The 109,744-nt window shown below is 35.2% G+C and overlaps 7 protein-coding genes and 1 long non-coding RNA gene across 9 annotated transcripts in view; 5 read left to right on the forward strand and 3 right to left on the reverse strand.

The window, feature by feature from the left end:
• LOC117314730 (D-2-hydroxyglutarate dehydrogenase, mitochondrial-like) overlaps positions 1-1,567 on the reverse strand; it is a 10,530-nt gene extending 8,963 nt beyond the window's left edge. The window contains exons 1-2 of the mRNA XM_033868818.1: positions 1,250-1,567; position 1 (exon numbers count right to left, since the gene is read on the reverse strand). The exon at position 1 is cut by the window's left edge and continues 197 nt beyond it. Of these exons, the coding sequence (XP_033724709.1) occupies position 1; positions 1,250-1,529 (281 nt within the window). The 5' untranslated portion in view covers positions 1,530-1,567. The remainder of the gene's footprint in view (positions 2-1,249) is intronic.
• A 7,533-nt stretch (positions 1,568-9,100) lies between these two features.
• LOC117314731 (scavenger receptor cysteine-rich type 1 protein M130-like) lies at positions 9,101-20,994 on the reverse strand. Of its 2 annotated transcripts, XM_033868820.1 has the most exons (10): positions 20,844-20,994; positions 18,581-18,651; positions 18,164-18,295; positions 16,407-16,529; positions 13,473-13,526; positions 12,731-12,881; positions 11,986-12,159; positions 11,555-11,674; positions 9,915-9,941; positions 9,101-9,195 (listed from the first exon to the last, which is right to left on the reverse strand). In XM_033868820.1, the coding sequence occupies exons 2-7, from the start codon at positions 18,606-18,608 to the stop codon at positions 12,021-12,023; spliced, it is 627 nt and encodes a 208-aa protein (XP_033724711.1). In that variant the 5' UTR covers positions 18,609-18,651; positions 20,844-20,994; the 3' UTR covers positions 9,101-9,195; positions 9,915-9,941; positions 11,555-11,674; positions 11,986-12,020. The 2 variants fall into 2 exon arrangements, with proteins under 2 accessions (XP_033724711.1, XP_033724710.1); XM_033868819.1 differs by lacking the exon at positions 18,581-18,651 and having other exon boundaries at positions 20,844-20,986.
• A 3,595-nt stretch (positions 20,995-24,589) lies between these two features.
• LOC117314732 lies at positions 24,590-37,024 on the forward strand. The gene is made up of 8 exons (XM_033868821.1): positions 24,590-24,813; positions 26,101-26,173; positions 26,672-26,823; positions 27,963-29,175; positions 29,888-30,025; positions 31,347-31,445; positions 32,315-32,406; positions 34,827-37,024. Exons 1-8 carry the CDS (start codon positions 24,805-24,807, stop codon positions 35,589-35,591), a joined length of 2,541 nt encoding a protein of 846 aa, XP_033724712.1. The 5' UTR covers positions 24,590-24,804; the 3' UTR covers positions 35,592-37,024.
• A 4,223-nt stretch (positions 37,025-41,247) lies between these two features.
• On the forward strand, positions 41,248-55,145 carry LOC117314733 (putative sodium-dependent excitatory amino acid transporter glt-6). The gene is made up of 11 exons (XM_033868822.1): positions 41,248-41,457; positions 45,562-45,636; positions 46,655-46,777; positions 48,084-48,177; positions 48,399-48,441; positions 49,002-49,119; positions 49,907-50,033; positions 50,336-50,566; positions 51,508-51,702; positions 52,163-52,297; positions 53,123-55,145. Exons 1-11 carry the CDS (start codon positions 41,304-41,306, stop codon positions 53,259-53,261), a joined length of 1,434 nt encoding a protein of 477 aa, XP_033724713.1. The 5' UTR covers positions 41,248-41,303; the 3' UTR covers positions 53,262-55,145.
• On the reverse strand, positions 49,835-56,007 carry LOC117314734. The gene is made up of 4 exons (XR_004529576.1): positions 55,952-56,007; positions 52,144-52,383; positions 50,322-51,833; positions 49,835-49,990 (listed from the first exon to the last, which is right to left on the reverse strand). It is a non-coding gene; the product is annotated as an uncharacterized LOC117314734 (long non-coding RNA).
• A 1,614-nt stretch (positions 56,008-57,621) lies between these two features.
• Positions 57,622-62,475, forward strand: LOC117314735 (beta-crystallin A3-like). The gene is made up of 5 exons (XM_033868823.1): positions 57,622-57,812; positions 59,996-60,117; positions 60,667-60,787; positions 61,265-61,413; positions 62,111-62,475. The coding sequence occupies exons 1-5, from the start codon at positions 57,792-57,794 to the stop codon at positions 62,238-62,240; spliced, it is 543 nt and encodes a 180-aa protein (XP_033724714.1). The 5' UTR covers positions 57,622-57,791; the 3' UTR covers positions 62,241-62,475.
• Positions 62,476-68,288: 5,813 nt separating this feature from the next.
• LOC117314736 (C-type lectin domain family 3 member A homolog) lies at positions 68,289-75,555 on the forward strand. Its single transcript, XM_033868824.1, has 5 exons — positions 68,289-68,496; positions 72,539-72,820; positions 73,550-73,720; positions 75,053-75,076; positions 75,280-75,555. Exons 1-5 carry the CDS (start codon positions 68,412-68,414, stop codon positions 75,336-75,338), a joined length of 621 nt encoding a protein of 206 aa, XP_033724715.1. The 5' UTR covers positions 68,289-68,411; the 3' UTR covers positions 75,339-75,555.
• An 8,912-nt stretch (positions 75,556-84,467) lies between these two features.
• On the forward strand, positions 84,468-103,624 carry LOC117314737 (guanine nucleotide-binding protein subunit beta). The gene is made up of 9 exons (XM_033868825.1): positions 84,468-84,601; positions 86,595-86,677; positions 96,187-96,332; positions 96,684-96,747; positions 97,174-97,403; positions 97,725-97,854; positions 98,475-98,546; positions 99,700-99,916; positions 100,340-103,624. Exons 2-9 carry the CDS (start codon positions 86,621-86,623, stop codon positions 100,444-100,446), a joined length of 1,023 nt encoding a protein of 340 aa, XP_033724716.1. The 5' UTR covers positions 84,468-84,601; positions 86,595-86,620; the 3' UTR covers positions 100,447-103,624.
• The last annotated feature ends 6,120 nt before the right edge of the window (positions 103,625-109,744 follow it).

Genomic DNA, 109,744 nt, shown 5'->3' on the forward strand with positions numbered 1-109,744 from the left:
CCTGCAAAATGCAATATACATATTTATCGTGATGTATTTATGTAGGTTGTATGTGTATATCTACATTATATATGAACATTCTGCACATAGACCCATGTGGGTTTTTGTGAAGCAAAGGAATACATGTAGATATGTATTGCGCCACCCGGGGGACCCACCCCTATTTATACATGTAGCATAGCTGACATGTACATATGGTAATTGGTTGGACTTAGAGAGTTTTGACAACTGTCTAGAGTTTTCCCGGTCCCAAACACAAGATACAGTTGAGTGTAGACTAAAGGTTACACCCAAGTGCACTCCATTTGGACTTGGAGTGCACTCCGTTTGGACTCCAGGTAAACTTGTGGACCCAGGTAGGATTGGAGCCTGATAGGACTCCAGGTAAACTTAGAGTGCACTCCAAGTTTACCTGGAGTCCAAACAGAGTGCACTCCAAGTCCAAACGGAGTGCACTCGGAGTGCACTTTGTGTAACCTTTAGTCTACACTCAACTGTATGTAGGGGAACAGGACTGGGCTGATTAATGCTGCCAGGTAGTTCAAATGGTTTTATCGTCCGTCAAGAGTTCAGAGGTCCAGGGTTCAAGTCTGGTAGTTGCATTTTCCCTATCCTTTTACATATGTGCCCAACTTAATACCCACAGAAGGTGGTATAATATGTTTTGTCACAGGTGCCTGACTCGTTTTATAAAATAATAACATATAAGAGTACATATAAATGAGATAATTTATATGTACGCTTATATGTTATTATTTTATAAAACGAGTCAGGCACCTGTGGTTTTGTGTGTCTTTGGGGTCGAAGAATTTGTTGAAGGAGGGAGGAATGTACATGTATTATCAGACAGGGCTGAACGCTGGTGGCTAGGTAGCTCACATGTTTAGAGCATCGGTCTAGAGTTCAGGGGTCCTAGTTTGAGTCTCATTTTGGTCATAATACAATAAATGTTGAGTCGAAACCATAGAGCAATTGTTTACCTAACCGAATTAGTTCAGATCAAAATTGCTTTCAATGTGTTCGAATGCTGTTTATAAACATACATGAAAGACTCAGATGTGGCTTTTGCGCGCATACATTTTTATTGCAAAAATGTTATTTTTAGTCAGTTTGGTACAGTATAGCTGTAAGAATTAACAAGCATATGTGCTTGACCTGTATAAAAAATCGAAACGAGGACTCAGCAGCTGTTCAGCACCATTAAAAAGTTGTCCAAGTGTACCTTCCCCATAACTTGAGAACAAGTTACCTCTGCATGTTTTCAACCAATCTGTGTTGTATCCTTCAATCTCAGAGGCATCGGCCAATACTCTTCCAGCACCGGAAAGTAAACGTTCGAAAAACTGCACATCTGCGTCCCCGAGAATAGAAAATGGACCTCGTTTCAAATTAGGGTAACGGACCTTTGTCAGCTCTACTGAACGTATCGGGACAGTACAATGAAAAGATCTGCACCTATTGGATGCATGTCGCATTCGAGGCTTAGTTAAATAGCTGCACGCTCGTGGAAATAAAAAGTGAATTCTCATGTTGACAAGTCAACTTATGATCGCTTTCATTTACTTGTTCCAAACGACTATAGCGGGTGAGGACAAAACCCGGAATGCACTCAGGCGTAAAGAGATTTTTCATAATATTTTGTATTTATTAGGACATATCTCCGTTATTACTGAATGGATTTTTGTTCGGACACCAGCAGTAAAAGGGTTGATTTATCAGCTTTAAAATGATATAAGTAATATTTAACAGTATCAAAAACTAGAAGTGAAAGTGGTGGCCGGAATGAACCCATATGGAATAAAAATGTCAATATTTACAACTGTTTTCGTTAAAATAAATACCCATATCTCAAATATTACTGAACAGATTTTTGTTCGGGAACCACACAAAAACGGAGAATTTAGTACTCTTTCATATGATATAAAATGTTTGAATACATGTTCGATATTACTTTCAAAAGTGGTGGCCGGAATGAATTGATGTGGTGTGAAAAAATAGCAAAATCGTCAAAGTTACATGTAAATTTCCATCTTTATTGGTCCATAACTCTTTTATTACTTAACCGATTTCTGTTCGGAACACACTCTGGACAAGATAATTTTATAGACTTTAAGCTGATATAACTTTTATTAATATTTATTACAAATTCGGTGCAAAAGTGGTGGCCGGAATGAACCTAGTTGAAATTCACGGACGCCATTTTGAACAAAAGTTGAATGTAAAAACAACACAAGCTACATGCTAGTTCTTTAATACAAGGGAAGTAACTCGAGCAAGGAAAAATTACCTGTAGAACTTTTAGCCATTCTGTTAGAATGTTACCAGGCTCTGCGACGTGGACGCAGTTCTACTTAAGAGCCCATTATTTTTTTATTTTTTTTTATTCTTTTATTTTCATAGAGTCAGTTTATTTTTGCTTTATTGTTTTATTTAAATGAATTTAATTTTTTTATTGTTATCTTTTTATTCTATTTTTGTTTCATTGTTCTTCAGACTCTGTAAGATTTGCACACTCTTTATGTTTCCACGTTTTGCAATGTACCCTACCTGTTCTCCAGTCACAGCCAATCATTTCATCCATCCAATCTGGAAACCCACAAGAACAACTACAATTTATTGTGATACTGTTATTACTTGCCTTTTTTAGTTGTGATGCTATTTTAACGAACTGTGGAAACGGCATGAAATAAACTTTATCTAAACACCAAATTAAGTGATCCCGCATTTGATTTTCAATGAAATTAGTTTTTTGTTTGAATGAATTACCTTTAAAACAAAATTCTACCATATTAGCTATTGCAAAAAGCCCACAATCGTAGCCATTATTTTGATTCTGTACATCTAAAATTTTGACTGGGATACTATTTTTATTATTACCGTAAATACTACAAAGCTGAAGTTCGATTGACGGAGTATTAACTGTATGATTTTCTTTTGATGCTAAACTGTCTAGAATGGATATATCCCCATTACTTGTTTGAAAACTTGTAACCCAGTGGTCTCTTCCATTATGGTGAATTTGAACAGAAGGTGAAACTACAGATTGAAAAGCTATTTGGTTTTTCCATTTGCATTTATTTGAATCATATACTGGAGCTAAGTTTGTCAACTGAAAACCATTCAAACCAGGAAATTGTTTAGACATTATTGATTGTTCTTCATTTATAATATCAGAACAAATCCATTCTTTATTGGAAATGTTAAATTTTGGCGTTTTAGGTGGCGTACTATCTACCATTATTGTATCATTATCTTGATTAAGAGTAACCGAATCAGGTGCCGCAATTACATCCCTATCATAATCGTTACATCTTGGTTTTTTTCTGCCTGATTTTTTATCGTTTCTTTTTAAACTGTTTTTAGACAACTGTTTTAAACTAACGGTTCTTTTACTGTCTACAACTTCATCCCCCATTTTCATTCTAGCAGCCATGATATGGTAACAAGTTCCAGTAGACGGACATTGACAAGTTTCCTTTGGATATAATGTAACTGCATATTTAGAATTGTTGTTCCCACATTCAACGAACGCTTTTTGATTTTCAACAAAAGTGACACCATTATTTTCTAAAACTAATCTAGCTAAACATACCTGAGACAGATTTTTATTTGATGGTTGACTTTTATTTTCTAAACCTTCTTGAATATTATCAGTTATTTGTTGTTTGTCGGTTTTGAGATCGTTTGATATGTCAACTTCTTTAGATTCACTAACTTAACTAACATTAGGTTCTTGAACTGATTCACTGTCTTGGACTGGATTATCTTATAAGTAGTATATAATTGGCTTCCTAGTTAACAGTCATCGGCCAGCGTAAGCTCATCTAAAGATTAATTATATTCATCAAGGTGTGAACGAGCCGCCCGTTACCTAGTCATGGTGACCGGTGTACCGTATAGGCCTATATAGTATGTTGTTTTAGTATAGACGTAGTGTGGTATCGGCTTGGACATACTCGTAAAATGGCGTCCGTGAATTTCAACTAGGTTCATTCCGGCCACCACTTTTGCACCGAATTTGTAATGAATATTAATAAAAGTTATATCAGCTTAAAGCCTATAAAATTATCTTGTCCAGAGTGTGTTCCGAACAGAAATCGGTTAAGTAATAAAAGAGTTATTGACCAATAAAGATGGAAATTTACATGTAACTTTGACGATTTTGCTATTTTTTCACACCACATCAATTCATTCCGGCCACCACTTTTGAAAGTAATATCGAACATGTATTCAAACAGTTTATACCATGTGAAAGAGTACTAAATTCTCCGTTTTTGTGTGGTTCTCGAACAAAAATCTGTTCAGTAATATTTGAGATATGGGTATTTATTATAACGAAAACAGTTGTAAATATCGACATTTTTATTCCATATGGGTTCATTCCGGCCACCACTTTCACTTCTAATTTTTGATACTGTTAAATATAACTTATACCATTTTAAAGGGGATAAATCAACCCTTTTACTGCTGGTATCTGAACAAAACTCCATTCAGTAATAACGGAATTATGACCTAATAAACACAATAAATCAACAAAAATCTCTTCACGCCTGAGTGCATTCCGGGTTTTGTACTCGCCCGACTATAGCCAAAACATGTTAACATTTAATTCGGTGATCATTAGATTTGTGTATATTTAGAAGTTTTATTTTCTTGGCTTTATTTTATGGTTGGCTCTCGACACAGTTAATCCGTATCTATTATAAAAATATCTGCATATATAACAAATATTTTATTGAAAATATAATATCACCTATTTGCGTTAGTCGGCCTGCATGCATAAAAGGAAGCGCTCCAACTAAGTCAGACGCATGCTTGACCGCAGAGATAAAAGAGTTCCTTTGCAATCAAACGTTTAACTTCTATGGACTGGGAAAGGGTAAAATCCGGATCAAATGAAAGATCACCGGACAGGAAGGTTCCGGGAAAAATATTTATGTTTCAAGGAAATTGTCGACGAAATGTTTGCTGAAATGGCAGAGAGAAAAAAATGAGAAGATTATACACATAGTCGGTTCTAAATTATGTGAAAGAGCAGGGAAAACACACTTGGATGATGCCCGCCAAGTGCCCCAACAGGAATCGAATCCTGGTCCCGGGCGAGATACAATGTAATCAGGAGCTAAAAAGACTTATATACTTTCATAATCTACTCGCTTCCCTTTGCTAATTAGGCGTAAAATTGCTGCCATCATACATTGGATTAAAAAGTTTAATACCAATAATTGTATTTTAAAATCTTGTTCTTGTCACAACGAACTTAGAAGCTCAGTTTAAGTAAACCTAATTGTAAAATGATTTTTGTATCATGTTAAAAACAGCTTAGAAGTCTGGAGTGTTACGACGCGTGATTGACCAAGTTTATCCATATAATGAAAAAATAATAATTCTGCCGCTACTCCCTCAACGGGCACACCATATTTTTATCCAAGACAGAGATGTATATACCACCTGATATACAAATCTCTGTCCAAGAGTTGAGACACAACTTTAAAACTTCACTATGTGTATTCTGTAACAGCATATTGTTGATCTGTTTGAATCACATATATATATCTTAATAAGCCTCTAACTGTAAAATTTAAAAATAGATTGACTATGTTTAGGGTACAGGCACATTACTATTGAAACTGGTAGATATAAAGGTATCCAAAGAGCCCAAAGGCTATGTTTATTATGTAAAAGATAGAAGTAGAAGTAGAAGTAGAAGTAGAGGATGAAACTCATTTTATATTTGTATATCCCGCTTTTTCCAAATTGAGAAAATCATATATCAAACCGTATTTTTACAGACACCCTCTGCATACAAGTTGACTCATGATCAGCTATTTAAAATACTAAATTCGTGCCACGTCGGACAGAATGTCACAATTAAATGATGGATATTATGTAAATCTGCATTCAGAGATAAGCTGGGTTTTGAGTGTTCTGATTTTATTTGTTTCAGATATTAGGCAGAATGAATTCCGCTGTGTTCTCTGATATTTTGTACTCGTGAATTATTGTACAATGTATAATATGTATGTATCGATGCTTAAAGTGTGTTGCATTTGAAAATACATTAAAATTGATTTAACGCTAATATGCGATTGGTGACATTTCTGCATGGGTTAATTATAAGCGCTATTGTTGTCGGTGTTTTCATATACGTCACAACAAGTGACGTCAAATGGAATACACAATGTCCGATAACATCCTCAGATATTGTCCGAATTAGTGGCAATACTCGTCCTTCTTTGGAACGCTTTCTCGTTTCACCATGCATTAAAGTATATGTGCGTAATTTCGCACACTATGTACATGTATTTGATAAGTTTCTATCAAATTCATTTCAAATTTAACTTCTTTAATTTTGAGGTAAGAATAGTCTATCAAACATTTTGTAGACAAACAGCATCCTACTTTTTATTACATTCTGATAAAATGATATTTTTCCTAATTGTTTGCAAATGCACATCCCAATGAACAACTGGAATTTGTCAGGTGTGCGAATGTACGTTCCTACACTCTGTGGCCAGAATGCACTGGTTCTTCTCCAAAAGATGGTGCCCGTATTCTAATTGTTGACTTGGTAAGTTTATGTCATGATACGCTTCACGTTTACGGGAAAACGTTTGCATGTGTTGTACGTCAGAACAGAACATTTTATAAATACTGGTATTTAACTTATTCTGTTGCTTAAGTGTTAAAGTGAATATTTACACCCAGCGATTTAATTTGCTGCGTTCTAAATCAAGTAGAGTGATATTTCCCTCTTTGCTATTTTCTCGCGCGTCTTGAAAACATTTAGCACTATGCTTTCTTCGTTTGATAGATGAAATGGACATTAAATTAAGAAATGTCGTCTCCTATTGTTTTTGCATACTGGAGTCCAGACACTTCATACAGACTTATATAACTATATTATAAGTCTCTGCTTCAGGTAGAATTTTCCATATACCATTTTCCAATATACGAGCTATTTTTGGACACATGACTGGTAAACAGATTATTCGGATGCTGAATAGTATTGTCCCCAGTTTATTCTATATTCCTTAACTTAAATATTTTCCTTAACTAAGATTTTTATAAGCCTTCTCTCTATAGACAGATTCTAGTTAAGTAAGGATGGTGAAAGCGAGGCTTGTTCTTCTTTAAGTGCAGCTGTTACGTCCTCGATTTTCTAGGGGTTGTGTCTCGTAATAATTAAAGGTATGTGTGGTTGTGCCTTCTCCGTAAAATGAGCCAGACACAGGCTAATAACTTTTTAAACATGAAATTTAATAATCAATTCAATTGACGGAGCCTGATTATAAAACTGGATCACCGTTGTGCCTTCGTTAGTGACTTGTTACCTGTATTAGTTTTGTCCCCTCTCTGCCATGTTGTTCAGAACTTTGTAGTGCCAGATACAGTTTTCTTGTTTCTGTACTTTGAGTGTAATTTTGTTTTATGATGCATATTGTTAGATTTATGACTTACTATTTAATCTATGTCAGTCATACACAGAATTTTTTAATGTTCTATATGAGAACAGGAAGTTTGTACCATTTTAATATATAAAACAAACAACAACAACAACAACAAAAGAAAAAACATTGCCGTTTTGTTGTTTAGATAATGTTGACTTTGCATGCTGTGTTTAGTTCTTACGAGTATTGACATGGGTACGGATATAGAGTTGTTTGTTTTTACTTAATCTTATCCAATGCATAAACAACACAATATACAAGAAGGTGATATTAAAATTTCTCCTCTTTTGAATGATCATATTTCTTCAGGTAGTTCTTTCTAACTTCATTCCTGAATCATTGAATATCTCTTAAGAGAATAAAACCATTTTGTGATGCAGTTATATATATATATATATTCTAAATTCATGTTAAACATGCTATTCTCTTCAATGGTGTACCTTTGACACGGTCTTTTAGTAACATAATATTTAACACACGTTTTTGCTATTTTCCCATTCAGATGTGACGAAAAACAAAACTTTTGGTATATTTTTTTTCTCTGTATTTTGTGCGATACTGTTTTAATACGTATAATGCTTTATCTCCATAACAATGACTCATATCCCCCTGACCTGAAACTGTAAATACACTAGTATCAAGTTTATTGTTCACTACAGGTACACAATAAGTAAAGTTTGTCGTCGATGACATAGTTACAGTTGTATGTAGGTATTCCATCCATCCTTCCAATAAATCCATCCTTCCATCCATCCTTCCATCCATCCATCCATCCTTCCAATAAATCCATCCATCCATCCATCCATCCATCCATCCATCCAATCAATCCATCCATCCATCCATCCATCCAATCAATCCACCCATCCATCCATCCATCCATCCATCCAATCAATCCATCCATCCATCCATCCATCCAATCAATCCACCCATCCATCCATCCATCCATCCAATCAATCCATCCATCCGCCCATCCTTCTAATAAATCCATCCATCCATCCTTCCAATAAATCCATCCGTCCTTCCAATAAATCCATCCATCCTTCCAATAAATCCATCCATCCATCCCTACAATAAATCCATCCATCCATCCATCCATCCGCCCATCCTTCTAATAAATCCATCCATCCCTACAATAAATCCATCCATCCATCCATCCCTACAATAAATCCATCCATCCATCCATCCATCCATCCATCCATCCCTACAATAAATCCATCCATCCATCCTTCCATCCATCCATCCATCCATCCATCAATGCATTTATCCATCCTTCCAATAAATCCATCCATCCACCCTTCCTAAAAATTCATCCATCCATCAATTCATCTATCCATCCTTCCAATAAATCCATTCATCCTTCAAATCCATCCATCCATCCATCCTTCCTTCCAATAAATCCATCCATCCTTCCAATAAATCAATTCATTCTTCAAATAAATCCATCCATCCTTCCAATAAACCCATCGACCCCTCCATACATATACACAGACACGCACACACGCACGCACGCACGCACGCACGCACACACGCACACATACCAGTGAAATGAGACAATGGGACCCAAACCTGCCAATACTTATTTCAGTCCAACCTGTTTTATGCAGCAATTTTAATAAGCTCTCAAGGTAATAAAAACAACCAAGTCAGTGCAGGAATGAGTACGTTTCTTGCTTTATATTATCTACACATCATATCTGACAAATGAAATATATTGATCCATCTGTTTCGAGGTATGGGCATCTACCTATTGAAAAATAAAAAATTTAATCATTACAGTACATTTGAGTATTTCCTATCAAGTGATGTGATAATAGAAAGCTGATTGGATAAGTATTGTCTAATCTTATCATATATTTATTTAAATCTACGTACACACTTGGCAGCATTTAGGTTGAAAAAATAATGTGTGGAAAATAGAAAATTAATCAAGCGAGACAAATGTACAGAAGGCACGTTTCTGATATCGTTATCCAGTGCGTCCCAAAGTTTTGTTGAATGAAACTATACATGTTGAAATTTTTGATAGCTCAGATAAAAGTTGTCTTATCTTATGCAACGTATGTTCGCTTCCCTAATGCCTGTATTTTTCCAGACGTGCGCTGTCAATCAAACGATAAGACAAATAAATCTATTACCAAGTTATCAACGACAGCATAGTGTATATATCGGTAGCTTCTTGAAATTTTCAACCAATTTCAGTTTTTTAGTTTAAGAACGAATGGGAGTCATGAATAAATTTCCTTAGTTAGGAAAACTATTACACATACCTTCTTTTCTCTAGGAATGTATACTATATTCAATTAATTTCGACTCTAATCAGACAAATAATTTATCGACATGCTTTTCAATTGTTAACATCATAGTATAGTCACAGATCAATTACATGTAGTGCATGTCCTCAAGTCTCAATATTACGTTTCAAGTAATACACAAAAGTAAAAAAAAAAAAATAAAAAAATGTACCTTATCCAAAGACAATCCATTTTCCACCTGAAATAGACACGAGATAATGTTACAATAACATTTGACGAGCGTATGTTTTAGCTTTTTTATATCCTCAAACAAAAACTCTATTGATTCATCTTCAGAGTTATATTTATTCATTCTAGATTCAATCTGGACTCAATTTGATACTAGATTGTATCGAATCCCTCCAAACGATTCACAGAGTCAGGGGACATTACATGCCATCTTATTTTACGTTTTTTTTTTCCTGGTGTTAAAATTAGACTGTACGCAATGCAGATATACCACTTTAATCAATGTTGACACCAAAACTATACTTAGCCATGACATTAAAATTTACCTGATTTGGTTTGAACATATTCTATTGTTTAGACACTATTGGATTGGGCACAAGTTTTTAACAACTTATAAAAGCCCTCTCCACAATTACATATTACAAAGATTGTGACAGCGACACAGTATACAATTGTACATATAATGATCATAAAGAAAGAAAACCAAAGAAGAATGACAGGAAGAAAGACAGATCTAGAGATCTAAGAGTAAAATGAATGTTGCTACATTAGGATATACTACAAATTCAAGTTGTCAATATGAAATACAATGAATGTATGCATAATATTATCTAGTCTAGCAAGTAATAAGCGAGGGTATGGTTAAATATAGGTACTGGATCCGAACATCTATAGTAGATATATGATCAGTGAAGTATATGATTAATTTCCCGGTGTTTGTACGCAGAATGTGGCTTTCTGATTGGTTGAGATTTTATTTTCATACCTCTATGGGAAAAAAATCCGAAAATGGCCTGAAATATGTGACGTCACAATACGGCCATTGACATTACGTATTGATTTGTGAAAAAAATTCCCGTATAACGTCAGTTCAATTGTACATAGAACATGTTTTATTTTTTATAAACAATTTGCAAAAGTAATTATAAGCGTTGACGTCAATTATTTTTTTAGTTTCATGGGGATATGAACAAAAATTGTTTGCAAACTTTTGTAAGAATCCGCTACTCGGATTCATAAGTTTGCAAACAATTTCTTTTTTCATACCCCAATGAAACAAAAAAAAGACATGAATGCTTAAAAAAGGCGAAAATAAGGACAAGTAAATTGTCGAGACAACCCGCCTCTTTGTCAAGTTGTCAAGACACAAATAAATTACAAAAGTCCACATCACAATCACAGAAGATGAAACAGTTACATAAAGGCTGACTACGGAAATATCGTTAAGTATTGATAGTGTGAATGATGTCTAAACTATATATAATAATGATGTTAAGGAATTTTTCTATATTGAAACTATGATATGCAATGTACAATAAATTAAATACATTAGATGTTACTTCATTGCAACATTTTACTATACATGTACATGTGCTTATTAAAATGCGTTAAAATTCACCTATGAAAAAGTGTTAAAATTTACTTATAAAAATGCATTAAAATTTACTTATAAAAATGCGTTAAAATTTACTTATAAAAATCTGTTGAAATTTATTTATCAAAATTCATTAAAATTTACTTATTAAAATACGTTGAAATCTACTTATAAAAATCTGTCAAGATTTACCTGATGACATCATTATTAACTATGTATATAATAATGGGTCAGTCGTTAGATTTTACCTTTAGTCGTAGCTGCAGTTTGGGTAGTCGATGTTGTTGCTGCTGTTGTTGTTGTTGTAGCTTGTGTAGTCGTTGTTGTTGCTTTTGTTGTTGTTTGGATAGCTGCTGTTGGCTGTGTTTCTGATTCAAAGTAATCAAGATGGACACACATGAAATAGTATAAATAAACATCAAAACTAATGCTTTGTCACTTTAATTCAATATTCTCTTAATTATACCTTGCCAAAGATCAGTATAACAGATGGTTTAAAAAAAATGCTGACCGGTTTAAAAAAACATAATAAAATTATTGTACAAACGACAAACAACATATTTTTCAATGTAAACTGGGAGTTATATACAGCAGAGGCGAACACGAATTTATCTCTACCATATAGCTGTTTCATCCTTCTGGGTCTTCTTGGACTACACGGAGCTTGTTTTAAACTTACTAGCGTGACAGATGACGCCGGCATCTTCAAAATGATCACAGTCTCCGTATCCAGTTTGGGAGGAACTGGCAATGCTTTAGTGAGGTCTCATGTCCACTACAATGGGTCTCGTCGAGCCAAATAGGACCGGACCCACGGCCAAATCTAGCCTTAGACGTATGACTGGCTGTTCTTCTGTAAGGTGTATTTGTATAGATATTAACATGTAAACTCACGACTTTCAGAAATTACCGTACCATGTTCAAGTCTATAAACACAATTTTCATATGCATTTGTGCAAATCTTATAAACGCTAACAACTTATCTTATATAAGTTCTGATATGTTATTTTGCAACCACTAACAAGTTAGATGAGAAAACTTTATTTATGAAATTGTCCAAATTTTAATTTACTTATAACTTTTGTATGATTGAATACATATACACAGTCGCAGTAAGAGATAAAATAAAAATAGTAATAATACAGTTTCATGACGTCACGTAATGGCGATTATCGCCTGATCAATATTGGAGCCACTTTGAACTGTTAGAATTATCAAACGGGATTATCTCCCCTATTTGTTATTTACATAGTTGCTCATTATGTTTCGGGTTTTGGTTCTGATAATGTGTGAGATGATCATGGTCAGAGACGTATATATGTGTTATGATATTTCAGTTTGGTCCAGTATCAGTGAAAGAAGTGTTCATACCCGTCATTTGATATCAAATGATGCCTAAAAAGGGTGAAACCTATTTTACTTACGGATCATATCCCAGCATTCTACACACAACTTTAGCGTCGTCATCATCCCACGCGTCATCACAAACAGTGCCCCAGACGCCATTAACTTGGACTTCCACCCGACCCTCCATGGCATTACTTCCATTGACAAGTCGGACATTGAGTTTCCCTACTAAATTCAATAGAAAGGTAGACAACATGAATTGGTACCACGACTGACGAAGACAACAGGAAATTACAGTCAGGAATATGATTATCCTATAACCAATATTGGATTTTCCTCAACAAAATACAAATTTACCGCGTATATTTCTATTGGAAAGGACAGAAATGAAAGTGTACAAAGAAGAAACAAACTTCTACCATCCGTTCATGATACCTCTAATAATGAACCGATTGTCGCGAGTTATCTTTGCATTGATTATCACTTGCATTGTTTTAAAATTTGCTATACATGTACATGTCCAAGATTTATTGGTGTTTGAGATATCTACTATGATATACACTTCTATCCATAATTTCCTAATCACTATACAGGAAATATTCTAAAATTCATTCTATGTGATATCTAAATAGTTGAATGCTGTATTTATTTTGTCTAATAACGTCTTGTCATAATACTTTTATAGTCTATCTAAACTCGGCCAATAGTGTTGACGCCTATAAGGCGAGGGGAAACTCCAAACAACCAAAACGACATGACGATATCTTGATATTTCATCAATCGGTTATTCTGTTTCTTCTGAATACTGTAATAATTTACCTGTTTGTACCACAGTTGTAGGTTTTGGTGTTGTCGTCGTCCTAGCCTGATGAGCTGTAAGTAAAGCATGTCATTCATCACAGGTCACGCAAAAGGTAAAGCATAAACAACAAGGTTAAAAGGTAAAGCATAAACAACAAGGTTAAAAGGTAAAGCATAAACAACAAGGGGGGAAAGGTTAACCATAAACAACATCGGTTAGAGGTAAAACATAAACAACAGGGTTAAAAGGTAGGACATAAACAACAACGGTTAGAGGTAAAACATAAACAACAGGGTTAAAAGGTAGGACATAAACAACAAGAGTTAAAAGATAAACCATAAACAACATCGGTTAGAGGTAAAACATAAACAACAGGGTTAAAAAGTAAAACATAAACAACACGGGTTAAAATGTCAAATATAGATAACAACGGTTAAAATGTCAAAAAGAAACATTAAAGGGTGTAACTCTGTCACCTATAAACATGACAGAGTGTAACTCTATTACATATAAACATGACATGGTGTAACTCTATCACCTATAAACATTACAGGGTGTAACTCTATCACCTATAAACATCACAGGGTGTAACTCTATCACCTATAAACATGACATGGTGTAACGCTATCACCTATAAACATGACAGGGTGTAACTCTATCACCTATAAACATCACAGGGTGTAACTCTATCACCTATAAACATGTCAGGGTGTTAGTCTATCACCTATAAACATGACAGGGTGTAACTCTGTCACCTATAAACATGTCAGGGTGTAATTCTGTCACCTATAAACATGACAGGGTGTATCTATATCACCTATAAACATGACAAGGTCTAACTCTATCACCTATAAACATGACAGGGTGTAACTCTATCACCTATAAACATGACAGGGTGTAACTCTATCACCTATAAACATCACAGAGTGTTACTCTATCTCCTATAAACATCACAGGGTGTAACTCTATCACCTATAAACATCACAGGGTGTAACTCTATCACCTATAAACATGACAAGGTGTAACTCTGTCACCTATAAACATGACAGGGTGTAACTCTATCACCTATAAACATCACAGGGTGTAACTCTATCACCTATAAACATGACAGGGTGTTAGTCTATCACCTATAAACATGACAGGGTGTAACTCTATCACCTGTAAACATGACAGGGTGTTACTCTATCACCTATAAACATGACAGGGTGTTACTCTATCACATATAAACATGACAGGGTGTAACTCTGTCACCTATAAACATTACAGGGTGTAACTCTGTCACCTATAAACATTGCAGGGTGTAACTCTGTCACATATAAACATGACAGGGTGTAACTATATCACCTATAAACATTACAGGGTGTAACTCTATCACCTATAAACATGACAGTGTGTTAATCTATCCCCTTTAAACATCACAGGGTGTAATTATATCACCTATAAACATGACAGGGTGTAACTCTATCACTTATAAACATCACAGGGTGTTAATCTATCACCTATAAACATGACAGTGTGTTAATCTGTCACCTATAAACATCACAGGGTGTAATTATATCACCTATAAACATCACAAGGTGTAACTATATTACCTATAAACATGACACGGTGTAACTCTGTCACCTATAAATCAATTTCCTTGAACTCATTTCAAGAATCTTAGTTTTTTGTAATTTAACTATCACCATTTAACATGACAGGGTGTAACTCTATCACCTATAAGCATGGCAGTGTGTACCTTTATCACCTATAAACATGACAGGGTGTAACTCTATCACCTATAAACATCACAGGGTGTAACTCTATCACCTATAAACATGACAGGGTGTAACTCTATCACCTATAACATGACAGGGTGTTACTCTATCACCTATAAACATGACAGTGTGTTAATCTATCACCTATAAACATGACAGGGTGTTAATCTATCACCTATAAACATGACAGTGTGTTAATCTATCACCTAAAACATTGCAGGGTGTTACTCTATCACATATAAACATGACAGAGTGTAACTCTATCACCTATAAAAATAACACGGTGTAACTCTATCACATATAAACATGACAGGGTGTTACTCTATCACATATAAACATGACAGGGTGTAATTATATCACCTATAAACATGACAGGGTGTAACTCTATCACCTATAAACATGACAGGGTGTTACTCTGTCACCTATAAACATGACACGGTGTAACTCTGTCACATACAAACATGACAGGGTGTAACTCTATCACCTATACACATGACAGTGTGTCAATCTATCACCTATAAAAATGACAGTGTGTTAATCTATCACCTAAAAAACACAAACATTGCAGGGTGTTACTCTATCACCTATAAACATGACAGGGTGTAACTCTATCACCTATAAACACGACAGGGTGTTACTCTATCACCTATAAACATGACAGTGTGTTAATATATCACCTATAAACATGACAGGGTGTTAATCTATCACCTATAAACATGACAGTGTGTTAATCTATCACCTAAAACATTGCAGGGTGTTACTCTATCACATATAAACATGACAGAGTGTAACTCTATCACCTATACACATGACAGTGTGTCAATCTATCACCTATAAAAATGACAGTGTGTTAATCTATCACCTAAAAAACACAAACATTGCAGGGTGTTACTCTATCACCTATAAACATGACAGGGTGTAACTCTATCACATATAAACATGACAGGGTGTAACTCTGTCACTTATAACATCACAGGGTGTAACTCTATCACCTAAAAACATTGCAGGGTGTAACTCTATCACCTACAAGTATTGCAGGCTGTACTTTCCTCACATGTAACCATAACATGACTGATACCTGCATCATTTATATTTCAAATACCACTTTTAACAATAACATTTGATGATGTCTTGCAACATACTTTGTTAAACCAAAATAATAACAGTTTTCTTCCAAAAATGATCGAGACTTACTTGTCTTGTGACAGAACATTTCATCGCTCCAATCAAAACAATCGTTGTTGCCGTCACATAGTTGATAGAAGGGAATACACAACTTGTTGTGACACATGTACTGAAGAAAGGGTATACAGATCCCTGTGCAAAAATAATATCGTTTTAATACCTGAAGTATTGGTTGTAAGTCCATTTGCTGTATATGTTGTTGGCAATCATTAAAATTTAGCAATCATTCAACAGTTTGACAGAAGTTCGGTAAAAGTAACCAGTATTATGTTATCAGCTCAGAATATTCAATATAGTAAACATATCACGCCTTGGTGTGTTACGTTGATTTTTGACAAATAGTACTGCGTAGTCATTTTGGGTGTACTGCGTAGTCATTTTGGGTGTACTGCGTAGTAATTTTTCTTAAAGCTACAGCAGATAACTCAAACTCATTAGTTACATGGAAGAGATTCCGCTCACTCACCCGTCGTAGCTACATGTACATGACAGCGAATATCGTCACTCACCTGTATTGACTACAGGACAGTGACCCTCGTCACTCACCTGTATTGACTACAGGACAGTGACCCTCGTCACTCACCCTGTATTGACTACAGGACAGCGACCCTCGTCACTCACCTGTATTGACTACAGGACAGCGATCAACGTCACCTCACCTGTATTGACTACAGGACAGCGATCAACATCACTCACCTGTATTGACTACAGGACAGCGATCAACGTCACTTACCTGTATTGACTACAGGACAGTGACCCTCGTCACTCACCTGTATTGACTACAGGACAGCGACCCTCGTCACTCACCTGTATTTACTACAGGACAGCGATCAACGTCACCCACCTGTATTGACTACAGGACAGCGACCCTCGTCACTCACCTGTAATGACTACAGGACAGCGTCCCTCGTCACTCACCTGTAATGACTACAGGAGAGCGATGAACGTCACACACTGTATTGACTACAGGACAGCGACCCTCGTCACTCACCTGTATTGACTACAGGACAGCGACCCTCGTCACTCACCTGTATTGACTACAGGACAGCGACCCTCGTCACTCACCTGTATTGACTACAGGACAGTGATCAACATCACTCATCTGTATTGACTACAGGACAGCGATGAACGTCACACACTGTATTGACTACAGGACAGCGACCCTCGTCACTCACCTGTATTGACTATAGGACAGCGATCAGCATCACTCACCTGTATTGACTACAGGACAGTGACCCTCGTCACTCACCTGTATTGACTACAGGACAGCGACCCTCGTCACTCACCTGTATTGACTACAGGACAGTGACCCTCGTCAATCACCTGTATTGACTACAGGACAGTGACCCTCGTCACTCACCTGTATTGACTACAGGACAGGGACCGTCGTCACTCACCTGTATTGACTACAGGACAGCGATGAACGTCACCCACCTGTATTGACTACATGACAGCGACCCTCGTCACTCACCTGTATTGACTACAGGACAGCGACCCTCGTCACTCACCTGTATTGACAACAGGACAGTAACCGTCGTCACTCACCTGTATTGACTACAGGACAGCGATCAACGTCACTTACCTGTATTGACTACAGAACAGCGACCCTCGTCACTCACCTGTATTGACTACAGGACAGCGACCCTCGTCACTCACCTGTATTGACTACAGGACAGCGATGAACGTCACACACTGTATTGACTACAGGACAGCGACTCTCGTCACTCACCTGTATTGTCTACCTGACACAGACCCTCGTCACTCACCTGTGTAAGATGAAGGACAATGATACTCATCACTGTGGTCACCACAGTCATTTCGGCCATTACACACCGATAATAAGGGTATACATCTGTGGTTCGAGCAGGTGTGTTGTGTTTTACTACATCTCGATGTGCCTGTAAAACAAAAAGGTTATCTACGTGAATGGACTTCGGTATATAATAAAAGAGTATTGGATAAATTAACGCATCATTCCGGGTACTAGCCTCTTTTACTTTCATCAGGCAAACGCTTTTTATTTCCTTCATAATGTTATAGTGATAGTTTCGCGGAGTGGTGATTCTTTTATTATATTCGATAAATAGATATCTGAAGCATTCATCTGAACCAATTGTTCTGTAGATTCTGTTCATACATTTCATAATTAACAGTAAACTTTTAATTAAAAAACACTATGTCACCTTCATGATGCCCAGACTGTGAGTACATATGTCTCCTTCCCCAAATTGATGCAAATGCCTCTCATTGTTCACTAGACAAAACAAAATGTTTGCTGGTCTTAAGGTTCATATAAATAGTAAATCATGTGATATATTCATACAGATTAAAAATCACTATTCTGTTGCAATTGAACAGATGTAACTTGACCAGTTACTAATATGTATCATGACTATCCATGGGTCTTGATTTTGACATTTAATTTGTTAAACTACCTGTTAATTTCGGCAAAACAGACATAAAAAGTATGTTTCAAGAGAACAAATAAAGCTCATGTTGATCAGTCATATTGCACAAAATAACCATACCGTTGTGGTCACAAGTGTCTATAGCAGGTAGTGCGAGCGCTTGTTTGACCAGATTTTACTTTATAAACGTCGATTCTCTTTTGACTTTGAAATGCAAATGACGCCTGTAAATTAGATTGCACAAATATGAAAGATAGGGAGGCATTTTAATAAAAATGCCAATATTAAATACTATTAGCATATATGGGCCCAGTAAGAGGAATGTTTTCGAGACAAATAGTTATATAGTGGAGTTTGGGTATATTTTCAGAAATCTGAATATTTTACCTCAAACTCTGCTGTTGAACTATTTTTCCAAAATGCGGGCCACTTGCTATGATAAGAGTTCTTTATAGTGTCTGATAAGTGCGTTTTTGAAGATTGAAATGCCTCCATTTATGCAAAAAAATGTGTTGTATAATTGACAGCAGCCATTTGCATTTCAAGGTCAAAAGAGAATCGACGTTTATGCTTTGATAAAGTAAAATATGGTCAAACAAGCGCTCGCACTACCTGCTATAGACACTTGTGACCATAACGGCATGGTTATTTTGTACATTCATGTACATAAATACATGTAGTAAATATCCTGTACAAAGCCGAAAAATGATTACAGAATTGCATCACACGTTATTTCGTCCTTCTAGGACTAGTCGGTGATGTTACGGGTATACAGAAGGAAAGTAGACATACAGTGTTAAAATATAGAAAGGAAATGCACGTGTTCTCAGTTAACTGTGATGGACAAATACAAGAACTACAATTATAACTTAAATAAACACAAAATTATATAATTTGCTATGTAGCTCGATATATCAACTAATAAGATTTGGGGGCTTAATAGATAATCTGACACTAAAGTAGAATTTTACCGTCCTCATTAGTTTTGAAATTTCGAAATCGAAGCTGAACATCGCTGAATAGAAGGTCGTTAATTTATCCTAAGTCATCAAAAACACTTTGCAGTGTGAAAAATAATAAAATCCTGACTCAGATGAATTTATTGTTTTTTTTTTTTTAAAGCTGCTGGAAGCATTTAGGTAGTTTTCTTGTTAGATATATTAGTTATAATCATGGGGAATTATCTGTGACTCAAAAACAGGACACAGTAGTTTGTAAACCAATAGAGATAAATAATATATAAATATTATTTAATATCATAAAGATAATGAAAGGAAGACGCACATGTGGAAATTATATTATTTTGAAGTATTACAACCAGCCTCAAATAATGACAAAGATGATGTGCACAAACGAGATAATTCTATTCTACCTCAATTTAATAATCAATTTTGATATTTGAAAATCTAATTGAAACATACAAGGTCATATTCTGATTCATACGAATTTACACGTGACTTACGCAAACAAAGAGAATCAAAGCATATCATTATATTAATCATAAACCATTTAGCTAAGGACACGTTCATTAAATTCAAATATGAATTAGTAATATTTACTGATGCTGAATAATTGACAAATAATTGTTATCTCCAATGTGTGTAAATAAGAATTATGAATATCGTTTTAAACATAGGTTTAGTAATAGATAAAAATAGAAATAAGTTGGATAATAAAAAGAACAATGACATTACATGGCATGTGAAAAATGACAAGCCGAGGGAAATTCCTATTCCGGTCTTTAAATAGCGTTAGTAAGTTCGTGACTGCTTATCACACAATGACCTTGGTAAGAATTTCTAGTTGAACTGAGTTTATGAGGAAATCTTCTTGATTTCTTCCTCCAATCCCCAATATATCTTGAAAACAACAAAAATATTTTCATATCTATAAAATGTCAAAATTTGTATAGTCTTTAAAGTGTTCAAACATAAACTATTGTACATTTGTACATATGCTATGTCACGCTGAAGACAGCACTATTGAAATATATTAAGCCAGACATGTTTAAATATACAACGGTAGCAAAACTACAAACCTGCATGTGCAGCATTCACAATGGTAAGGGTGAACATAACGCAATGGGCTAAAAACATCATTTTTTTGAGCTCAAGTCAAATCAATTTAAAGTTTAAAGCGTTATCCCCTCAGTTCCTGACCTTTCTGAAAGACAGGATCATATCTTATCTGTTTCATTGTTTACCTTATCAGGATACGTTATATAATGATATACCACGAAACAATTGCATTGTTCATCGTTTCATTATATGACTTATCACTTCGAATAGTTCATTGAACGAGAGCTGTACTGATTGAGGTCAATGAAGGCGGGAGAGTTGTACCTGCTGCACCCATGGCATGATCGGACGAGGCGACTAAATTTAGGATCTTATCGTTTCTTTTCTTTCTAGCAATTTTCTTCTCCCTAATGTCTCCCTTGACACTGCCTAGCATTTGACCTTTAGTTGAATATTCGCCTGTGAGAGGAAGGCTTTATTTTCTGTCCCCTGGCCGAGACATACTAGAATCTTTAATATTGTAGTTTTCTACTTCTGCCTAGCGCACAGCATTTCGGGAGTGGGATGGCTGGTTCGCCCGTTGTCTGTATAATGTGACCGTTTGGGGTGTCAGATAACACTATGAATTCGGCATCAGTTTAGCACTATCACAAGGACACAAACACTCATATACTGCAGCCTCACAAAACACACTCATCACATGCATGTATCTAGCAACACAAGGGCGACCGTCCTAAACTGATTATAGCTGTTGATAGGACGTTAAACAATGCAAACCAGACCATCAGAATGGTCAATATTTCGTAATGAACATCCAACGTCTGTCAATGTCTCTATCAAAACAACATACTAAATGAAATCCGTCTGAAGCTGACACGAGGAAAGGCGATAAGGATTTGACTTACATGGTATATAGACCTATACTTAATTCCATCGGTGTTATATTGAAATGAAATCCTCTTTAGCTTGCATATTAGATAAACTCCTCTTCGCATCGGTCATTAACATACTGCTCGGAGTTGATCTAATGTCGTAATTCACCTCAACATAATAGGATATATGAGTGTGTCTTATCAAGGGGATCATCTTCTAGTTGGGCTATTCTAACGTTCAAACGTTACCAACTCTACTATTTCAATTTTCGGTTTATTTAGACTGATTTAAACAGATGAATGTTGCAGTTTCAATTCATAATTTAACATATACAGTTTATTACTAAATTAGAGATGTTATTAGCTAGTGTATTTGTATATACTTCTTTAAGGGACTTCATCTCCCAAAATATATCAAAATATCTTTCAAACAACCTTAATATACATACGCTAACATACATCCTTCCAAACCTGCATAATGTATTATGGAGTTTGATATTCATAATTCGACATTATATAGTTGACCATTAAGTCAGAGATTTAATTAACTAGTGCTTGGTTTAATTATGGTTGACTGAAAATAAGAATAGGCTGTTGCATATGTTTATGCCACGTTTACGCTATTGCCAACCCAAAACGTTTGATTTATTATTACTATTACACATTAGAATCTAACAGATAACTAACTAATGACATCACATTTTTAGCATACTCAGCCTCTGTAACTTGTAAGTAACATTCAGTACTTCATAAGCATTTCTAGGACGCTGTAATGTTTGTCATTATTTGTGCTATTAGATATATTTCTATACATTGGATGTCATATTTTGCATTTTTGTGACGAACGGTATATAATACGCTTGTTGTTAACTATAATAAGCATATCAAGAAAGACATATTGTTTAATTATGATGGTATGCAACACTGCACCTATTCAATGAACATTTGAAAAGGAAGGTGGTTTATATATATATATATATATTGATAGCCTATTGAGGACAACTTAAATATCCATGTTTTCCACTTCATTGTTCCCCACAACATGACTCTGTTGTGTACTTGCTTATTTCGAAATATTTTATTATAAGGATCACAGAAGAACGAGAAAAGGATACCGGCATGTAAAATATAAAGGATAATTCAATATCAAAGTCGCGAATTATAAACAAAATAGTAATTACATAGAGACAATTCAGACAGAAGACGAAATGTAAGACCAGGTATATCGGAAGAGAGTAAAGCAAGAAATACGCAAAAAGTGAAAATTAATTTGTTGACCTGATAGGACGAATTTACTAAACCATGAGCACTGTATTCAAATTTCAAGTTTAAAATGAAGACATTACACATTCCTCTTTATTCGCGACATACAAGCCTTTCAATTTACTGAACACTAGTGTTGACATATCACTGATGAGACTACTGGCTACTAACATTCCACTACTGTGATTTTTCCATTTCTTGATGGTAGCATTCCTTCGATTTCAACATTATTGTAGTATGCATCGTGATTTCCGACCGACGGATATGCTATAAGTCAACAAAACCGTGATTATCGCCTGATTTTAACCATTAGCGCCATTTGTGAAAAGGGTGATTGCCAGACGTCACCAGAATGTGCGGTTAAAGTAACGAATGTAGGCATAACAGTTTCAACCGTAATAACAAATATAAGATAAATATTTTGGATAATTATTTTCGAATTATGTGTTAAAGATGAATTTGATTGAGTTGTTCACTGTCACTATGACCGGGATCACAACTATTTGACACTATGGCGCGACAAAATACATCATTTTCAGCACATATGAAAAATAAAGAAAACATTATTCTTTATTTGTTTAAATGATTAGATATATATAAATACACCGGAATGGCTTATCATTATGAAAATATCCCATCGCGTTGATTATGAACAGAACCCAAAAGTTATAGATAAAGTTATGACCACATGAAAATGAAAATGCTTATGTATGCTTAGCTACATTTTATTAAGCAGAAGCTTAGGAGTATTCTACAAAATGTAAACTGAACATATTCCTGTGATGCGATTTTATATTATTTGCCGTCAATTTAAAATAAGATTTCCCATACACGGTGCAGTGTATTACTTATACATGACAGTAATGTATAATGAATGTATTGCCTCGAATGGAAGTCTTTGGACATCCAGAGTTGGTCATATGGAGCCTTGCATAGTTTCTCCGTTGATGAAAAAACGAAAATATAAAACAAAATACAACAATTCCTGCCAGCAAACAGATTGAGTTCTCCGCATGGCACTGTGAATAATAGAAAGCCAATGATTTACGCAGTTTCTGGTTGACGTAGTTATAGGCCATTTAACTATAATTTTCACTGTAAATTTGACGCATTATAGCGTGTTCCAGCACTAATTGTACGTCCTAGTGTTGAATAAAGCAATTATACATTCCAACATTGGAGTGTCACATGTTTCTGTATAGCCATCATGTGTAGCATTGTGTTACCTGCATCTGCCATGTAGTCACATATCATATACTGGTGCTTCCGCTAGTCATGTTAACTCCAATACATCAATTCAGTCTTATTTTAAATGTTTAAAGCTCATAACTTCATTAATTTCATAACATAATTAATTTAAATTCGAAAAGAAAATCGCAAATTTAATAAGCTACAGTAGAAATAATAAATATTGAATCTTTGTTCTCCTTTTATTGATCGAAAGAATTCTTAATTTGAAAGCAAAAGAATGTACACTCAAATATTTCATATTGAACAGTCTTGGTCTACAGTTTTTCAGCCTTTAGCGTAATTCTTTATATAACGTTTCACAAGATACTAAGCAGATATCAAAATTTGTTATTTAAGTTAACATACATGGCTTAATTACCAAGTAACATATGTGTACCCAAGAGTAAATGAATAGTCTAGAGGGGGCGATTGGAGTATCATCCTAGTATTATGGATGTTGCCATGACCACCACTGCTAATTAATCATAGGATTGTCTCGGTATGAGTTGTATAAGTAGAAGATAATGGGACGATAAGTAGCCAGGGTTATGCGAACATTCGAGACAGGGAGAGACAAAGCGTTAATAGTCAGGAATAAAGGATCACGGTACTCGGCATGGCAAAGGTAGGTTGTTGTTGTTGTTTTTTTTGTTGTTGTTTGTTTTTTTTTTGCTTCATTTCAGTTCCAGTTAATGAAAAATTAATCTTGATACCACTAAAATACAATATCTTAAATAAGAAACTAATTCTAAAATATAGAAATGCTTTTCTTAATTTGAAGAAGAAAAGCGACATTGTTGAATATGCGAAATACAATGTTTATGCAAGAGGTGCAAGTTTTATATCCATATATTACCTACTTTCATTACCGATATTTGTTGTAATAATTTTAGTTGAATTAATTTTAATAATTCCACTACTGGACTGGGAGTTTCAGTCTTGATCAGAAATACGAATTTACACTTTCTAGACAGTGTAGATATCCATTCATACCATGATTAATTGTTTGAAATGGCAATACTCATATTGACTTTGGGAATGTATTTTGCACGATGATACTCTAAGGTACATACGGCATTGTTAAGTACCGTTCAAGTTTTGGTATATGTATACATTAATACATGAAGTGAGGACTAAAACGTTATCATATTTTTGTAAAATGTTATTTAAAACACTTCACAAGAGAATGAATTTATCCACATTTGATTCTGACACGAGTAATATCTGGTGGACTATTACCTATTAATCAATTAATGTATCATTAACCCAGTCACTTAATATTCTGGCGAAAAATATGTGATTAAATCCGATAGCCTGATACAGATTTAAAGGTGGTACGTCTCCGACAAAATAAATATGATAAAAAAACAAAGATATGCTGTTGTATATGTATACGCTAACAAACGTTACATAATTTACGCTATTTCAATACTCCAAAAGTTTGAGTTTTAATTATCTTTGCATCTTTTCAATTTAAACTCAATCAATCAATTGGATCGTAAACAAATCTATCGTGCCTCTATATTACGTAGATATTTTTTTGTTTGGAAGCGATGATTTTTAGAATACTGTTGATATATTTCCATTTGTGCGTGTTAATCATCTATGCACATATTTACGTAGATGTGGCGGAGTCTTATACAATTACAAATTGTATATGTATACTTACTTATAGACAGTCATATAACCTATAGCTATCCAGCCAGAATTTAAATGTAATTTATCAAAAAGATAGTTCCGAATAAACGAGTTCTTCAATATCAATCATGTTAATATAATTCGGAATAAAACATCCTACAATCATTAAGTTTGGTCATTTCGGAGCTAGTATACGTATACAGACATAGATCTATATTAGACATGGCATATCGCACGGTTTAACACATTATAATAATTCTTGCTTTATCTTCAGACATCTTCAACGGTGAACAATGTTTCATCAACATTGTCATTTGGCAGCTCTGATGTACAAAGTAGAAATAAAAGTAAGTGTGAACAGCATGGAAGTCTTCCTTCACGTTGGCTACGAAAACAAATTTCTGTATCGTCTTAAATTGCTTTCTTTTAATCTTTTGATTTTGCTGAGAAGAAGACGTAAAGAACACTGTCATTTAGTTCTCTTTTGTACTTTCATTGTGTACACTTTTCTTTTATTAATTGTTTGCATTCGTTTTATGTATTCTATATTAAAGTATAAATCCTGCTGTTTACAAAGAAGGAACACTGATAGATACAGAATACACAGGTAAAATGTCTGCAGGTTGATTTGACCTAAAATTGATATGACGTTATTTTGCCTGTGTATATTTGATTTTTTTAAACAAATTTGATAGATATTAAGGCGGCAAAAATACAAAACATCAAAATAAGTATTAATGACATCTCGTGACTTTTAATGATGTTGAAATATAATTTAATTGATATATGTATCATCTTACCGTACTTCTTCATCGGATACCCGATCATCATTTTCTATTTCGTAGATATCTGCCGTCAGGGAATTCTCACTGACACAGGGAAAAGACTGCAGCTCACCAGAATGCTCTGTCTTACCATTTCCCCAATCATACTATTGTGGGGTTTCACTGTGTTCACCCTTACTGAATCCATCACTGAAAAGACGACTGCTGAAGAGGTAAGTTCCACTAAACATGACCTCAGTTTCCAGACAAAAACTGGTAAAGCACTCATTTTGGCGCACACAAGTCGTTTACGTATGTTAAGGTACTCATTTTGTGGCGCTGCATTTTCCCGAATTAGCAATATATAACGAATTAACGTAATAAAGAATTGACACTCTCTCATGATTTTTCTATATAGATAGTATATATAGTGCACGAGTGAAAAATATCAAAATATTAGGCACACTAGTGAAATATATGTATTACTATTGAATGTACTGTTAGCTATTCTATTCATTACATTTTAAAGCAAAATATACCGAGGAAGCTCAATCTCTCCAAGACTTCATTGCAGTCCCCTGTCAACGGCTCACAATTCGTGACGTTATGTATTCTATCTTACATTATGACGTCATATAACATGAGGCAGAGCTATATGCAAATCTCAATTTTTCCTATTGTCGTTTGGAATCAGAAAAAGTGAATTTTTCCACTTCTGAAAAATATAAGAAAAAGTGATATTTTTTTTTCCACTTGTGTAATATATGACTTTTATAGAATTAATACTTTTCGATATTTCACTGTTTAGCATGTAAAAATGTGTTATTAGCTAAATCACAGTTTAAAAGAGATAAAATTAGGATCACCGCCAAAATACGTTCATTTACAGTATATATTCAGCTTGAAACATCCGTTTAGCTCGTATGCATTATTTAATCTATTCTGCAATCATTCATTTGAGTGTATAGTGCTGAATTTAGTAATAATTGTTTTTTTATGTATTAAGGTGCTGCTATGTGGTATTTCTTTTGAGTAATACTAAGCATTTTGTTGTGTACTGTACAGAAAGTGGTGATGTCGTTTATTGCACTAAAACCTAGCCGTTAAAATGTCACTTTTCTAAATGAAAAAAATATATAAATATATTGTTATTCGTTGGGGCAAATAACATGATTATATATATCTATTTATCTATGTAATTAAGTAGAGGTAGATGATCTTCACAATTCCTCACCTGCTGGTATCACAGGTCCTTTTGTCTCTAATTCATTTCATAATGAAAATCAAAATGGTTATCCTATAAATTAGCATACAGATACTGTAAATCAGGTAGGGTTACATGCTAAACTATGAACTCGTGTTTGTTTTCTAGAACATGCGTCAGCTAATGTTTACAATGGAAGTAGGACAGCTAATCCATCACCTGCAGCGGGAACGTGACATGAGCGTGCTCTACCTTAGTGCTCTGGGACCAGAAACCAGGACATTCTTGTTGGACGAGTACATCGAAACGGACAACGCCCTTACCGCCTTGACAACCTGGCCAAACGATTCGACCTGGTCGGGTTGGGACGACCCCGTATTTGTCTCCAGGGAAACTTTGCTGGCTCACCTGTCGCGTCATAGACAGTTTGTGAATAAAAACCAGTATGATATTTACTTTGAAATAGATTTCTATAATGCCATTATTGATACCATGCTGTACTGGTTTACAAAGACCGTCAGTAGCGGCACGTTCGCCAGTGTCTGGCGTGATCTAATCGCTTACGCCAAAATCACAATTGGAAAGCAAGATGCTGGTGTAGAACGGGCTTTAGGGACTTATTTTTTTGTAAAGGGCGGCTTTAACAGTCAGGACGCGTTTGAACTGTACAATCGACGAGTACACAAGTTCCGAGCCTTCTACTACACTGCACATATGTATTCTAATCAGGTGGATAATCTGTTCAAAGAAGGATACTTCAGCGCCTCTTACAATGTCACCAAGACAGTCAATCTGTATCGATATGAAATACAGAACTCCGAAGAAAATGTTCTTAATCCAAATGTACTAAAAGCACAGAAATGGTTTGACAATATGACGATTTATATGGACGCACTTCTTGATATACAAGTTAAGCTAGGTGAAAGTATTTTAGCTCAGATAAACGTTAATCTCGCGTCGATCACGGAAAGCATGACAATCAGCATCACGTGCTTGGTTATTGTTTTCTTTATTTGTCCATTCGTTGTAGTATCTACTGAAGCTCTTACAAGTAGTATCCAAAACTATGCCATCATACTTGTACATAAGACAAAAGAACTCTCCAAAGAAAAGAGGAGGACAGATTCGCTTCTCTATCAGATGGTGCCTAAACCGATCGCCGATAAACTAAAGAAAAATCTGCATATTGATGCCGAATATTTTAAATCTGCTACTGTGTTCTTCATCGATATTTTTGACTTTAACCGACTTGTGATGGTCAGCTCTCCAATAGAAATCGTGGATTTGTTGAGTGCTGTCTACAGGAATATTGACGAGCGCCTAGATAGTTTTGATGTATATAAAGTTGAGACCATCAATGATTGTTACATGGTTTCATCAGGTGAGTTACTCAATCAAAAGTTAATTTGGTCTTACGGTATTGCTGGTAATTTATGCGGGGATTTAATTTCACTATAGCGCGAAGATAAATCCCCTGTGAATATTTATAACCAAACACAAATGTATAGAAATATTTAGAAGGCGTGTACACGCGATTTGATACTAGCAAACCAGGTGTGACAAGGACAACCGCGAAATATTACCCCAGTAAAATTTAATAACTTAACAGTATTATCTTTTTCTTTTCAAGGGCCTCTGTCCATATTTTTTGTTGGTATATTTTCCCTGGTTTTATTGATTTTGAGTTGTTGTTTTCTATCTAATACATGTACGTGTGTTTTTGTCTTACGTATGGTTGCTTTGATTGCAATGTTTATCAATGGGTATTATATCGTTATGAGTGTCATTCAAACATACGTGATAAATGAATTGTAAAATCATATTGAATTATGGGTCTTTTGCATCTCCAATTCACATTTAGACTTTCTCTTGATCGTTTTTTGAGCTTTCGATCGCCTCATAAGTATCAACACTCTAGGTTATAAGCATCATTAGAGGGACAGAAAAGTAGTGTTTTTTTATTTGAGGTCTACCTGTACTATGTTTAACTTTTTGTTCTAAAAGGCGCTAATATCTTGTGTATACATGTATTTTATATCATTCCTCGAAGAAATGTGTTACCATGTTTACCTGGTTTGAACTTCGAATTCCAGGAATACCAAAACGGAACAGGGATCGCCATGCAGTAGAGATTGCTAATCTAGCTCTTGTTCTCCGCGCTATGATAATTACCAAGCCTTTCATACTGTCAGGAGACCGGGCCATAAAACTGCGATTCGGAGTGAATACCGGTAAATGTCCTGCTACTTCTATAATTTCAATAATATGCATCAACTTCTCTTTGAAAATAAACAATGTGTTAAAAACTTATTCACAACATTAAAAGTTTCCACTGCAACAAAACAAACAAAAAGCAAAAACAAAACAAAAAGCACAAATAAAACCAAAACAAAGTATGTAATTTTGTATATAGCTGCATGGGATCACTTACTGCTAGTATTCAGAAGTTTTGAAAACTTTATACTATTTGGTATTTTGTCAAAAAGGACATTGTAACATACATTGTATGTATATGATCCTAACTGTCATTTCATTCGTTATGAAATTTTATGAAACAAGCCTTAGATGTTTTTATTCTTTGTCAGACTTGGCGAACAAAAATTAAAACTTCCGGACGAGGATGAAAAGAAATTCAAGATACTTTTTATCACCTCACTCAGAGTTTAAAGTTTTCAAAAATCAACATGCCGAGGACTTAATCAAACGGAGACACAATTCATGACTACACATCAATGTTAATATTTAACGTCAGAATTGATTTCTGGCTTAGGAAGAAGATGTCGATTTCTATGGAAGTTACTGAATTGCTGTTGTCGTTTAAACGAAGCTATCTAATTTCATTAAAAAAATGTTAAACATATTTCGTTGAGCAGATATCAGGTAATGAAAATGTCGAATTGTTATGAAAACATGTGATGATCATTTGAATACATGATTTTAAAGGACGTCAATTATTATCATTTTGAATAGGATGCGTGTATATGACGATATCATTGGTAATATCTACTTCCACTGTTAGTAGCATCCTTAATCGTTTGGTCTAGTGATGTAGTGAGTTAACTATTACAGATACAAATAATGTTAATATATTACTCCGTTGCTTATATTAATAATTCTCAATCATTATAGATACAGATAATGTTGATATGTTACTCCGTTGTTTATATTGATATAGCTCAATTATTATAGATGCAGATACTGTATATATTACTCCGTTGGTATATTAATAGTTGTCAGCTATTACAGATACACATACTGTATTTATATTATTTCGTGAGCTATGTTGAGAGTTGTTTATTATTGAAGATAATGCATATATATCAATCCGTTGTTTATATTTATCAATCCGTTGTTTATATTTAGTTATCTAGTATTGCAAATATTTATAAAGTTGATAAATTAGTTCGTTGCCTACATCTTAAAATAGTTGTCAACTATAACAAATACAGATACATGCAAAGTTGAAAAAAATATTTCGTTCTCCATATTCTAAAATAGTTTTCAACTATTACAAATACACATGATTTATATATATATATTATTTTTTTACAGGACCATGCATGGCTGGTGTAGTTGGCCTTCTAATGCCACGATATTGCCTATTTGGCGACACTATCAACACAGCCTCAAGAATGAAGTCTTATGGAAAACGTATGTACAATGTATATATAAATAACATATTAAAATGCACACTGCTAGCCTTTCATCAGGATAATCTAGTTATCACACAAAGTTTGATGATGCACAAGTTTGATGGAACCTATGATATAAAAATAATCAAGGTATTGTGCATGGTATGACTTTAATGGATGATCTTCATTTAATTCAGAGATCGCGTATAATGAGTTCAGAATAATTATCCGTGTTAACCTCTGATTAGCATCGTACAGGGGCTGATTGATATGCTGTGATCCTCGTATTGAAGGGGTACTCAAGGATTTTCGTTTTAAGTCCTACTATTCTCTGACTATAAAGGGCCGTGTACCCAATGACTGGTCTCATTTGGTTAGTTTATATCGACGAGGTAGCACTCTAAAGTAAGCAAGGCAAGTGTCTTTTTCAAAGTGAACAAATTCAGTCCGATACGGATGACTTTCTGAACAGCCAAGAAAAGGAGTTCTATAAAAGTGGCATTGAGGCCATGATACTGAAGGGGATTATACTGAAAAATGATACAATATGTCCGGCAAAATTCAAATCCTTCAATATGAGGCTCACAACATATCAATCAGCCCTTGTACATATTACAGAAGCATTATATTCAGATATGGGAGAACCGTTGTTCCTTACGAATCCTGAATATGTCACGTGATTTCTATCAGTTAATATACACATATAATGCTAAAGAGAGCAGGTTATATTTTCACTTTTATGAACATGAAAACAAAATGGATATATCTACCGTGTTGATTGCCAATAACACTCTATAACGTTGCATGCCAATTTTTACCTTATGTGTATTCCGCCAATCTTATCAATTAGTAACCCTATAATATGAACTGTGATATTTGTATCTGCAGCCAACATGATTCAAATAAGCCATTCGACTTACGGTCGACTGTCGAAGTATGGCTTCTACATAATGAGGCAACGAGGCAATATCTACATTAAGGTGAGTTTGTTGTAAGAAGATAGCAAAGATAGAATTTATCGTACAGTGCCGTGCAATAAATGTGTCACATTTAATATTACCCACGTTTATACGACAATGCTTAGACAATGATGTTTTTCGTATACTCTGATTTTTTTTTCCAATGAGATCTACCTTTGATCTATTTGAATATTCCGGAATTATACATCTGGTATATTTTATCGAATTGTTCACTATAGATACATACATAGATAAATCTGTAATAGTCACTTATGACTTATTTCAAAACCTTGAAGTAAGATATTTCCCCACTTATCTTTCGTTTAAAATCTAACAATATTGAATATCAAATGTACTGCCGGAATGCATACATTCGTTGGTATTAAAATACATATATAACTACTGGTACCGTTACATAGCTGATTTTGTTTCTGATACTTTGCATGTTACTGTTAATCAACTTACATCAATATTGTTTTTAAAAGATTACTCACATAAACTCTATTATATGTTATATATTTTTACTTCTTTACATTCTTGATTTCGATTCAGAATGGGTTTTTTAAATCAATATACACGTATCTTACTGTCTACATTTAAACAAGTTTTATCTAGTATTTAGGACCAATCAAAATTTTCTTGTTTTTTTTGTTTTGTTCTTGTTTTTGTTTTTGTTTTGTTTTGTTTTTTTAACATGATTAAGGGGTCGTAGGTGTCTCAGAACTTATCATGCAGTGATACTGGTGACGCTTTGAAAATATTCTAATCAACTGAATGGTTACCTTTTATGTTAGGCACCTGTCTATAATAGGTCTGAGAGTTGTTACCTGTAGTCGAAAATTATCTTACAATTATCGCTTCAGCCTAGCAAATATAGTTTTAAAATGCTTGATATTAGCGCCTCTTTTCTTTGTACTTTCTGGGGACTATAAATAGGACATTATGTAAATTAATTGTTTGATATGGAAATAATACGAGAGTATATGCCCATTTATGGATATACAGCTACATAATACAGCTCTGTTTCGTTCTTCTAGAACTCGTCAGCGATGCTAGGGACCAAAAATGTTAAATACTTGAGGGAAAGTTGGGACCTCGAGTCTGAAAAATGAGATAATCGAACCAATATTCACACATCGCTGCACTTCTAAATCCTTTTGTTTGATTAGTGAGGTTGCCATGGGAATTTAGAATATTATCATATAATCAGACATTATAGCAAGCAAAGGATATTATCACCATTCATTTGTATATATCAGATCGACATGTTAAGTAAATGTATTTACATCATATTTACATTTGTATCCAGGAAATAATCAATATAACTAAATGTGACTTGAATTCAGGTTGAATCTGTGGAAAAAAGCTAATAAAAAATCGAATTCCTGTTTGGATTTATATGGTTTCATATATATGGAAGGGTTATTTATGTAAAAATAAGGGGTGTTTTTATGGAGCAGTGTATCGTTTCGTAAAGCTTCTTGAAACGTACGAATTTGGCGTAAGTCAGATTTACGAATCACTAAGCGTTTCACAAAAACTCGTAAGTGACGCAAAAACCTTGCGTAACTTTGCGCCATAGCCACCCTGTCGTAACTTACGAAAACAATTTAAAATCGTACGCAAGCATGCCCTTTTGAACAGAAAATGACGCCGTAATCCATCACAAATTAGCATCAGAGATCGACTATGCCTTGTGAGCGATTGTTCCGATGTGGATACCGAGTTTTGAATTTTGAAGAGGGATACAAGGGCAAAATACTCATTGTCATGCAACCAATTGTATGCATATTCGCAGACTGTGCCAACAGTTGGTCTATTTTATGAGCATTACGTATATCTGTGAGCAGTGAGCAAAATCTGTGAAATTTACGTTGATACTGCTTGTTTCACTGCATGATAAACAATATGATACTGGAATTTTACAGAAAATTTGATCTTCTCTCAATAATACGGTTGTTGAGAATAGAACAAAAAAGTTCATAGTCAGTGTACGGGACTCGGGAGAACTTAGGATTTTGACGTATGATACGAACACCTTTGTGAAACGATAATCAGGTGTTCGAAAACTTTCAAATATATTTTGATTTGTTTCTAATTTAACTTTCAATTGATTCCTGCTTCTGGAGTACACAGAGCAGAACAAAATTAAATTATCATTTTAGGACAGAATCAATGATTTGGTCTGATTTAACACCGTCGATGTCTAGGCTAACCAGTACACTAGCCGAAAATGAAGTGGAACTTCAAAACTGAAGCTGGGAATACGTGATATCGTTCTAAACAAATCCATCTATGCATAATAATGCATATCATTGTGTTGTTGCTCTTTAAAGAAGATTTTAAGAAGGAAGACTTTTGAAATTGAATCGAGTTGATTTTAGGTAATGATGGAAATGTATTTAAAACTACTTTTATTGAATTGGTTATTTATTTTTAAGGGGAAAGGAGAAATGCAGACCTACTGGTTGCTTGGAAAACAAAATGATAGTTGCCAAGCAATGGAGGCGTTATCAATACCCGACGAGGATGACGTCATTACCGATAACACAATGCCAGGAGAGCTGACACAATATGATAACGCTCATATGACGTCTGCTCTCACAGTGCCTCTTCCAGGTCGAATCTATCCCAGAAAAAGCACGCAAGTGAAGAGTGCAAAAGTGTCCCCAGAGATCAAAAGTAAACAGAAGCAAAATCGCTCAGAAGATGTAAAATACAAGACGTATCCTTCCGCTGATTCCCAAGAAATGCAGGAGAGGCAATCCAGACTCACAGTTATACAACAATCCGAAGAAATCCCTCAAGGAGGTAACGAAGACTCAACTTCCGCCAGCATGAAAGAAGAGGATAGATTTGATAAAAGATATCAGTCATCCACATCAAACGACCCTTCCGTTAAAGAAAATCTTGAAAGACAATCCAGGCTTTCAGTCATTCAACAACTGACAGGTACTGAAGAAGAAATCCCTGAAGTATGTAACGAAAATTTAACGCTCGCCATTGAGATTGAAACAGATAAAGGCGATAAAAAATATCAGTCATCCACTGTAAATGACCCTTTCGTTGATGTAAACCTTGAAAGAGCAACCAGGCTTCCAGTTGTACATCAACCGTTACGCACTGAAGGAGAGAACCCCGCAGAAAATAACGAGGAACCACCTTCCACCAACGTCAACGAAACGGGAAAAGATACAAATGTATAGCCGGAAGACCCATGTGCATCGCGACGGGTATTGTTTCCTCGGGACTACTTCACATATACACAATGAGCCATGGGCAGTTAACAAAATACTGTTAATATTATCAACGTACGCTCCGCAACAACTGAATGAAGATGTATCAGTTTTAGATATATTCACCTATAAAGTCAGTAGCTTGGCTGTTTATTAACAACATTGGTAAATTATATTGCCGCCATTACATCGAACGGCGACTGGCACAATGAACGATAAATAATGTTGGATAGAATTATTATTTACGGTTAAGTTATGTGATAAATAAGTACATGTATACGATATCACAACAAATGTCTTAATGTTATAATTGCTACCGTAAGAAAGTTTTTTGTGTTGTTGTTTTTTTTTTATTTTATCACATATTTTCTTCATGTTGTTACAATTATTGTGTGTATTATATATTTTGTTTTTTTACCTTACAATATATTTTTGGTATTTTTGAATGTATCAACTTGGTCTGTTCATTTTGAGGAAATACTGGTCTTAAGATAAATTGTTCCGTTTGGATAACTTAACAAATCTTCCTGCGGCACATTAATTTCACACTTGTTCTGAAAGTGTGTGGGAATTTTAAGGGTGAATTGACAACCAGGCGTTAGACTGTAGGACCCAAATTGGTACCCAAAATGTTTATTTAATGCAGTTTGTTTTAGTTTGAAGTCCAATGAAAATGATTATACTTATATTTGTAATAGCGAACGGCTGCCATTTGCACTATTTGATTGCCGAAGAAAGCAGGTATTCTCGGTAGTCTGAAAACACATTTTTCGACCACTCTTTGTGTTAAAGATAAATATATCAGAAAAAATTGTAATGCATTATACATTAATTTTCACAGTAATATTGACAGTGTGCGGCTGTTTTGTTTTGAAAATGTTGTAATACATAAATAATTCCTGAACGAATATGGTGAGGCTTAAATTTCTGATGATGTTTACAAATAACACAATAACTGTTATTGACTACGAGACGGTCTGTAATATTTACATACAACATACAATGGAACCTAAAGAATTGTGATCAATATAATGAGCCATTACATGTACGTGAATCATGTACATATATGTATATAGATAAAGTAAGTAGCATATTCACAAAACAGGAAAGTGTCTTTCGAAAAAATGCGTTTCGTCCTTTGCTTTGCTTATTGTAATATCAAACCATATTTCCATTTATATAATTTTTGTTGTATAACAATAAGGAGTTAGATATTATTTCTTTTATTTTTATATATGAATTACTCAGGGATAAGGTGCATGTGTAAAATTAATACGCAGATCCCGACCATCAAATTATGATAATAATATACATTATATATATTATTACAAGAAAGCTGGATTTTTGCTTAAATATATGTGGAATTTGTCGTTTGTGTTGTAATTAAAAACTCATAAGTACTATCTTTTGTGTTGTTGAATTATTAAAGCTTTCTTTATGATATATTGTAGTTGAGATATTGTACCGCTGAGAATATGTGCCATGTCACGGAGCATGTATACAATGCATCTGTCAAATTATTAGCATTATCATTAAAAGTTTAACAAATATTTCGGTAAACTTAAAGTCCATCCCTGAATAGGTTTTCAGATATCATAATTTCCATACTGAGGGTAAAAATATATTTCGTATTTAGTTCTATAGGTTTTAAAGCTGATATTTGCATAACATATTTTATAAAGATAGTTTGTATCACAGTGCATTCATATACGGTGTACTAACATCAATATTGAAATTAATTGAAAAAGACTTGCTGTCCCTGATTATTAATAGTTGACTTTTTTCTGTTAATATTGGCAATCTAGGCCGCTATTCGACTTCCAGCTTGTTGCAAACATTATCAATTAGTCGGAAACGGAATTATTTAGTCTACTGCTGTGATCCTCCAACCTTCTACAGAGACCAACATTCTTACGGTAGATTAACAACGAGAAGGTCCTTAAGGGGTCGGACAAAGTAATTTACACAGACAAGTAAGGTACACTTAGTATATATACACCGATAACTAAGATTATGCATTATATTCTTAGCAGATGATGACTTCAAAACGATTTGCTTATTGAAGACCTGGGAATTCTTAAATAAACAATGGCACTATTTTAGGTTGAAAAAATCATGACAGATTTGACCATCAAGAACGCTCCCTTCGCAATATCTGATAGTTTTATCAGTGCTTTCATGTCTCAATTCGGAGAGATACTCAATGGATCTGTAGAAGGATGAACAGTTAGAGAAACAAACATTTAAAACTGCACAAGGTACGTCAAAATGTGGATATTCGGTCAATTTTAGGTTAGAATCTTTGCGGACAATACTCTTACACCATGTTTCAGATGTGGTAACTCAGATAACTAATCATTTAAATGTCTCAGAAAGGCTACATCTCCATGATTGTGCTATAATTGTATTTCTTAGGATCAAATAAATCGCAACTGGGGAATGGTTATTGGAGAATTCTTGTAACTATTGTGAAGTGCAAGGTCGTATTGAGGAAATACGCGACAGATAAAAGATTGATGAGGCTTTGGAGATTATGCACAGGAAACTTTGGAAGGCAAAAAATAACTACGCATAGCCCCAGTCGCATAACACATCAAGGTCGAACTTGGAATATGAAATGATATGTTAGGTAAACCATTTAATGGGGCAAACAGTATTACGGTTAGAGAGTGGGAAGTAAATGTATGTGAAACCTTCTGATAGGAAAGTATTTAAAAATTCCAATTTTGCAGTGATCATTAAAGGTTTAAATGTCACTTGTTTATTTATGAATCTTAGTAGTAATTGACATTTTCAAAGGATGCTTCAAAATAGTGCATGGTTTAAAGTTTAGACGCAAAGTAAAAATCTACATTAATCATGTCTTCCATTACCTATAGCTTGGTAGCAACAATGTAGCAACGCCTCTATGGAAGGAATGTCATTTAATGGCGGAGTGGCAAATTCCACTGCGATCAAAGATGTGAACATGGTCGTCTGTGTTAATAATCACGTTTTTTCTTTTCATATTATCCCTTAGTCTCACACACTACCCAACACTGTCTCATACTACCACATACTGTCATATACTACCCTATATTGTCATATACTACCCCATACTGTCACATAATACACCATACTGTCACACACTACCCCATACTGTCATATACTACCCCACACAGTCATATACTACCCCATACTGTCACACACTACCAAACACTGTCACATACTGCCACATACTGTCACACACTACGCAACACTGTCATATCCTACACCATACTGTCACACACTACCCAACACTGTCACATACTGCCACATACTGTCACATACTACCCAACACTGTCACATACTGCCACATACTGTCACACACTACGCAACACTGTCAAATACTGCCCCATACTGTCATATAATACCCTATACTGCCATATACTACCCCACACAGTCATATACTACCCCATACTGTCACATACTACCCAACACTGTCATATCCTACACCATACTGTCACACACTACCCAACACTGTCACATACTGCCACATACTGTCACATACTACCCAACACTGTCATATATTACCCCATACTGTCACATACTACAACATACTGTTATATACTACCCCATACTGTCATATACTACCCCATACTGTCATACACTACCCCATACTGTCACATACTCCCCCATACTGTCATATACTACCCTATACTGTCATACACTACCCCATACTATCATATACTACCCCATACTATCATATACTACCCCATACTGTCATATACTACCCCATACTGTCATATACTACCCCATACTGTCATATACTACCCCATACTGTCATATACTACCCTATACTGTCATATACTACACTATACTGTCATATACCACCCCATTCTGTCACATACTACCCCATACTGTCATATACTACCCCATACTGTCATATACTACCCCATACTGTCATATACTACAACATACTGTCATATACTACCCCATACTGTCACATACTACCCCATACTATCATATACTACCACATACTGTCACATACTACACCATACTGTCACATACTACCCAACACTGTCACATACTACAACATACTGTCACACACTACCCCATACTGTCATATACTACCCCATACTGTCATATACTACCCCATACTGTCATATATTACCCCATACTGTCATATACTACCCTATACTGTCATATACTACCCCATACTGTCATATACTATCCCATACTGTCATATACTACCCCATACTGTCATATACTACCCTATACTGTCACATACTACCCCATACTGTCACATACTACCCAACACTGTCACATACTACCCCATACTGTCATATACTACCTCATACTATCACATACTACCCCATACTGTCATATACTACCCTATACTGTCACATACTACCCCATACTGTCACATACTACCCCATACTGTCACATACTACCATATACTGTCATATACTACCCCATACTGTCATATACTACCCTATACTGTCATATACTACCTCATACTATCACATACTACCCCATACTATCATATACTACCCCATACTGTCATATACTACCCCATACTGTCATATACTACCACATACTGTCATATACTACCCCATACTGTCATATACTACCCTATACTGTCATATACTATCCCATAATGTCATATACTACCCCATACTGTAATATACTACCCTATACTGGCACATACTACCCCATACTGTCATATACTACCCCATACTGTCATATACTACCCCATACTGTCATATACTACCCCATACTGTCATATACTATCCCATAATGTCATATACTACCCCATACTGTAATATACTACCCCATACTGTCATATACTATCCCATACTGTCATATACTATCCCATACTGTCATATACTACCCCATACTGTCATATACTACCCCATACTGTCATATACTACCCCATACTGTCACATACTACCCTATACTGTCACATACTACCCCATACTGTCACATACTACCCAACACTGTCACATACTTAAGATTCAGGGAGAATTACACACTTGCCTTTCATCTCGGCGTTGATTCCCCGATCGGACGTGTAAAGTTATGGGGTCAACTGCCTGACCACGTGGATTTTACCGGGTGCCTCCATCAGGACGAACAAGAGTGATTATTATAAGCTAGTATATAATTTATTTTGCAATTGTTTTATCTTGCATACACTATAACAACACCTTGTAGTGTTGAATAAGTTATGTCTATATTGACTGACTCGCAATGTCTTATAGGATGTGTTACGCTGTGGCTTTACATTTTGCTAAGGTTCACTGCGATTCTAGCAGAATGGCTTTTTGCTGGTATGGCTGATAATGGTTGGTGTATTATTTTCCCATCTCATGTGAAATGGAAACCCCGGTACGAGTTCTCACAGCTACAACTACTACATGTATCTTAGAGAATTGTACGAGACCCAAGCACGGGAACAGCTGGTTTGAGGCCGACACACAAAGGCGGCCTTTTTGTATCGATCCACTCCTACACTTGTGCATTAAGTGTGTTACGAAACACACATATATCCGATTGATCACTGTACATATGCGCTCTACTGTGCTTGTGTTGCGTGTGTGCAGACTATTTTCCACATGTTAGATATGTGCCCAAGTGTGTATCAGTGTGCGCATGTCCACTATATTCCTTAGCATTCTGCTATCGGCATATATATAGAGAGAATATGCGTTAAGTTACACGATGGACAACCGAGAGAAAGGCCGTTCCCGATGTGGGATGATATTGAGGGCTAATGGCCTTGTGATACTAACCCTGATCGGGGTCACCGTTGGAATGTCGATTGGATTCGGTACAAGACACTATCAATTTACCGACTCAGCTGTTATGTGGATAGGTAGGTGTATCAGAACGTTGGCGTATTTGTTTACTTTATGTCAATTGTCAATCTCTCATCATCTAAAGAATTAACGCTTGTAGCATGTACACTATTCTGTTTGAAAACTGATTAAAATTGTACCCACGGTATGAAAAATTATCTAATATCAACAAATGAAAAACAATGAAAATTGTGTCCTAATAATGACAATTTGATAGAATGCAATACAATATAATGTATTATAATAGATAGAATACAATACAAAAATACAATAGAATAATATATAAAATATTATGTATTGTAAATAAAATACGATATAATTAGATATTTTACAATAGAATGCAATATGATGTATTATACAATAGAATACAATACAATACAATGTATTATGCAATTGAATGCAATATAATGTATTATACAATAGAATACAATATAATGTATTATTATACAATAGAATACAATATAATGTATTATTATACAATAGAATACAATATAATGTATTATACAATAGAATACAATAGAATATGATATTATTAAATAGAATAAAATATAATGTAATGTATTATACAATAGAATACAATACAATCAAATGCATTATGCAATAGAAGACAATAAAATGGAATATATTATACAATAGAATACAATACAATATAATGTATTATACAATAGAATACAATGCAATATAATTATAATGTATTATACAATATAATACAATGCAATATAATGTATTGTACAATAGAATACAATACAATAGAATATGATATTATACAATAGAATACAATATAATGTATTGTACAATATAGCTAGCGCGCAATATGACGTTTGTTTGCAAAGCTCTGGCATCTATATCGACCATAGACACCAAAAAGACAATTTAATCCTTAGATAGAATACAAAATAATGTATAATACAATAGAATACAATAGAATATGATATTATCAATAAAACACAATACAATATAATGTTTTATACAATAGAATACAATACAATCTAATGCATTATACAAAATAATACAATATAACAGAATATGATATTATCCAATAGAATACAATGCAATATAATGTATTATACAATAGAATACAATACAAAATAATGTATTGTGCAATAGAATACAATACAATATGATATTATCAATAGAACACAATACAATATAATATGGTATTATTCAATAGAATACAATACAATGGAATATGATATTATACAATAGAATACAATATAGTACAATACAAATACAAAACAATAAGATACAAAGTCGTGTATTTGACTTTCAAAATTGCATTTCTGTAAAAGACGTGTATATGAAATAAGTAAAGGAGATTATTCAATATCTTTAAGACAGTGTATACTATGTTGAAAAGGACACAGGCCTAAGAGCAGGTGTTTGGGATAGCCCCTACCTAGCATGCTCCCTTGCTCCATTACATTAAAGCTTAACGATAAAAAGATAGTTATCAATGCATGTTTACTATGACATAATAATTATCAGAGCTCTTCAATCTGGTTCATATCAATTTCCCTTGGGTTGGGAGGTCTCTCCAATGAAGGTCTGTTCTATGCCACCCCAGTTATATTCTTACAAATGACAAATTAATATGAACACAATTTAACTAAAAACAACAATGAACATTACTTACTAAATAAAATAGTAATCGTACTTCCACGTTAAGTAACAGTTTCAGATTGATCCATGATATAAAAATATATCATTTATGTAAAAATCACTTTGAGATACTCAGATGAAACTGGCTTACTATTAAACATAAAACACGCGTAAATTAGTTATTCGTGCAAATTGCTACGTAATCTGTCCATACTATACAAGTGCTTTTGCCATCGGTATTTGTACTTTATAAGAAATAATTAAAACATTAATTTGTCTTAAATCGTGCAAAATCACAATAAATTCTGCTAGTCTCTTTATATAAACAGGACCTAATTTCGTTACAAATATTACATTCAATCAGAAAATGAGTATTCATCCTCTGAACAGTCATTTATGTTTCTGTATCTATGTGCAATTCTGTACTGGAATCACAGGTTAAGTGCATCTGCCAAAGATGGAGAATCACAAAGAAAATGAATAAAAGGCCAATTAACACATATATTGGTGGCAGGCACTGTGTTACAGTGTTACAGCACATGATCTAGCGCTACAAAACAACCTAGAACATCTACAGAACTGTAAACGTCAATTTCGTTGGTAAGGCCAAAAAAGAACTTACACCGGAAATGTCTGAATAAATAAACAAATTAAAAATCAGTCTCTTATCACACAGCACTGTAAATCAATAGTGATCTATCGAAGCCCAAAGTAACGATCATTACAGATTAATCCCCAACTTTCCTTGTATACTTTCACCACTCAACTTTTTGGCATGATGCTATAAACTGTTGGGTCACGCCAACCACCTGAAAAGGACTCTGCGTTGATTCTTCTGTCTGACTAATTTTACGAATGGTTATGGTAAGTTTACAAATGGTTATGATATCATACCATAACCATTCGTAAAATTAGTCAGCCAAACGAGTCAATGCAGAGTCCTTTTTAGTTGGTGGACTATCGATTCGTTTATACACTGGCCTACTTCTGCTGTTAAAGTTTTACCGGGTTAGCTTGTTTTCGTGGTACACATTTGACTATTTTTATTTGCTGTCAACAGCTTTCTGTAAATAACTGCCTTGTATAACAACAGCACACTTTCATTTGGAACCCGCGGTGGCCGAGTGGTTAAGGTGTTCCGACACTTTATCACTAGACCTCCACCTCTTGTTTGCGAGTTCGAAACCTACGTGAGGCAGTTGCCAAGAACTGGCCGTAGGCCGGTGGTTTTTCTCCGGGTACTCCGGCTTTCCTCCACCTCTAAGACTTGGCACATCCTTAAATGACCCTGGCTGTTAATAGGACTTTAAATAAAATAAACTAAACAAAATAATTTGCAAACCTCTTTCACGAGCAAAAGTAGTTAAATTTGAATCACACGTGACGTGTAACGCTGTACACAAGAGCACTAAATATGAAAGTATCGGCTTTCGTTCAAGTCATCACAAGGGATGTGTGTCGCGTGTGACGTATTATTCCTTTCATCGTTTTTATAGGTACCATTGTTATATATATTAATTTTGTCTCCTAACGTCATTATGTTTAGTACCATTATGAACGATCGGCATTCTCGCACCTGCATTAACAATTCATATCTTAAATAAAGATATTAGCTCTGTTCCACTATGGAAAACCAAATATTCATGAGTTAAAAAGGTGTGTTTGTATTACATACTACACAAAGGCTACTTAGCTCGTCTCGCCTTCAACGGATGATAATATTCCATGACATGCATTAAACATGGCTTTTGTCAGTTTAACACTCGACTTCATCTCGGGTTTTTGATATAGTAGACATGAACAGGCACGATATTCCACCATTACATACACTGCAATAATCAGCCGAGGTGGAAAAAAACGGGGACAAAATGGTCATTCACACCATATTGCACACATCACTCTAAACAGCAATCTGAGCTTGGTTATTTATTTGTTTGCTGGGTTTATCGCCCCGTGAACAGCAAGGGTCATTTTGAGGTGGTGTTTCCTTGTAGTAGTTGGTGACTACCTCACTGAACAACACACAGAGACCCGTCGCATGCCATCCAGAGCAATTAGGGTAAAGTGTGCTATCCAAGGACATAACCACGACAGCAGAGACCAGTTAATTTCTAAGCTTCCCGAGAAACACAATCCGACGCGGGTATGAGTCGAAACATGCACCTCGGATCTTCACCTAAGGTTACGTGGCCGGTGCTCTAACCGCGGTGGCTGAGTGGTTAAAGTGTTCCGACACTTTATTACTAGCCCTCCACCTCTGGGTTGCGAGTTCGAGACCTACGTGGGGCAGTTACCTGGTACTGACCATGGGCCGGTGGTTTTTCTCCGGGTACTCCGGCTTTCCTCCACCTCCAAAACCTGGCACGTCCTTAAATGACCCTGGCTGTTAATAGGGCGTTAAATTAAACAACCAAACCAAACTCTAACCGACTGAGCCTGAGCTGGGATCTCGTTATCTGAGAAGAATACCTTATTATTCATCATTAAATATATTGTACCTCCTCTTTCTCTTTTAAATCTAGGCATGGTTGGTGAACTCTACCTACGTATTCTGAAGATGATGATAGTTCCGCTTATTATAACAGCTATTATTTCTGGTAAGTCTGGACTTCCTTTTGACTTTCTGCTCTAAAAATCAATAAATATGTACATACGTATATAATACATAGCAATGGTTACATGTATTATGAATAATTATAAGATGATTTGCATATTTATGTTAACGTATTATATGTATTAGGTTGTATATTTCCGTTTATATAGGTACATGTACAATAACGGGTCATTGTGTAGATGAAAGAAAACATCTGTATATATTACAGGGTGATAGATTCTATCGCACATAATTACACTTTGCTATCACAGTTATCGGCATAACATGTGTCAGCTCTGTAGGTGTATTGTAAATCACTGTTTGTTTTCTTTATTTTCCCCCAATTTTTAACCTAGACTACACCTGTGACTTATTTCAACTCATCTGTAGAAATGCGTGTATTTTGTCTTCTGTCTTATGAAGAAGGATTTTGTTACACAACCATTGAATTTTTAAACGTGACGTTTCGATGAATAGTACGGTATGTACACTGCCACCTTCATCAGAGAAATGACCGAGGCAGCAAGTTATTTTATGCCATGGTGCAGCGTCCGTCGTCCATCAATATTTCTTTGTATAAACGGAGGGTGTGTGACTCTCCTGGGGCCGAAGGGACGGGGCTCAAATGGGGAAATTAAGTTAAATCCTTTAGATTGCTACTAGTCCTGAAAGCCTGAATGGATTCTGATGAAATTTGGTCTGGATCATTATTTGGCAAAAGAGATCAAGCGTTGGATAAATGGAGGGTGTGGCTACCATGGGACTGGAGGTGCGGGACCAATTAGCGAAATTGTTAATCCTTTAAATTAATCGTATGACAGAATATTTCGATATTTTTCACTCGTGCTTCGCACTCGTAAAAATATCGATATTCTGTCATACTCGTGAAATATATTAAACGGGAAACCATTCAATATCCTCTATATATCAAAATAAATGTTTAAATCTCTGCACGTCTTTATTGTCTTTGTTTTATCGTTACTTTTTACGCTTGAGTAAGCTACATTATTTCCTTTTTACAGTAACATCCTCGATGGACCCCAAATCTAACGGTCGGATCAGTGCTGTATGCGTTGTGTACACCCTCATTAGTAATTTCATACCCACTGTCCTTGGCTGTGTATTCGGTATAGTAATAGGACCAGGTAAGTGTTTATAACATTGTAGCAGGCAGGTAAGTAATTCGAGTACAACACAAACCAAACGTGACTACATTTTCAAATATATTCTCTTTTATTTCGGGTAAGGCTAAAATGAATCATTCAAACATGACGTAAACACAGCTATCCTTAAAAACTTAGCACGAGGTTTCGTATGCGGAAAATGACAATCGTTAATTCTAATCACGAACCCGTGCACTTCGTATATATATTCAGTAAATGTGCAAGTGTAGTATATCGGGGGGAGGGGGGGGGGGGGGGGGGGGGGTATAAATATGGATGTTGACAGAACCTGTTAATCCCTATTTGGTGGTTAACCCGTTCACAGTCAGACACAAATACAATAAATGACTCCGAACGTTCTGTAGCTATAAAATCATTATAATGAATGTATCTGCCTTACGGTTAAAACTGATTTTCTCTCATGTAGAAGTACAACATATGTGTTCAATGTTTTATCTCCTTTATCTAGTTTTCTATCATATACTTCAACACCTCTAGCGATGTGAACGTGATCGCCTCTAACGTTTTCCCAGAAAAATCAATCAAACGAATACTTAAATGTTTGTAAAAATTATATAGACACATACTAATGGTTTATGTTACCTGTGGGCATTTATATTGATTTTTCTCAGTCGAGAGCTGGCAATCTGTAACAAAGTCTCATTCGAGGTTTGGACGGCAATGAAATGTTGTTTGGTGAAGGTTTCTCCTTAAATGTGTGCATAAAACTGCATTTAGTGCGTATAAACCATTTCTATTTTCGAAAGGGTTTATATTTTCGACCAAATTACCTCCCTTTTGGTTTACGCGACAGGCAATTTAAAAGGACGTCATTTTGATTATGACGTTACTTTAAGCAAAATGTCACGTAAACGTTCAAGATAGATCAGATGAGACAGAAAACCTAGCACTGGGACTAGCGAGTAGAGATGTCTCATGTCTCATTAACGAGAAATACTTGAATCCACGCATATTAATACTTGGAAAGGGTTCTGAGAACTATAACCCGCAATTCAGACACCAGTTATTTATTTGTTAATAAGTTACGCTTGCGCATACTATCACTATAACATAAACTAGTAATCAAGCAAAGCATTTCATTTCCCTATTTAGCTTCTTTTAAAACATTTCTTTCGTGGTATTGAGTAAAGACAAGTCATGACGCACAGAGTTGCTTCCAACTTTGCATTCTTCTCTCTTTGTCACGCGTCTGCCATACGTTTTATAAATTGTAAGTAGGCTTAGCGCGACTCATTTGGAGATTATGTTCCAACCTTTTCAAATCTAGGCTATGCAGTCAAGGGAAGATCCATAGAAGTGGAACATCTATCCAATCTCACTTCCTCCATGGACACTAGTGATATTTTGGCCGACCTGTTACGGTAACGCTCACATGCATTACTGAGTGTTTCTCTTTGACACTTATTCAATACGCTGTATGTTGAACTATCATTAATTCATATGAATAAATATCATTCTTGGTGTAAGTTTTGTTATTGTTTAACTCCTATTAAACCTTTTTAATTATTAATAACACCAAGAAAGAGGATGAAGGTATCATTATATGTTTATAATTTATGTTGGTTTCATCTCATTCTTTCAGGAATTTCTTTCCAGACAATCTCATTGAGGCCACGTTTCTACAGGTAGGTCCAACACTATAACAGAGCCCAAACGTGTTATATGTATCTATACTTATCTCGTTTAACTGTAGTTACTCCCCTTCCAATATAAATATACCCTAGGATTATTTTTAATGATTAGTAAAAAATGCTGATAATGAATGGCATATCGACTTAATATATCATTCTTTACTGATAAAGAACCGATAGTTTCCCATAAGTGTTTACAATCTGATTGAAATACATCTCTTCAATACGCTTACGCTAAGCGTATTGATGAGATATATTTTAATCAGATTGAAGTGTTTATGTAATATCTTATACCTTAGACAATTATGTAAGTACTAAGTGATATGTATAATCACAACTAAACACATTTTAGTTAATTTCACAGTTTTAAGGTGAAAAACGTGTATGTCCACATTAGTCTAAACTGAAGTCGATATGAATATCATTTGATTAATTTAATATATGTGTTTTGATTCATTTTTTTGTTTATGTCAAATTTATTGTGTAACTATAACCTTGAAATGCCTTTCACAAGGATAAACACCCCTTTCCGATATCTGACATCCACATTTCAGACGCAGACAACTTACAGTGTAGAGATATCTGTTCAATCACAGATAACAGTTAACCGAACTTCTCTTAATGACACAAGGATACGACGCCTGACAACGGTCAGAAGTCCAAATATCTTAGGTAAACATGACGAATTTATTAATTTTTATATAAACTCCACAGCTCTAATACGGCATTTATTTTTTTATTTTTTTTTTTTTTTTTTTATTCCTGGCACAGATCTTTTGTTTTTTCTTACAAAGTAATGGTAGAAAAGACACACAGTTGAATACACAGTTGTACTTTTACATATGACTTTAATTATTAGCTCACTTGGTCCGAATAAACGGTCCGTCCGTCCCCTGTCATCATATCTTTTACATCGCTACTACTCCTGAACGCCCGAATGAACTTTGATAAAATTTGGTCTGGATCCTTATTAGGCAAAGAAGATATAATGTAGTATAAACGGAGGGTGTGTCACCGTTGGGGCCGGAGAGACAGGGCTCAATAACGGGAAATCATTGAAATCCCTACTAGTCCAGAAAGACTAAGTGAGTTTAATGAAATTTGGTCTGGAGCATAATTTTGCAAATGGAGATTTAAGGTTGTGTAAACTGAAGGTGTGACTCCCCCGGGACCGGATGCACTATTGGGCGTACACCTGTACATGTACCTGTCCTTCTAGGATTCGTTAGTGATGCTAGGGTGGATACAGGGATAAGGAAATCAAAAAGGTCCTAAGCCAGTGTTAAAATATAGAAAGGGAGGCACATTACACCATAATTGATACATTTAAATAAATCATTCCAAGCAACAACAAAAAAATGTGCATTCAAAATAACACAAGACCTTCTGTAGTTAATGAATAAATATTCAATCTATTAATTCCAGTCAATTTAAGATATTTTTTATTCGATTTTATCAGGATTGGTGGTGGTATGCACTTTGTTTGGGATAGCTTCTGGCGTCCTTCGTGACGTCGGTAAACCCTTCAAAGCTTTCGTTGATGCTGCAAGTGAAATCATAATGCAGGTTCTGAGATGGATCATGTGGTAATGTGTTTGCTTTGGTGCCAAACCTATCATATAATGAAATGAGAATGAAAAATGAATATATTGTTGTTGAAATTGAGTATTTTCAAAAGGTCAATAAATACTCTTACTTCTAGCTTTAGTTCATTCTTACAGTTACATAAGTTAAACACTCACTGAAAACAACTTAAAAATAAACGCATTAAACGTCTATTTTGCAAAAAGAATTTATATTACACAACGCATTAGAAACTTTTTTATTTTGTATGTGTATCCTTCTTTGTATGTGCTAGATATAAAACGATGTACTTTGTTTTTCCTAGGTTGACGCCCATTGGAGTGGCAAGTCTAATCGCTAAGACCATATGCGCTGCTGACAACATATCAGAAGACTTCCAGAAGTTAGGCATGTTCATCTTAGCGGCTACAACAGGAATGACTGTATGTGGTCTGATAATACCCATCAGCTACCTCCTTTTACGGAGGGCAAATCCGTTTACCTTTCTGTTGTCTCTTTCCCAGCCGATCCTGATGGCATTTGCAACAGCAAATTCGTATGTATCTTTCTAATAGTATACTTCTGTATATCTAATGAAAAGTATGTATATCAATATATATTTAAATGTAGGGATATATATATTCGTGTATGGTTTAGTTTCAAAACCTCATTCATATGATGTGTCTTAAAGAGCTGTACGGGCTCATGACGTATGTACGTGATAGGGATCACGGATTTAAAAATCGCGTCTTCAGAATATTGCAAACACCCGTCTGAGATTAATAAACGCTATTTGTATGTATAAGGCTCAGTAAAACCAAGTTTATGTAAAAATGTACAGTAGATCGTGCTAGACAATGTAACAAACTTTGCCTGTAGCCTGCTCGGCATGTGCGATATCATAGAACATCCATGTTCCCGGCTATCAACTCTATATCATGTGATCACCCAATGTGTTGGTATCTTTCTTTTAGATGTTTTGTTTGAGGTTTGCGTTGTTTTGTGTATTGTTGTGTGTGATGTTTTGTGCGACCTTTTTGCGTGACGTTTCGATTGACGTCTAGTGTGTAATATCGTGTGGCGTTTTGTTTTGTTTTTATGACTTTCTGTATATTGTTTTGTGTGGTATTGTGTGTATTGTTTTGTGTGGTATTGTGTGTATTGTTTTGTGTGGTATTGTGTGTATTGTTTTGTGTGGAATTGTGTGTATTGTTTTGTGTGACGTTTTGTGTGGTATTGTGTGTATTGTTTTGTGTGATATTGTGTGTATTGTTTTGTGTGATATTGTGTGTTTTGTTTTGTGTATTATTTTGTGTGACTTTTAGTGTGGTGTTTTGTATATTATTTTGTGTGACTTTTCGTGTGCCGTTTTGTATGACTGGTATGGTTTATTGAGCGTAACGTTTTGCAGTGTTTTCTGGGTTGGTATGCGTGCCGTTTCGTATGACGTTTTCTGTGACATTTTATTCAATGTTTTATGTGATATTTCTGTTCCAGACCGATCACTATGCCTGCTGTGATGACTATTCTAGAGACCGAACATGCTGTAGACAAGAGGGTATCACGATTTGTTATGCCATTTGTAATGACGCTAAGCCGATCGGGCACTGCCTTCTACATCGCCGTGTCGTCCATCTTTGTCTGCCAGATGCTAGGGACCACTCTTAACGCACCTACGGTCATGCTCATATGGTAAGCATTGATTGTGTGTGACGACATCAACGGATTTGATTAATGGTTCATTCTCTTCCTGGTCGGCAATCTCTTATCCTGTATGTCGTCATCATGTTTCGGATATGAATGCATTTTTGGCTATGCATCTTCTACAATAAACGTCAAAGAATAATAGTTTTACCATACGTTAATTTGTTGATGGAGCCTCTCTCTCTCTCCCTCTCTCTCTCTCCCTCTCTCTCTCTCTCTCTCTCTCTCTCTCTCTCTCTCTCTCTCTCTCTCTCTCTCTCTCTCTCTCTTTAAGCTATTATATTCTTTGTATGCTGTATGCTATGTATTCTATATATGTTATGAATGCTATGTAAGATACAGTCAGATAAAAGGTTACCCTATATACGTAATATAGATCAAAGCTTTACTGAATGGTTTTTCTACGTTTCGATATCACATATTACAAACCTTTCCGTTTCGTTTGAAGTCTTTTAACAACAATAACATCTACTGGAATGCCTCCCGTTCCCTCCTCTGCACTGATGGGGGTAATCATTGTTGTGGCAGCTCTCAATATACCGACCGAGGCAGTCACTCTGCTTTACACATTCGACTGGCTTTTGTGAGTATTATTTATTATCGCCTATGGTCCTTACCCTTATGATATACGATGTTTTAGACAATTTCCCAGTGACATGCATCCATACGCTGCAATTGGAAACAAAAAGATACATTTGATGTTTATTAATATTCCGTTAGAGCGTGATGAAAATCTGTGTATCCATATAGCTTTTACACACACAAACATATGGCGGATAGTCAAGTGTTCGTTCTGCTGGAACAAAATTGTTTCTCACGAAATATGAAAGGAGTGTTGAGCATACCAAATGTTAAGCAACTCATCAAGAACGGTCCTCGACTTTTATTAGTATTATCCAAAAGAAAATATGATATAATCGTCACTATACGATGGCTTGAATGTACACAAAAATACACAAACTAAATTCTACAAAATTATAAAATACAGACTCAATACAAATATATATCAAATCTTAGAGAACGAGCAAATAAAGGGGTCCTGATAGAATATGTGCCACATCAACCACATATATTGAAAATAGATTTATTTTCGAGCGCGTTTAATTTTCGCGTATTTGACAGGTGTTTCGAATTCGCGAAAATTAATCGCCGCGAAAAAGTATAAATCACAGATACAGTATGTTTTCTATGACTGTAAATGGCGACAATAAATCGCCGCGTAAGGCATGAAAACGCGGATTTAAGTCCCCGCAAAAATAAGCTGATTTACAGTAATGCACGTGTGCACCCCTCGTATGTCCTCCGTCAGCTGTTATATATCAGTATCAGTTTATAGAAAATCTTACTATCACAATCTCAGTGTTTTTACTGGTTTTCAAACGTAACGATATTTATTTTACTTTTACAGAGACCGTATACGAACCATCGTGAATTTGATGTTCCAAGCATTTGCAGCAATACTGACACAGGATCTATGTGGGAAATATCTGCCGTCTCTTCCTGGTGATAATGATGTGTTTCGAAAGTTTGACAAAGACATTCCCTAATATCAATCAGTCTATCGAAATACATATTGATGACAATAAATTACGGGAATCCGTGGATAGTTTATCTGATTTTGCCGATGTTTGATGGTTATAAATCACGAGAATCCGTGGATAGTTTCTCTGATATTGCCCACATTTGATGATTATAAATCACGGGAATCCGTGGATAGTTTTATCTGATATTGCTCGATAGTTTGATGATTATAAATCACGAGAATCCGTAGATAGTTTATCTGATATTGCCAACATTTGTTGATTATAAATCACGAGAATCCGTGGATAGTTTATCTGATATTGCCGATGTTTGATGATTATAAATCACGAGAATCCGTAGATAGTTTATCTGATATTGCCGTTGTTTGATGGTTATAAATCACGAGAATCCGTGGATAGTTTCTCTGATATTGCCCACATTTGATGATTATAAATTACGGGAATCCGTGGAAAGTTTCTCTGATATTGCCTACATTTGATGATTATAAATCACGGCAATCCGTGGTTTCTCTGATATTGCCCACATTTGATGATTATAAACCATGGCAATCCGTGGTTTCTCTGATATGGCCCATATTTGATGATCATATATTACGGGAATCAATAGACAGTTTTTTTTCTGGATCAACCATGACAATACTTACAGGGTTTTTTTAATTAAAACATTTTGTTTCATTTATAAATGCAATGTTTGTTTTTACAGAAAAATGATGTAGTTTTATAAATATTATCGCCAATCAAAATTAGAAGATTGTTATCGTTATACCTCAGAATGTTCTTCAGGGATCTTTCTCAAAATTCACATTTATTTTGAGACTGAAAAACAGGATGGCCGTTAGCCGGCTTTTTTATATTTTAAGTTTGTAATCGCCGTTTCTTATGGATCTTCAATTGTATATGTAAGTTCCTCTTGTGTTATTTGAAGATACATTATGTATCACATTTATTTCTCGTTGAGTTCTTGATTGATCTTTGTCAAATTTCGTATGAAGGTTCATTTTGTTTTCAACTGATTAAAAGGAGGAAGAGAAAGGTAGAGAAAAGATCACTCTTTCATAGATCCAATAAAGGTCATTCCATGGTGGGATCCAAGATCCCGTTGGAATTTCTTACTTTTACCTTGAATTTATGAATAAAACATTGCTCATTGATTGCATCAAAATACTCCGATCCGTCTGACAGAATTCGAAACAATGTATAATATCAATTTATAATTTATTTTGAAAGCACATATAAAAAAGCAGATAATTTGCATCCCAAATAATATGTCATTTTTTTTCAAAAAAGATAAACAGCATTTATCTAACAAACATTTTGTATCAAGGTAGGTTTATTTTATGCTTATTGACATTGTTTGAAGCTCTGAAGACTGCACGAACGGGTTTATATATATATATATACATACATATGTAGTTTTATAAATATTGATATATTGTTTTTACATACATTGATTTTTGTGAAGATCCTGTTTGGGTTGTCTAAATGGTGATGACATCGTATAACCCATAGAAAACCCATCGTTCTTGTTTCATTAAGGGTCCTTGACTTAGAGACATTTCTTAATTGAGAATATTCCATTGCATAAACCTAAAACATTTTAGAGGGAAAATGTTCGTTTCATGTCCGATTTAGGATATTCATATGTCTGTATGTATGTATGGATGGACGGATGGATGTGGATGGATGCATGTATTGGATGGATGGATGGATGGATGGATGGATGGATGGATGGATGGATGGATGGGCGAATGGGGACGTTTTGTTATACAATGTAAAGCATAACGTTATGAATGTGAATTTTATAAATACAAATTTTAAATAAGAACATACACTGTTGCTTTTTATTTTAAGTTGTAAAGTTAATTTCACAGATATTTGAATGAATTATATTTTTTTTATCTTTTAACATTGATTGTAATGTTAAAGCTTACAAACGAAAATAAAATCAGTTAAGTATTTGTGTTTATATTAATAACATAAGCAGAACAAAAATATTTGATAATACGCTTACTTCCAGAACAGACGAAATAAACCAAACTTACGAAATGATTTTCATATAGATGGATTCGCCATTCCCTGGTGACCAAATCCTTTTAACATATTGATGACGATTTTTACCACATATTATTAAAGCATGTTGTAACGAAACGAAACAAATACAAATGGGAAAACGGAGATAGCGCTGTATTTGAAGGATCTCAAAAACATTGTGGTCATAGTGGTATCCCTTTTCTTTTAAAAATACATACACATCTTCATAGAACTCTAGAAAAGACCATATACACTGGAAAGGGAATATTTTGTTTTCTAAGAACAATAAATAACCAATGAGCAAAAAATGGTAAAAATTAAATGTCATTGATTTGCATCACAAAATAAGCTGAACTTTTCAGTTCCGCTTACCCCGAGCCTGTTTTTCTTTTTTTTCTTTTTTTTTTTTTACTAGACAACCATAATAAACCGTCATTGCGATATGGCGTCAGTAACTTACTTTCATGTCAACAAATTGTATGTGTTGATTGGATCGAATTACACGCAAAGAATATATACATATTCTCTCCGACGGCGTCTTAAGTAGCATATCATGTAATACAAGTACAAAATGTATCAGTTATATAATACAACAGTAAAGGGGATATAACTCATCCATATAACATTAACTTATCCCAGTATGGTTATCAGTAAACAATACCTACCTTATGTTATTATGAACCAATACACAAACTAACGCTAATTCATAACACGTACTCACAAGGTTTAAGTATAAAGGGATATGGCCTTTTATCGTGGGTTATCAGATTCACCGGAAGACACCTTCCCATCTGAAAACCACAATATACGTTTATACTGTCACTTAAGGTACTTCCAGATATTAAGGGTCAACTAAAGAGCAAATCAGCAGTGATGATATTTACAAGCTAATAAACTAACTACTGTGGTGAAGTTGAACAGAAGTAACTTGATAAATTGTTTAAATCTGTCGTTGATAACTGTGGGTAATTAATTCGTCAAAAAAAATTCCAGTTTTTGCAAAACATGCGAAAATTGCATGCTTCAGGAGTACACAATTAGCTTATGGGGATCATGTGTATTGCACAAAACATCCATGTCGTCATGCTCACACGTGCCTATATCACGTAATATTTGTTTGACCGGATCAGACTTTATAAAACCATACACATTGACTTTCCTTTGACCTTGAAATTCAAATGGCGGTTGTGAATGATAACACACAAACATTACATATAGGCCCTATTGAAGTGCCTCCCTATATCATATGGAGGCATTTCAATCTTCAAATATAATCTTATTAGACACTATCATGAACTCTGAACATGGCTTGTATAATATCACTTAATATGCCATCTAGATGAACCTTAACATGTTGTTGGATACAGGTTGAACAAATACTGTTTTTTGTTGGGTTTTTGTTTTTCTTCTTTTTTTTTTTTCTTTTTTTTTTCTTTTTTTTTTTTATCTACTTACTTTTGGTTACTGTTTTTTCCCCCTTTTTTCCACACACGGGTGAAGCGGGAGGACCACCATATGCAATACAGAGCATTAAGGGAAAAGTGTCTTGCTCATGGACCCAACCACGACAGAACAGATCAGCCCGTTTCTCAGCTTCCCAGGAAACACAAACTGACACTGGTAGGGAGCGTCGAGCCATACACCTCGGATCTGCACCTAAGCTTACGTTCGACGTTCGAATACCACCTCTAATATTGGATTTACGAATGAAGTCCAATATTGTGGTTGTAACATACGACCGTGTTCTCACTTACCAACCTGAAGAAAATGTTTCAATATATAAACAAATGACAAGACATCAAATACAAAATTAATATTATTTTGCGTTGCATATTTCAAATAGCAAACATAAGTGTATATGTTTTCCAGAAATTGAACAAGTAAGCTTTGTTTAGGATACGTGGGTATTGTATATAACGTTTGTACAACTGTAAGTAGCAACTGTCGAAGATTAAAAGTATTTTATATAAAGTATGAAGTCTGAAGTCTAGAGCAGAATGTACGGTATCTAAACGTTTTACAAACTGAATCTTACTGTTTCAAAATTACATTTCACCGGCATAAAAAATTGCCAAATTTTCCGAAATTAAGACATAAATTCACAAAAGGGATTATTGTTAGAATTAAATCAAAGCAGCACGTTCAAAACCGTCAATTGTATTTATTTATCAATTTTGAGTTATAATTGTAGTGTTGGTATTATGTCGGTTTTTTCATGTTTTTGTCCTAATGTACTCAAATACAAGTACCATGCGTAGGCAATTTTCCCTTTTCCCTTCGTGACGTGAATATGTAAGTTAAACGAATAGATTAGTAGGACTTTCGTGACCCAGTCTGAATACGTTCATTGTATATTCCGGATGTAGATAAATGATGATACCTGATGTAAGGGGTTCATTGTATTCTTCCACTATAAAACAAACCTGACAGTCTCCCTAGCAAACATTCCTCTACTCTCTCCGACCGCGGTCATCGTTTGCCGAGATTACAAATTAGTTTGTAAGCATGCCAACTTTACCACCAAAGGTAAATTTAATATTTTAACACTCTTTTTGCTTTTCAAGGCTAAGGAAATCTTCCTTTTTATTGCTGTCTAATTATATTTATTAATTATAACTAATTTATCAATTAATCATTATTTTGTCGTTCCATTAGAAAGTGTGTGTTATACCTAGGGTTAAGGTACATCTGTTACAGTAAACTCGACCTTTCTCTAGTTTGCGTATGTAAAACAGTGATTTAAATGTACAATGAAACATTTAAATTAACCTTTGCTATAACAATGTAAATGATTAATGTTTTACATTGAATATTTATTAAATAAAAATGTTTGTTGGTTATGGTCTCGGTTCGTTGTCAATTGTTTGGTTCTCTGGTTGACGGGTGTGTCCCTGAGGCAGAAGACGCTTATGCCCCTGTCACACTTTACCGGATTGGGCCACCGGACGTGAAACGGATAACATTTTTGGATATCCGGTGATGTTCGTCAATATCCGTTTTATGTCCGTTTTATGTTCGGTTCATTCGTTTCATGTCAGGTGATGTACGGTGCGTCCGGTGGTATCCGTTGGAAAGTTTTGTGCATGCACAAAACTTGAAACGGACAGTAACGGATAATAATATTCGTTGGCTGTCCTGTGCATGTCCGTTTTGTCCTGTATATATCCTGTCATTGTTCGTTTATATGCGGTAGGTGTACGGGGGGGCATGCGTTACCCAGTCCGTTGATGGAACTTGAACGCATACGCCACGCATAAACCGGACCTTCAGCGGACACATAACGAACACATAACGGATACATAACGGACAAACACAGGATGCTTGCAGGATTAACACCGGACACGACGAATAGACAAACGGATTGAAAACGGATAACACGCACAGAACGGATGAATACAGAATACCTACAGGATACCTACAGGGGGAGGAACTGACTACCGACAGAAACTAATATAATATATATATAATATAATATAATAATATAATATAATATAATATAATAATAATATAAATGGCCATTTTCCCATGACATCAAATACAAATAGATATATTATAGAAAGCTGACCATCATAGTTAAGTGTTTCAGCCTGCTCAGCCCACAAGCGGTCCTTCTTTGCTTTATTCTTATATTCCCGATCTTTGGAATTCCATAATAAAGGATTGGCTTCTATCCATTCCAGAACGAGGGCCTCCTCTTCCTCATCTTTCAGATGGCAACTCTTTTTGGTCTTCTTCTTGGTAGTCATTCCCGCACTTGGCACAACTTCTTCAAACCCTTCCACTTCACCTGCATTACAAGTATCAACTTCTACTTCGCCACCTTCAACTGGAATATCATCACCACCTTTATCATGCTCTGTTTCAGTTTCAGTTTCGGTTTCCTGTGCAACGGCATCAACAGCATCGACAGACACTTCTTCTGTGTCTTGCGCTTTTGCAGGAACGTTTTTTTTTTTTTTGTTTTTTTTTTTCTTCTATCGCGAGGCATTTTGGCGAGGCAGTCAGCACTGTAACTTTTTGACAACTGAACGCCGGAGAAATGTATATATCTTTTTTTCTGCACGCGCGCGTTAATGTCCGTTAGGTGTTCGGTTTGTCCGGAATGCCTCCTGTACACGTCCTGATTCACCGGTTCATGTTCGTTTGTTGTTCGTTACTCATTCGGAGACACCCGGTTGGTAGTACGGTAGCCGTACGTTACATGTTCGTTATTGGTACGTTTTATCCGTTCATTTTCCGGTGCAAGTACGTCGTCAGTTTGGATTTTTCTACCGGACTGACAACTTTGCCACCGTATACCACCGGATAACAAAAATTTCTATCCGTTGATGTCCGGTACACCAATCCGGTCAAGTGTGACAGGGGCTTTATATATATCCTTCTTTGAAACCTGGTCTTATTCTCCTTGTACTTGATAAGGGGTCATTCGTGTAATTCTATATTTCGTATTTTGCCACGATTTATCACTTTTGAGGTAGTACGTAAGTTAGATTTGTTTATATGCCAGCTGTAATTGAACACACATATATATAGCAATTGAAGTTCATTAGAATCATTGTAACTCGTAATCTCGCGCTTTGTACTTATTTTCGCGCTATATCTGATGACGCGAATACAGAATAATCAAGTCCATCGCGATTTATCAACTATCAGTATACCGTATAGAAACAGTATCCATACAAATGCAGCCTAATACTTTCTTCTTTCAGATTACATTATACACTGACAGGGATTTCATGGGTTGTTCCAAAGAGATATCCGAGCCTTATTACAGCCTATGTTTTACGGGATTCAATAACAAGGTCTCTTCTGTGGAGGTACACAGCGGGCTGTAAGTAGCACATTCAGTTTATTTGTCAGTGGTCAATAGTGGTAATTAATTTTTCCTTTTTTTTTTTTTGTGCTCAGATATAAGCTCTTAAATGTCAAATATTGTTACTTTTACACTATACCTCATTAACAGAACCACATACAGGCACACGATTACAATTCTGGGTAAATATGCACATATACTATAAACATACACCCACTATCACACACACACACACACGCACACACACACACACACACACACACACACACACACATGTACACGTAACCACACCTTTATTCATACCAACAGTAATGCAAAACCCCACCATACATATACTGAACACATTTGTGTAGACAACTTCTCATGGGTATGCTTATCTCAACTCATATCAAATAAAAATTGTCATTACACAAAAGAAGTGAAGTTTCCTAAACATATATGAAGTAAACGGTTTCCTCTTCAAAATAGCACAAGATGACATTCATTTTAACATTTTGGCTAAAAATTCGTTATTTTGCTTCATGCCGTGTTGAATTACAGTGTAGTTTGTTATTCTTATATATCCAGATGGGTTCTATATCAGCATTGCTTCTTGGGCGGAAAGATTTACGTCGTTTGGGAGGGACAAAAGATCAACCTCCCGTGTGAAGCAGAGGACACAATAAGTTCGCTTAAACCGATTGAGTTTGTAAGTATTCTTCAATTAATGTCATAGGATCTACGATATTTATGTTAAAATATGTGTCCAGTGCAAATACCGTGCCACCACAAAATCAAAATGCATGGATGGGTAACATTTTTGGGCAAATTGCAATTAGGCAAGACCTACTTAATGTGTGTCATTATCCGGAAGCTGCTGTTAAAATGGAATATGCAAAACACAAGGTACATCAATCGTACTACTAAAACTGTTGGCCGAAACGAAATAAATGACATATTCATTTGATTACACTGGCCCGCTGTCTTTATAAGATTAAGCCGAATAATAAACCGAAAAGAGCTTTATGATTTTGGTAATGTGGATATGTTTGATTCTAAATTTCAAACTATGAGGAGATAATCTAGTATTATAATTTAGTGGAGCAATTCTAAGAAAACACGTCGGTGCCAGTCTAGCTTCTGTTATATTTATGTTTGATCGTGTGTTTACACATTTCCATTGCAGGATTTCGGAGTAAATCCTTCAAGCACCATATACAAGCACTCGTGCTTTGCTGGCCAGAGTCAGAGCTTTGAAGGAGTCAATCGAATTTCCAATTTATCAGACTTCTGCTTTAATGACAAAGTGTCATCTGTTGATGTCCATAGTGGAGGGTAAATATGATGACACGTAGAGGTTTTCGTGGGTCAGTTATCAGGAAAATCTATTAGGATTCTTTAAATTGCCATTATGGTGTAAGATACCTCAGGTGTAGATCCGAGGGACGTGGCATGACCTTCCTAAGGAAAACACTTTACCTTAATTGCTCTGGATGGCATGCGACGTGCCTCCCGTATGTTGTTTAGTGTGGTAGTCATCAACTACTACAAGGATACCCCGCCTCAAAATGAACCAGGTTGTTCATTGGGCCATAGACCCAGCAACAAACATTCAACTTATTTTTACTGCCATGGTATATATATTCTCTGATAAATTGCAAAATGATCAATGATCTTCAGAACTTCATATCAGCCATTTCCATATCTCAAATACCCCATTCCATTCTAACAAAATGTCAATATCAAGCTTGCAATCAAAACGCCCCGGCGTATCCTTCACTTCGTCTGCTACTTGGATCTTACCTTCCTCTTTGTTTTGGTTGTTTTTTGGTTTTTTTATGTTTTTTATTTGTTTGTTTGTTTGTTTTGTTTTTTTTTTTCATATCAAGGGATATCGTACAGTTATTTTACTCATAACACATTCCAATGTCAGGATATGTTCTTAATTCTTAATTCTAACATTACATCCAATATCTTATAAAATGTCTTGGGATGAATGAATGGCATTAAGATATTCTCTGTTTTCCCACAGGTGGGTAGGCTATGAACATGCAGGCCTCAGTGGGAAGCAGTACCTGTTTTTGACGGGGACGTCACAATGGTTCGGCGTCAGAGGGCTGTTTTACGAACGACGCCATATCCTCCTGGGCACCGATCGTTAGACCACCGATTCCAGAAAATGCTTAGAATATCCTGTCGTTGTTCATTCCTTAGTTTTTAATATTTCTTATTTAAATCCTTTATAGCGAGAACGCTAAAATTAGAATAGAAACGAAATTTATTTTCACCAAACGTTCATTAACGTGTATTGTATGTAAGTTACATATTAAAGACTAAATTGAATCTGATTTTGCAAATTGTAAACCTTTTTTTAAATAAAACTTATTTTCACAGTAACGACCTTTTCGTTTTGAATTCTATCATGTTTGCAATTTAGTAGCCAAGATGACCTACTTCAAAAAACATTGCAAGTAGTTCACCTTTCTTCTGTGGTGAAAGTTAGATCATATCTAAATACTGACGATGTTCCCAACTTTCGTGTCGCAGGAGTTGTACAGATATTATACGACCCTCCATATGTCCAGGAACTGTGACATCGACAGAAGACGCATGAAAGTCTACTATTAATGATATGAAGGATATATTGTTTCATTTCAATACCCAGTGTAAGATATTACACACTAGTAAAGTGTTAGGTTAAAAAATTGTCATATGGAAAACGCACATACAATAAGATTAATTACGATTACGTGACAAAACAATGATGAAATATGTACAAACCATATAAGATAATGATTTTAATGATAAAAAATATAGTTTGTGTAGAAACATTTTAACAACCAACCATTAAGAGGTTAAGAGAGAATGATTTAAATAACTTGATTTCGCGAACTTTCCTCTTCAGACATATTCACGATTACATGATTTCGCGAACGCTGATATAGAAATGACTTCGCGAATTATGAGCTATAAGGTTAATTGACTTCGTAAGCCAGCCATAAGTGCTATGCATGTACAAATAATCGCCAAATATTTCAATTCGCGATTTACTCTTCTCGCGTGTTAACGCGAAAATAAATCCTACGCGAAATGTAGTTGATTTACAGTAGTTCAGTGATATGCATGTGTAGTATTACTGCACTTAAGAAATTTAATGGAAAACGAAGATTTCTCGCCTGGTATTAAACAAAATTTACATCACAGTTGTGGCATCTTGGATCCAAGCGATTACGTTTCAGAAAACAAAACACGCAGACTGGCTCGGTCCGCATTCCATCATGAGTAAGTAGTACATGTTCCTTGAAAATGTTAAATAAATTAACATGGAGAATTCCATAATCATACTTCTATACAGTCTACACAGACAGCCTTCTCTGACACCCCTTAATGTGAGTACTTGGCCTAATTATGTTATCATAGACAGTGGAAGACAAATTGTCATTTTCAACCACAATAGATAAAGGATATCTAACAAATATACCAAATATATTTCACGAGTTTGGCTAATATGTTGATGTTTATCACGAGAGTGGAGCAATGTATAGCAAAATATACCGGGTCAGCTTTTAAATGTTCCCTTTGTCGTTTGTAGGAAATGTTTTGATTGGTCAAATCAGAAAAAAAAGGATATTTTTCACTAGTATCACTTTTGTAGAATGAATACTGGTTAAAATGTAATAAACGTATATATGATAACCGTAAGCAGGGATTTGCATAGTCATGAACACACGTTTTGGTTAGGTTTTGGATTGTTTGACGTCCTATTAATAGCTAAGGTTAAACTTTATCTACAGAAAATAATTCCGAGTTTGAATGAAAACGATATCTGGGGAATACATTCATACTCTGCAAGGGCAAATTGATTCTAAACGTTCATTCTTAATTCGAATTCCAAAATGAAAATATTTCATAACACATGTCTAAAATTCTTCATCTTCATGTCTGGACCACACTCAACTTTTTTGCAGTCTATGGATAATTACATAATATGGACAACTGAAATTTAACTTTGATATGAATAAAACAAAAATAAAGACATAATTTAATCAGTTAATGGAATTAGGAAAAGTGGTGCATTTGATCGCAACATGAAATTGTTGCCATCTTTCATAAGAATGTATACCCGATGTAAAGAACTATCCTCAAGGAAGGCTACCAAACAACAACCTAAAAGGATCTTACGGGGCCGCGGTGGCCGAGTGGTTACGGTGTCTTGACACTTTAACACTAGCCCTCCACCTCTGGGTTGCGAGTTCGAAACCTACGTGGGGCAGTTGCCAGGTATTAACCGTAGGCCGGTGGTTTTTCTCCGGGTACTCCGGCTTTCCTCCACCTCCAAAACGTGGCACGTCCTTAAATGACCCTGGCTGTTAATAGGACGTTAAACAAAAACATACAAACCAAACCAAAGGATATTACGCGGTATGTCAAGGGAAAGGCATCTTTAACCGTATATATTAGGTATGGTCCGATTTACCTAAATTCTCATTTACACAGATGGTGATATCGAGGTTAATATTTTGTTATATTTACATTTACACTGCAGCCCCACTATACAACTGTACTAAGCTCACTCATTATTATTGTGACGTCATAATTGTGACGTCGGCGATAACGAAAGATGGCTATTGAAAAGGATGTTCCCTCTTTGACGATAATAATTTGTTCATTCATCGTAGGAGCGAAATTCCTATATGTAGGATATAGTCTCTGAAAATCGTTGTCAATTGTAAATATAAGCATTGGGCTGATGAATGCCAACTGGACAAAGGCAAATTCAACATGAAGCGTGCTAGCGAGTTTCATTAAATTTGCCGTTGCCCAGTTTGCATTCATCAGCCGATAACTTCTAACTGAAAGCAGTTCAATGCTTAACTAATAACCTGATGTTTCTATTTTTGAAATACGAGTCAATATTCAGTTTATGGCGTCTTGATTAGTGTGACGTCACAATTACAAAAAAAAATAAAAAAAAATAAAAAAAAAAAGATCACGTAACGATGATATTCAAATTCTCCATGTACAAGTTTGCACATCCTCGGTCAGAAACTGTCACATTCACGTCTAGGCATTAGGAGTGTCTGTACCTCGTAGGAAATAGGGACTTTTGATACATCTTCACCGAACTATTTGACAGCGCAAAGCGGATAATACATTTGTTCCTTTCCCACGTGGCATTGATGTAAAACTCATGTTACCCCTTCAGAGGCTAAAATGAAAATCAGGAAAATTATTAAACAAAAATATCAGTAAGATCATTTTTACAAATACATCGTATGTCTTTATACGTATACAAATAAATATATACATCAAACGTTCCTTATAAGTCGATAGAATTAACGCTGAAGCGATTGACTACTTACATATTTGTTCCGGTGATACACTGACGTAACGTTTCCGGACCGCATACTCTCTTCCGCTTTGTAATCGAGCAAAGTTCAAATCAGCACTTGATCTACCAATCGCAACATCTCGGGGAAATTTCCCCGAGATGTTGCGATTGTTGATCTATAGGATCCGTCAGTAACCATAACAACGGCATTTCGAAGAAATTTTATTGTATTCCGTCTCAACCATCCTGTCACGTTGACATTTTCGTGGGATACGCAAAATGGACGATTCCATTTGTTTCGGTGCCTCGAATACATAGCGTATACATAACATGTTGTCAAGTAACTGGTGAACATTGGGAAGACAACAGCAAAGAGTGACAGGTCTATGAAAATCACAATGAATATTAATGTCGTTTTATACAATAATTTACTATTACATGTAAGTTTACAGAAAGTAGTCGTTGTGTCACACACTCAAATGTGCCTATACAAACAGGTAAAATTTAAAAAAAAATAGCATATCTTGCAGTTGAAATGCAAAAAAGGACATGACATCTACGTTCATTTGTATAGGTTAAATAGCCTTAATTAGTTAAGGTTATAAAGAGTGTTTAAAATTAATATTTTGATTATTATATTATTTAAATTTATGTCATTAAAAGTTGTCTCTGTCAATACTCGAGTAATTCAACTTGACAGCAAGGACGACGGCAACGATGGAATGTAAAATTGAGAAGACAAAAAAAAATGAAGGATTTTTTTTAAAGGAAGAAAAACATACAACAAATACCAACAACCCAAAAATGCGCACATAGCATACCAACATTTTCATATATATATTTTTTTCTTATTATTTATTTTAAAGGGAAAACAAAGCTTACCAGGAATCGAACTTGTTACACCTATACCAGTACTCACTGACGTCACAACTTGCTCATCATGACTGATTCGTCAAAAATCTCGAGCATCGATTAAAATGTTGTATATACACATATATAATATACCTATTCGTGCATTCATCCCCTCATGAATATCGACTCGTCTGCCAATCAAAAGTCAACAAGACACGTCGCTCTGGTGGAATTATAACTATATACTCTTACAAACGATTGTTATTAGAACACTATCTTTTTTTCATTTGTTGGTGTTAATTGGATAGATTTCATGCCTTGCCGTGGGTGCAAGTATCTTTGTGACAGGCAGTGTAAAGGCTGTCGGCACTGTAGCTTCTTAAAATGATTATTGTGTGGTAGAATTGTGGTATCTGGCAAGAAATCTAATATTTTATAAAATATATATTTTAAACCATCGTTATCAATGGATAAATGTAAATTAAATTAACATTTTGTATCATTTGAAATAACTATAGTATACCTTCAATGTATCCAAATTACATACCTGGATTCTTAAAGGGGTCTAGTTTAACAATAAAGCAGAAGGAATAACAGGATGATTGGTACTATATGATCAGGAACACATCAAGAGTCACAGCCGAATACCATTCCTTCTCGTAGCATTGCTAAACTTGTCTCGGCCTGAACCTCGATCTCATAAGCATTTTGATGTCTTGCACATCCCAATCTAATTAAAATTAGACTTGTAATTTCCGTTCCTCTACGATACACTGCAATACAAGTTGTATTGTAGTGTATCGTAGAGGAACGGAAATTACAAGTCTAATTTTAATTAGATTGTGCACATCCCGACAAGAACTCATCAAGTTCGGCAGTAACGAATGATATGCACCCTTGTCTATTTACAGGGTGTAGTTTGAGCGATTGGAAATAAAACATACCTTTTTACACTCGCATTTTCAGTACATCGCATGTTACAATGAACTTGATGAGGAGGAGGAGGAGGGAGGAGGAGGAGGAGGAGGAGGGCTGTCCTCACCAAGACGGAATCGGTGATTTTGGTGTCAATCGGATAACCTCTGGCCTTTCCCGCAAGCTAAGAAAAAAAAAGAATACCCGAGGAGTTCCGAATGATTTTGCTGTCTGACATGGTAGAAATCATGCAATGATGGTGGACGTTTGTTGCCAATGTCATAAGCATGCACTGCATCGTGTGCTCCTGGGATTGTCGGGCGTGGTACTTGTCAACAATTTACATCTAGCCTAGTTGTCTGAACTCTCATCATTATTATCACGATCACTGTCCATCTTTTAGATCAGAAGTTGTATTGTTTGATAAAACCACATGTAAGAGTTGTCTCCCCTCGAACAAAGATTACGCCGCGCGTGTGAAATGCTTTAGTTACACCAAAGGTGCACGCTGATTGGTCAATTAACGATTATGACATAGATATACTATAATCCATATTTTACTAATGAGAGTGAATAATCACGTTTGATTACATACTTTTCTTAACTGGGCAATTGCTTTCCAACATGGCAGGATATGACTCTTTAGTATATTGGGTTGTCGTTCAGATATGCAATGAAGACAAACATTATCAATGATTTGTTAGGGAGACAATGTGTTTATAACAAAAGCGTCCAATGTTTAGTACTGTATGGACTAGCTAACGTATCCATGACATCGTTTCATCCCGCAAAAGTAGTATGGATATGGTACGGATCCTCTGTATAAGGAAAAGGCTAAAGTCAACCGTTCTTAACAACATTTTGAGGAATCGATGATGGAAATCCCTATCTTATATAGATGTACTAATAAAATGTATACATACTTATGAAAATGGCTAGTATGTATTATAGTTTAGTCAGTGTTTGGATCTCGTGCTGCTTACGTAATGCTAAGGTACACTTAGAGGTATATGAATAAGAGCCATATAAGGCGATACCCATCCTGGGGGGGTATTGTAAATAAACGGAAGTGAATTTTACCACCACAACTGCCTGATTAATATGAATTCTGACTAACAAGCCCTATCATACATGTATAAAGAGTGTGTATCACGTGACCGGACAAGAAACGAGAAGATATAACTTGAAATGTGTGTATAGGTTGAAATATATATCGGTCGCTTAAAAGGACAGTATGGAAGATACATCGAGAGAGACGTTCACAATGAAAACCGTTATCCTTATTTTGACCGTGTGTGTTTCTGCTGTAAAATGCCAGGGTATGTAAACCTCTGTAATAAGTATACTTGTTTTTCTTTTTCTTTTTTCTCTCTCTTTTGTTTAATGGTTGAACATTATGTCTCTCTTGCATGGTAGTTAATTGGATAAAATCTCGATCAAGGGTTAGAATTTAATGAATTACCTCACAGCATCATTTGAGAAAATTCAGAGCTAGAAGTCCTTGGTTCAACTCTGTAACGTAATGTCATCTGATAGAGGAGGTCTTTCTCTCTTATCTAGCATCTTTCTCTTTCCTTCTGTATAATCATTCATCCATTCATTCTCTCATTCTCATACATCTTTTTTTAGTCAAAGTTTGGTTTAAATGTTCAGACGTAAAATTAGAATATAAACATTTTAATAACGGTTCTCGTACCTCCAGAATATGACATTATTCCCAATAAATGTTTTACTTCAATACAACATAAATGGTCCATTGCACCATAACATAAAGTGGGTCCGGGAGAGATTGTCTCAATATTTATATATACATGTGTATATCAAATGATAAAATTATGTTCTCTGTTTCATTTTCTTTTTTCCTTTCCTTCATTTCCATTTTATAAGTTCAAATTATGTAATAAAATACATGTTTATGATATTGTCTATCGTATTGCGCGTGCGAGGGAAATGACTCGGACAGTAGACAAATTCAAATTAGTTTATTAAGTATCACATGTAAAAGGTACAATTATTACACATTTTAAAACATGCCTACGGAAGCCCTGGAGGGACATTTTGAGTTACTACTTATTACTTATAACTTATTAGTTATAACTTATTTGTTATTACTTATTTGTTATTACTTATTAGTTATTAATTACTAAATTATTGTATAACAGTACGTTACTTTATCATATCGTCAAGATAAATGATGTTTTATATAAAGGATGTTGTTCATATCGATCCTTTTTGTGTAATTGAGTAATAAATTGTCTGATAAAAATACCGTTTTTAAACAAAACGTACTTAGTTATAATTCATTTAATTTGTTATTTCTTATTCGTTATTTGTTATTTCTTATTTTTTAATTCTTATTTCTTACTTGTTATTTCTTATTTGTAATTTCTTATTTCTTTTTTCTTATTTCTTACTTGTTATTTCTTATTTGTGACTTTTTATTGATAAGAAATAAGAATTAACAAATAACAAATAACAAATAACAAAAAAGAAATAACAAATTAAATAAATTATAACTAAGTACGTTCTGTTTAAAAACGGGATTTTTATCTGACAATTTATTACTATGCTTTACTATATTACTATTTATATAAAACATCATTTATCTTGACGATATGATAAAGTAACGTACTGTTATACAATAATTTAGTAATTAATAACTAATAAGTAATAACAAATAAGTAATAACTAATAAGTAATAACTAATAAGTTATAAGTAATAAGAAGTAACTCAAAATGTCCCTCCAGGGCTTCCGTACATGCCCTCTCACTCACCCTTACATCCAGTCTACTATTAGACTTATGAGACACTCGCTCTTCTCCTGTTCTCTCACCCACCCTTACATCCAGTCTACTATTAGACTTACGAGACACTCGCTCTTCCCCTGTCCTCTCACCCACCCTTACATCCAGTCTACTATTAGACTTATGAGACACTCGCTCTTCTCCTGTTCTCTCACCCACCCTTACATCCAGTCTACTATTAGACTTATGAGACACTCGCTCTTCCCCTGTTCTCTCACCCACCCTTACATCCAGTCTACTATTAGACTTATGAGACACTCACTCTTCCCCATCACACTAGATTGTTAAAGTATTACACATCACACAAAGCATATACACATAAAATAAAAGTTATTTATAGCATATTGTCATTTTTGTAAATATATATATTGACAAAATATAATGGACAAACTGAAACACTGTACGTGTATTTCCCCAAAATGAAGGGATAGATAACGTGTGTGATGTATAGACGCCTCGGACAGTTTTCAAATTAGCTGAGACCAATGACAAAGTTGTTGTGGTTGTGTGATTAGAAGATATATACTGTACACCTATTGTTCTTGGTAACATGCGTTCCAATTGTTGTTCTGTCTGTTGACAATAAACGTTCACAAACTTGAGATGTTGTGAGTTTGTGTGACATCATTTGTAATATATCTGGTGATTTCAACCTTTCAGTCGAATTAATGTATCGAGCCAATGATATTGTAGATGAAATGTATATGATTCAGAGCTGTAAGTTAAAGACAGCCGATAGAATAATTCTACTTCACTTTGAACATCCGATGGACCATGAAACGTCAAGTAGTTTATATGTACATGTCACCGGTACGTCCGAGTACATACGTATCCAAGGTCACTTTCTTGTCATTAGGGGTTTTCAATATTACCTACTCATGCATCCTAGTTTGGGTACAGGACTAATATGAAACGGTCAATATATGGGTCAATTTGGCGGTCACTTCAACCACTAAATAAATTCAACCAATTTATTTTGCTAGTTTATTACTCCGTGAAAAGGCTTGTAGAAGCAGGTGACTACCTCACTGAACAACATACGGGAGCCCTGTCGTATGACATCCAGAGCAATAAGGGTAAAGTACCTTGCCTAAGAACACAATAACCTAATTAAGCACAGACCGATCAATTTCTCCTCCTCAACAACAACAGCAGCAGCAACAACAACAACAACAACAACAACAACAACAACCGTACCTCCTATCTAAATCGTTAACAACATAAACAACAACATTGTTAGCAACATTTTTGTAAAAGTTCTTAAAGTTAATGGAACTCGTCCAAATTTGTTGGGGTTTTTTTTCTAGTCTTACCAAGTTATTTCACCAATCACAGAAATATCATATAACATCGCATATAAATATGTAGTGTTCAATTCTCTATTCCTATTTCACTTTGAAAAATGCTTCGTAAAATTGATGGGATTTTTGTGACAAATTTCAGAAATATCTTATCAAATCAAAGCGAATTTTAAAATCTTTACCAAACGTATCAAGAAATTTACTAAACATCACAAAAACATGTTGTCCGTGGAATATGGTATTATCGGGTAGTCTTGATTTTTAACATTGCTTTATAACATTGCTTTATAACATTGCTTTATAACATTGCTTTATGGTGTTGAACAATGAGTGGGAAATACGTAGTTACAGTAGATATTGAATTTAGTTTAAACAGTATTTATTTATATTTAATACAAATGTACATATACATTGCAAATTGTACATTGGTGAGGGATCTAGAAACAAGCTTAAAGCTTATATTGAATTTGATGATTAATAATTATCTGACGTATTCAAAGTGACCCATTCAACATTTTGTAATCTCAATTCCATTCACTTGACTGTAGATACACTCTAGAATAATGTTTCAAATAATGACGTCATTTGAGTCGCTCAGAAAATACATATTAAAAAAAATGCATTTATCAAGATTTGTTTTGGGAAGTTCCTCTAGTCAATAGATTACAGCAAAGATACGCCTTCAGATACTGTGAGCGTACGTATTTTAGCGGTCAGACTATTTTTAACGATTTTTGCGTTAGTAGCATCGCGCTAATTGAAGTGTCTGTACATTGTTTTCAATGGTAAGATTGGTGTTTGCGATAATTCAACATTGCGTGAATCTTTTATTTAATTGTGTTACGTGCTGATAAGAAAAATGGTAATACGTTCTGTAATATCATTAACCACATGTAGTATATCGTTGTCTTATATAAGTACTTACATCATGGGATGATGATGATGATGATGATGATGATGATGGTGGTGATGATGATGATGGTGATGGTGATGGTGGTGGTGGTGGTGGTGATGGTGATGATGATGGTGGTGGTGGTGATGATGATGATGATGATGGTGGTGGTGGTGGTGGTGGTGATGATGATGATGATGATGATGATGATGGTGGTGATGATGATGATGATGATGATGATGATGATGGTGGTGGTGATGCTGATGATGATGATGGTGATGGTGGTGGTGGTGGTGGTGATGGTGATGATGGCGATGGCGATGATGAAGTTACTGACATCATGGAGTCTTTTTTTAATTCCAGGAGACACAATGTGCAATTACATACCAACAGCTGATCCGTACCATGTGTTAGCAATACACGGTAGGTGTTATCATATGGTACAGGACGCCATCACCTGGACAGAAGCTACCACCAGATGTCGTGCCAGGAATGGTACACTTGCAATCGTTCGGGACTCGGAAACAAATAAACTACTTATTCAGAGAGCTATGGATCTAGATCTTAATGACAAAGCAGAGGTGTCTTTTTACTGGATTGGAGGAAGTATTCAAACAACGGGAGCCGCAATCACGTGGCAGCGAGGTAAGAACTCACTCCCTGCTCCCATTTACCCAAATATGGAGGTTTACTTCTGAGTTTGATTTCGTTATGACGATTTGTCAAAGTTTTATACGATGAACCGAAATGTGATTACTCAAGTTTTCTTTTGACTTGGATGTGCTCAAATAATACTCTTTATTTTCTTTTCTTTTTTATTTGTTTACATACACACAGGCAAAATGTCTTGAGGTCAATTTGACCTGAAAATATTGGCCTGAAATTTACCTGAATTCGACCTGAATTGACATGAAAACATTTTGCCTGTGTAAGATTATAAAGAATTCTAAATGATACAAGCATAGCGATAAAACATGTCTATAGCTTAATATTAAATAAGTGTGTACTACATTCATTCTTTATAGTTTTTTTCAGAACAAATGATATTTTTGAGCTGTTATAAATTCCAGAGTAAATTCTAACAATAACCAAATGTAAGGGGTAGGTGTTTTTGGTGTAGCTATGTCATTATCACGTACTATTTTTATTTCGAGTAGGTGTAGAAATAGCCCGAGTTTCCTCTCGGGCTAGTGTATTTTACTTCAATCTTCCTTTGGCTTCAACGAAGTCCTGATCAGGTGATTTTGATAAGACGGTGTTCAAAAATACATATGATATCATTAGACATGTTTTGGTACAGTAAAGTCCCAATAATTCTGTGTTTAAAGTAGAAAGCTTTCTCGTGTTTTAATTGAAATGTTCAATATGTTTCAGACATAAATGGCGATGAAGTCACTAACCCCTTTACTGCCTTTTTGGACGGTGAACCCGTGGGTTCTGGATCTAATGGGTGTTTACTTCTGGATCCCTCGGAAATGGGCTGGGCAACGGATTTCTGTAATGTCTCCCTCGAACTCACCGGTTACGTTTGTGAACTCGCCAGTGGTACGTATAGATTGGTTACATTATATATATTTCGATGAATATATCTTGCATTGATCATTGTTTATTGGACGTGGTGTGCGGCTAGGTTAACAAGGATGGATAGTATTGCAACAGCAATACAAAGTCCCCTGCCTGATCTAGAAGTGCACCTATTCATTTCCCATTTGTTTTTGGAAAAATGGTTTTTCGAAAAAAAAAATGTGGGATGCACAACTACATGTTATACTGGTCATGTATACCAAGTTTCGTTAAGATCGAAGTAGTACTTTAGGAGGAGTTGTCCGGACAACTACTGCGTGACAGACAGACGGACGGACGGACGGACGGACGGACGGACGGAGGGTAAACCTATAGTCCCCCCGTTTTTCAAACGGCAGGGGACTAATAAGCACTGCAGCTGCTATTACCCTCTATGTGTATAAGTAAGAGGCAGCTTATGTAGAAACTCCCCGGAAATGGGTTTATGTTTAGGGGCATGACTCAAATGAATCTGCTGAGACATTTGCAAAACTTTCAGGCTCAATTTTACTCTGATCGTTCAATAAGGTCTGTGTTTCTTTTTCACTTGTCTTCCGTAATAAGGAAAGAGACAGTTACCTATACTATATAACAATTGTACTAAACAATATGTTAATTTCTGATAACTCGATGAACATTAAGATAATTACCGTATAAAATGAAATAAAATAAGATAAAACGAAAACATTTAAAAACTTGCTTTGAAGCAATGTGCATTGTGTACATTAAGTGTCATGCACGTTTTAAATTCTAAATGTGATTTTTTTTGTCAAATGATAATAAATAATTCAATTTTGCTTGTAACAAGCATTTTCATTGACTTAAAATCTATGTTATCAGCCCATTTTGTTTGTTTGTTTGTTTGTTTGTTTGTTTGGCCTTTTTTTGTAATTATTTTTATGTTATTTTATTCTATTTTATTTTTTAATTAATTCCAATTTTTTTCATGTGTGTTATATCTCCAAAAAAATTGTATTCAAGTAAATCCTTAAATGATAAGAAATGGGGATGGGGTTGGAGGTGTGTGTGTGTGTTGGGGGGGGGGGGGGGGGGGGGGGCATTTCAGTGTGACTGCACTGTAACAGCAGTCTTGTGTGACTCGATCATCATGGGGCATCTCTAGTTTAGTACATAAAAAAATCCAGAAACCTAGAAACAACCCCGATGGTTTGAACTGTCTATTTAAATCAAATATTATTACGAATTACTGTCATCCTAGCAATAGGACTTTTTTGGACATATCGACAAAAATAAAACAAATTTACATGTATTTGTATCAAACATGTTCAATTCCATCTCTTTTTTTTATTGCAGGATCGATGTCTTATTTGCGATCAGGTATGTACTTATTCAATGCCTATTACATGTAAACATATTTTTGATAAGATATGTATATATCTTTATGAAATAATTCATCAACATATATAGTTCCCATGATAATGTTCAGATAGCATTTGGCCTCTAATATCGCTGACATGATTTTCTTCATAACTTGTTAGAGATGTACAGGTGTTCAATATTTACACCTTTTCTTTTTGCAGGTACGTCAAAATTGTTACTGACCTTCCTACTGACTGTAGTTCTGGGTCACGTGGTGTAACAGGGAGGTTCTTTGTGTCTACAACAATAGAAGCCCGCCAAATTTGGACATGTGGTGTAACAGGGAGGTACTATGTGTCTATCGCAATAGACACCGGCCACATTTGGACACGTGGTATAACAGGAGAAGTCACGTGCGCCTACAACAATAGATTCAACGTGTCATCATTCCATCAATGTCATCATCATTCAATAAAGCATTTTCTAATCACGTTCAATAAAGCGTTTTGTAATTTTATCTTTTTTTGCCGTTTTTCAATTCATAAATAATTCGAATTTTATCATATTTAGTCTCGTATTGAATAATTTGTGACTTCGTCATTTTGTCTTCAGCTTTTCTTGATGTAGACAAAACGAACATTCTAATACCTGTGCATAAAAAACGATTGGTCAATGTAACTTGCAACAATTTATGTAGATCTAGTTGTAAAAAAAAAAGGGGGGGGGGGGGGGGGGGTGAGTATCCTTAACTGTTTTTGTCTGTTACTACGCACTATGTTTTCGCCTGTAGTCGTGACGTCACAAGAACGTGTCTCATTGACAGCGCGAAATTTGACTTTGGAATGTGATAACACTGTTACAGGTTGGATATAAGAAACATTATATATAAAACGGACATATAAGTATTAAACCAATTCTCACGTGAATGCTGACAATAACAAGAGCTGTTGGAGAACAGCATAGCTCGTCTCGCAAATGTTTGTCAATAAATAATTAAAATATATTAATTGGAATGGTTTCGCAAATTGCATTAATAATATTTATATTGTTTACTTGATCAGATTATGTTTTGTGAATTCATGCAATTTTCAAAACCATACCATTATATATATATATAAATTATTTATTGACAAACATTCGGGAGACAAGCTATGCTGTTGTTAAATGAATATATTAAATACAAATGTAATTGCTTTTGGACATATTTCTTCAATTTTTTGACAAAATATTATCCTAATGAGAGTTGTCTCCCTTGAAAAATGTGGACCGGTATAAATTGTCTATTGTGAGCATTTCGACATTGTTTTATTTTCAGTTTCACCCCAAGAAGGGATAGTGTAATTCCATAGGGACTCTTTTACCTAATATCAGCACCCTAGTACATCATAAAGTGACGTGTTAATAGCTTTCAACATTTGCACAAATTTTTTAAAAATGTATTTATTCCCCCAAAATATCTTTCAGTTTAACTCCGGCAAGGGATAGTTTAACCCCCACAGGGAACCTAATACCATGTATTACTATGGCTTTCAACACTCACAACATAAACTTAAAACACAAAGTCCAAAGATTTAAAAGCAAAAACAAAAAAAACACAGATTTAAAAAGAAAAAATCAATTTTTTTTTTTTAAGTTTTACTCCAGGAAGGGATTGTCTTACTCCATAGGGACTCTATTGCCAATTATCAGCACCCTAGTACAATTATAAAGTGATGTATTAATACCTTTCAACACTTGCACCAAAAACTTAACGCAGAAATATTCTAAGTCCAAAAATTTGAAAATTCTGGTTTTTTCCCCAAAAAAATCTTTCGGTTTTACTCTGGCAGGGGATAGTTTAACCCCATAGGGACTCTATTGCCAATTATCAGCACCCTAGTACAATTATAAAGTGATGTATTAATACCTTTCAACACTTGCACCAAAAACTTAACGCAGAAATATTCTAAGTCCAAAAATTTGAAAATTCTGGTTTTTCCCCAAAAACATCTTTCAGTTTTACTCTGGCAGGGGATAGTCTAATCCCAGAGGGACTCTATTGCCAATTATCAGCACCCTAGTACAATTATAAAGTGATGTATTAATATTTTTCAACACTTGCACCAAAAACTTAACGCAAAAATTTTCAAAAATCTGTGTTTTTTCCAAAAAATCTTTTAGTTTAACTCCGGCAGGGGATAGTTTGACCCCCACAGGGACCATATTACCATAAATTACTTTGCCTTTCAACACTTGCACCAAAAATTTAACATTTGGAAAACCAACGCCGACGCCGACACCGACGCCGACGCCGGAGTGACGACATAAGCTCTCACTCTTCTTCGAAGAGACGAGCTAAAAATCATAACGCGCTAATGTGCGTTATACAATATGTCTACAATCCTGTGAAAATTAATTTCGAAAGACGGCAGTTTAATGCTTAAAGGGGCATTCCTTCGTTTGAATAAAGTTTAGGTCGTCAAAATTAAACTCACTGGAAAATATGTATTTTTTCAAAGTAGTAAAAGTTATAATCTTTACATTAATAAGGCAGTTTTACTCTCAAGATAAACCAATGTTCTTCGAGTACTATTAAGTCCTGAAAATTCTTAATTCGACCCGAAGTATCACTAATTACCGCAAAGACACACGGTATTTGTATACGAGAGGCCTTTTTCGTGTACATTTCGGCGTTAATCTAATAACATGTACGTAAAAACACTCATATAATCATCGTTCTGACATAGATTTCATCAATAGAAATTCTGCATGTTTCTGATGTCCGAACGAAGGAATGTCCCTTTAAACAGACCTATTTTCAACTCTATTTTCTAAAATCTATACCGTATATTAAATTGTAGAGATAATTATTTTAGGTAGTTAAGCTTTATGTGCCAAATAAGGATATCACCCTTTAAATGTTTAGATAAGAACGTATCCGATGTCGGTTCATTGCACTAAGATACTAGTGTCTCGTGAAGCGTAGCGCAGTGCAGTCAACCGTGGGTCTCCGTCGATGATCATCCGGAACTCTTCGGGTTTTTTTTCAATATTTTTGAAAGAAAAAAAAACAAGGAGTTCCAGATGCGTCGATGATCACCCATCAGTCAGCCGCATCTAGCTGCGGTTGCCTTTCTATTGGTACGTCCAAATATAAAACAATAATAAATATGTTATCATAAATAATAATAATTTCACAACAGAAAACAGAAGTGCCGATGGGGTGAAATGAAATGACAATGAATGCATTTACTTTCTACGAGCACCTGGTACTACAAAAATGACAACAGTCAATGGGAAGTAACTCCAATCGTGATTTTTGTCCGCTATTTGTCGATGAGCAACTCCAAACCATTCGGATTAAAATTGGCATATTGCATTAAGAAGACAACTTCCACATCTCACAAAGTAGCTACCAAGTCGTCACATTCAATAAGGACAAGACTATAAAGACTAACGAAGATTAAAAAAGACTATTGTTTAAACTCAATTTTGAGCTTATTCAAACTCAAAATTGAGATTAAATAACAGTTCTGTATCGTTTCTTTTGCTTTTAATGATTTAGTATAAAGAAATCTTGACATGGCAAGACGACCGTTTTGAAGGAAAATTGTTCAACCGCTGACTTTGAAGAAAAATATTCATATTTCTGAAAAAGGACACAAGTTCCACAGTATAACTATTTGTTTTGAACACAAATACATTCAAAACAATGAGAAATATTTTTTTTATTTTTTCATTTTATTTTATTTTTTATTTGATAATCTGAATGACTTATTCTAATCAGTGAACAAGGAGAATATAAATCAATGGGATATTGTGAATTAGGAGACTAAGACCTTATGTTCGGGAAGAGTAAGCAAACTTTACTTCATCGTCGCCATACAACAGATAAGGACAAGTAATTGTGTACAAAATAATTCGTAAATCAATACTGGAGCAGAAAATGGAGTCGGTAAAGGAGTAGTGGTTCACACCAAGCCTCTTCGATATAAAAATGTTAACAATTGTCACACTTTCTGAATCAATAGCCGAAGTGTGAGCAACTCTGTTTATTTCTCAAAAACATGAGTGTAGAACGTGACCCATTTCGTATTATATTTACAACGGGATCACACAAGTTAAATGTTTGTGACTGACTTTTTGAACGTTGTTATTGTTAAAAGAAGGTATTGTGAATATAAGTAGTAACCTTTTATCTTGTTTAGTTTATGAGATCATCAATAAAATTGAGCACAAGTTAAATACATAATGTAGTCTGTATCTGTATTGTTGACACATTTTATCTTAAAACCGTGTACTTACAGACAAACGTAGAAAACCACGTATTTAAACTAAACGTAAAAAGCAACGTACTAAAATACAGACAAACGTAGAAACCCATACACTTACAGACAAACGTAGAAACCCATACACTTACAAACATAGAAACCAATATACTTACAAACATAGAAACCCATATACTTACAAACATAGAAACCCATATACTTACAAACATAGAAACCAATATACTTACAAACATAGAAATCCATATACTTACAAACATAGAAACCCATATACTTACAAACATAGAAACCAATATACTTACAAACATAGAAACCCATATACTTACAAACATAGAAACCCATACACTTACAAACATAGAAACCAATATACTTACAAACATAGAAACCCATATACTTACAAACATAGAAACCCATATACTTACAAACATAGAAACCAATATACTTACAAACATAGAAACCCATATACTTACAAACATAGAAACCCATATACTTACAAACATAGAAACCAATATACTTACAAACATAGAAACCCATATGCTTACAAACATAGAAACCAATATACTTAAACATAGAAACCCATATACTTACAGAAAAACATAGAAAAGCATGTTCTTGCTTACAATTGTAGAAAATCATGTATTGCAGACAAATGTAGAAATCCGTGTGTTTACACACAAACATAGAGAACCACGTACTTAAATACAAACGTAGAAAACCATGTATTAACTTATAGACAAACGTAGAAAACCATGTATTAACTTATAGACAAACGTAGAAAACCGTGTATTAACTTATAGACAAACGTAGAAAACCGTGTATTAACTTATAGACAAACGTAGAAAACCATGTATTAACTTATAGACAAACGTAGAAAACCATGTATTAACTTATAGACAAACGTAGAAAACCGTGTATTAACTTATAGACAAACGTAGAAAACCGTGTATTAACTTATAGACAAACGTAGAAAACCATGTATTAACTTATAGACAAACGTAGAAAACCATGTATTAACTTATAGACAAACGTAGGAAACCATGTATTAACTTATAGACAAACGTAGAAAACCATGTACTTACTTACAGACAAACGTAGAAAACCATGTACTGACTTACAGACAAACGTAGAAAACCATGTACTGACTTACAGACAAACGTAGAAAACCATGTACTGACTTACAGACAAACGTAGAAAACCATGTACTAACTTACAGACAAACGTAGAAAACCATGTACTAACTTACAGACAAACGTAGAAAACCATGTACTGACTTACAGACAAACGTAGAAAACCATGTACTGACTTACAGACAAACGTAGAAAACCATGTACTTACTTATAGACAAACGTAGAAAACCATGTACTTACTTACAGACAAACGTAGAAAACCATGTACTAACTTATAGACAAACGTAGAAAACCATGTACTAACTTACAGACAAACGTAGAAAACCATGTATTAACTTATAGACAAACGTAGAAAATCATGTATTAACTTATAGACAAACGTAGAAAACCATGTATTAACTTATAGACAAACGTAGAAAACCATGTACTAACTTACAGACAAACGTAGAAAACTATGTACTTACTTACAGACAAACGTAGAAAACCATGTATTAACTTATAGACAAACGTAGAAAACCGTGTATTAACTTATAGACAAACGTAGAAAACTATGTACTAACTTACAGACAGACGTAGAAAAATCATGTGCTCACATACAAACGTAGAAGAGATGTACTTGGGTCACATGCAATGTATTAGAAATGGGTATTTATTCATTATCGCCCTAATGACGTCACAGAACCAGACCATCATATCACCAAACCCGGTACAACAGATGTAGCTTTGATTTAACTGAGCGTAATTATCAATCGTCATAATCTGGTGTTTCTTCCGATTACTGCAGACGACGAAGTGTTTAGCTTCCCATGTTTCCAGTCATCCAAAATAAGAAGCACAAGAACTGTGGATAGAGAACTAAATATCCCCAAGTCTTGCCCCTGTCTTCTCTGTGTTACCGGTAAGCAATTACGATTGGCTGGTATTTTATGGTAGCCATATATGATTGGACAAAACACTCATAATGAGCCCATTATCATTTTTTTTTTCACCAGTGTGGGGGCAAATGGACAATAATTTCTGCAAGCACAAAAATAGATCAGTATACATATTTTTTTTTCTTTATTTTGATAATGTTGATGACTATCTAAAACGGGTGATATTTTCCCGAAAAACGAAAGAGAGAAAAAAACAAACCCTTTTTTTTATATAAAAATGTTTAAGGTAGGGGTGTCAACCAACAGCGAAAGTGTCATTTACAAAAACTTTTCCATTGGGTGGACATTTTAATACACATATAGTATAAAAGTATGAGAAGGGTGTAAAAACAAAGTCCAGGAGCATTAAATTTTTAATTAGAGTGATTGTATATCATCCTTTTAATAAGCTCTTCTAAACTCTACAAAACTCTACAATAGTGATTTTATCGTATGAGAAGAGAATGAAAGACCATGTCCTTTTTTTTTTTTACACAAGATCTCTTCTGAATACTTTTATAATATTTTCAATGCAGGAATAATACCCTGCTAACGTCAAATTGTTGTAAAATCATCCGTTTGAAGCAGCTAGAGTGTGGAGCCCTAATGAGCTGCGGATATGTATTTTTTTTTTTTTTTTTAATTTCAATTTGTAATTACACGAGTTGTAATTGTACAATTTGTAAAGGCACGAGTTGTCAACGGAATGAAGACAAATAGATGGCGTGGAACACTGGATCATGTAGCTGGAAAGGAATTAATTTTTATAATGTATAAATATTTTTGATCACATAAAATAAAGCATTTTCATCATTTGTACGCGCGTCCTTCTCGTAAACGAGTAAATCACTCCGTTATGATTGTGTTAAACGTTAACGAATTGATAATATTCTTAGGTTTTGCTGGCACATTGACACAGTGGGCTATCAACAAGATTTCTTCTATACAAAAAAAATTCTAGTGGGATACAATCCATGCTCAATCTAGTATGACGTAACTGACCCAGTCTGGTACCGCTATTGTAATAGAACAGTAACGTTTGAATTTTATAGACAGTTTTGCGTATTTAAGGCGAGATTTAAGCTATCAAAATGAAGGGCCATTCTTAACAGATTCTGGGAAGTATTCCAAGTTATGATTTACTATAATATAGGGTCGTATCAGAAACAGATTGGCAAAAATTACTTCCAGTACGAGTATCGTTTATGGTAAGTACGGTTGGGTTAAAGTAGAACATTTAGAATACTCCAGGTAATAAGGCTATGGACCATTTAGTGGAAAAAAAGGAGAAGCAGAAGATGCTTATCCTTACGGAACATCTGGTATTATTCTCGCTGTACTTTTTTCATGGGTCTCCAAGCAAATCTTTTTGTTCGTATTTTGCCCACGTGTTGCCCTCGTATTTTCCCTCATGTTGTCCTCGAGTTACCCACGTGTTTGCCTTCGTGTTACCCTCGTATTTTGTCTTCGTGTTACCCTCGTGTGTTGCCTTCGTGTTGCCCTCATGTTTTGCCTCCGTGTTACCCTCGTATTTTGTTTTCGTGTTGCCCTCTTGTTTTGCCCTCGTGTTGCCCTCGTGTCTTGCCTTCGTGTTGCCCTCGTATATTTTCCTCGTGTTGCCCTCGTTTATCATTTATAACTATAATTACGGTTTCGTTTGCACGTCGGTATTGTTTTCGTGTAGTCTGCATCTTCGTCGCTTGAGGGAAACCGGCCTGTTTCAACCCTGCTTGTATATCTGTAATGACTACCCTTTAACATTTCAATAGCTGTGTATTTCACTGAATTAATCTACATTGATACTGAATCATCGTGTACAAATGGCATTTGGGAAATCAGAAAAATAAGAACTGAACAGTCATAACAAAATGTTGATTTTTAACTTTCAATGCGTGTATTTAAAATATTCCAAAGCAATGCAAACAAATATGAACAGATATGTCCACAAATGCGGGAACATTGTGCCTATCTTATTATGTGGAAATGTCCGTTACTGCTGGTTATTATATAATAATATTCTATAAAGATTGCAATCTGTTTCAATTGTGTATCAAAATTGAATACATAACATTTATGGGGAAAAATTATATACGCAAGAGAATAGGGATTCAAAATGTAAAATACTTGGATTTGACATATCTACGAACGCACATTGCAATCTACATCGTAGTTGAGAGGTACAATGTCTGTCCATCCTTAATTCTTCGAAGTTCTTGATTATAACCTATAATGAATATATTAAATGTATTAATGATGCGAGTCGAATAGATTTCGTACATACGGACACTACTACTTGTGCAATAAGATTATTTGAACTAAAATATATAAAAAAAAATCTGTCAATGCTTCACAAATGACAATTTGTATGATTGAATTATCGTATTCCCTGGAGATGAAGCTAAATCTGTTTACATTAAATCTACCAAATTTACATAACCTTGTAGATAATTCTATAAACCTATTGAATGCTGCCTCATCTAAATGAATTAAAACACGAATGGTCGCTCAGAATTTCCGTTTTGGTAATATTGTAAACTGTAACGGGAGTTTTCACTGTATGTACACGAACTTATGCAACCAATAAAATTCCTCCATCAACCTGGCTTTGAATTGCTTATTTTAATTACTATAAATACATTGATTGTTCCATTTCGTAGTCATGTATTATAACTGCTGTAACAAATTAAACAATGGAAATAAATATATATGTGAATATATTCATGATTAGTTCCATGCTCGCTGATATAAAATAACACTTCGTGGTTGATAGCTTCTTGTAGCCTTTCCGTCGCCTCAGCCTCTGAATACATAAGCAGCCAGTTTTTATTAGGGTTGTCTCCCTTGGAGCACCTTCCAGATAATTATTGCTGTCTGTCAATTGTGACAGTTTTTGCTTTCCATGTAGGACTTGGAAGCATAAAAGTCATTTTACTAAAACGAATAAAGTTATCTATATTTGCAAATTCCTACCTGACACGACGTACACTAATAAGTACGTGTTCGCAGCCGTTTTCACAACCCGGCTGAAATGCTAATGAGGATGTCGTCAGAGAATGACATACGCATGCGTACTGACGTTAACTATCACAGTCTACGGGGTTTCTCATACTGATTCAGGGAGACCGCACCCCATCACAGGAAAAGGGAAACTGATTAATGCCGGCCAGAGAACTGTGATTTCGGGAGCCTGTATGACCGAATAGTGGGAGTTTTCGGACCCCCTTTTTATATATTGATGTAAGTATTATCACGTAAGATATAATCGGCATATGTATGGAATTAATCGTTTGGGAAATTCGCCGATTTAGCTGTCTACCAAACAATAGACGAGCTGTTAGCTCAGCGCCATTTCCGTCTGTCAGATCAGTGTTTACGTTGTGTACACCCAGACCCATGTCCTATTTTATATTTCATCGACGTGAAACAAGTCCTCGATTGATGCGTATCGCCGATTGCATGTAAAATAACGAAGGAATTGGATGGTAACCCTATTTCTACATCGTTGTACTACGGTTTGAATGGCCCATTCAATATTGTACTTTGTTTACCTCACAGTACAATGTATCTTTTTGACAACTTTGTTGCAATAAACGTTGAATTATCTTTATAATCAATTACAGCAACAAAATATGCAGTCGTTTATGGATTCCCGTTATGTTTGGAAAAATATTCTGAGGATGCTAAGATGCAGACGGTGGCTGAGCATGAATTTTGTGAAAGCAGCCATTTTCAAAGATGGCGATCATGCATAAATTCTGCATAATTACATATGAAATCCATATTGGCCAGGGTTTGTAATATTTCGTGTTGCCATCATGAGAATCCTGTACTATTATGGGTGTGGTTTGAAAAACAGGATTACATCTTCCGTGTGACAGATTCATCTGGATGTAAATGATCACTGATGAATTAGGGCATTTGGGAAAACAGCTAAATACACGAGCTGAAATATTGATCATAATTGATTAGGTTGGTCTGGCTCCGAGGCCTTTGTGAAGAAATGCGTGTTGTGTGTAAGTCTCATGATATCCAGCAATTGATTAAATATTAACTAGATAGCATCAGAAAGTTGTGACGAAAATGAAGGAAATGGCGAACCAATTTTAATCTACATGTATCCCATCTACATTGATCATAATGTGCCAATGTCTCATCATCTTTATGTAATTTTCCCCATTTGGTTCTATGTTAATTTGCATTTATATGCTTAATATTCATGAATTCTTTTTTTCAACCAGGTTTTACATTTTAAAAAATCGCAGCCTCTATGAGAATTACTGTATTTCTGTTTATTATGACCCTGTCACCCTCCATTTACATCAAAAAGAATATGTGTTATCTGCTGTTACTGTTGTGTATATGACTCGGGTAAAATGACAAATCTCATCCATGGCACGGGGAAATATGAAAGTCTTAATCCCGAAATCTCGTGCTTGAACTGTTATAATGACAATCCAAATTATATTGACTTTATTATATCTGTACACCAAAATTGGCACCAAATAAGAGTTTCCATTTGTCCACATGTGTCTCCGATCGAACAAATTTATTCAGTACAAAATGCACACATTTTTTCTGATCATCATGGCAGTCTCTATGAGGATTTAAAGGACACAACAGGAGGGCAGTTTAGCCTTCTGGGGTAATTTATATTTCAGAGGAATACATGCTTGTTGCGAATTGGCAGAGGAATCATTCAGACAACATTGTCAGGGCTAGAACAAGAATGTAGTGGATTTAAGTTACATCTAGATTAAATTAAGTAGAGGTACATGTATGTTGAAACTGCTGTGTAATATGTTGGTACATCCATCCAGTTATAAAACATTTGGATGTCATATCTGGAAACCCCTACTTATTGCTTTAGTTTCATGTTACACCTGATCAGATTTTGGTAGTCGCTGGTCGAGTTGAGTGTAAAAGACCACATTAAGTGAATCCAGGTATCTCTTTGCATTGTAAGCTGTAGGCCTATCCCTTTTGTTGACATGTAACATTCTTGCTGCATGAATTTTACCCCTGATGTTATTTCCACAGGCTTCAAAGTTGAAAATTAACATTTTACAATATATTCAACACGTCCCCAAAAAACTGAATCGGGGAATCTTCAACTTGTCACAGACAGATCCTTGTAATATGTTTCGGTGATATTATAATTATTATGTAATAAACATGTTAAATGTAACGTTTGTGAAACAACATTAATGTATCTTATTCTTTTACATTTCAGATTTTTTTCTTTTTTAAAAAATAATCATGTCGGAACTAGAACAGCTACGACAGGAAACTGAACAGTTAAAAAATCAAATCAGGGTAAGTAAACAGCATACAATAGTCCATATAACCTGTGTGTGTGTGTATTCTGCCTGTTTAGCCAGTTCTGGTGTGTCTTTCTTTGACCTTGTACCAGTTGAGTGTAGATCTACATTTGTTGGATTCTGCTGAGGAGACGCACAATGATCAAACCATTGTGTACATAGAATGGTCTTGGGGCATGAGTGTAAAGGCTTTTTTGGTTTATTTGAAATGGGCCTCCTTAGTCTTACTTGGGAAGGAAATTGGTGACTGGGAAGTAAGTAAACCGCACATTTTTGGGTAATTGGGCTTTGTTATATATCTTACAGTAATTTCAGTTGGGAACTTGGTCATTATAAGCCATGAAAAACCAAGTAAGTCCAAAATGAAGCTACTATTACAACAGAAGTTTGAAACACAAAATAAAAATGTTTTGAGAAAAAGTAGTTTGAAACGCTCACATCTCCACCTCTATATAGACTGGGGTATGTATTGCCAACAGAAGTATGTGATTTACATGTGAATAGTGATTTGACTTCTGAAATTGCTAAAAATCAAGGGTCAACTGGATGACCTGTATGATATATACCACCATGGGAAACAATAAGAAGCATTTGGGTTCAGGACAGGGTGGGGATGATTTTATCCAAGTAGAAATAGATGTTGTCCGTCTTCATCATATGTGCATGCTGTCAAAGAAAGTCATTGGTTTACAGAATGCTAATAAATGTCATCATCTGCTTGCTTTGTGTCATAACAACTGTTGTTTTATGATTATCATTGTTTTGTTTTCTTTCCTTCCTGTTGGAGATGTATACATGTATACCGTGTTACAGTACACAAGACCATGACAGATGGATCAGATGTTAGAAGCTGGTTGAATAGAGATCCCACAATGGAACAGAGAAAACAAAAGAAATTGTACACTGATGTTACAAAGATAATTCTTTATGTGTTAATTTAAAAAAAAAAAAACTTCTTCATATTTGTGATCAGTGTGAAGAAATAGTCATAAGAAATTGATAAGAGTTTCATACTCTGTTATATACAGGTTTTTTATAGCTCTGTTATATACAGGTTTTTTATAGCTCAATCGGTTAGAGCGCTGGCAATGTACCCTCAGGTTAGGGGCTGCAATAAGCCCAGTCTGTTAGAGGGTGGGCCATATAACCTCAGTTGAGGGGGCCTTAATATCTGGGGTTAGAGCTATGACCATGCAACTTTAGATGCAGAACAGAAGTGGGTGGCTTGATGTTCCCTACCTGTGTTTGTTTGTTTCTCAGAAAGCTGCGAAATGTGCCTGTCTGTACTACTGTTGTGGTTGTGTCCTTGGGCACTTTACTCTAACTGCTATGGATGGCATGCAATATGTCTATTGTATGTTGTTCAGTTAGTAGTCACCAGATTCTACAAGAAGACCCCGCCTCAAAATGATTAGCCGGCCGTGGGTGGGGTAGGGGGCAGTTGATAAACCGAACAGACAACAGGGTTATGGCCCTAATATACTGTAAGCCTTTTAACCCACAATTTAGTGGGAAAATACTTTCATAGCAAACCAAAATAAGGAATTACCTTCAGGCATTTTTGAAAGAAATATCTGTTAAAGGTAATTTACATAAACCAGAAGAAAATTTTGAAACAGTGTATTAGAATTGAAACCACTGACTAGTAGCATATCCCAGGATATGATTTAACATGATTACAAGTCAGTATCGTCAGGTTAGTGTACCTATATATATACTCTCACACTTCATAAGTGTCAGTTGAGGTGAGCATGAAAATGCTAAATAGAGGCTGATAATGATTTGTGATGATCACATTGGAAACAGGTGTCTGATGGTTGGATAAGTCGCATGTTCTCAAGTTTCATCAGTACGATTTAAGCTTGATTTAGATTTACTCAAAATGAATCTGATGTGGTTGTGACCAAGTGTTTTTTTTTTTGTGTGTGTCATCCAAGATGGCTGCCGTCTTGAAAAACACATTTGTTTGTGTCTGTTTGAAATCCTAGATGGCTGCCATCTTGGAAAACACATCTCAATGTTTTGTCCCAGACAGCCCATTTTACAATTCATATTCATGTATACATAGCCTTTGATACATATAGGTTTACATGCAAAAGTTTATATAGAATTGTAATCACAATCGCTGCTTAATGCACATGCTGCATTTGCTTGATGGCTTGTCATGTGCTTGACATATTAATGACTGATTTAAACCATAGTCGCATTTAAAAGCATTTTATTTTGACCTTTGAATTCTGTTCAGACATGCTAGTAGATCATTGGGAATTGTTATGAGGATTTAATCCTCATTAAATGTTTTAAAATCACTTAAAAAACCATACTGTTACTCAAGTTTCTATTATAATTTCTAGGACTGTTTCGAGTACCCAAACATGGGTCAGGTTTCACAAGAGGGCGGGTTCAAAAATGTTAACACACTAACAGGTGCTCTTTAATATAGGAAACACTCTATTATCCTCCTGTGTCATTTATTCTGTTTTCACTCACCAGAGATATGCTTTATCAACTTCTCTTAAACTTGTTCAAATGCAACATATTGTTATGATTTTGATTTCTTACGGTCAATTTCACTTTTTGAACATTTGTTCATGTCGGCTTTCTCAATGTATTCATAACACAAGAAGCTGTCTGAATGAGATTATTTTATTTTATCTGCTGCGCATGCCCAGTCAACATTGTATGTGTGATCAGTTTCTTGACGCCAACATTACTGTAAACTTCAAAGCTATATTAATACATAGTTTTTCAATTACATGCAGTTGATTAATTGCAGGGAAAAGAATACAGCATCATCACCAACAAACTAGTATAGTTGAAAAACAGTTGATTTTATTATCTCGCCGCCTCTGACAATTAAGACTTGTGTACATGCCAAATATGACGAGGTACCCGTTAAGGGTCGGGTGTTAAAATTTGGTACCCCAGAGGCAGAAATTCATTCTAGCCACAGCAATAATGAATAACACTTGGAATATGAAACAAATTAGTTACTGCCTTTTGGAGCTAATGTTGGGCTCCATTCCGAGTTAAATTCTTTCACAAGTCAATTTTGAAAATTTGCAGTATTCTCTTTAAAATTTCCTACCCTAATATTGAATACACCTTCCAATATGTGACAAAAAGTCGTCCTAAAGTCGGTGTTGATTATGAAAAGCCAATGTAAACAAAACTGGCAACACCTCTAAAAGAAGATAAGTTAGTTGTAAACAACCAAACTGGGTTATTTCAGACTCTGATAACTAGATTGAAATGCACTCTATTAATAATGAACTAATGAATTTAATTTTCTTCCTATTTTCATGTTTATTGATGTACCAGGAAGACACTGCTTAATTAAACATTTAGTATTGACATTAAAAATACTCCCAGAGAGTTAACCTCCTATACTTCGGATATATCTGTCTTTTTTCATGGCCCCATTGACTTTGAGATAACAAGGTTGACCGAGTAATTGTCAGGTGCTAGTTCTATTATAAATAGCTGTATAAATCTTTCAGTTTTATCTCATTCTCATCAGCAGGAGATTTTTGAACATATTTCTTCTGCTGATTCTATAGTTAACTCTTTATAACATCATTTATGTTCATTGCTTGTTACAGTAGCATATACTCCTGTACACAAAACTATAAAATTGGCGGGCTGTAAAGTGGGTGTAGAGGCATCTGGTTAGCACAGCCGAGACTGTGTAGATGATGAACTAGTGTACCTCAAGAGTTTAGTAGATTACACATATAGGTCAACTGTCTATTGATGTTAGGCATGTAAGATTGTTCTCCTCAAGAAACACAGGCCTATTGTTGGTGGTGTAGGTAAAATCAATTGTGTTGAGAAGTCTTAAATAAAAGAAGTTAGAATGTTTGTGTGGTTTTATGTTCCAAGTTCAGCTATCAGTGGCCATAGCTTTGTGTCGAGAGATATATGCATGCTTGGGGATGCAGGGGGCGACAGCCATTTCCTATTCAGCCATGGAAGTTTTGAATATATAACTTCAATAATTGGTGAATTCTAAAGCTTTAAAATGTTGTGTATATCAAGGTTGTGATCTAAATGAAAAACTTAACCTACTTTGATTTAATATATTCAGTATGGGAACAATCAACCGCTGTTATTTAATTGTAGGTCACAAAACCATACAGAATCAAATCACCCAACAATTTAAATATCAAACTGTTGGAAGAAACAATTTATTGTTCAGTATCAATGTATTGGGATATGTGATCCTTGAAATTAGTTATGTGAAACACCCATACAATAACAGAATGAATATTGAACAGTAAATAATTATGTATACATCTACTGAATAATGTATTAATATCAAAAATTGTATACATCATGACATGCAATATATACATAAAATAAGACCCCTATTTTCCAGGGGGAGGGGGGCATTGCATCAAGATAGCATTCTTATGATAGAAATGTTTGAAGCAAATAACATGATAATGACAAATTGGAATGATGAATTATAAAACCATGAATTGAGTACATGTATCCCCACTCCCACCTGTTTAGTAGATTAGCTAAAGATATATATATATATATACAAATGTTCATTTAGTTGAACCAAAAATTCAGATGTTACTGAAATATACTATAAATATGTTATTCTATGGTACAAATTTTGTCTGTCTCTACAAATATTGTGCATCATGATACCTCGGTGTACTCGCTAGTCAGTTCAATCATGTTTTCCTGCAATAAGCTTAAATAAAGCTCATCTCTGATAATAAGTTCACTCAGTCTGTTGCAATTAAATGGAAATATAACAAACATCCTTGATATCCTAAAGTACATGTAATTTATTTGGGGCTTGTTATAGGATTACCAATAATTCAATAGTTGTCCTTTTAAGCTATAAATACTGCCTCGAACAGGACAGCTAGTCTGTAAGGTATAAATACTGTCCAGAACAGGACAGCTAGTCTGTAAGGTATAAATACTACCCAGAACAGGACAGCTAGTCTGTAAGGTATAAATACTGCCCAGAACAGTACAGCTAGTCTGTAAGGTATAAATACTGCCCAGAACAGGACAGCTAGTCTGTAAGTTAGAAATACTGCCCAGAACAGGACAGCTAGTCTGTAAGGTATAAATACTGCCCAGAACAGGACAGCTGGTGTGTTGTGTAAGAAATTCCACCGGGTACAGGACCCAGAACATGACTGCTAGTCTTGATCTTTTATGTTAGGAATACTGTGGGGAATGGACCCCAGAACAGGACAACTAGACAGACTTACACTAAACTGCCAGGAACAAAGTTCAAGTGGTGAATCAGAAGCTAGATGATGAGGACAGGTTTTGTGTTCACACACACAGTTTACTAGTGGTGAGGAGGTCTGCTCTCATCACTGTACACACAATGATGATTCACCTCTCCATTATCGCTATTTATAGATTTCTCTCCTCCTTCAACATATTTTTAATCTGCTTTATGGCCATGCTCTCCTGGCTGTATCTAGAAATAGCTGTAATTCAATTTCTCTTGGGTGCCTTAGTGGTAAATACACTGTCTGTTGAGCATGCGTTCACCCAAGTGATCAGAGATATCGGCCCTCCAGCAACCTGTGGATTACCACTAATTGGGAAATAGATACAGTGGCCATATTGTTTACTACCCCAATAGAATAATCAGCTTAGGAGGAATAGTTCATGTTTAACAATGCCTTAAATTCCTGTTTGAAAAAAGCCATGTTGTTGGAATGTTGTAAAGAAAATACTGGTAGATATATAGATAGCAATTTGAGGTCTAGAATGTTTCTCAGCATTTGTACCACTGTTCAAGGACTGGGGGATGTGTATTGGCTCTCATATCTAGTTTTGTCTTTTGCACAAGCTGTAGGATTGTAAAAGATGTTTTAGGGCACTTGTTAGATATATTACCAGCAGGTTATGACTATTACATGTATATGCATGCGTACATACAGTTTTTAAATGGCAACAAATGGAGCAAGATAAAAGCTAGATTAGTGAAATTCTTCAGCTTACAAATTGTATTTCTGAAATAATTATGTTCAGGACAACCAACAAAAATAGTAGTCCGTTTTTTTTCGCAGAACAATTTAAATGCAATGCACACGACAACTTGACGAGGATAGCTATGTATGGATCAATACATGCCCCGAAGCATGTCACGATGTTGTACTTAACATAAATACTCTACTTTCATTGATTAATTCCTGTAAGAGTAATTACTGAAACTTATCTGCTTTGAGGTGTGACATGTAAGTACATCTGGCTGTATTTAATGCAGATTTTGGATTCCGTTATGTGTCCACATCATCCCATTCCTCATTCAAGACTTAATTAGTAATTGAAAAGGAACTTTATTACTTCTTCTGAAGCATATGGACTTCACTTGGAATAATATTCTTGACATGTTTTCTACTGAATTAGAATATGATAAATATTTTCTACTGAATTAGACAAGAAATGAAGTAATATTGCTGTAACTATATTACAGAACTACACTATAATAATTATGATAAATATTTTGGAATTGTGAAATATCAAATCCCATATCCTTTTAATTCAAATTGTCCATTTGTCTGGTAACGTCTTGGGTGATGAAGCCTTATTCTTCATTAATGTGTTTATCAAGCAATAAGCTCATGTCTGGTAATAAGGCAATCTGTCTATTGTAGTTTAGTTAAAAAAAAAATCCATACAAATGCTGTTCAATCGTCCTGCAGTAAGTCCATCCCTACATTTGAGTAAAAGTGTTTATACCCAAACGTTTTATTGGTTAAGTCAGTCAATCACAATCGGGTAACAAGCCAAGTCTGGTTGAATTTATGTATTCACAAACTTGTTGGATTGCAGGATGTGTTTTACATAATAATGAGATGTATTGAAAATCTTTATCGCACTTTAATATGCCTGGATTTTGAATTATTTATGCAAAAATAATAAATTAGATTGTTTCCACTTTGAAATGTTCTATGAACACTGTTAGTTCTGACAAACTGAATCTGCAAGGGTGAGTAAGTGTTCATTAACTATAATCAATGCAGGGCTATAGCTAGTAGCCTTATAATGGTATATACTCTTCATGTCTGGATGATGTAGCTAGAACAGGAAGATTAAATCAATCCATCTATGTGGTAAAATTACACAATAATTTATGGCAGTGATGTACTGTGATCGAACCAATTATTACATGCTATTCTAAATTCACACATTTATATGCCAGACAATGGGTTTGGTCAACAACAAGCAATAGTTGATCTGTTGTATGTGTGTGCCTGAGTTGGCAGCCAGCCAGCAGCCTGTTCCGAGAGAGATCAATAAATAGCCCTTAGACTGGGGATCTGTGTTGGCTCACACAGCTCAGTGTAGCAGGTGCCTTTTGTGGCTACATACAGGCTGTTTCCCACCCATTACAACCAGCCAGTGTTTCAGATGCAAAATAATTTCATAGCCAAGCTTGTTTTCAGTATGGTTGTTATTTATAGATTAAAAAAGAAAGATTTATATGTGACGCCTGTACTATCATTTGACTCTGTAGGATATAGTTGATGGTAACAAGTCTGGATTTTATGAACAGTGAATCAGATATTTTATTGAGAATTAACAGTTTATGTTACTAGAACCTGCTAACCACCTGTTGTAAACTCCATAATCAGAAGCATTTGCCTAAGCAATTTACATGTCTAATTGTCCAGTAAGAAGCTGCAATTTATTTGTGTGCAATATATATGAATTGAACGTTTGAATTTTTTTTTAATTAAGAGAAGGTGTTGATGATGAATTCAAAGAACTCTGAAATGTTAAATGTTGCATTGCTTACTTATAAATTCTCATCCCGAATTGAAGATTGAAAGGGGATGTTATAATGCTGTAGTCCATAGGATCTTTGTCCACACCATCGTGAATGGACAATAACTCAAGTGGACTGACCAATGCAACCTCAGATTATTTTAACTTCACACTCAGCTTCCACACCAACAGAGTTTGCTAGGGATCTTTACAGGCCAAAAAGTCAAAGATCAAGCTTAAGGTCGCTGTCACTATATAATCCAGTTCAAATGGACCAATCAGGCTTCAACTTTACACATGTATGTGATGTAATTGTGGGTGTTTACTTGGGATTTCTTTTGAGTGAGAATGCCAAATGTCAAGGTCACTCAATTTACTCGAAATTTGGTTTCCAGAAAATGATTAAAGTTCAAGTGGACCAATCAAATATCTTCCTTATCTGGAATGATTGTTTGGTATTACCAGTACTTTGTTATTGTCACCAATCAACATAAATTAGTTAATCCTGATTAATTTCTCTTCCATAAGCAAAGAACATAGCTATAGGAGAACAAAAAATTTCATGTTCAATAATTTAACCTTGTGCCTACAGAATAGATATACCTGCTACTGGTGCATACCTGTCTGTAGGCAAGTGAAAAATCACCATTAAACTATTGCTTCTGTATATGTTGGTTACAAGAAATTTTTTTATAAAAAGATGTGTGCCACACATTCTGATTCATGGATGAAACCAGCAATGACTAAGGTACAGCTGTATATGTTGATGTCAGCAGAATTTTCATGAAAAATCAATTTTACCAGCAAGGCTCCTCCATGGTAGCCGAGGTAGTTTAGTATAGTCTGATATTTCAGATACATCTATATAATATGGCATATATTAATTTGTCCATTATCAACTTTGCGATCAAGATATTTCCTCACTTCCTTGTATCCATTTTACCAGAGATTCTGTTCGTAATTTACACTGAACTTCACAATATCCTCCAGTTCATGATATTGTAGCTTTCCTTTATTCATGATATCATAGCTTTGCTTAGTTAGGACTGTTGACTTCACAGTGGAACCCTTCTGATCGTCAATACTGCTGACTATTTGCAGTATTGCCCTTGTAAGCGAGGACTATCGACTATGTGTGGTAGTTGTTGGGAATAAGCCCACTCATGTCTGCTGCAGTCGAGTAGAAAAGTTAACAAATGCTTTTTCACTGACCTGCAATATGCCACTCCCTAGTTTGAGTAAAGTCTATATGTTGGCCCTTTTAGGATTACTACAAGCTAATTAGCCAGTGTTCACCCTCCTATAGTGAAGACCAACGACTTAGCATTTACTGATAGTCATGAATTAATAGTTGGACAGTTTTGACAATTACCTGTACTATAGTCCTTGGAGCATGATAGTAAGTGTGTTTTGACTAGAGTATTTGAAGTGCACATTATACCTTTCTATATGAATGTTAGGACTGAAATTTATTATCTGTTTGAATTCTGATACATATTTAATAAACTTGATGACTTATGTAAGGATTTTCATAATACAATCAATAAATGTTAATACGTTTCAATGACTAATACAGTATGTACACTATCACCTTCAGACAAATGACCAGGGCAGCATTTGATGACTTTGTTTTATTGCATGAAATTATTTCTTTATGTGAAAAGTTAATGCATTGCCAGTATTTACTGATGATTGATTACCTTATAAATGTTGAAAAGTAAAATTGAATTGTCTTTGTTGTTATAGGAGGCAAGGAAAGCTGCTGCTGATACAACTCTCAGCCAAGCTGCCTATGGCGTCGAACCTGTTGGCCGAATACAGATGCGCACCAGGCGTACCCTTAGAGGTCACTTGGCCAAAATATATGCCATGCACTGGGCAACAGATTCTGCGTATGTATCTTCTTATCAGAGACTAATCTAAAGAAACTAATTTTCAAATGGAAAGAAAGTATCTTTGTCAGTTATAATTATGAAGAATAAATGTATGGTCTGTCATTTAGCTTGTTAGTGAAATATTTTATTAGAATTTAGTTTGTATTTAGGCTTAGATTCTGTTAATGCCAAAACAGATCAGCAATTGATAGCAGATGTGAACGTTTGAAATCTATATTCAGATTGCGATATTTATAGATCACTTACACATGTACATATATGTTTGGTTTTTAAAGCTAAAACTAAGTGTGATGTTTTGTCTATACAGGAATGATCAGTGGTAGTATAGGTATTTTTCTTGTTTTACAGAAATCTAGTATCTGCTTCACAAGACGGTAAATTAATTGTATGGGATGGATATACTACAAATAAGGTAAGTGTAGTAATAAGACTGTGTCAGATTTTCACTTGTTGAAAAATGGTTTGTTGTAAAAATTGTGTAACGACACCTCACTTTGACAGTGATGTGTATCATTTATGGTAACATACAGAAAAAAGTTTTGTTTGTAGAAAAAAAATCTGTGTATTTGGAATGTATGGAAATTCATAAGTCATTGTCAGGGAGGGGCTCTGATACAACAGGTATATTCTACCATGGGGTCATAATCCATTCAGGGTCAAGGTCAAAAACTAGACTTCTATTATATGATTATCCTCTTTGGTTGAGGGGGTGGGGATTTAAAATTAGTATGTAATGCAAATTTTCGGACAAATAAAAATAAATAGTTATAAGATTTGAGATTGAATTGATCTCTATAATTCTGTGATGTGATTATTTATTTACTTTTCTTTATTTCAGGTACATGCGATACCTTTAAGATCTAGCTGGGTAATGACATGTGCCTATGCTCCGTCGTGTAGCTATGTAGCATGTGGAGGCCTCGACAACATCTGTTCTATCTATAGTTTAAAAACACGAGAAGGAAATGTAAGGGTCAGTCGGGAGCTGCCTGGACACACTGGTTATCTGTCTTGTTGCCGTTTCCTTGACGACAACCAAATAGTAACAAGCTCCGGAGACATGTCATGGTACGTACCTATGTCATTTTCAGGTTTCTGATAATAAAGTCTCGGAATCATCAAAGATAAAATTACTGAGCGATGTTTTTGTAAGAAAGTGTAAATATTCATTCATTCGTTAGATTTTATTGCACTTCGTTAGTTCATTATGGAATTGGTAAAGACCTAGTTTATTATGTTTTCTTAAAGTAAAAAACATAAAAATGTGATTGCTTATATATGTATATACAATAGTAGTATGTTCATATTTCAATAGTAACAGGATGAAGAATGTTTAATCCAAACTGATCTGATACAATCTTTGAAGTAAGATGATTTTCTCCTTTACAGTGCATTATGGGATATAGAGACAGGTCAGCAGACAACAGCTTTTACTGGCCACACTGGTGATGTCATGAGCCTGTCTCTGGCACCAGATATGAAGTCATTTGTCTCGGGGGCATGTGATGCCTCAGCGAAGGTATAATGTCTATTAAGAGTAAATTAATATCAAAATTGATCCTGAATTTCGTTCAAAGCCTTAAAAATCTTAATAAACCTTTAAAAAACTATTGTTTACTTGACCTTTCATAACTTTTAAGATCAGTACTGGTTTGATGGGGTGCCTCAGCAAATGTGATGTTTCTAAGAGTAAATTATGATTGTAATAGATCTAGAAGTTCTTTAAAGACTTAGATAAACCTTAAACTTGTGACTTCATAAGTTTTAACATTGGTAAAGTTTTGTTGGTGATGCCTCTGGAATGTGAAATGTTCATAATATTGGGAGCATAATTAATCTGGAAAGGAGATTTATTTCATATATAGGATATTCTTCAAAACCAAAATCTTGAAAAAAAGTTAATGAACCTTCAAAACATGAGACCTACTTCATATCTAATTATCTTTTAATGAAAATAAGTACTAATTTGTTGGTTAAATTAAGAAAGTTTCAATGTAATCTGAATTGTTTAAATAATTTCAAGTTCGTCTTTCGAATTTAGTCTTTATTGACTGTATGAATTAATACCAAAACATTTGTATCTTATTATGAATGTTTGATTTCCATTTTGTAGTAATGTTTATGTCTCTCTGTTCACAGTTATGGGATGTCAGAGATGGAATGTGCAAACAAACATTTTCAGGACACGAATCTGATATAAATGCAATCACTGTAAGTATGTTATGAAATGTGACACAATTTGTACAAGTTTCAGATATATATGAGGTCAGGTACAATGTGCACAAGTAGCCAATTCCGTTGAAATTGGATATAAGATATATATGCCAGTTTCCATTTGAGTCTTGAGGAACAAGTCTGAACAGCCTGTAACAAGCAAACTTAAACAAATTATGACAAGTTTCATCAATATTGTGTGAAATAGAAACAAACTTCGATCACTTTTGCCACACAATCCAATATTTTGCAAATATTCCATGTTATTCTTAAAAGTTTATCACCACTGTATCTCTAGTTTCAAGATTGTACAATCACATTACAAACTTCGGTGTGATGTCATTTCATTATACCCGACACAGCTTGTCAATAGATAATATTACAGGCATTTATAGTTTATACAGTAATATGATATGGGTGTGTTTACTGAATAACGCAGTGAATTGTTGATTAAACAAAGTTGTCTTGGTAACCCTGAGTTGAGCTGTGCCTATTACCTATTGACATTTGATACTAGTTAATGACATCACTAATCCCAATTGCTTTAAATAGCAGCCTCTGAATTATCTGATATCATTTGTATAACTAGTATAAAAGGCAACAAGGAAGAATGTGCGTGACCACTAGAATATCGTGCTCTCGAGTAATGGGGATCAAAATTATAAACATATCAAGTAACACTTGTTAAGGCTTTTGACTAAGAATAGCCCCTCATTAGGACGCGAGTGGCTGTCAGCCATATTTGGAAAGTGCTTCTGAGATTGGTCAGTTTCTGCTTCATTGACTACTTATAGCGGCTTATAGGTGTCTCTAAACGGAACAACCCAGCTACAAAGACTTCTAAGAGTTAGATTTTTTTTGTTGTCATATTAAAATGCATAAGCTTAATATGTGCTGTGGTTTTGAGCTTTCCTTGTCTTCTTTGATTGCACGTTCAGGAGAAACACATTTAGAAGTGCATTTTGTATTAATAAAGTATCTTGCAGATTATAATTTTAATGTATTTTGGTATCAAAAACATTCATTAGTGTATAGTTTCATTGACATTTCCTTGAAATACCAATTTAACATTTACTGTGCTGTTTGATTGTGCGGTTGGTTATATTTTGGTGTTTGAAAATAAAATCTTTGTCTCTTTTGTGTTTTTCAGTATTTTCCGAACGGTTACGCATTTGCAACTGGGTCTGATGATGCCACATGCAGGCTTTTTGACATTCGTGCTGATCAAGAAATTGGCATGTACTCGCACGACAATATCATCTGTGGTATTACGTCTGTGGCCTTCTCCAAGTCAGGTCGTCTCCTCCTGGGTGGTTATGATGATTTCAACTGCAATGTTTGGGATGTCCTAAAACAAGATAGAGCTGGTAAGTTGTGTTCAGCCTCATCTGTTTAAATATCATATTTGTGCTCTTCCATTATGAATTTAGGTCCCATGAAGGGACCTCAAAATTAGGTACCATGTTTATTTTGTATTCTACTGTAAAGGTGGTTATTTTCGCGGGTGGTTAATTTCGCGATTTCGATACGTAAACTATATGTGTGGGGGTAATTTTCGCAATCGACCCAACTTCGTTTGTATTTGAGTATGCTCAAAATAATACAAGTGGGGAAATTTTCGCGATCAAAAGGGATCCGCATAATTAGCGTAAATATCTCCCTCGCATAAATTTCCATGTTTACAGTATATATTTAAGGTCTAAATATGAGTTTCTCAGTTTCGGTGTTTAATGAGAGTGAAGACAGACAAAAGTATTTTTATATAACGTCTTGTTTGGTTTTGTGTTCAGGAGTGCTAGCAGGTCATGACAACCGTGTGAGCTGTTTGGGTGTCACGGAGGATGGAATGGCCGTCGCCACGGGATCCTGGGACAGTTTTCTTAAGATCTGGAATTGAGCCAAGTATTAGTTAGCCCATCTGAGGGGAAATATACAAGACTTATTATTTATATCTTAAAACTGATGTGCCCGTGTTATATGGGGGAAAGTAACAATGTATTCACGCGCATTATGGAACTATTGTTTTAACAGCTGCGAGAATAAACTTGTGGTTATTTTTTTTTTTTTTTTTGATTAAACAAAAATTGTGGATGTGAACTTTTCCACGGGACATAATGGATATTTTTATGGGATGGATCAATTGAAGTGGAAAGTGTTATGAACAGTTGACACTTGGTGTGAAGAGCCCACAGGGCACGAAGTGCAAGAAAGGTGCCGTTAAATGGTATATGTGCATTTATTGGTGGGCTTTTCTTACCGGCAACTGAGGACAAGCATTTGTTACACAAACAAATGTCAATTCAAAGAACTGGAAAACTACTACCTTCAAAACTAGGTAAAGAAAACTATACATCAGAATATATCACAGCACATGACATCTATTGGCTTTCTTGGAAGAAAGATCTTGTGTATAAATAATTATTACAATATATTCCTTGTCTGTGTGTTACAGCAGGGGGACCATTTCATCTAAAAATGGGCCCACTAAATCTCCACCCCCTTATAACTGATCAGTGACAGAGGGTCTGCCTACATGTCCCGCCACATGTAACCCGACCTTGCATATGTCCTGGATCGTTCTAGCGCTTAGGTGACTGCGAGTGAGGAACAGCTAAGACACATGTGGATTATGATTGTGATTTTGTTTTAAAACATTTCATGTTCAATCATGCAAGTGCTCATTGATTATGAAGACTGCATCTAAATGATGATTGCTTTCTACTATAAATGTTGAAGTCTCAAGAAATTTCTCCCCCCAAAAAAAGAAAATATTTTAATTCAAAGTATATTAGAATTTTGTTCAAGTGTTCGTTTATATAATACGGAAATCAAATGTAAAGATATTTCTTTTCTTCTGGAAAGGATTGGAATTGTAGCTTCTTAACTTGGATAATATAACTTGAAGGTGATATGGGTAGGGTGGGCCTTATGTATGTATGATGAACTTGTTGATGCATGATATTTATGTTTATGTAGATACGAATGTATTTCATTATAAACTAGTATTGTCTTCTATTTCGAAGGTTTTAGTGCAATGAAAATTGAAAAGATCAACATCAAAAGACATGAGTCTGTCAATGTTTCTTTTCTAAATTTCCTTTTCCTTCCCCATTTTGTATAAAAACTTGATGTTTTCACTTCTCAGCTTTGACATGGTCTGACACGATGATGTACATATATAGCAGTGACATCCAAAGCTGTCCTTATTTAAATAATCTGCCTTTTATAATGAAGTGCTGTCTGTTAAAGATCAAACAGCTGAATTAAGGAATAATTAATGAAAACATTGCTGTCACAAAGGGAAAAAAATGAAATCTCCATACAGTCGATTGGGTTGAAGAGAAAACATCTGTAAGGTATTTGGACCGGATATGAAAGCTATGTGGCCTTGCTTACTGTTTGTACGTGTTTGTAGGTCCTTGAATTTGCTTGCACTTCAATTTTAACAAAATTTGCGTTATTTTGAAAATGGACTTAAGAAGACTGTTTGGAACCTTGTAAATCGATGTATGCAGATTGTATATTTGCCTGTTTCGTATAACCAAATGTTCAGCAATTCCTCACAGGAAATCATTCTGAACTGAGGTCTGATTTAACTGTAATTTTGAGCAAATGTTAACAAACCTACCATGCCAACAAAGTATATGGGGCTAAAAAAAAAACATTAAAAAATTAAATGTGTTCTGAAATGTATGATATATTCAATTGTACTCTATGGATATGCATGTTGCACCTATGGATTTGGGTGCGTGTCTTGTTTCCATTTTTTTTTTTTTTTTTATTATGAGTTGCGTTGTCTTTTCAAATATGGCAAAAATGAATGAGAGAAAACGCATATCTCTTTTGTGTAACTCAACCGTATCGGGACCCTGATACACTATAGTAATATATGTTAAGCTCGGCATGGAAAATGAGTGAGAATGAATGGTTGTGCGAGTGTTTGCATTTTATGGTGTATTAACTGGTGAAGCGAAAGCAATCTTGACCCTTGACCCCAATGGGTCAGTCTGATGCTTGTGTATGATTATTTACAACCCAGATTTTGGTCTTCAAGATTAATAGGTCGGTCAATCTTAGTCCCTTGAATGTTTGTATTGCAACATGTGCAAATGTAACCTTTTATTTTCTTGTGACAGATGTGTGTGAACTGATGCATGTTGAAACGTAGATGTAGATATATACTTTCATCCTAAGGATTTCCAAATGTTTCTTCTTACAAAACAAATCTCTAGACCAAAAGTTACTGAAATCATATACAAACATCACATCTCTTCAAGATAATTCATTTCATGTAAGATTCCATAGTATATACACTATACATAGAGAGCTTAGGTTGATGTGAATTTTTGAGTCTTATCTCATTTTGTTTTTATATATAATGTTTTGTTGTTTTTTTCCTAAAATAAATCCAGAACCAGAGTACAAAACTTCAGATCAAATTTCCATCAATAATCAAGCTAATCTCATTACTAAAAAAATGCAGTCTTTTCTTATTCACTGTGAAAGTTCCTTGGATGACCTATTCCTTGGAAGACCTTTTTATGTAATGGTGAATAGAATTTTTATTTATTTAAAAGAAAAATGCCTAGAAACTCTCAATAGCTGATGGCAATGCCTGTCATTCCCAAGACCACAAGTAGACACACCACACAAAATGTGGAGACAGTTGCCTTGCTCCAGTAATCAAGTGTTCTCCGACTTCCTTGTCTGTAGTCAATATTCATTCTACAGGAAGTAGTCCTGTTGAAAATCAAAGCAAATAATAAACTTGTTGGAATTGATATTTCCGGTGACTTTAGATTTGAACAACTTTGACAAAGCAAGGTCTAACAAGAGAAGATTACTGGAATAAGTTAGGTCAGTACAGACGTTGGACAGTTGTGTGGGGTGGACAGGCAGGCCCCTTTCTCCTAGTGTAAACGTGATGTGTGCTAGATATATCTCACCATCCGCATCAGTGTGTCTATTTGAACTAGTCCTACACATTAATTATGAATATTATATTGTGAAAATTATCTGTCAGTGTCAGTGTAACTGTATTTTTCATTTGTCAATAAAGCTTTTTTGTCATTAATGATCCGGTTTATCTTCTCATTGATGCATGGGCGAGTGTTAAGTGTTAGGGTTTTAATAAACATGGATGAATGCTTTTAGTATTTTTTTTCCCTATATGTGACAGTTTTTCTCCCCAATATGTCACAGAGGTAATTTATTTGTTTTTCAAATACAGCTACATGTATTTCATTATTTTGAGATTTGACATTCATCCATGTCGATATTCAGATAATCTAGGTGTTATTTGGACTATCCCGAAGATTCATGGTGTGACAAGAGATCAATATTTCAAAGGTTACATTTCTTGGGCTTTTAAAGATATATCATGTGTATATCAGGATGAAAATGGAATGAGGGGCCATGCCCACATGTCCTTAAACTTAAAATATTTGGAGAATAATTTCTTATTAGTGACCCCACCAATTTGGTCAATTAAATTTGACGAAATATCAATGTGATATTTAAAAAACAAGCTTTTTAAAATCTACTCTAAGCAGACTTATATGTGATTCAGTAGGATCAAGTTCAGATCCCTTTTATCACATGATAATGAAATTTTGCAAATAATGCTTTTTCCAATCACTTAGAATTTTGCTCCATTGTGTTTTAATGTCGTTTCATTAACATAATTTGAGGTAGTAATATAATTATACTCTTAAATATGATTGAATGTAGTAATGTAATTATACTCTTAAATATGATTGAATGCGTTTACCGACTTCTTTCGATAGACAGTATCTGGGGTGCATCTGATTTTCTACATTAAATTCTGTGTTTCACCTTTAGAAGACTTTGAAAGAAAAATGGACATGAAGAGTCAAAATATATTGAAAGCTGATGAATTGACAAGCAAAATAGCATGTTTGTATAAATGAAAATGTTCACATCAAATGAGCATGTTTACATGCTAATCGGTGACCTTAAGTTGACAGGGAAGTGTCGTTATCATCAACCCAATCCTCCTAGATGGCTAATAAGATTTACCATGAATTGTCCGTCGCACACTTCCTTGATTGACTTGCCGTGAACTGTTGCAAGTCTAGCTGGATTCTCAGATCGATATCGAGCCTCACAGAAGACTGCCCACTATCCAAACTTGGGTACTGCGTTGGTTTGACTTGTAGAATAGGCTTAAACACTAGGTACATCCATAGGCACTTGTATCTGGTTATCAACACCAGAGTTAAAATTATCCGATATATACTATATACAAATTATCCTCGATATATACTTTATGCATTCTGTATATAGTATATACCGAGGGTAATTTTAACTCTGGTGTTAATTACCAGATAAAAGTGCCTATGGTTTATCGTAGAACTGATGGCTTGAAATATATACGAAAGGAAAACATGTGTCCTCGGTTAAGAATAGCTTTTGACCAGTCTTGAACTTCCTCCATTAAAAACGTCTGTTCTGTTAGGCATTCTTTTAAAAATAGATTGCCTTGCTCTATTACAAACTAAGGAACGCCATTGTCTCTTGTTTTGTGAGATACAATTTGGATGAAATCGTTAGCATGATTTACATTACGAACGTGTCCAATGGTTATTGTAACGCCAAACCTACTTTCGAAAAGAGATTTTCAAAACGGCGATATAGACTTTGGCATGTGTAACATTTAACTATGTTACTGATGTGATTTTTTAAAGTAAACAAGACCTATTTATTATACCGATTGATCATAAACAATATTTTGAACTTACAAACAAGGCCCTTATACAGACGCTCCATATCTATTGACAGCGTATCCAACAGGAGCAGCTAATTACGAATTACCTGCATGATCAACGTGACAATTTTCATTTTCTCTATTGTTAGTGTTCACGTCAGTTGATTTTAAATTCATGGGCTTGTTCCAAATATCACGTTTTCCGTAGTAGATATCGATTATTTCGAGAGGTGTGCAAGTGATATTGTCACTCCTGAACGATTTGATCATCGACATTTTGGAGCATAATATTTAAATATTTATACTTTCAATTATATATCTTCTGGTGTGTATTGATATACAAGTTGTGTATATTGTATGCATATTAATATGTTTTGATAAAATGTGTACGAACAGAAATGACGACGGCAGACAGAAACACTTCAACTCGACCTTAGGGATACCTTGTGATGAAGACCATAATATGGAAATTTTATGGCCTACATCAATGCTATCGTTAGTAATGTTTCCATTTCCTTGTGCCATATATAGAATACCTGGTGATTTCGTTGACATAACTCCGGTTGCCGGTTTGAGGATGTGATATTACCCAAATTTTAGCAAATTTCACATGGTTTGCACTGTTGATGAAATATTTAAGACGCATAGTCTTCCGAAACGCTTGGTCCAAACTTGTACTTTGTATTGTTCTTGTTACTTTATATTTTACCAGATTTACTTTATTTTGTGTTACACTATTTTCAAGGACGAGACAGTTGTATGTTGCAGTTTATCTTGTTCTGCCATGATATTTAACGGTACTGCCCACCGTGTTTACTACAATCCCTTAATGGAAAGGAAATGCGGAAAACGGACAAATATTTGACACGTTACCTGGTACCTCATTATGATCAATATCCTTACGAAATTCCGTAATTTTTCCCCATTACATATTTTATAGAAAGTTCTTACCTAAGATTTCCTCCTCGGTTCCTGTGGACAATTTCAAGCTAAATACTATTGATGAAATCCGAGCCTGATATTAGCGTGTCCCAAAGGTACGACCGTGGCTTACAGAGGTTTTATACTTCTCGCACAGTTTTAGATCGAGGGGCGGTCGGCGATCATCAAAATGTGATTAGAACTACTCGCATGATGGTTACTTTTTGGTTGACTGGGTCTTTTTAAATTGTCCTCTATAGATTGGGTATGTTCTGGGTACTTAGTATATATACACGGATCACACATTCTTTTCTGTTTTTCTAAGAGGGGTTTAAGGTGTTGTTGATGAGCTTATTTCTTCTTATTAGGTGATTTGCAGATAACCGACAGGTAGCCATCTTCAATTTTAACAACTGCAAGTTTTTATGCTATGACTTAGTTTGTTACCCTGGCCACAGACGTCTGCTTCTGGTTAGTATTTATAGAAAAAAATATTAGCCCCTACTCTTACTATATATCAGTCGATGTGGTTTTCTTTGAGGGATCTTCAACAAATAATTACGAAAAATATTCTGTGGAAAATCCCTTTAACGTGACCTGGTTTCCAAAGAGGATGCGACTTTCAAAATTAATGAAAACTCACCATTCACCTTCACCCCTTGAACTCGGGGTATGAGGAAGTCCCTACTTTAACGTAAATCTTGGTGTGGGCGGACGTAGTTGACAGCGTTATATAGCATCTTCTATTGTTAGGTGTCTTTTGTTATTTGACGTCCAGCGTCACCATGCTGCATTATATATAAATGTGTTTTCCTGAGCGGACTTTTGACTTTTTATTAGACTCTTTGTTTTCTTTTTGATTTTTTTTTTCAAAAAAAAAGATGTGTTTTGATTATTTCAGTATATAGATATGGTCCGGAGAACTTTTCCTATTTTTTTCATTCGATTTCTTTGAGATTTGGTTGAATTAATCATCATAATTAATTGTATTTTTCTATCTGGCTTTTAAGCATCAATTATCTTTGCAAAATACACTGCCATTTGATTAAACACCCCAGCGATCCACCGATGAAACTTGGCAGAGTTTGTAGTTGACCACCACTCCCCTGAATTAGATACGTATATGTTCAGTGTGGCTGTAGATGACTGTCAACATCCCGTTTACTAAGTTATACAGCACGCTTGTCAGATTAGCCTATAGCTGAAGAGTTAAGTACCTGTTTCCTGGCAAATCGTCATCAACTTGTAACCATTAGTGTTTGCGTGTACATATATAAGTACAGCATATGATCGAATAGTCATTGTGACCCGATGTATTTAACTTAGGACGTTTACAGTTTCAACATGCATGTTCATTTGTTTCGCGAACGTAATACGGGTCGTATTATTTATCAACATTTAATGTGTTGAGATTTGTCCATGAACTATAAATAGTAACAGACCTTGACTGTATGTACTATCTAACGAAGGACCGAAAGGATTGTACCATGTATCAACAGCTAATGGGCTATAAGGACTGTAGCTCTCAGCTGTACCATACACTGACAACTGGGAGTATGTGAGGGCTGCACCATACACTGACAACTGAGACTGAGGGTTGTACCATACACTGACAACTGAGATATTGTGAGGGCTGTACCATACACTGACAACTGAGATATTGTGAGGGTTGTACCATACACTGGCAACTAGGAGACTGTGAGGGTTGTACCATACACTGACAACTGAGATATTGTGAGGGTTGTACCATACACTGACAACTGAGATATTGTGAGGGTTGTACCAAACACTGACAACTTAGATATTGTGAGGGCTGTACCATACACTAACAACTGACAGATTGTGAGGGATGTACCATACACTGACAACTTAGATATTGTGAGGGTTGTACCAAACACTGACAGACTGAGGACTGTACCATACACTGACAACTGGGAAACTGTGAGGACTGCACCATACACTGACAACTGGGAGACTGTGAGGGTTGTTCCATACACTGACAACTGAGAGATTGTGAGGGCTGTACCAAACACTGACAACTAAGAGATTGTGAGGGCTGTACCATACACTGACAACTGACAGATTGTGAGGGCTGTACCATACACTGACAACTTAGATATTGTGAGGGTTGTACCAAACACTGACAGACTGAGGACTGTACCATACACTGACAACTGGGAGACTGTGAGGACTGTACCATACACTGACAACTTAGATATTGTGAGGGTTGTACCAAACACTGACAGACTGAGGACTGTACCATACACTGACAACTGGGAGACTGTGAGGGATGTACCATACACTGACAACTTAGATATTGTGAGGGTTGTACCAAACACTGACAGACTGAGGACTGTACCATACACTGACAACTGGGAGACTGTGAGGACTGTACCATACACTGACAACAGGGAGACTGTGAGGACTGTACCATACACTGACAACTGAGAGATTGTGAGGGTTGTACCATACACTGACAACTGAGAGATTGTGAGGGTTGTACCATACACTGGCAACTAGGAGACTGCGAGGGCTTCACCATACACTGACAACTGAGATATTGTGAGGGTTGTACCATACACTGACAGACTGAGGGCTGTACCATACACTGACAACTGGGAGACTGTGAGGGCTGTACCATACACTGACAACTAAGATATTGTGAGGGTTGTACCAAACACTGACAACTTAGATATTGTGAGGGTTGTACCAAACACTGACAGACTGTGAGGGCTGTACCATACACTGACAACTGGGAGACTGTGAGGGCTGTACCATACACTGACAACTGAGATATTGTGAGGGTTGTACCAAACACTGATAGACTGTGAGGGCTGTACCATACACTGACAACTGAGAGACTGTGAGGACTGTACCATACACTGACAACAGGGAGTTTGTGAGGATTTTACCATGAACTACAACTGAGGAGTTGTGAGGGTTGTACCATGTACTAACGTCTGAGGGGTTGGAGGGTTGTACAATTTACAAGCGACCGAGGTGCTGTGAGAGTTTTACCATGAACTACCAAACTGAGATACTGTTAGTGTTGTACCATGTACTAACATCCGAGGGGTTGTGGGGGTTGTACCATGTACTAACATCTGGGGGGTTGTACCATGTACTAACATCTGGGGGGTTGTACCATGTACTAACATCTGGGGGGTTGTACCATGTACTAACATCTGAGGGGTTGTGGGGGTTGTACCATGTACTAACATCTGAGGGGTTGGGAGGGTTGTACAATGTACTAACATCTGAGGGATTGTGGGGGTTGTACCATGTACTAACATCTTAGGGGTTATGGAGGTTGTACCATGTGCTAACATCTTAGGGGTTGTGGGGGTTGTACCATGTACTAACATCTGGGGGGTTGTACCATGTACTAACATCTGGGGGGTTGTACCATGTACTAACATCTGAGAGGTTGTGGGGGTTGTACCATGTACTAACATCTGGGGGTTGTACCATGTACTAACATCTGGGGGTTGTACCATGTATTAACATCTGGGGGGTTGTACCATGTACTAACATCTGGGGGGTTGTA

This window comes from Pecten maximus, chromosome 16 (genome assembly GCF_902652985.1).
Source record: "Pecten maximus chromosome 16, xPecMax1.1, whole genome shotgun sequence".
Lineage (NCBI taxonomy): Eukaryota > Metazoa > Mollusca > Bivalvia > Pectinida > Pectinidae > Pecten > Pecten maximus.

Excerpts from the sequence above, each read along its gene's own strand:
- LOC117314735 (XM_033868823.1), top strand. The coding sequence starts at position 57,792 with ATGCCAACTTTACCACCAAAG. Across the intron at positions 60,118-60,666 it reads GTGGAGGTACACAGCGGGCT|ATGGGTTCTATATCAGCATT; the intron begins GTAAGTAGCACA and ends TTATATATCCAG. Across the intron at positions 60,788-61,264 it reads CGCTTAAACCGATTGAGTTT|GATTTCGGAGTAAATCCTTC; the intron begins GTAAGTATTCTT and ends TTTCCATTGCAG.
- LOC117314733 (XM_033868822.1), top strand. The coding sequence starts at position 41,304 with ATGGACAACCGAGAGAAAGGCCGTTCCCGATGTGGGATGATATTGAGG. Across the intron at positions 48,178-48,398 it reads ATTTTGGCCGACCTGTTACG|GAATTTCTTTCCAGACAATC; the intron begins GTAACGCTCACA and ends TCATTCTTTCAG. Across the intron at positions 51,703-52,162 it reads CCTACGGTCATGCTCATATG|TCTTTTAACAACAATAACAT; the intron begins GTAAGCATTGAT and ends TTTCGTTTGAAG.
- LOC117314731 (XM_033868819.1), bottom strand. The coding sequence starts at position 20,904 with ATGATGTTTTTAGCCCATTGCGTTATGTTCACCCTTACCATTGTGAAT. Across the intron at positions 16,530-18,163 it reads TTGTCCTTCATCTTACACAG|GGATCTGTATACCCTTTCTT; the intron begins GTGAGTGACGAG and ends ATTTTTGCACAG. Across the intron at positions 13,527-16,406 it reads AATGTTCTGTCACAAGACAA|CTCATCAGGCTAGGACGACG; the intron begins GTAAGTCTCGAT and ends CTTTACTTACAG.
- LOC117314732 (XM_033868821.1), top strand. Across the intron at positions 26,824-27,962 it reads AAAAGACGACTGCTGAAGAG|AACATGCGTCAGCTAATGTT; the intron begins GTAAGTTCCACT and ends TTTGTTTTCTAG. Across the intron at positions 30,026-31,346 it reads GCGATTCGGAGTGAATACCG|GACCATGCATGGCTGGTGTA; the intron begins GTAAATGTCCTG and ends ATTTTTTTACAG.
- LOC117314736 (XM_033868824.1), top strand. The coding sequence starts at position 68,412 with ATGGAAGATACATCGAGAGAGACGTTCACAATGAAAACCGTTATCCTT. Across the intron at positions 68,497-72,538 it reads TTCTGCTGTAAAATGCCAGG|GAGACACAATGTGCAATTAC; the intron begins GTATGTAAACCT and ends TTTTAATTCCAG. Across the intron at positions 75,077-75,279 it reads GATGTCTTATTTGCGATCAG|GTACGTCAAAATTGTTACTG; the intron begins GTATGTACTTAT and ends TTCTTTTTGCAG.
- LOC117314737 (XM_033868825.1), top strand. The coding sequence starts at position 86,621 with ATGTCGGAACTAGAACAGCTACGACAGGAAACTGAACAGTTAAAAAAT. Across the intron at positions 96,748-97,173 it reads ATGGATATACTACAAATAAG|GTACATGCGATACCTTTAAG; the intron begins GTAAGTGTAGTA and ends TCTTTATTTCAG. Across the intron at positions 97,404-97,724 it reads AGCTCCGGAGACATGTCATG|TGCATTATGGGATATAGAGA; the intron begins GTACGTACCTAT and ends TCTCCTTTACAG.